Raw genomic sequence first — 121896 nt, forward strand, 5'->3', positions numbered from 1 at the left:
AGATTGTCCTTTGGCTCCACACATACAAAGACATGCACATCTCACACACATACACATAATATACTACACACACATACACATATACCACATACATACAACACACATACCACATACATAAAACACACACATACCACATGCATGTGTACCACAGGCATATCCTACACACATACAACACATACACATATGCACACACACCACATAAAAATACATGCTCTAACACAAATATATACACAGGCCATGAACATAAACACATATACCGTATACACACACACACACACACACACACACACACACTACATACACCTGACATATGCATACCATATACATACAACACACATATTACATACACATGGCACATACATGCTACACACATATAACACATGCATATAACACATGTACATGCACATGCAACATATATAAAACACATTCACTCATCAAGCCAACATGGGCTACATGAGATTCTGTCTCAGAAATAAAGAACTTAGATGGAGGTTAGTTGCTTTTTATCTTGTGTTGCCCAAGCCCGGGCTGGGTGCCAGGCACTGCTGCACGCATAGAAGACAGATCATGCCAGGAAGCCAGGAACAAAGGGAGTCCCCATGTAGCAGGGAGCGCTGAAGACAAGGTCACCATGCTGTGCCCTAAGCGTGGTGGAGGGTGTCTGCCCACGCCGGTCTGTAACAAAAACCTGCAGACAGGAAATTTATCCACGGTAGACCGTGGTTTCTCACAATTCTGTGTCTGGAAGTTCACAGCCACACGCTAAGTGGATTCTGTACCTGGTGAAGGTGGTGTCCAGGTCCTCCATGGTGGAAGGGGGCAAGGTTTTTGTGCGTGTGCATGGTATTGCATATTACATAGGTATAACACGTGTGTTATATGCCATAGGCATGTATGTGGTGTGCATGCAATACATATGCGGCATGTATATATGTGTTATACGCATGTGGTATATGTGTAGCATACAGGTGGCATATGTGTACATGTGTAGTATATCTGGGTTGTGTGTGTATGTTGTATGCACGTGGTGTGTATACATGTGATGTGTTTGTGTCCTCTGTGTGTACATGGTATATATGTATGGTGTGTGTGTGTGTGTGTGTGTGTGTGTGTGTGATGTATTCATGTCTGTGTGAAGACTAGAGGCCAATGTTGGGTGTCTTTATCATTCCTTCATTTTATTTTTCAAGTCAGAGTCTCTCACTGAACATGAATCTTACCCATCACTGATTCAGCCGGGCTGGTTGGCCAGTGAGCCCCAAGGATCCCTGTGTCCACCTCCCCAGGGCTGGGGTGACAGGCGTGTGTACTGCTGTGCCTGGCTTTTTATGTGAGTTAAGGGTGTCCTACCACTGAGCCACATCCCCGCCCCTCACTGGGGGATTCTAGGCAGGTGCTCTACCACTGAGCCACACCACGGCCCCTCACTGGGGGATTCTAGGCAGGTGCTCTACCACTGAGCCACACCCCAGCCCCTCACTGGGGGATTCTAGGCAGGGGCTCTACCACTGAGCCACACCCCAGCCCCTCACTGGGGGATTCTAGGCAGGTGCTCTACCACTGAACCATACCCCAGCCCCTCACTGGGGGATTCTAGGCAGGTGCTCTACCACTGAGCCACACCCCACCCCTCACTGGGGGATTCTAGGCAGGGGCTCTACCACTGAGCCACACCCCAGCCCCTCACTGGGGGATTCTAGGCAGGGGCTCTACCACTGAGCCACACCCCAGCCCCTCACTGGGGGATTCTAGGCAGGGCCTCTACTACTGCACCAAACCTCACCACTCTAAAAATAAGTCCTTATTGTGAGTATGTGTGTGGAAAACACTTACGAGTTTGGTCCAAGTCAGGCATCATGGGGTCTTAGAATGTCCCCCCTACACATGAAGAGGGAGGGGAGGTCAGAGGCAGGTGTCTAATGTAATTGAAACAAATTCACCCTCACCGAAGAGTGCCCCTCTGTGCCCACCTGGTGGTTTGGAATCAGGGTGTGATTCTGATCTCCCTGGGTGTCACTGCCGTGACACGCCTCTTGTTCATGGAATGCACTCAGGGCCCTCTTCCTGGACCCTCATATGCCCTTGCCCATCCCACTCCAGTCTTCCATTGGGCTGTTCATCATTTTATTGATTTGTGGGCGTCCTCCACAGATCTGGGACATTCATACTCGCTCGGTTGTGTGGGATGTAATCATCCCGCCTGTCTGCGGCCGCATCTGTCTTGCGGCTTTGTTGATGGTGCAGTTTGTCTTACAGAGATTCTTAATTTTGCTCTACTGAGTCCTGTGCGTCTTTCCCTCCATGATTTGTGTCTTTGGTGCCTGTGGGGGAAGCTCCCGCTGCCTAGAGATGGCAGGAAGCTTGCCTTGCTGAAGCCTGCAACCTGCCGACTGTGTGTGCAGTGCTGTGGGGGAGGGCTGCTTCGGAGTTTCCTCTGTGTGGCGCCCAGCGGACAAACCACGGGTGTCGATTCACGCTCTCCGTCTTTATTCCTAGCTGTGACCTATTTTTGTTCTGTGTGTATGACGGGTGTGTGGTTGCACATGGGCCAACGCGGAGGTCGGAGGACAACTTTGTGGAGTCAGTTCCCTCCTTCCGCCTTCGTGTGGGTTCCAGGCATGGAACTCAGGTCGCTTGGCTTGGTTTCGGCAAGTGCTTTTCCTGCTGAGCCATCTCACCAGCTCGCCAGTCTGTTTTTTTGAGACACAGTCTCTCCCTGAACTTGGAGCTTGCTGAGTCAGCCAGGCTGGCTGGTCAATGAGCCCCAGGAATCCTCCTGCCTCCACCTCCTCAGCGCTGGGATGGTAAGTACACACCACAGTGCCTGGGGTTTACGTGGGTTCTGGGCCCCAAACTTAGGCCCTTGTGTTTCCACTGTACTGATGGAGCCATTTCCCCAGACTTCATTTTGAGTTCCCTGGTTGGGTTCTAGCGTAATCCGACTTTACCCCACTGGTCAGTGCTGGACGTTGGTTTGCAGTGTTTTCCATGTATAAGGCCAATTTGAGATTTGGGGAGGTAAGGGGGAGGCTTGGGGATCACAGAAGTGGAGAGTGTGGGAGGGAGAAGGGAGTGTTAGTGACTGGGCCGTGGGGAGGACGTGGAGGGGAAGGAACTCTGTCTTAGTTACCGGTTCTCGTTGCTGTGACCTGTGATCTGGTGGAAGCACATTGAGGGGAAAACAGGTTTATTATGGCTCATGGTTTGAAGGGAGACAGTTTTTCACGGTGGGAAAGGCATGGTGGAAGGAGGCTCATGGGGATGGGGGCATGTAGCGGCTTCTTGCTACCATCTTGGTAGGTCAGGAAGCAGAGAGGGTTTGGGCCCGAAACAGAGCCAGCCTATAAAACAAAACAAAGCAAAACAAATCACAAAATCTTTACAGCAACCCACTTCCTCCAGCTAAGTACTATTTCCTAAAGGTTCAGTACTCTCCCAGATGGTGCGCACGTGCGCGTGTGCATGTGCACACACACACACACACACACACACACACACACACACACACACACACACACACACACGGGGTAGGGGGATGGAGATGGGGAGAGAGTAATCAAAACCTGTGGATGTAAGGAATGTTTGCCCTCTCATCTAAGTAGCAACAGCTGGGGAGTCCGTGAGCGTCTCTCTTTGCTTCTCTTCTGGTTTGCCCATGAGATGTCCCCCACAGGCTCATGTGATTGAACCGTCAGCCCCCAGCTGGTGGCACTGTTTGGGAAACTTGTGCAACCTCTGGTGTGGCATGCATGGCTGGCAGAGGTGGGTCACTGAGGGCGGGTTTTGGAGGTTATGACTGAGTTCCACATCCAACCTGAGCTTTCTGCTGCCCGAGCCTCCAACGTGGGTGCAAGTCACGCTGCAACTTCCTGCTGCTGCTGCTGTTGCTATGGCAACCTGAGCTGCTCCCTCCTCTCCAGCTGCCATGACTTCCCTGCCATGAACTCTGAGCCAAAATAAGCCTTTCCTCCCTTAAGTTGCTCCTGTCAAGTGTTGAGAATTTTTTACATTCATCATCATTACCATCACCATCACCATCATCGCCACCACCACCATCATCATCATCACCATCATCATCACCATTACCATCATCATCACCATCATCACCACCATCATCACCATTACCATCATCATCACCATCATCACCACCATCATTACCATCATAACCATCACCATCATCACCACCATGATGATCATTACCCTCATCATCATTATTTTTTTTTCAAGAGAAAGTTTCTCTGTGTAGCCCTGGATGTCTGGGAACCCCCTCTGTAGACCAGGCTGTTCTTGAACTTAGATATCAGCCTGCCTCTGCCTTCCCGGTACTGGGATTAAAAGCATGTGCACCACCACCACCTAGCTATTTTCATTATTTTAATTATATGTATATGTGTGTCTTTGGGATATGAGTACAGGTGTCCATGGAGGCTAGAAAGGTATCAGATCCTTGGAGCTGGAGTCAGTTGTGAGTCACCCGATGTGGGTGCTGGGAACTCAGCTTGGGTCTCTGGAAGAGCAGGACATCCTCTTAATGCCTGAGCCACCTCTGTAGCCCTCCGCCTGGGATTTTGTCACAGCAATGGGGAAGGAATTCCTAAACTTCCCTCATGTGCTTACGGCAAAGGCCTTATGACTTTCTGGGAAGCACAGGACAGCAGCCACTACCCAGGGCAAAATGCCCATGATGCTCTGGCCAGTGTCTCTCTCCTCACTCAGCCACAGGAATTCAGGGCCCCTTCCTAAAGGCACTTGGGGATCAGGGCAGGTAACCCAGCTAGGAGTTACAGGCTCGGTCTGTAGGGCAGTGGAAGGCTCTGAGGACTGAAGGAGAAAATTAGGGGATATCCCAGAAGATCAAACTGTGGACACAGCAAGTTCTACTTGAAGCCATCCTGGGCTGTGTGTGTGTGTGTGTGTGTGTGTGTGTGTGTGTGTGTGTGTGTGTGTGTGTGTATGTGTGTGTGTGTGCCCCTGCATATGTGGAGGCTAGAGGTCAACATCAGATGTCTTTCTCCATCTCTTTCCACCTTATTTTTTGAGACAGAAGTCTCAGTGAACCTAGAGCACACTAACTTGGCTAGACTGGCCTGGCTAGAGAGAGACCCCCAGAGACCCTCCTGTCTCTGCCTGCCCAGCTTCTCTGTGAATATTCCTGATTTGAACTCAGGTCCTGATAGCTGTATTGGAAGCACTTCACCACCAAGCCATCCATCCCCTCATCTCCCTCCTGGGCATCTAGATTCATCCTTCTGTGTCTAACGGGGGCGTCTCTCTCTGGCTGTGTTGTAATCTCTCTCTCTCTCTCTCTTTGGAGACAGAGTCTCTGTGAATAGCCTGAGCTGCTCTTGAGTTGACAACCTTCTGCTTCTACAACCTTCTGGGTCTGACCTGGGTGACCTGGGCTCCTATAAGACAACAGGCCGAGGAGATGGTCTGTGTGCTGGGCATCATCGTGTGCTGGGCATCATGCGCTGGGCATCGTGCGCTGGGCATCGAGCGCTGGGCATCGTGCGCTGGGCATCGAGTGCTGGGCATCATCGTGTGCTGGGCATCGTGCGCTGGGCATCGTGCGCTGGGCATCGAGTGCTGGGCATCGTGCGCTGGGCATCGAGTGCTGGGCATCGTGTGCTGGGCATCGTGTGCTGGGCATCATCGTGTGCTGGGCATCGTGTGCTGGGCATCGTGTGCTGGGCATCGAGTGCTGGGCATCATGTGCTGGGCATCATCGTGTGCTGGGCATCATGTGCTGGGCATCGTGTGCTGGGCATCATGTGCTGGGCATCATGTGCTGGGCATCGTGTGCTGGGCATCGTGTGCTGGGCATCGTGGTGTGCTGGGCATCGTGGTGTTCTGGGCATCATGTGCTAGGCATCGTGTGCTAGGCATCGTGGTGTGCTGGGTATCGTGGTGTGCTGGGCATCGTGTGCTCATGTCACTCTGTTTCTGTGCCATAGCTTCTCTGGTTCTTCCGGGGAAGGAACCTGGGTCTCAGAGTCAAAGAAAACAGTCTCCATTGTCCCTGCATAGTGGCCTAGGTAGGGGTAGGCTTACTCTGAAAATGTGCGTGTGTGTGTGTGTGTGTGTGTGTGTGTGTGAGAGAGAGAGAGAGAGAGAGAGAGAGAGAGAGAGAGAGAGAGAGAGAGAGAGAGAGAGAGAGTCAGTCTAGCCCAGGCTGTCCTGGAACTTGCTTTAGAGACTGCCCTTGAATTTGACTCACAGCAACCCTCCTGCCTCAGCTACTCAAGTGCTAGTACTACAGACTTGGCCACTAGGACTGGCCTCATTTCTTCTTTTTTGAAGACCCCCATCCCCTGTTCATTTGTGTCACAGTGCACATGTGGAGGTCAGAGGACGACCCGAGGCGTCCTTTCTCACCTTCCACCTGACAGGGTCTTTTGTTTACTGTTGTGCACCCCAGCCTAGCTGGCCCAGCGACGACGTCCAGGCGTTCTCTGTCTATGCCTCCCGTTTGCCTTAGGAGTGTCGGGGTTACAGACAACTTCACAGAGGTCTGGGGATCCGAACCCAGGTCCTCACACGTGCACAGTGGGCGCTTTATCCACCCAGCCACCTCCCTGACCTTTAGCCTTTTCTTTTAAAAGATTTGCTTATTTTTATTTTATGTGTATGAGTGTTTGCCTTCATGTATGTCTGTGCACCATGTGTGTGCCTGGTGTCCAGAGAGTCCAGAAGAGGGTGTCAGATTCCCTGGAATTTGAGTTGTAGACAGTTGTGAGGCACCATGTGGGTCCTGGGACTTGAACCTGGGTCCTCTGTAAGAGCAGCCAGTGCTTTCAGCCGCTGAGCCATCTCTCCAGCCCCCTAATCTTTTCTGACAAGGACCCTCGTCGGACCCACCCAATGACCCCATTTCCTTTAATCACCCTATCAGATCCCGTGGGTTAGAACTTCAGCCTATGAAACGGGGGAGGCACAATTAAGCTTGCATTGTGGGAGGGGTGGGCAAGAGGTCTCAGGGCCTGGGGGGACTTGACTTCACTGGCCACACGGAGCCAGAAGGAGGTCACGCCGACTGAGGGATGGGGGATGCTGAGGTATCTGGCAACCAGAAAGACAAGGTGTGATGGGGTGGTTGAGGACAAGGAGCCACCCCCAGCCGCTGGCAGGATGGCCCAGCGGCAGCAGCATAGAGAACCAGCCCCTCCCCCTATGTATATACTTAAGGGCTTTGGAGCCCACTGTTTAGGGAGAAGGCAGAGTCCAGGCTCTCCAGGCGGAGAGGTGAAATTTGGGCATCATAGAGAAGCCCAGGCCTGCTTTCTCCCTGCCCAGTAGCACGGGCAGGGCTAGTGTGGCCAAGAGCTCACGTCCCTTGTGTCCCCAAACTTTGAAACTACATCGCCAAAAAAAAACAATCCCCTCTGTGCCGGAAGAGGTGTACCCTGCACTGGTGGAGACTTACGGGGCCCTCTAGTGGGGTAGGCAGCTCCCCACTTGAAAGCCTCCTGCTGATGCTGTGTCCTGGGGAGCTAGAAGGGGGTGGTGCTGAGAGGGCAGTTGGGGTCGCCAAGTCGGCCAGGTCTTTGGGCTCCAGGCTTAAGACCTCCGGAAGGGAGGTAGCCCCGAGGTCCAGCAGCTGGTCCACTGGCCTGAGGCCAAGGAGTGCAGATGGGAAAGTCCCTGCTCCAGCCCTGACGTCGGCACCGCGCCCCTCCCCCTCCCCAGCCCGCCGCCACCGCAGCCCAGGCCACTTGCCTGCTGCCCGGATTAGCTGAGACTCAGGTTTAAGGCTGGCTGAGTCCTTGGCTGTTAGGCACCTCCCCTGACCTTGAGAGGACACTGAGCAGGTGTCCAGGCAGAGTTGGTGGAAAGTGAGGCCACTTAATCCGGAGGCCCAGCATGACAGGGGCAGGACGCTCTCTGGAACCTTCCCCTTGCTTCATTCCCCTTTAATGTCATCTCTGCTTGCTTGCTCTCCTGTCTGGTCTCTCCTCTCCCCCCCCTCTTCCTTTTCCTTCCTCACCTCTTCTTCCCCATCTCCTCTCCTGCCCTTCTTCGTCCCCCCCTTTTCCTCTCCTTCCCCGCTACCCCCCATCTCTCTCTTTGTGAGGCAGGGTTTTACTATGTAGCCCTGACTGGTCTTGAACTGCAGTCCAGGCAGCTGACCTGGAACTTGTGGCAATCCTCTTGTCTTGGCCTGCCAAATGCTGGGACAATGGGCATGAACCATCCTGCCCAGCCTCTTCCCCCTCCTCTTCCTCTTTCCCACCTCCCATGTCCCCTCCGCCTCTCTGGATATAAGGGAACTGTATGACAGAGCTGTTCCGTGCTTTGTGTGACAGAGCCGTTCCGTGTCTGGCCGTACCTCCTAGCAGTGACTTCAGGCCTGCTCTTTTCCATCAGCTGAGAGCTGGGTACCCGTGGGCTCCGCCTTGCCCATCCACTCATTTGCATTGTCTGCTGTGAAGAGCGTCGGAGTGAGCACTTTGGACCCGTGACTATGGAGTCCTTGTGTCTCAGTCACCTTTCTCATCACTGTGAAAACAAAACAAACAAACAGCATCTCAGAGAAACAACTCAAGCTTTTTCGGCTCAAGGTTTCAGAGGGTTTGGTCCATTGTGACGGTGGGACCCTCAGTGGTCCAGCCCCAGTGACCCACCATCTCCATCAACTGTGCTTCCAGACTCCAAGCTTCCACAGTGCTACCAGCTGAGTCCCAAGCGTCCAAATGCACCAGCCTGTGGGCGACGATTCTCAACCAAACCCTAGCACCCATTTTCTTTGGAGTACACACCGTGGAACAGGGTTTCTGGGTCACGTGGGAAGTCCATGTAGACAGTTGCAAAAATCCTGGACTGTCCTCCGTAGCGGCTGTACCATTTTACAGTCCCACCAGCTTGTGTGAGGCTCCACTTTCTCCACATGTGTGGTCCTCCCCGATGCGGGTCCCAGGGGTTGAATTCGCGTGGTCAGGTTTGGCCGCGAGCATCTCTATCCACTGAGTCATCTCACCAACCCATCCACCTTGGTGTATGAGCCAGGGTCTCTCACTGGCCTAGAACTCGTTAGACTAGGCTGGCTGGCAAATCCCAGGGATCCACCTGTCTCGTGGCAGATCTCATCTCAATCACGCATCTCTCCAGTAAGCCCAGGCCGCTATGGCTAGCTTTGTCACAAGGCATCCCAGGATGCGACACAGGTCTTTGTGCTCGCAGGGAAGCACTTTACCAGCGGACACATGTCCCCAGCACGTATCCTCTTTTCTAAGGAGATGGTGAACTTATTGGTGAGAGATGGCACCGCGTCCCACTGGGGCCGCGATTTACACTAGCTCTGTGCGATGCTCAACGCCTTTTTCATGTCATTTGGTGGCCTTTTAGTACTCTCCTTGGAGAAATGTCTTGTTCCCCAGCTGGTCTCAAACTCCTGGGCTCAAACGACCCCGTCCCCACCCCACACCCCTCTCACCCCGGCCACAGTTGTCCACAGCTGAGACTACAGGCTAGGTGCCAATGGTTTTCTTTACTTATTTCCTGGTTTGTTTATTCATATTTTCTTCTGAGGTGCTGGGGCTTGAACCCAGGGCCTTCTACCAGTCAAGTCCTTCATCGCTGAGCTCTACCCTAAAAAGAGTAAATTTTTTAATGAAATAGATCAGGCTTTTGATGTCATATTTAAAACAATCTTTTTTGTTTGTTTGTTTTTATTTTTGTTTATTTTTTTGAGATGGGTTTTTCTGTGAAGCAGTCCTGGCTGTCCTGGAACTCACTCTGTAGACCAGGCTGGCCTCGAACTCACAGAGATCCACCTGTCTCTTTAATCCCAGAGTGCTGGGATTAAAGGTGTGCGCTACCACCACCCAGCTTTAAAACAATCTTTACCTAAACAAAGACACAAAGATTTTCCATGTTTTCTGACAGAAATTTGATAATTTTAGGTTTCACATGTATGAAGGTCCACGGCCCATTTAGGGTTGGTTTTGTATGTGGAGCAAACTGCCCTTCCGTGTTTATTCTTTGCACACAGGGACCCAAGCTTCACAGTTTCACCACACAGCTTTTGCCACTTTGTCAGAAGTTAGCCATCCATGGTGCTCTGCAACCGGGGGACCCGGATTTTATCCCCATGTAGAACCCATGTAAAAAAAGCCAGATGTATTGGTTGGCCTTTTGTAATTCCAGCTGGGAAGGCAGAGACAGGCAGGACTCGGGCTCACTGGCCAGCCAGTCTAGCTGAATTGGCAAGTTCTGGGTAAAAGTGGGAGTCTCTGTCTCAAGAAGCAAGGTGGCTGGTGCCTGAGAAGCCACACCCGAGGCTCATCTCTGGTCACAAGGCACTCACACACAGGCACACACCTGCACACGCGTGAACTCACACAGCTAAAAATCAGTCATCATCTATGCGTGTGTTTGTGCCAAGGCTCCCTCTTGAATTCATGGGTCTTTCTGCTTACATTTAGCCAATGCCAGGCCTTTTCGTTTACTGTAGTTTTGTAGTGTCCTGAGTCCAGCCATGCAGCATGAGTGTGCTAACCTTGTTCTTTTCCAAGGTCACTTGAGCTCCTCCCATCTTTTGCAACCCGAGTAAGTCTGGCAAATCCTCTGGCTTCTCAGTGGCTGGCCTCATCAGTGGCGATGGCTGATGTTGGTTTTTGCTGCTGGGGGCTGATCTTCCTAAAATCCTGCTTTCCCCTGGCATGGTCCCACTGCCACCTGCTGCTTTCTCGCTCCTGCCCAGACACCAGGTCTCCTAGGGGACTGAAAATTATCACTTCCCTGCAAGGTCTGAAGCCCAGGAGGGTTTCAAATGTGGAAAAAAACCTGTCCTAATGTTTTGATCCTGTTTCCAGAGTAGCTCTTTATATTACTGACTAACACCAGGGTACCAGCGGGATTATCTAATGCTTGGGTTGTCATTTGTCAATCATCTACCTATCATCATCTATCCATTTATCTATCCAATCCATTCACCCACCCATCCACTTATCCATCTGTTCATCCATCATCTATCCACTCATAGTTCATCCATCCATTCATCATCCATACATCCATCTATCATCCATCCATTATACATCCATCTATACAATCTATCCATCCACACATTCATTAGTCATCTATCACCCATAAATCCATTCATCCATTATTCATCCATCAATCATCCATTTATCCATTCAGTTTATCCATTCAATCATCCGTTGATCACTCATCCATTTACTTATCCATTATTCACTCATCTACCCATCCAATCCATTCACCCATCTATTATTCACCTATCAACCATCCATCCATCCATCCATCCATCCATCCATTTGTCCATCATTCACCCATCCATCCATCCATCCATCCATCCATCCATCCATCCATCCACATTTAGCCATTCACCCATCTACCTCACCTATATACATCCCCACCTGACCCATGTTATTTCTCACCTCACTTGTCTACAGTGAGGGATACTGGGATGCAACATGGTACCCTGGCGAGGCCCAAACATGCTGCACTGTGAGCAGGGAATGCTGGTCAGGCAGGTGACAAGCCTAAGAGTGCCTACCAGGGCATGGGGGACAGCTGGCCCTCCATGCGCACTGGCTCCTGCTGTGCTGTGCATGGCCCCTCCATGCAGCTGATGCATTTCTGATGAGATGCATTTTGGAGCTGTAACCAAGCGTTTTTGTTTTTTTGGTTTTTTGTTTTTTTTTTTTTTTTTTTTTATCTCTTCCTTCATTTTCTCCTGACTCCATGGCCTCCTCTGCCTGTTGAGTCAAGGGCCCCAGCTGCCTCAGGGGGACTGCGGACAGAGCTAAGAACAAATAAATCAATGGACTCTCCAGGAGAATGTGGAAAAGCTCACAGCAGAGGCAATGTTCTGAAAGCTTGGAGGCTTTCTTTGCAAGAGCAGGGCTTTTGAAGGAGGAAAAGGATTTTAGGCAAGAACACAGATTTCATTGGCACAAGCTGTGGCGTGGGAGAGGCCGTGGGGGCCTTTGTGCTGCTTGAGAGGGGACCGTTGAGGAAGCAAGAGGGGAGGCTGAGGAATCCTGAGGTGGTTGGTGATATCAGTAAAGACAACATGTGTCTGGTTTATTCTCTCTCTCTCTCTCTCTCTCTCTCTCTCTCTCTCTCTCTCTCTCTCTGTGTGTGTGAGAGAGAGAGAGACAAACAGACAGAGAGACAGAGACACAGAGACAGACAGAGACACAGAGAGAGGCATCTGTGTGCAGCTGAATGTGCCTGTAATGAATGTAGGCTAGAGAAGGACATTGGGTGTCCTTCTATATCACTATCCATATTGTTCTTTTGATATAGAATCTCATTGAATCTAGAGCTAGACTGATGGCCAGCATGACCAAGTCATCCTCTTGCCTCTGCCCCTACAGCATTGGGGTTATAGGTGCGTGCATGGCCACATCCAGTGTTTTCTGTGGTTGCTGGGATCTGAACTCAGGACCTCATGCTTACGCAGCAAGTACTCTTACTCACTGAGCAGCCTCCCTAACCCTGACCCATTCTTTAGGATAGCCCTGGCCACCCCAGCATGGTACCCACGGAGAGGAGCCCTCCATCCTGGTTCTAGCCAGATGTTGGAATAGTTCTGGGGCTGTGGTCTCGCTGGGGCTGGCCTCAAGGTCAGCCAAAGGAGCCTCAGGGTGGCAGGGTGACTCTGGCTTCAGAGACACGGTGGCAGAGCACTGACGGAGGAGCGGGCTTCTTATGGGCCCCACAGCTTCTGGAGGTGCAGACAACAGGAAAAGACAGGTGCAGGAGAAACGGAATGGCATGAACATCCATCCAGAACCCGAGCCAGCTGGAAGCAGCTGCAGCTTGGGTATGGCTGGACTCAGGGAGTCTCCTACAGAAGCTGAGCTCTCCCCTGTGAACTTGTTCCAAAACTGCATCCCTCGCCAGGCATAGTTAAGCATGCCTTTAATCCCAGCACTAAGAGACAAAGGAAGGTGGATCTCAGTGAGTTGGAGGCTAGCCTGGTCTACATAGTGAATTCCAGGCCAGCCGGGACTACATAATGAGGCCTGTCTCAGAAAACCAAATGAAGACAATCACCCCTTCTCCCCCCCTCTCTCTTTCTCTCTCTCTTTTTAATCAACTTCCAATAGATCTAGTCATACCTGGGGAGAAGGAATGTCAACTGAGGAGTTGCCTTCATTAGCTTGGTCAGAGAGCTTGTCTGCGTCAGCATTTTCTTGATAGAAAGATTCAGCCAAGTGTACATGGTGGTATCCCTGGTCAAGGGGGCCTGGGCTACATGAAAAGGGTAGCTGAGCAAGCCAGGGGGAAGCAGGTCAGTCAGCAGCGTTCCTTGGTCTCCTGCTTCTGTTCTGCCTTCAAGTTCCTGCTTTGAATTCCTGCCTTTGATGCCCCTCGGCGGTGGACAGTAAACTAAGTAAAGCCTCATCCTGTCCACGTTGCTTTTGCTCAGTGTTTTATCACAGCAACAAGGAAGCATACAAAATTGGAACCAGACAGAAATTGGTACCAGAAGTGGGGTGTGGCTGTGCTGGAGCTGGCCTTGTGGCTTTTATGACCTGGGCCCTTTTCTGTGAAGCAAGGGAGGACTAGAGCTCCACGCTGGCCAAGTTTTGAGTGCTCAGAGCTTACTGGGCTGTTGTGAGAACTTGGAGGAGAACCCTGAGAGCAGTACAGACAATGGAGACCTGGCTCGTGACGTTTCAGAGGGAAGTCCAAGAGTCCCTCAAAGACACTAACAAGGCTATTTGTGTGATGTTTTGAATTAAGAACCCGTGGTTCTGATCAGCTAAGCCTGAAGAGTCAGCTGTAATTAACAAGAGACCAGCACCACTGAAGTGAAACATTTGCTTTACTGGGAAAATCAATGCTGGTTAGCTGGGGCTGAAAAACCAACTGTGATTAAGAAAGGAAAAAAACAAAACAAAACAGCATCACTGATGCAAAATCTTCTGGGAAGTATTTCCTTAGAGTCAGCACATAGAAGCTGCGGTCCAGTGAGAGGCCAGCCCCAGGCCGCACAGCAAGCTGGCAAGAAGACTTGACAGATAGCGTGTAAGGATTTCCCACAAGGTGCTGATTTGGAATACACAAAGAGGTCATGGAGGGAAGCTGAGGCTTGTCGCGGGGTAGCAGGGCCAGAGTCTCCCTGAGGAGAGGCCATGGGTTCAGCCTGGAGTGCAGTGGAGACTCCAGCCTATTGGAGATGCCAGGAGTGTGGGGCAACCATCGAGGACAGCAGGCGGTGTAGAGTGGAGCCTACCTGAGCCTATGTGTGTGCCGCAGAAGGCTGGTAAGCTGGTAAGTGGGCCTGCCCAAGCTGTTAGGAACTCAGAAGATCATTAGTGAGTCCCAGATGTCGGAACACAGAAATACCAGCCACAAAGAGGGAAAAAGGAAACAAAAATGAAAAGCTTCATCGGAACAAACAGTTACAAGAAACAAACAAATAAAAAGACATGCAAATAAATAAAAGACATGGTTGGTGGTATAAGCCTGTCATTCTAGCTACCAGATATTGTGGAGGCTGAGTCGGGAAGATCATGAGTTCATGGTCAGCCTGGGCAACTTGGTGACACCATCTCCAAGTAGAAAAATTAAAAAGCCAGTGAGATGGTCCAGACCATGAAGGTTCTTGCTGTTAAGACCTGAGTTTAATCCCTAGAACTCATGTGGTAGAATGAGAAAACTGAATCTTGCAAGTTTTCCTTTGACCTCAGCACATGCAACAAGGCAAACACACTAAATTAATAAGTTTCATTTTTAAAAAAGTGAATAGGACTGGAGATGTAGCTCAGCAGTATCTTGTTTGCCTGGAATCCCCCGAGGAGGGGCTGTGGCATAGCTCACTGGTAGAGCACCTGCCTAGAATCCCCCAGTGAGGGGCTGGGGTGTGGCTCAGTGGTAGACCACCTGCCTAGAATCCCCCAGTGAGGGGCTGGGGTGTAGATCAGTGGTAGAGCACCTGCCTAGAATCCCCCAGTGAGGGGCTGGGGTGTAGATCAGCGGTGGAGCACCTGCCTAGAATCCCCCAGTGAGGCGCTGGGGTGTGGCTCAGTGGTAGAGCACCTGCCTAGAATCCTCTAGTGAGGGGCTGGAGTATGGCTCAGTGATAGAGCCCCTGCCTAGAATCCCCCAGTGAGGGGCAGGGGTATGGCTCAGTGGTAGAGCCCCTGCCTAGAATCCCCCAGTGAGGGGCTGGGGTGTGGCTCAGTGGTAGAGCACCTGCCTAGAATCCCCCAGTAAGGGGCTGGGGTGTGGCTCAGAGTTCAAGTAACTCCCTAGCATGTGAGGTCATGGGCTCAATCCCAGTACCATGTAAAAAAAAGGAATAAAGGAGAAAAACAATGCAAGCTGACAATGGTGAATGGCTGGGGGGCTGTCTCAGGCCTGAATAACAGCTCCTAACAGAAGCTAGCATTTCTAAGAAGCTTCCAGAATGATCTGTTTGTTCAGAGGCTGGGAGAGAGTCTCTTCACTCCATCCCTGGCATCTGTGGATAAGCAAGGGCTCCTGGGGTGATTTTAGCACTGGATGTGAGGAATGTGGCAGTATTTGCAGACCTTGTTTAAAGAGGTTTCTAAGAATGCTCAGGAGTGGGCATGTTAGCAACCGTGTAAATATTGTGGCCTTAAGTGTTTATTGAACGGAAGCAATAAGAGCCCAGACAGACCTCCTTAAAGGCGCTTCTTACCAGTGAGCCGGCAAAAGAGGCTCTTGCAGGCAACGGATACAATGCATTTCAGATGTATTTGTAGATGCTTTTGGAGAAGTTGGTTTGAGGGGCTGGGGAGATGACTCAGTTGGTAAGGCACTCGCTGTGCAAGCCGGAGCACCCAGGACCTGCATAAAAAGCAGCGAGGTGCAGTGGTGCATGTTTGCAACTGCAGCACCGGGGAGCCAGCCTTGGCAGATTCCTGGGGTCACTGGCCAGGCAGCTAGCCTACTGAGCTGGCTCCAGGCCAGTGACAAACTGTCTCAAAAAACCCAAATGGACAGCTCCTGGGGAAATAACACCTGAGACTGTCCTCTGGCCTCTAGATGCATGCACACATACATGACTGTGCACACACAGGTGTGCAGCTGTTCAAACAGGTGCACACACGGGATCCTAAATGTATATATTTGTATATATAAATTGCATATATCCACACCTGACCAGTTTAAATGCTTGCACACAGAAACGCATGGGAATTAGCCTTCTGCCACTCTAACAAAATACCAACTTCACAAGGGAAAAAGTTACGTTGGCTTATAGTTTTAAAGCTTTCAGACCATGCTTTGAGTCCACGGTGGCCCAGTGCATCATGGGAGGAGTGTGGGCTAGAGGAGGCCAAGCCTGCAACACGGGCCTTTAAGGCCCATATCACCTCTAAATGGTAACATCGCAGGCTAGCTGGATGGCTCAGAGGGTAGAGGTGCTTACCTCCTGGCCTGAGTTTGATCCACGCTGTGGAAGGAGAGAAGTGACCCCCTCAAGCTGTCCTGTGACCTCCATACACATGGCGTGGCACACTCATGTGCACACATACATACATAATAAAGAAGTAGAATAAGAACATTAAAAGGCTGGGCGGTGGTGGTGCACGCCTTTAATCCCAGCACTCGGGAGGCAGAGGCAGGCGGATCTCTGGGAGTTCGAGGCCAGCCTGGGCTACAGAGTGAGTTCCAGGAAAGGCGCAAAGCAACACAGAGAAACCCTGTCTCGAAAAACCAAAAAAAAAAAAAAGAAAAAAGAACATTAAAAGTTGCTTTAATGAAATAAACTGTCACACCAGGGCCTGGGAGGTGGCTCAGCTTAGGTAAAGGGCTTGTCATGCAAGCACAAGGGCTTCAGTTTAATCCAAAGCCTCACACATAAAAAGCCGACAGGGTGACGTATGCTTGTAATCCCAGCACTGGGGAGGCAGAGACAGGCAGGTCACTGGCCAGCTCATCTAGCAAAATCGCCAAGTCCCAGGCCAGGGAGAGACCTTGTCTCCTAAAACAAGGTGGTTGGCTCCTGAGGAACAACACTCAAGGCTGACATCTGTCCTCCACATGCCGGTGTACAGTCATGCATGTACTCACCCCAGTATGCACGCATACTCACGTGTGCATGCACACACACAGATATGCATAAAATAAATATATAAATAAACATAGATGAAAATAAACAAGTGATCTGTAACACTTTCCCAAAAGACCAAGTCTGGCTGCCACACGCATCTGGGTCATACCTGTTACATATTGATTGCTGGGATATAATGGTGAATGGCTTTGGATGTTGCCTTACATCCCTCATGGATCTCTTTTTTTTTTTTTTTTTTTTTTTTTTTTTGGTTTTTCAAGACAGGGTTTCTCTGTGTAGCTTTGTGCCTTTCCTGGAGCTCACTTGGTAGCCCAGGCTGGCCTCGAACTCACAGAGATCCGCCTGCCTCTGCCTCCCGAGTGCTGGGATTAAAGGCGTGCGCCACCAACGCCCGGCACCTCATGGATCTCTAACAGAACAGGATTTGGTGGGAAAGGCTTGTCTTCAATCCATTGGCCAGAATGCAAGACAGGAGCCTGGACTCTACTCAAAGACGGTGCATGAGATGGCAGGTGGTGCCGTGACCCGCACGGCCTGGGACCCATATGGTGCACATGAAGGGGTCAAAAACAACTTATGGGAGTTGGTTCTCTCCTTCTATCATGTAAGTTACAGGAATCAAGCTCAGGTTGCCAGGCTTGGCAGTAAGCTCCTTCACCTGCTCAGCCATCTCGAAGGCCCTGCATGGAATTTTCAAGGAATCAAGGACAGGTCTTCTGTTGTGCTACATGTGGCAGGGTCAATTGTATTAGGTTTGGGCTCTGGGCTACTCAGGCCATGCTCACCGGCAGCAGTCTCTCTCTCTCTCTCTCTCTCTCTCTCTCTCTCTCTCTCTCTCTCTCTCTCTCTCTCACCTATTGTGACCTTCTGTGAGTCCATGGTTCCCACTTCCACAAAGGAAGTTTCCCCAAGCACCCAAATGTGTCAGTCCCTACAGGTGATACATCAGGGTAAGGACACCCACTCCTGAAGGGCTGTCCACTTGTCCGTTATCTCACACAGGGGAATGGAGAGAACCTGATTGCAAGCACACGCTATGGGTTAATCCTCCATGACACGCCACGACACCTCCCTCCTCTCTTCGAAACCTATGTGAATGAGTGATTAAGATTTGAAAGTAAGTTTTAAAATATCACCTTGACACAAGCTGGAATCACCTGGGAAGAGAGGCTGAATGAGAAATTGCCTAGATCAGATTGGCCTGTGGAGATGTCCATGGGGGATTGTCTTGATTATAGTTCACTGAAGTGGGAAAAACTGTTGTGGAATATTATTTTAAGATGCATTCTATTTTTTTAATGCCGTGGAACATTTGTTTTAATTATGCAAAGATGTGTTGCATTCTTTTATGTTGCATTTGTTTAACTTTGTGAAGCTGTGTTACTTTGCCTGCCTAAAACTTCTGATTGGTCTAATAAAGAGCTGAATGGACAATAGCAAGGTAGGAGAAAGGATAGGTGGGGTTGGCAGGCAGAGAGAATAAATTGGAGGAGAATGGATCAAGGAGCAAGAAAGGAGAAAGAGGGGTTGGGGATTTAGCTCAGTGGTAGAGCGCTTGTCTAGCAAGTGCAAGGCCCTGGGTTCGGTCCTCAGGTCCAGAAAAAAAAAAGAAAGAAAGGAGAAGGAGAGGAGGACTCCAAGGGCCAGCCACACAGTCACACAGCCAGACACAGAATAAGAAGGAAAGATAAGGTACACAGAAATAGAGAAAGGTAAAATCCCAGAGGCAAAAGATAGACAGGATAATTTAAGTTAAGAAAACCTGGCTAGAAACAAGCCAAGCTAAGGCCGGGCATTTATAAGAAAGAAGTCTCTCTGTGTGTATTTATTTGGGAGCTGTGTGGTGGGCCCTCCAAAGAGTAAAGAGTGAAAAAGAGTAAAAAGAAAAAACAGCAGCAGAAAACCTACCCATTGTGTGTGGTGTGGTTCCCTGGACTTGGATCCCAGACTGTATAAGAATAGAGAGAGCTAGCTGAGCACTAAGCATGCACGTTTGCATTGCTCTCCACTCTTGACTGTGGATGGGATGTGAATAGCTGCTTCTAGACCCTGCCTTGACTGCCTTGCAGTGAAGGCCGACTGTGACCTGGAATTGTGAGCTAAAAGAAACCCTTTCTCCACTAAGCTTCTTTCTGCCAAGGTACTTTATCACAGCAACAGAGATGAAACCAGGCCAGAGGGGAGTCCCCACATTGCCTCGTGGGTCGGAACTCTCTTCAGAACATACTGTGCTGTGCTGTCTACGTCATCAATATTTCTTCTAATCAATCTCTTGCCCCAAAGGACAATCTGCCTTCATGTCCCCACTGAATCCTGAAATCCAGGATCTTACAAAATAGAAGACAGACCCCAATGCTCAGAAGAAGGAAGGCCAAAGTCACCCTGAAAGAGTAGAGTGTCCCCATAAGAGAGATGGTACAGCCAGCTTTGAAAAACACAAGTTATCACATGCTCTTAAAGCTGTCTGGACACCTTCTGTGGAAGTGACTAGGGCCATTATGGGCTCTGGTTCCTGTTAGACCACAGACCCTCCAACTGCCCTTCTCTCCTCCAGAAATAGGACCACAAACCCCTGTAGTTCCCTTTGGGACAGAGATAGTTGATAAGAAGCAGTGCTGTGCTGTGGCCTTGACCTGCCCCATGCAAGGTCAAAATAAGTATGTGGTTTGTGCCCCTTGATGTATAGACCAGGCCAGACTAAGTCATATGGTGTGGAACTCCCAACACTAATACAAGCCAGAAAATTCCCTCTGTTCATGCTTTCTAAAAGGAAAATGAAGGGCCTGTCTCTTCCTCCAGGGCTCCCATCATGCTGCATGTGGTAGCTCCCCTCTCCCACTCCCACTTTGAGCATCTCTCAGCTTCTCCTGAGATTTTAATTTTTTTTTTTAGTTTTTATTTTTAATTATGTGTTTGTGTGTGGGGATATGTGCACGTGAGTGCAGTGCTCACAGAGGCCAGAAGAGGGCGTTGTAGACACCTTAGCTAGAGTTACAGGCAATTGTAAGCCATCTGATGTGGGTGCTGGGGGGCCAAATCCTGGTTCTCTACAAGAACAGTGCATATTCTTGGGCACTGGGCCACCCTTCCTCTTGGGTTTTGAAGGTGTTGGGAGAATTCCTACCCTGGGGCAACATAAACATCTACCTCTCTTTGTAAGGTTCCAATGACAAGCCAAAGTATGCTTCCTGTGCTGGCTATTTTTACGTCAATTTCACACAAGCTAGAGTCTTCTGAAAGGAAGGAACCTCAATTGAGAACAATGGCTCCATTTTTCCTAAAAGATCCAGCTATAGGGCATTTTCTTAATTAGTGATTGATAGGAGAGGGCCCATCCTACTGTGAGTAGTGTCATCTCTGGCTGGAGGTCCTGGGTTCTATAAGGAAGCAGGCAGAGCAAGCCATGAGGAGCAAGCCAGTAAGCAGGACCCCTCCATGGCTTCTGCATCAGCTCCTGCCTCCTGATTCCTGCCCTGTGTGAGTTCTGTCCTGACTTCTTTCGGTGATAAACTAAGATGTGGAAGGGTCAGCCAAATAAACCCTGTCCTCCCCAAGTTGCCTTTGGTTATGGTGTTTCATTACAACAATAGTATTCCCAACTATAGGACAATTACCGTGGGGGACCACTGAGGTTATCGGACTTGCTCACAGAGCATGGGTCACCCTAAAGAAGCCACACTAGGAAGTTTACCCTCAGTGCAGATGATGGCGTTCCCACAGCCACATAGAGGAAGCTCCCGGGTAACCTTCCCCAGTCCGTACACTCTAGTACCCCACGAGGCCATGAGCAGCTAGGGCAGAATTACACACCCACGGCTGTGAGGAGTGGCTGAGATCTCCCTTCCAGCTCCTCCTTCCATGGGGGAATGTCAGCAGTCCACAGCCTGACTGTGACAGTCCCCTGCAAGCCTAGCTGATCTGATGAAGTCGCGGCTCAGGGGGTGGTTCTCTCCAATGGAAGGGAAGCTTCTCCCTCCCTTCCAGGCCCCATCTTGCCATCTCTGGTGCGGCAACGCTGTCCCTCATAGCTGCTGCTCTTCTACCTCAAGGCCTGATCGTGCCCACCCCATCCTGTAGTCACAGGTCTCCCCCACCATCCCTTTCTCCCTCCTTTCCTCCTTCCCTTCCCTTTTCTCACTCTCCTAATAAAGCTCACTCAGATGGGTAATTTGACATCAACCCCTTTTCCAAACCTAAGCAACTGACCTGGATTTTTATTACAGCAGAACTCACCTAAAGACCCCCTGAGTGGTCCCCTAAAGACAGTCACGGGGAAGCCGGGTGGTGGTGACACTTGGGAGGCAGAAGCAGGCGGATCTCTGTGAGTTCGAGGCCAGCCTGGTCTACAGAGGGAGTTCCAGGACAGGCTCCAAAGTTACACAGAGAAATCCTTCTATGAAAAACTTAAAAAAAAAAAAAAAAAAAAAAAAAAGACAGTCATGGGGACCCCACAGGCCAGTTGTTGCATTAACTTTTCCTGGGAAGATTTGCACAAACGTCTATTCACCCCAGATAGGGCATCAATGACATTTCAAAGCACAAGTCCACCCATTGGGTTTACTGGGCTTCCTTACTAAGCATGGATGAGGGATGACTGAGGAGCCCGAGTGACCCTTGAGTCATGCCAAAGCCCTACCCCATGATGACCTCATGGAAGCTACATCACAGAGTCTCCTTTTAGTCAACCCTCCACTTCTGGTATACTCCAGCATCTTTCAAGATCGCTGGCAGCTAGGGGAGGGCAGGAGGGAGTTGCAGATGGAATCCCAGCCAGGGACCCTGACTCTCCCCTCCTCCTGCTAGGAAGTGTCAGTGGTTCATTACCACCACCATCTACCTGGTACCTCTGTATTGTTCCCATCAGTTAAGTTAGTTGCCATGGCTACAGGGTCCAGGTACTCTCTTCTCCAAGATGGTGAACACGTCATGCCCAGAGGGAAACTCCACAGCACAGCCACAGTCCTCTCATTCCCCGGGGCTCCGTCTTCCATATTGTTATGGGGGATGAGTTAGCCTTGCCTTCTGCAGATGGGGGGGTCAGAGGAAGATTTACAAATCGAAGTGTGTGTTAATTTTGAAGTTTATTTTGGTTGTTGTTATTTTATTTTGGTTCCCAAAAACAAATGGTTTGGATATCAGCTGCCTACAATTACACCACAAATTGGCCGAAAATGTAGCAAATTATCAACAATAAGTGTGCATTGTCCTATCTAACTTCTGGGAGGAAACAGTTTGGAGGGGCTCAGATGAGTGATTCTGTCTTGGGGACTCACATGCTGGAAGCTGCAGCAGCCAGGAGTCACTGTGTGGCATCAGCAGGGACTCCAAAGGGACCAGAGGATCCGTATCTAACATAGTGCGTGCCCTCCGGTGGCTGGTGGCTGCGGGCCTTGGCTTCTCACCAGTGTCTTCACAGCAGGGCATGGTTTCCTCCTGATGAGGGGCCTTCAGCACCCAGGAGAGGGTACCCCCATCTTTGCAGCCTCACCTGGGGGTCACTCTGCCTTCTACAGTAGCATTTTTGTTCAGACCTGAGTTCAGAGGACACCCGCAGAGATGACCAGGTTCTTGTGTCCCGGAACAATTCATTGGACACATGGATGGTGATGGGAACAGACTGGAGTTTATTAAGAAAGGTAAAGGTACTTATGAGCTGTGAAGACAGCTGGGGAAAGATGCTCAGAAACCCCATGCCACGTGAATTCTGGTCCCTTAGAAGTTGTCTGTGTTGCAGCTTGAGGAAGGAAGGAAGGAAGGAAGGAAGGAAGGAAGGAAGGAAGGAAGGAAGGAAGGAAGGAAGGAAGGAAGGAAGAGTTGATGTGACTCACAGTTGGTGTCACATCGCCACAGCATGGTGGCAGGAGCGTGAGGCGGCTGGTCACGTGGCATCCACAGTCAGGAAGCAGGGAGAGATGGATGCTGGGTCTCAGCTCGCTTCCTCCCCCTGCTTTTTTTTTTTTTTTTTTTTTTTTTTTTTTTTTCTGAGACAGGGTTTCTCTGTGTAGCTTTGGAGCCTGTCCTGGAACTCGCTTTGTAGTCCAGGCTGGCCTCGAACTCACAGAGATCCACCTGACTCTGCCTCCCGAGTGCTGGGGTTAAGGGCATGCACCACTACTGCCTGGCTCGCTGTTTCCTTTTTATTCAGTCCAGGACCCCGAGCCCGTGGGATGGTGCCACCCATGTTTAGGGTGAGTCTTTGTGCCTCAGTTCACTGGGTCTAAATAATCCCATGCCCAGAGGCTTGTATTTGAAGTGATTCTGGATCTGGTCAAGTTGAGGGTCAGTTTTAACTACCACTTATTCCCAGAGCCCCTAACTTCTGTGCATCATGGAGTTTCTTCCCATCTGTTTTTGTGTGTAGCCCAGGCGGGGAGAGGTTTCCAATAGATCTCTCTCCTATGTGGATTTTTTTCATATATTCATTTCTACAGTTCTTTCTCCACAACCCTTCTCTATTGCTACATCTTGCCACCCAGAGAGCAGACTGGCAGTCTGAGGTCATAACCTCAGGAGGAGGGGGTCTTGCGGGAATCATGGAGGCTGGCCACCAAGTGCATGCTGGGGCTTGGAAGCGCATGAGCTTCAAAGAGCTCATCCCATCTGATGGTTTAGATTGACTGTCCCCTGGACAGGACCTGAAATCACCTTGGAGACAAAGCTCTGGTCATGTTGGTGAAGGATTATCTTGGGACAGTGAACTGAATTGAGAAGACCCACCCTCACTGTGGGCAGCACCATTCCCTAGGCTAGGGTTCTGGACTAAATAAAAAAGAAAGGAGAAAGTGAGCAGACTGCCAGCATTCATATCCTGACTGTAGATGCAATACAACCGGCTACCTTACACTCCTGCCACCAAGGTGGACTATATACCCTGGAGCTATGAGCCAGAGTAAGCTCTACCTTCCTTACGTTGCTTGTGAGTTTTGTCATAGCAACAGGAAAGTAATAGACGCAGGCAGACGCTTCAGAGTTTTGCTCGGGTCGTCTCAGTCTCAAGACCATGCTGAGATAGAGGCTTGAGAACTGTGGCTATTGCGTGGCCTTTGGCTAGGTGTCCAGATTGTGTGGGGTCCAGGAATGTATCTGCAGGAGACATCCACCTCCAGGTCCCACAGAAGAGGCCAGAGCCAAGGATCAAAGGTCAGTCTGGGTCAGCAAGCAGCAGAGAGGGCAGTGGACTTGGAAACACGGAGGGGTCCATGAGGGACCTGGATGCCAGGCAGAGGCATCTGTAGTGATGCCTCCCTTCCCTGTGTCCCCTCAAACACAGTCACTAAGATTCCTCCCCCATGGAAACAGAAGCCACCAACAGGGAAAAATGTTTCCAAATATTTATCCAACAGAAGACTTGCATTCTGAATATGTAAAGAACATTTCCAGTTCATTAACAGGAAAGTAAGGACACGAGCTTTTAAAATGCTCTAAATGTTTAAACAGATGCTCTACTAAAGAAACACATAAGAGGCTGGGAGTGTGAGGAGCCATTTGGATTCCTAGCACCCATAGAAACCTCAGACATGGCCTCATGCACCCATAATCCCAGCAGTTGGGGAGGTAGAGGCATGTAGGTCTCAGGGGTGCATTGGCCAGCTAGTCTAACGAAATCAGTGAGTTCAGTTTCAGGAACAGACTCTGCTGCAAAAAATGAGGTGGAGAGAGACTGCGGGAGATACCCAAAGTCAACCCCCAGCCTCCACATGAATTCGAACACTCATGCACACGTGCCTGTATGCATGCATGTGTGTACAACAGAAACACACCAATTTCTTAAAAAAGGAAACAAGCACACACAAAAAGGGTGTTTCTCACTAAATCCAGGTATGCTGGATCACACCTCTCATCCCAGTGTTCAGGAGGCTGAGGCAGGTGGCTGGAGAGTTGGAAGCTAGCCCAGCTACACAGTAAGGTTTTATTAAAAAACAACAACAACAACAACAACAAAACAAAAAACGAAAAAACCAAATACAAACAAAAACTGCTCAATGTTATTAATCACTAGGGAAATATGTATTAAAACCATAGTGAGATCTCAAGTCCCTCTTGTGGCTAAAGCCAAAAGACCTGACTATAGCAAGTGTTGGCAAGGATACGGGACAACAGGCAGGCACTTCTGTGCAGACGGCTAACGGAGAAATATCAGTGCTGTGGCCAATCTGGTAACATTTTCTGTCTCTCAAAGAGTGAAACACATACCCACAAGTTGCAGCCACCCCTCCTTAGCACTCCCAACAGTATCTGTCCACACAAAGACAGAGGTGTGAAAATTCATACAGCACCATTTGCCTGTCTGAGTTGTGGGATTCATTTAGCTGAAGGGTAGTAATGACTTGTGCGGACTCCCCCTTGAGATGCATGAGCAAATCGGTGACATTATTTTCGGATCTCCTATGCTGCTTCATCTGCATGAGGGGAAACTGAGGCTGCGAGAGTACGGGGCAGCAACAAGGATCGGCCAGCAGGGCCCAGCAGGAAGGGGACATTAAGGTCCCTCCTCACTTCATCTTGGCAGGGCCACATTTCTGCTAGACAGTCTCCATGCTTCCCTCTGCGGCTTAGGGCAGCGTTAATTGGACAGAATCTGGACCAAGTCCTCTCAGAACCACCCTGCTAATAAGCAGGCCATCACATGAAGGCGGGAGCCGCCAGAGCCCTCGCTGGGTTGGGCTCAATTAATTCAAACAAAAAGAGGCTGTGAAACTCTCATCCAGCAGACTGGCTTGACAGGCATGCGGGGGTGGGGGTGGGGGGCGGGCTTCCGGTGGCCCCTTTGAAAATTCAAGCCCTGAGTTCCCCATGAGGACAGGAAGGCGTGGCCTCTCTCGGCAGCCCAAAGAGGAGAAGACCCAAGCCGGTTCAGAAGCTTAGTGGGCTTGATCAGGGAGGTGGGTGGGGCTGGGGAGTTGGGACTGTACAGGTCTGGTTTGTCCAGGCTTGTTTGAGCAGGCTTGCTATTCTTTTCCATACCCATGCCAATTTATTCATCCATCTGAACCCAGTGCCTTAAAATAATGAGTCTTAGCCAGGTGATGGTGGCACACGCCTTTAATCCCAGCACTCGGGAAGCAGAGGCAGGTGGATCTCTGAATTTGAGGCCAGTCTGGTCTACAGAACAAGTTCTAGGACAGCCAGGGCTACACAGAGAAATCCTGTTTCAAAAAAAGAATCTTCCATTCTGTGCGAACTCCTGATCTCCAGGCAGGTTTCATGGGGATTTATTTATTTATTTATTTATTTATTTATTTATTTATTTATTTATTTATTTATTTATTTATATTATTATTATTATTATTATTATTATTATTATACTATTGTTACTATTACTATTATTAGAGACAGGGTCTGGCTGTGCAGCTCAGCTTGGTCTGGATCTGAAGACGCTCCTGCCTCTGCCTCCTGAGAGCTGGGATGGCAGGGCTGTACCACCTTGCCTGGCTTAGGTGAGTCTGGACTCTATTCCCATGACAGAGTGAAGCGGGCAGCTCTCCTGGAGTTGAAAGGCTCTCGATCAAGCGTGCACTCTCCCCTGGCCTGAACACTGGTGCTGGCTGAGACCTGTTTCTGTGATCCAGAATGTCCTCGGAGGAGTGCCTGGGTTCCTAAGGGCATTACACAGTCTCCTGATACACTTCACCCTGGCAACACTGTGTTGGTCCAGGGCATCACAACACCAGATTAGGGTCAGGGACTCATGGGGCAGTAACCAGACTTCAGAAAGGTAGATCTGGAGTAAATAGGACTTGGATCACTGTGAGGCAGAGGGCAGTGGCAGTGGCAGAGGGCAGTGGGCAGAGGGCGGTGGGCAGTGGCAGCGGGCAGTAGCAGTGGCAGTGGGCAGGGCAGCGGGCAGTGGGCAGAGGGCAGTGGGCAGAGGGCGGTGGGCAGTGGCAGCGGGCAGCGGGCAGTAGCAGTGGCAGTGGGCAGGGCAGCGGGCAGTGGGCAGTGGCAGTGGGCAGTGGCAGTGGGCAGTGGGCAGAGGGCAGTGGGCAGTGGGCAGTGGCAGTGGGCAGTGGCAGTGGCAGTGGGCAGTGGCAGTGGGCAGTGGCAGTGGGCAGTGGGCAGTGGCAGTGGGCAGTGGGCAGTGGCAGAGGGCAGTGGCAGTGGCAGTGGGCAGTGGCAGAGGGCAGTGGGCAGAGGGCAGTGGGCAGTGGCAGTGGCAGCAGGCAGAGGGCAGTGGCAGTGGGCAGTGGCAGAGGGCAGTGGGCAGAGGGCAATGGCAGTGGCAGTGGGCAGTGGCAGTGGCAGTGGCAGAGGGCAGTGGCAGTGGGCAGTGGGCAGTGGCAGTGGGCAGTGGCAGAGGGCAGTGGCAGTGGCAGTGGGCAGTGGCAGTGGGCAGTGGCAGTGGGCAGTGACAGAGGGCAGTGGCAGTGGCAGACAGTGGCAGTAGGCAGTGGCAGTGGGCAGTGGGTAGTGGGCAGTGGCAGAGGGCAGTGGGTAGTGGGCAGTGGCAGAGGGCAGTGGGCAGTAGGCAGTGGCAGTGGGCAGTGGCAGTGGCAGTGGGCAGTGGGCAGAGGGCAGTGGCAGCTATGTTGTCCTGATGATGGGAAATGCTCCCCTATAAGATGTGTTTTCCCCCTCCTGTCAGTGAGCCCCCCCACCCTGCCCCATTCACCTTTCCTCTTTTGGAGCATCCATGACTGTCTACACCCCCACGATGTCAACTGGAGTCACCAGGGCATCCCCCGTGTTAGCCCCAGGCCTTCTTCTGTGATACTGATCTTCATATCCTACAGAGGGGTATGGAGACTCAGGGTGGGAAATAGATTTGCCAGTGACACACAGCGGGGCTTGAAGGTCACTTCGACTTCGACCACAAAAGTGGTCCCCATTTTTGTAAACCACAACGACTTCCAGAAGAAGGGACTTGGGGACTTGATCGGGTCTCAGGCCAGAGCAGGGATTCTCTTCACCGTCAGAGTGGTGAGGGGGTGGGGTGGGGTAGGAAAGGCTGGGGTAAAGGTCTGCACGTGCCTGACTTTGGCCTTCACCTTATTGGGCTTCCCTTTGCTTCGTATAAAGAGGGTCTGGGTCCCTGTCTCCTGGGGTATAAAGACCATGGTGAGAAAAGGCAGAGGCGTAGCCACACTCACCAAAACTCTCCGAAAGCAGAGTGACAGAGGGAAAGCGTTAGTGGGGACCCCCAGGCTCTGTCCTAAAAAAATCAGACACCCTGTGTCCCTCAGCTGAGCCCCACTGCTTCTGACCGGCCCAGCCTGGCCTCCTGTGCAGCTTTCCAACTAAACAAGTTCAAGACCTGACGGTAACTAGATGCATAAAGTTGGTGGGAAAAAAAAAATCTAGATATAAATAAGTATTCCTGGGGCACTCCACCTCCTGCAGGCATGAACTTTGAATAATTGGAGAGAATTATGCCGAGGACTAATCAAAACTTTTTTTTCCACTTGCTAATTACCTCTGGGCTTCATCAGTGTCACAGTCTAATCAACTCCAGACATCTTAATTGACCCTTGGGAAATGCCAGAACCGGAGGGCTTTGGTGTCACAGTGAGGGGGGCTGGGAGCCGGGAGGCTGGGGTCCTGGATGGAGCCGCCTTGGCCTGGGGAGGGGGCTGGCTATGGGGTGGGGCAGGGCAAGCTGCTGGCTCTGCTCAGTGGGAAAGAAGCCTTGCTCTGTCCTGCAGACCCTCCGACGCCATCTTCCACATCCTCCGTGGGTTTTAGCCATCGAATGGATGGAGTTCAGGTAGGGTTTGTTCCGGGTGGTCCCCAGGGTAGGGATGACTTCTTAGAAGATGGGGCTGGGTAGCTCTGGAATGCTCCACCCAGTGGTGGGGATTGGGGGGAGCCCGGGGTGTCCGCAGGAGGAAAGAGGGCTTGATTCTTTTCCTAAACGAAGCCATTTGCTCAGGATGAACGATCTCTCTTCTAAGAACAGAACCCAGCCTGGGGAAGAAGCCTTGGGAGGTAGAGTCCTGAGTAGCAGGCAGGCTTGGGCAAGTGGAGAAATCTGCGCCAGGAGGCAAGGCGAGGAGCTGGTAGGGAGGGAGAGAAGAGCCCTGTGTAGGTGGTGGGGTCCAGAAATGGTTTGTTCCCGGGAAGTCTTCTCGTCCTCTCTGTCCCCTGCCTCCCGGATTCTGCCGTCTTCCTGCCTTCCTCCCCATTTCCTCACCTCCCCATCTGTCCCGACCTCCCTTCTTGCTCTCTCCATCTGTCTCTCTCTCGTAGGGTCTCCAGGGAGGCTGCTGAGAGGGGGCCGGGAGGCTGCTCTGGGTGCACAGCTGGGCTGGGGAGGCTGCGGGGCCTCCAGTGGCTGGTATCACCCTGGGTCTGACTGGGTGGCCCCACACGATGCCCTCTACAGTCCCGCGTGGAGGAGAAGGTCCAGGCACTTTTTTGGTGCCAACTAGCCTGATATTTCAGCTATTTTCTGTGACTCTCTGAATTCTGAGAGAAAGAGAGCTCCTTGCCTAGGGGCCAGGCTAGCCCACCAGAGCGCCAGTCGGCCAGACCCAGGGTCATTTATTCACTATGGTTAGGATGCCATCCTTGACCTTAGTGCAAAGGCACTTCAGAGGGTTCTTGGGAACTATCTATTTTGTGCTACTGGCGATGGAACTTATGGGCTCTAGCATACTCGGCGCTCTGTTACTGAGCCACACCCCAGCCCCTCACTGGGGGACTCTAGGCAGGTGCTCTACCCCTGAGCCACACCCCAGCCCCTCACTGGGGATTCTAGGCAGGTGCTCTACCACTGAGCCACACCCCAGCCCCTCACTGGGGGATTCTAGGCAGGGGCTCTACCACTGAGCCACACCCCAGCCCCTCACTGGGGGACTCTAGGCAGGTGCTCTACCCCTGAGCCACACCCCAGCCCCTCACTGGGGATTCTAGGCAGGTGCTCTACCACTGAGCCACACCCCAGCCCCTCACTGGGGGATTCTAGGCAGGGGCTCTACCACTGAGCCACACCCCAGCCCCTCACTGGGGGATTCTAGGTAGGGGCTCTACCACTGAGCCACACCCCAGCCCCTCACTGGGGGATTCTAGGCAGGGGCTCTACCACTGAGCCATGGCCCCAGCCCCTCACTGGGGGATTCTAGGCAGGTGCTCTACCACTGAGCCACACCCCAGCCCTCTCTTTATTTTAAGACAGTCTTCCTGAGTTGTCCCTGCAGCCCAGTCTGATCTTAAACTTGTAATCCACCTGCCTCACCCTATTGAGTAACTGTGATTATGTCTGAGACATCAGTCCTGACTTTTCTTCTGTCTGTTTGGGGTTGAGGCTTTGTCTCCCTTGTGCTTTGGAGGTACACTCCAGCTCCAGCCCCACACTGTGGACACACTGAAAACCATTCAGTGACCAGCGCTTGGTGTGTTTTGCTCCTGGTGGGATTTGCTCAGACAAGAGTGGGATCTGCCCGGGACAGCATCCTGGTGGGTACAGACGGGGTGCTCTAAGTCCCGCCCCCGCCCTGGGAGGGGTCCCACGCACTCGACGGTCGGTTTGTTGTGAACTCAGGGACCCTACCTATGCAACTTCAGCAGCAGTCTGTCCCTCCTGCACAGAGCCCGCCCGCCCCGTCAGGCCCCAGGCCCCAGGCCCCTGGATGGACCAGCTTAGCCTCCCTGGCCGGCAGGAGCCATTCATCTCCGCTCGGTGATAGATGGTCTGTCCTGTTTCGCGCCCGCCGCTCTTGCTATTTCAGTAGCAGAATAATGTTTATCGGTTCCCAGGGCAGTGCCACCCTCCCTCACCCACCCTCCCTCCCGCCCACCCCCTTCCTGCACACGGGGACTCTCAGTGGTATCAGGCGGGTTGCTTAATTCGCTGTCCCCATCTCCTCTTTCTTATTGCATTTTTTTTGGAGGGGTTCGGGGAGGGCCTCTGGAACGAGGCAGATATTTTCCTGGTGAACTTTTTTCAAAATAAAAACCATCATTTATGATTATTCACCCACCCCACTTGCTGTCAGCCTTTGGTTTCTTATCAGTGTGACTTCCCTTGTCCTCCCCCCTCGCCCCCCCCCACTCCACCCCTGCCTCCCTGACACGGGCAGGGATGCAGGGCGGGGTGTCTTAGCTTGAGGGTTTGCTGGAGATCCTAAGACCTTCCTGCACCTCATCATCACATGACCCCTGCCCTGCCTCCTCCTGGACTCTGTTCCCAGGGCCCGGTGAGATCTGTCTGAGGTCACTTTATACAGTCTTGTCATCTTTATATGGACACAGACGTAGGCCTGTTGATCATTCCTTCATCCAGCAAACACTCCCTGAGGGCTTCCCCCCCTTTTCCTGTGTCTATGCCTGTGGTGTGTGTGTGTGTGTGTGTGTGTGTGTGTGTGTGTGTGTGTGCATACTGAGGCCATAGGTCGTTTTCCAGTGTCTTCCTCAATTTTTTCCATCTTAGTTTTTTGCACGTGTGTATGCATGTAGTTGATGTTACATCAGGAATCATTTCAATGGCTCTTCTGCCTCATTATTATTATTATTATTTTTCTGAGACAGGGTTTCTCTGTGTAGCTCTGGCTGTCCTGGAACTTGCTCTGTAGACCAGGCTGACCTCAAACTCACAGAGATCCGCCTGCCTCTGCCTCCTGAGTGCTGGGATTAAAGGCATGTGCCACCATGCCTGGCTCGCTCTGGGAATCCCACCTCTGCCTTCTGAGGTGGGCTGCCATGCCCACTCAGCTCTGGGTGTCCTCCAGCTTTCACAGATTTAGCTGCTGAGTCACCCCCAGCTTCCTGAGGATTTTTATGTCCCATGAAAAACTGCACACCTGCCTATATAGGAATCTACCCTGACATATCCCAGTCCGCCTGTATCTCAGAGACGTCCTCCTTCTAAGTTCCTAAACAGAGCCCTGGACTTCCTGTGGTTTTGCTGTGCAACATTGGGCAACTCACCGACCCTCTCTGAGTCTTCCTCTCTTTCCTCTTCAGTGAAAGCCAACCCTGGGTGCTGGGTACCTCCGATCTGGCGGCACATTTTCCTACCAGCCCTCAGGTGACACCTGTTCTGAGCAGCTTTGGCCTGGCCCAGCCCTTTCATGGCTTCCTGCCCAGTCACCAGGAACAGCCAGGCCTGTGTGGGGCACTTCCCCCAGCCTGCCATGCCCAAGTGTCTAGCCAGCTGGGTTCTGGAACCCTCATTCAGCTCAGGAAGGGACCACCTGTTCCAGATCCTGGGTGACCCTTCCTGAGGGGGTTCTGCCAGGTCTTGGATGGAGGGGGCTCCAGGGTCCAGGCTGACAGAGGATCAGGTCTTGAAACGGGCTCAGGAGCATCTGTCCACACTGCCTCTCCCTACACTGGTAGAGGAGGTCATCATGAATATTTATGAGCTTATGAATATTCATGATGCCGGTGAAGCCGCTCTTCCCAGCCTCCAGCCCTTGGGCACTTCCAGGGCAGCTAAGTCCCCCAAAGCCACGAGTCTCTGTTGACCCTGCATGCCACCCAGTGAGGCGCAGCAGCTCACCAGTAGCCCATTGAGCACCCTACCTCAGGAGAGAGAGCCCCGGCTCTGACTCTCTTCCTCGTTAAAGACTGGCCCTTTCTTAGGCCTCAGTTTCCCTTTTGACCCCCCAGGGGACTTGCGCCTCCTAAGAACAATGGCAGGCTCTCTCAGAGTCTTCATTGTCTCCAGGACAAAGGCAGGAGCCTCCGGTTCCTAGCCTTGTCAGACTGGATGTCAGGTATGGAATCCAAGAGGCCTTGGATCAGGTGTCCCTGACGCTCTCCCAGCTACCACTGGAGACAGCCCAGCTGAAGCTAGCTCAGCCACAGGAGAAGCAAGGATCTTGGCACACTGGACCACACTGCTCAGTCAGACTCGGAGTCCCACTGCTCACCTGTGTGACCTCTGTGGGGCCCTCAGCTCCGTACTGTGACCCCTCTGAGTGAATTCCCTGCCCGTATTCCAGGCCTGGCCGTCCTTGGTGGATGTAGGCTGTTTTGTGTCAGGGAGCTCCAAGCTGAACACATCTGCTCATTCTCCCAGAGGATAATCCAGGAGGCCAAGCCCAGAGTGGCTGCAGAGCGCCCCTCTACCCAGAGGAGCCTAGGACCCCAAGTTTTGCTTGTAAGTCCTACAGGCTTTGGGTTTTCAAGGTGCCTGGGCCCATCTACCTACAGAGTGGATACTCCTCCAGGCTGGCTCATCCACAGGGCTCCACCAACTAGAACAAACTGTTCAGTGCCTTCTAGAATGTTCCAAGCTACGTGCTCTTTGGTATGCCTTCTCCAGTGTCTAGCAAGAACTTGCTATCTGCCCCATTGTGTGCTGGGAGCCCCAGAGCTTCCTATGAGACGAGCCCTGCATACAAAGAGACTAAAGGCATCACTGGGTCCCGACTTCTCACCCTGTCTCCGCAAACCCACAGAGAGACGATTGGCTCTGGGCTCACTTGCCCAAGGTCACACAGCCCGTATATGGCAGGATTTGAACCTGTCTCAGTGTGGAGGGCGAATAGAGGTCCCCTTATACTTTGGATCTTTGCCTAGACTGACCCTGTGGGAGCTTCATGGCTGAGACCCAGCCTGCTCAGTGCTGTTTGCCTAAATATGTCCAACCTCTGTCTTCCCACGGGACTGACGCAGCCACCGCCAACATCTGTGGGGACAATGGCACTGGAATGCCTAATGAGAGTTCGACGTGGCCCTGCCACGGAGCGTGGGCTGGGACAGATGGTCCATCATTATCTATCTTTATTAATTACTGGCTCCCCGGGCAGCGATTGGCTCTGAGCTCAGCCTTGTCAGAGGCACCAAGGCCCCCAGCTCTTCTGGAAGGAAGAGACAGCCCTTCGTTGAGTACAGCACGCTTTTCCTCCCGGCTGCCTTGGAGGCCACAGACGTTTTTGGCTCAGTGAGGTCCCTAGGGGGCTGGGCTAGGCAAGAAGCAGAGTTACAAAGGTAGTTACTTGAGGGTCCTGGGTGGAGGGATGTGTGCAGGGAGAGGCAGACACTCTCCCCTCCCCATCCCCCCACCCCCTCCCCGTCCAAAACCCACCCAGCAGCAGCCGGGATCTGGTCAGTTGTGCTCACGCCTGAGCACGTTGCATGCATGTTCTTGTGTGTGTGTGTTTGCATGTTCTTGTGTGTGTTTGCATGTGTGCCTGTGAGTGGTTGTGTGTGTGTGTGTGTGTGTGTGTGTGTGCGCGCACATGTGCGTGGAGGCCAGAGGTTGATGTGTGGTCTCTTCTTCAATCGCTCTCCACCTAGCTTTGCAGATTTAAAAAGAAAATGTGAACGTGTGTGTGTTTCTTACATGTGTGCAGGTGCTCAGGAAGCTGGAGGAGGCTCCTGGAGCTGGAGTTACAGACAGCTGTGAACTCCCCAAAATGGGTGCTGGGAATCAAATCAGGGTTCCAGGGCTCTTAACCTGATAACCACTGAAACACCCAGCTCCTCTCTGCCTTTATTTTATTTATTTATTTGTTTGTTTGTTCGTTGGTTCATTCATTCATTCATTCATTCATTCATTCATTCATTCATTCCCAGACAGGGTTTCTCTGACTGTCTGAAACCCGCTCTGTAGACCAGGATGGCCTTGAACTCAGAGATCTGCCTGCCTCTGCCTCCTAAGTACTGGGATTAAAGATGTGTGCCACCATTGTCCAGCTCCACCTTGTTTTTTGAGACAGCATCTTTCACTGAACCCGGAGCTCTCCAGGTCACTGGGGCAGGCCAGCCAGTGAGCTCCAGGGATTTGCCAGGCTCTGCTGCCCATACTCCCAACCCCGGAGTTACAGACCTAGCCACTGAGCCAGGCTTTATGTGAGCTCTGGGGATCCATACTTGTGTGGTAAGAACTTTACCAACTGCGTTATCTCCCCAACTCAGGCCCTTCTGCATCCCTCTCATTCTTGGGTTCCTGGTGTAGGGGCCTTGGAGACCCACAGACCTCCGAGGTCTCCTCCTGCCTCACCTTTCACATGCTCAGAGCACCATCTGCCCTGGGTCACCTTGAGCTTTGGTCTGGGTCCCAAGCTCAGCCTGGCCCCAAACTTGCCAAGAGGCTCAATAGGTCCCTTCTCACTTCCCCTCCCCGTCATGTTCTCATCTATGATGAGGGAGTACAGGGACCCCTCTGTGGTCTGTGCTCAAGGTGCCAATGAGATAACTGGGGCCCCTGCCCTAGGCCCAACATGTGGCATGTCCTCCATCAACCCTGGTCCCACCCCAAGGGACATTGATATCCTCCTACCCTCCAGGAAGTGGATAGAATAGTCACCAGGAAAAGAGATCCTCTGGGCTCTGGATTCAGATTCTGTTGCTGGGGCAAGAACCAGGCATCCCGAGGCTGTGCCAGAGCAGACAAGGCTGTACGTGCCTGCTAGCCAACACACATCTCCCAGCTTGTGTGCAGCCTGTTAGTCAAGGAGATGATAAGAGGTGAAGCACAAGATTTCCAGTCAATAAAAAGTGCTGTGGAGGCTTTTTATACGCCGTCTGTCACACAGGGTAGGCGTTTTATCTGCTGCCCATTTGACAGCTCGTCAGGAAGCAAGGCCCTGCCAAAGCCCTTGGTGCTGCTGATTCAACAGTGCCCTCAAGAGCTGGCCAGTTTCTGTGAGGGGAGTGATAGACAGAAAGAACTCTCTAGACCCTAGATCTATCCTGAGCTGGAGTGTGGAGTCAGGAAGAGCTACCTGTGACTGCTTGTTTGGGTCACTATAACAAAACACAACAGGAATTTAATCTCATAGTCCTATGGGCTGGAGCGCGGGCCTCAGGTACGGATAGAGCTGGCTCCCCTGGGGGCCCTCTCTCCTGGGGGTGTAGATTGTGTGTCCCCTTGTGTCCTCGGATGGCCAGCCTTTTCGAGTGTCTGTCCTCATCTCTTCTTGGAAGTGTGTGTGTAAATGTGGAGGTCAAAGGTCAGCCTCAGGATTTCCCCACCATTTTGGTTCTTTCTTTCTTTCTTTCTTTCTTTCTTTCTTTCTTTCTTTCTTTCTTTCTTTCTTTCTTTCTTTCTTTCTTTTTTTTCTTTCTTTCTTTTTTTTTTTTTGAGATATGGTCTCTCACTGAACCTGGAGCTTACCCATTCGTCCAGACTGGCTGCTCGGTGAGCCCCGTGAACCTGCCCGTCTCTGTCTCTCCCATGCTAGGCTTATAGGCCTGAAACCTCATGTCCAGCTTTTTTATGTGGGTTCCGTCAGCCAAGCACCAGCTGGGCCACCTCCCCAGCGTATGATGTCTTCTTCTTCTTATGGGGACCCATCGGGAGGGGCGCTCTGTGTGATAACCTCCACGAAGGCTATGTCTCCAATACAGCCACATTCTGAAGTTCAGGGCCGGGACTTCAAGACGGAAATTCGGAGCGAGGACCCAATTAGCCTCTAATTCTGCTTTCTTTCCTGAGTTGCCCTGACGCCTTGCTGAGTGACTCTAGGTAACCCCCGCCCCCAAACCTCTGTGTTCTTCAAAGGGGTGGCTGGGATCCATAAGGGTAATCTTTCTGCAGACTGTGAAGGCCACACCCATAGGAGCCTTATGAGTGGAAGGAACAAAGGAGGTTGAGCAGCCATCATGGTCACAACAGAGTCAAGGGCCCCACATGGGGATCGGACTCAGCTGAAACACGGCCTTGAATCCCAGCCTGGCTGTGTGACCACACAGAGGTTGCTTTGTCTCAGTTCCCTAACCTAGCAAACAGACCTGGAGTAGGGCTGAGTGAGTGGACAGAGGTAGATATGGCTGCTGAGCAGTGTGCAAGCCAAGAGGTGGAGGCTTGGTCCCGGAGGCTGAAGACAGCCTTGAACCCCGAGGAAAACAATATTCATGCTTAACTCTGCGGACAGCAAGGAAGTTCAGGAATTTTCCTAGCAGAGACACCTGAAAGGTCAGCTCAGGCAGGGTGGCACTGGCCGCTGTCCCACAGTGCTAGGGGTCTGATCCAGAAAGAATGGAGGCGTAGGGGCATATGGCAAGAGGAGACCCACTCAGGCTTCCCTGAGAGGGTGAGTGGGAGGAGAGCTGACTCCAGGCTGCATAGTCTGGAGCAGGAAGGTTTGTTGGAGCCTGCGGATCCCAGAACTCAGGAGGCACCACAGTTCAAGACCAACCTGAGTAACTTAGTGAGACTATCGCAAAAGAAGCAGTAAAAAGAGGGCTGGGGTGTGGCTCAGTGGTAGAGCCCCTGCCTAGAATCCCCCAGTGAGGGGCTGGGGTGTGGCTCAGTGGTAGAGCACCTGCCTAGAATCCCCCAGTGAGGGGCTGGGGGTGTGGCTCAGTGGTAGAGCACCTGCCTAGAATCCCCCAGTGAGGGGCTGGGGTGTGGCTCAGTGGTAGAGCTCCTGCCTAGAATCCCCCAGTGAGGGGCTGGTGTGTGGCTCAGTGGTAGAGGACCTGCCTAGAATCCCCCAGTGAGGGGCTGGCGTGTGGCTCAGTGGTAGAGCACCTGCCTAGAATCCCCCAGTGAGGGGCTGGGGTGTGGCTCAGTGGTAGAGTACCTGCCTAGAATCCCCCAGTGAGGGGCTGGGGTGTGGCTCAGTGGTAGAGCACCTGCCTAGAATCCCCCAGTGAGGGGCTGGGGTGTGGCTCAGTGGTAGAGTACCTGCCTAGAATCCCCCAGTGAGGGGCTGGGGTGTGGCTCAGTGGTAGAGCACCTACCTAGAATCCCCCAGTGAGGGGCTGGGGTGTGGCTCAGTGGTAGAGCACCTGCCTACAGTCCCCCAGTGAGGGGCTGGGGTGTGGCTCAGTGGTAGAGCACCTGCCTAGACTCCCCCAGTGAGGGGCTGGGGTGTGGCTCAGTGGTAGAGCCCCTGCCTACAGTCCCCCAGTGAGGGGCTACTTTGACCAAGAGCCTCTGGGTGGTAGTCACAAGAATAGGACAGAAAGCTTCAACGGCTCCCTCCAAATTGGAAAGAAAATATCTTCAAAATTGTCTCTCTACTTTTTCAAACAATAAAAACCCCGTGGAACAGATAACACCCAAACCAAACATCCTCCAGGAAGCCACCTGAGGTGTCAAGAACAGAATGCATCTCCACCTTTGCAGTGCCTCTGAGCTATAAGGAATATCATTTTCCAGGCTGTGTGATTGTGGGTCAATAGCTTGACATCTCTGAGCTTCAGCTGCCCTTTGAAAAACAGAAAAGTGAGGGTCACTTTCTGGGCTGCTGAGGTAAGGGAGATGGGGTGTCATGGGCTTAGTGTGCTGCATGGCAGTATGCCAACGCCAACACTTCAGAGTGAGACATTACTGAGCACAATCTTTACAGAGGTGATCTAGGGTAAATGAGGTCATTGGGGTGACCCTAATCCATTGTGACAGTGTCTTTAAGAGAAGGGAAAATCGGGACCCAGAAGACATGGAAAGGAAGAAAAGGAGACAGCTGGCAGCCACAGAGAGCCAGACACGGCAGTTAACCGGGAAGGGAGGTGAGGCAGGGTGCTCCTCCACAGCATCCGGAGGCAGCTCGGCTCTCAAACACCTTGGCTGTGAGTGGACACCCCTCTGCTGCATTAGCAGAGTGTGGCATCCCATGACAGTGGCCCCAGAACATTGGTACAGACCTAGGTGTGTCAAGGTCCACACTGTGAGGGCTGCTGGCTCCTGGCAATGTTAGCCTAGCACTCTGCCTGTACACATGCTCTTCCACAGATCTCTGCGCCCTGGAATGTGGCATTAGTGGCACCTACTCCCCTTTGTGGTCTAGGTAAGGTTAGAGTGAAACTTGAGAGTTAGTGGACATTGGTGAGGGCACATACACACATATGTCACACACACAGATATTTATGGCATGTGGATGTACACACATATGAATGTTACACTTAAATCATGCATGCAAAGCACCCAGCAATGCATATGTACATACATGCATACATACACATGTGCACACCTCCACATAGGCACCCCGAACACATGGACACACACACATGTGCGCACATACCATGCACATAATCATGCAGCACACACATGCACACGACTCCCTGAACATAAGCATTCAGCACACACGTACTCTGCATGCACATCTTCACACATATGCATGGAGGCCCCAACGCAGACTTGTTCACACGTGTATGTGTATGCACACATGCATATATCAACACAGGGCTCCAATGCACAAATATGCACACATATGCAGACACACAGACATGCTTACACGCACACACATGGCAGACATGCAACAACATACACATGGTTGGAGGTCACCAGCCTAGTGCTGAGGAAGTTCCTGTAGCCTCTCTCTTCCCTTGCCAGCGCTTGAATGAAGCCAGAGCTGGTATGTGACACCAGGCACAGGCTGCAGGCTGAGCATGCCTCTGGGCAGGGTGCTCAGTTCCAGAATGTTGTCTGCAGCTATTGTGAGTACCTACTATGTGCATGACTGACAGTGATTACCAGAAGAATGTAACCCTCGAGGAGATCACAGTGAAAAGTCCAGAAAGATACTGTCTTATCTGAATTTTCCCAGGGGCCTGCCTTGAGAAAATCCTTCCTAGAGTCCTGTGGAAGATGCTATGTCCAGCGTGGGATTATCTGAGGGAAAAGAATCTGTGTACACCAGTTTCTTATGTCCACTTACTTTTTTTCTCTATGACAAACTTCTGTCTACACAGCGCCAGTTCTGTCCTGATGCTCAGCTCCTCTCTGTCCCTTTGTTTTCTGTCCTCTTACAGCCCTAGTAATTAATAACTAAGCTCTCATGCTCTGGACCTCATCTTTGTCCTCTGTTCCTTTGTCCTCCGTCTTTCCTTCCTCTCCTCCTCTCCTGACCTGATTCAAATCCACCTACAGTCTGCAAAACTTTTCCTTGCTCCTTACTCCTTGGCCTGAGCCAGTCTGCCTTACCGTCTACAGAAACTCTGCCTTGTTCTCTTCTCTCCGGCCACACTGCTCTGCTGGACCAGGGATTCTGCTCCAGTCTTTACTGCACCTGGTTATGCAAAAATTCTTTTTGTCTTGAGTCAATAGCTCTGGCAAGCCACTAGGCCTGAGGGAAGGGATGATCTGAGCTTCATTTGCACAAGAAACAAAGCTATGCATACAGTCTGCCTGTCTCTTAGGCTCTATTGGGTTGTTACCTAGTAGATCAGCAGGAGGTCTGAGAAGCTTACACTGTTTGCCCTATGGCCTAGTAGTATATGAGTGCACAAGAAATTCATAGCAGAAGACAGCTGATATATTAAAAGCTGAATAATAACAAATATTCCCTGATAAATACTTCCCTCTAGAAAGATTCCTTGAACATCCTAGGTATAGCTTTATAATATACAGCTGAATCTCTATAATATATGCTTGTGGCTTTCAGCACTGCCTGAAGCACCTGTTGTCAAAGGAAGCAGGAGTATGCAGTGTGTTCAAACCCACATTCATGGGGGCAACAGTGCCCTTCCATCTAGGCTCCAGAAATCCTAGGAGCAGAGAGAAACCCTCTCTCTGCTCCTAGGCTCCTCTTGTATCTCCCTCCCTGGGAGGAACCCTGCTTGCCTGATGCTGTTTTTAAGAAATAAAGGACCTCTGGGCCCCGTCTACTTAAAACCTTGCAAAATGTCACTCTTGTTACCTTCTCATTCAGACCCATTTGAGTCAGAATTGGAATGAACGGCTGGGACCAGGGAACGGGTCTCACTCTGGGGGCTTCACCTTCACCTCTGAGGAGAGCAACCCCACCCTTCAAAATGCAGTCATGTAGTAGGGAGCGTAAAGAGGGTGCCTGCCCAGGCCCCTGTCCTGCCCGGCCTCTTCCCCACCCTGGCCTGCCCTGCTCACCTTTGCAGGACCAGAGCGCCCCAGGCAGAGGAACAGCTTCCCTTTCTCAGTCAGTCTCTTCTTATACCTGCTTGCAGTAAGCAAACTTTGGTTGGACAGGATGGTGGCCCCTGCTCTCTATCTTCTAAGCTGTGAAGGGTGCTGGTGTGAGCAAACCATCCACATGGGGAGAGGCCGATGGCCTGAGGGACTGAGGTGAGGAGAGAAGCTGGGAAGGCCGCCAGGGGACAGTGGAGCAGGCTGTGGGATCTGGTGTCGGCCAGATAGAAACCTCAGCTCTGGGGGAAGACTTGCTGAGTGAAGGGTGAGAAATGACGAACGGGAAAGTCGGGCAGCAATGCGGATTGTCATCCTAGTTCCTCAGCCTGGCTACTTAGTGAGGCCTTGTCTGGAAATAAGAAGCAACAGGAGGGCTGGGTGGATGCAGCTGGCGAGACAGCTCCGTCAGCAAAGCGTGTGCTGCAGAAGCACAAGGATCTGGGTTCGATCCCAAGAGCTCACGTCAAATGGGAGGGTGTGGTGGCCTGTACCCCAGTGCTGGCCAGTCAGCTAGCATACTTGGCCAGTAAGAGACTTTTCCCCAGAAAATAAGATGGCTTGGGCGTGGAGGCCTCTATCGTCAATCCCAACACTTGGCAGGTGGATTTCTGTGATTTCAAGGCCAGCCTGGTTTGTGTAGAGAGTTCCATAATAGCCAAGGCTACACCGTGAGACCCTGTTTCAAAAAACAAACAAAAAAGTAAAGACAAAACTGAATAGCACCCGAGGAACAATGTTCAAGGTTGACCTCTGTCCTACACACACAGACAATGCACACATGCACATACACACACAATGCACACATGCACACATATACATGCACAAGCACACATGCACATGCACACATATACATGCACAAACACACAATGCACACATGCACATGCACACACACACAAATAAGTAATTAAATAAGTAAAAACAGGGAGGTTGAAGAGCTGATTCAGTGGTTAAGAGCACTTGTTGCTCTTGTATTGGACCTAGTTTCAGTCCCCAGCACCCACATGAGGCTCACAACTGTTTATAACTCCAGTTCCAATGGATCTGATACCCTCTCCTGAGCTCTAAGGGCACCAGGAGCATGTGCTGCCTAGATATACATGCAGACAACACACACACACACACACACACACACACACACACACAGAGAGAGAGAGAGAGAGAGAGAGAGAGAGAGAGAGAGAGAGAGAGAGAGAGAGAGAGAGAGAGATCAGTCAGCCAACCCCAGCACTGGGGAGGTAGAAACATCAGGATCCTGGGGACTCACTGTCAGCCAGCCTATCCTGCTTGGCAAGCTTAGTCCAGTGAGAGACTGTTCCCAGAAACAAGGTTGTTGGATCATGAGGGGCAGCGATACCTGATATTTGCCTTTAGCTTCCACAAATGCACACACACACACACACACACACACACACACACACACACACACACACACACCAGAGAGAGAGAGAGAGAGAGAGAGAGAGAGAGAGAGAGAGAGAGAGAGAGAGAGAGAGAGAGAACCTTAGAGAAGAACTTAAGGAGCAGAACTTTATCTTAAGCTAAGGGAGCTCAAATGTGTCACCAAGAACTCAAGAGATTAAGAGAAATATGGACTTCATTAAAATTAAAATTCTCTGTGCTGCAGACAGCGCCCATGCAGACAAATGATCCACAGGGACAGAGAAGACACTCGCAAGTGATATGCCTAATGAGGGACTTGTGTCTAAACTATGTAAAGAACTCTGACAACTCAATAACAATAATATAAATATACTGATTTTTAAATGGGCAAAAATATGAATATGCATTTATCCAAAGAATTTATGCAAATTTCCCATGCACGTACAGAAAAAAATTCTCAACATCAATAGCCATTGGGGGAAATGCAAATCATGGTCATAATGAGACAGTACTTCACATCCTCTAGCATGGCCATCATCGCAAATGACAAGGTAAGTGTTGGTGTGAGGGTGGAGGTGTGGAAAATGCGGGGCTTCTCTAGGAAAGGTTGTGGGTTCTTCAGAAGGCTGAGCACCAGGTTGTCAACAGCTCAAGGGCTAGGTATGTATAGGTGGAAAATGAGACCAAATGTCCACACGAAACTGGATAACAACGTTCCTTCGCTCATCAGAGGCTCAGAGCAGAAGAAACCACTCCAATGTCTATCCTATGACATGGATGAATAAAAAGTGTGGTATATCCATACAGTGGAGCATTACTCAGCAATGAACGGGAATGGACTCCAGATACTTGCTTTCTCATGTGTGAGCCTCAAAAAATCATGATGGCCACTTAAACAAGTCAGTCACAGGGGACCACACTGCAAATGATTCCATTCTTAGTGAGGACCCAGAACAGTCAAATCCACAGAATTAGAAAACAGGTGGATGAGTCTTCTGGGGTTGGCCTTAATTGTACAGGATTTTCTTTTCAATTGGGGGAAATATCCTGAAATCAGATGGTGGTATGGTCACACAATGCTGTGTAGGTGGTGTAGTGTGTGTGTGTGTGTGTGTGTGTGTGTGTGTGTGTGTGTGTGTGTGTGTGTAGTCATATGTATGTGTGGAGTCAGAGGACAACTTTCAGGAATTGGTTCCCTCTTTCCACTGTGGGTCTTGGGGATCAAACTCAAACCACCAGGTTTGGAGACAAACACTTTTGCCTGCTGAGCCCCAGCCCCTCAAGTTGTATACATGAAAGGCGATCTCCTTGCTGGAGTTATGATCACCCCATGAACTTTGGCCTTGTCACCTACGAACTGGGGCGGGAGGTCTTCTCCTCCCTGATTACCAGAGAGGTGAGGAGAGGGAAGGGACAGTGAGGACTCTTCATTTTCACTTTTGTATTTGCTTTTATTATGAGAGGAAAAGTCTGAACAACATACACATGAGTAGTAGAGCCATCGAGGGACATCAGTTCTAATTTTAGGGGTGCTGACGCTGTTCAGTATGGTCACCAAGGTGGAAGTGACCCTGTTTGTACACACGGTCAGAACTAGTCCTGGGGGCAGTGAGATGGCTCAGCCATTAAAGATGCTTGTTGCCACACTCGACAACCCGAGTTCGGTATCCTCCGGACCCACACAGTGCAGGCCAAGAGCCAACTCCCGCAAGCTGCCCTCTGACCTCTACACGTCACCATGGCAGGTGCCTCCCCCAATAAGTAAACATAATTTATACAAAATCAAAACAAACCAAACCAAAAAACTCAGCACCGCGTTCACAGCCAGACACAGAAGTCTGCATTTTGCTGTCCATATAAATAAGTATGATGATTTTTTTTGAGACAGGGTCTCACTGTGTCACCCTGGTTGGCCTCAAGCTCCCTCTGTAGACCAGGCTGGCCTTGAACTCACAGAGATCCACCTGCCTCTGCCTCCTGAGGGCTGGGATTAAAGATCTGCACACCACGCCTGGCTGAAGGATAATTTTAAAAATTAATTCTCTTTACCCGCTCCTTCCTCCCAACTCCGGCCACAGATCCTTATGGCTAGAGAAATAATCCCTGTGCACAACAAAAATTCCTGTCCTTTCCTTCCCGTCTTTTGTAAACAAACGCAAAAATCATGAACTAGATATACTGGTGTGCTTCTTGCTAGTTTTTCTCCCCTGAAGAAAATCTTAGACCTGGGTCTTGGTGGTACAGGCCTGTCAGGCCAGCTACTAGAGAGGCTAAGTGAGAAGGACAGCAAATTCAAGGCCAGTCTGGGCTACAGAGTGAGTTTAAAGCCTGCACATTAGACTTAGTGAGACCTGGTCTTAAAATAAAAAGTAAAAAGTAGCTAGAGGTGGCTCAGTGGTAGAGCACCTGCCTAGAATCCCCCAGTGAGGGGCTGGGGTGTGGCTCAGTGGTAGAGCACGTGCCTAGAATCCCCCAGTGAGGGGCTGGGGTGTGGCTCAGTGGTAGAGCACCTGCCTAGAATCCCCCAGTGAGGGGCTGGGGTGTGGCTCAGTGGTAGAGCACCTGCCTAGAATCCCCCAGTGAGGGGCTGGGGTGTGGCTCAGTTGTAGAGCACCTGGGATTCTACCCCAGTGAGGGGCTGGGGTGTGGCTCAGTGGTAGAATAATTATCTAGAATCCGCCCCCTAAAAGGGTTCAGTAGTAGCATGTTTGTTTAGCACATGCAAGGCCTTGGCTCCAGTCCCCAGCACAAGAAAATAAGTAAGTAGATAAGAGGAGCTGGGTTCAGAGTGTCCGGTCTCTCTCTGTTGGCTGCCCTGCTCTGCTGGCTGTGCTGGGAGGCACGTAAGCCCGCCCTCATCCGTGGGTATTTAGGACACCTCTGATCTGCTGCTGCTACAGAGTGCCCCAGCAAACAACCTTGCACACAGTCATATATCACTTTTCGAATTCGTGACAAGCATCTAGAGGACACATTCCTAGAAGAAAATGCCAGGCCCAAGGCTGTGTGGCTTTGGAATTCTGACATCCTCCTCTCAGGAGTTCCCAGAGCATCTCCTTCTCTGTACTGTGGCCTCAGAGTAGCTGGGAAACTGTCTAACCTTTGCCAACTTGGGAGTGAAAAGTCATGCCGAGCTTTCATTTGCATTGTGTTGAGTGTGATGAGTTCTCTTTTGTTGAGAGATCTTCCCCGCCCCCTCCTTTTCTGTTTGCTTTCTCTCCCACTTTCCATGACTTTATCACCTTTTTCTTATTGAGTTGTAAGAGCTCTTTATATATGAGGAAACTTATATGGCTTTGGGGTCTTCTGGGGGTTGTGGATTGTCACTGCGAAGGTCTGGCTATTGGAGGGATTGTCACCATTTTCCTCTAGGCTGCACTTCCTTTGGTGGTATGTGGAAATGTCCCTTTACACTTCTCAGCTTTCCACAGAAATGAGATCTCACTGACTCAGTGGATATAAAGTCATCCTGCCCCCCCCCCCCCCCGGCTGGGCCTCTGATGAGCCTGCTGAAATCAACGTGGGTGGCTCTGAGCTTGGGGTCCCACATGTATCCAGTGGGAGAGTTGAGCCCATCCTTCTAAATCCGTTCTAGGCCCGCCCCTTCACCCTCATCTCAGGAAGGACTGTTGTCATGGCTGCATCTGGTTCTGTCCACGGACAACCTTGCCTAAGAGTCCTGTGTGGGGTGGGGGGATGAAGGGTATAAGCAGATGTGTGCAGGAACCTGTGTGGGAGCAGATAAAGAAACGTCAAGGGCAAGCTGGGCCCGTTGGCACATACCTATAGTTCTGGTCCTCAGGTTCCTGAGGAAGGGCACTGGAGTCCCAGGGTAGCCTGGGCTACAGAGCAAGAGCCTGTAGATGGATATGGAGGAGGAAGAGAGGAAACTGATGAAGTAGAGGAAAAGGGAAAGAGGTGGTGAACGAGTCAAAGCAGGGTGGGGTGGGGTGGTTTCTTTGTTGGGACCCAGTCTGATAGACCACAGTACAAACCTCTGGCCCTTTTGCATTCTTGAGAATGATGCTTGCAGTCCCATGCCAGTTTATAAGCTCAGGTACCCTGATAGCACCCTCTGGACCCAGGGAATGTGCGATCTGGGAGCAGAGAGCAATGGGTGTGCCTTGGTGACTGGCTTCACAGACCCTCCTCCGCCATGTCTCAACGAGGCTCCTGAGGTGTGTGTGGAGTCCTTCTACTCCCTGCCGGAACTGACGTTCTCCATGAGGGTGAGCTTGGGGATGAATTATGGGGTGTGCCCACTAGGTATAAGGCTTCTCTGCAAGTGTGTGGGTACAATATCCATCATGTCCACATTGCAGGATGCTCTGGGGTCCGTATGTCTGCTGATGACAAGGTTCAGGCAAATAGGAGAGGGGTGGAGGGATCGTGGACGGTTGAGAGAGCCAGGGCTCTCACTAGGAGGAAACTATCGGAATCCAGCCTCTCTCCCACCTCATCCCTTTGGCTCTGGCCTGGGGTTAGCTTCGTGGTCCAGCCTTCCCAGCTTGAGGGATGCCTGACTTTTTTTTGGGGGGGTGCATCATTCTGGCCAGCCAAGCATCATGGGATCATTTTTCTCCCCAACATCTCAAAGAGCTCTGTGCGTGAGGGTGGGCATACAGACAGTACTGGCTAAGTGCAGGGTTGGCTGCCAGAATGCTGAGGAAGGAGGAGTGGTCATATCTGTCCAGGTTACTGACAGCTAGGCTCTGAGGGAGCCGGCAAGAGAGACCCTAAGACCCTGGGCTTTGGGGCTTCAGTCTCAACCTGGTTCTTCTTGAGGTTTGAGTGCCCCGAGCAAGGATAGACTAGACGGGACAGCTCTGTCCTTGACTGGAATGCTTTGTGTCCAAGAATCCACCGGAAGGGGCGGGGTGTAGACCTTCCTCTATCCTCGGCCTCAACTGGGATCTCACTCCCCTGTGTTCCAAATGAAAGATGGGCTGGATGAGGCCTAGGGTCCTGCCAAGTGTGGGCCGCCTGCCGATGCCGCAGGCTGGATGGAGCTTATGGCCTACAGGAGAGTCTCAGGACAGGCCACCGGCCCTGAGCCCGGGGATACCCATCCTGGTCCTCTGGTCGCGTCTGGGCATGGGAGTGGTGTGAGGCTTGGTGCAGCGTGGCCAGAGGACCAGGATGGGCGTCCCGGGCTCCGGTCCCGGTCCCCAGCCGCGCGCTGCGGCTCTAGCCTCCGCGACCTGGCTTCGTCGGCGCTGCTTCCCAGAGCTCGACTCTTGGGGTGCTCTGGCTAGGAGGTGGGGTTCAAAAGGGTCACATCCGCTCTGCCCGAGGGGGTCCTCCAGCTCTGCAAGCGCACGGAGGCTCGGAAGCTGCGCACAAGGCCTTAGCCCGGCGAGGGCGCTCTTGAACTTAATTTTGAATTTCAACCCAACGCCAAAGCTACTGGCTAGGGAAGGGGCGCGGTAGGGAGCGGGAGACCAGGCAACCGGTTCTGTCAGTGTTCTGGGAAGGATAAAGGGGGCGGGGTGAACTGCCTGGGGCCCAGAGCCCCAGAGGGGCGACTTGGATCCCCCGAGAATCGGGAGAGGCTAGTGGGAGGGGAAATCCACCACTCGGAACCTTCCGGGAATGGGAAGGTGCCAGGCTGATCTCACGCCTCCGGGTCTCTCAGCCCAAGGGGGTGGTGACAAGTGATACAGAGGGGAGGGACTGTGAAGTGGGTCGGTGACCTTAGGGGGAGAACAAGTCACCGGTGGGAAGAGGGGATGTTACATCTCGAGGGCCAGACAACCTCGTACCACCTCCTATTCTCCTCCCCCGCGCCCGCCGGGTGAAACAACTGTCCCTGCGGGTGGTGCTGTGACACACGCGCTTACACAGGGTCTGACTTCGGGGTCAACTTCTACATGGCTTCGTGCGGGTGCGTGTGTGTGCACAGCCGTGACTGTACGCGCGTGCACATCCCCGTTTCTCATACCCACCTCCCATCGCCAGGAAGGGTCCCAACCCCATGACACTCGGGGACTTGGGCTCCACGGCGCAGTTCAGTGGCCTGGGGCACCGGCAGGGGATGCCGGCAGGGCCAGGAAAAGGAGGAGAGGCTGGGTCGGCGTCCTGAGATGTCCCTACAGCTCCAGCCAACTTCCCCTCGGGGAGCCCTGACCCCCTCCCCGGGCCACCGACGGACGTGCAACGGCCCCCGCCCCTGCTCAGGTCCCCTCCCCGTGCGGCTCCCACGTCCGACCTGCCTCGCGCTCACAAAATGAACCACCGCCTCGCGTCGCCGCGGCCGCTGCCGCCGCGCCCGCGCCCGAGCTCGAGAGCCGGAGCCGCCCGGCCCCTTCGGCGTCGCCGGCGCCGCGGCCGCCCTGCCTGCCCGGCCGGTCCGGGGCTGCTCCGATCGCGCGGTCCCCGGCTCTTGACGCAGTGAGCGCCGCAGCCCGGCTCCCGCAGGCTCCTCTCCGCTCCCGGCGAGAGGCCGATCCCCAAGCCTGGCGGACTCGGGGAGGGGCGGGTAGTGCGGGCGGGGGAGGAGGTCTGTCTGGAGCCAGCCAGAGCCCCGAGGAGGAAGAGGAGGAGGAAGCAGGGGCAGCCACCGCCGCTGCCGCCGCCGCCGCCGCCGCGGCGCTCCCGGGACTTGGGCGCGCGCGCTCTGCTAGCCGGCGACCGAGCCTCCAGACCTGGGGGCCGCAGCCCCGTTCAGGTAGGAAGGGGTGTGCAGCGGGCGGGGGTCCCCTTTGCCGCAGACGCGGGGTCTACAGGTCCCCGCCCCTGGAGGGGGAGGGGCGGGGAGGATGCGCTCTCGCCGGCTTCCCGGGTGGCGCGGGAGTCCCCAACGGCTCCCACAGCCCTGATCTCCTCTATCGCCCCAGTCCCCCGCGCCCTGCCCTGGGTGTCCGCATCTGGGCCGAGTCCTCTCCTAGCCTGTGGGGGCTTCGGATGCAGGGCTTTGAGCCCGAGGCTCCAGGGCGCCCCCCACTCACTGGCGTTCACTAGGCGGGTGCACCCGAAGTTCTCGATCGGCGAGCTCCGCGGCCGGACAAACTTCCCTCCCCGACTCCGCGGATCTGAGAGCCTGAGCTTAGGACCCCCCCCCCCCTCTAGGATTAGGGAGCACCACCGGGAACCTGAAACTTTGCTGAGTGTGCTGTCTAGGTGGGGGAGGGGGAGAAGAGGGGTCGCTTTGCTCTGAGGTGCACGGGATGGCCGTGGTGCCCCAAGTTGCCCCAGAAGCTGCATCCCCGAGTCTGAATACCTCCACTCCTAGTCCAAGGAGGAGAAAAAGTGGGTGGTGGGGACGACTTTGATTTCGTACGTGTGGCTCATTGATCTCCAGTCGCCGGAGCCCTGGGAAGGGTATTGTGAGACCCGCGCCCTACCCCAGTCGGGTGTCCTGCCTCTGTCCAGCTCCCTGGAAGGACCTGACTCCTAGTTATTAATAGGCGCCTGTGACAGGAGCCTGGAGGGATTGGGAAAGCGGCTGGGCTGGCTTTGGCGGCGCCTTGAAGCTGACCCTCCTCAGTTCTCACGGATCCCATTCCATCGCCTGCCCAGCCCTGTCCTCTCACTCCGCTCAGGCCTCGGTGAGGTGTCATCTCCCCTCACCTAACTTTTCTCTTCCCAGACAGCCCGATCTGGACTGTTAACCACCTGGGGTCAAGAGCCCAGGCCGATCTCTTGACACCCAAGTACTCTTTCCAAATTCCCCCCAGGTTATGGGTGTGAAGTCCCCAGGGTCACGCTGCCTGGCATGAATGGGGATCACCCTCAACCAGTTTCGAGTCCTTGCGACCCATCACCCACGCGTGACACATTCACCAGCAGCTGCCTAGGGGCTGTGGAGAGCAGACTGGCCTGCGAAGCTCCTGAAAGGGTTTGGGGGAAAGAGAGTATTCTGTTCCCTGTGAGGGGAAGAGCCAGTGTCTTCTTGCCGCACCCCCCCCCCCCGCTCCCCCGCTAGTGTCCCCTTCCCACACCCTGAGGTATCAGAAGGATTCTGTGCCCCCTCCCCACCTCACCCAAAATCTCAGGTCAGAACCTGGGTGGGCTCCAGCATTGGGAACAAGGGAGTTGGGCACTTCTTCCTGTCTGGGATGAGAGGTCGCAGAGCCCAGACCCCTAACAGCTGGGGACTCTTTGCCCCAAGGGTGCCGCGGCCCCGCCCCCTTTGGGTTCACGGCTTCCGAGCCCGCTTCAGCAACCTTAGAGCTTGGAGAGCTGAGGTGGCGCATCTTTTCCTCTGCTCTGGGTCTGGGGAGCGGCAGGGGGCGTGGAGTACAGCGATGGGTCCCTGACAGATGTCCTCGCGTGTCGGCGCCGGCGTCTCTGTGATAGAATTAATGGCTTACAAGCAAACGGCCGATCTGTCCGGTCCCGGGGGAGGGGTGGCCCCATGGGACTCCCGGATCTTGGTTACAACCAGCAGCAGAGCAGCTTGGAGATTAGGGGACATAGCCTGGAAGACCTGACCATCTTACTACCCCCCCCCCCCAGCTAGAAGCTCCAATAATGGATGCCTTGGGGGACCCTTCCACGGAAGGACGACTATCAGTGTTCCCTCAAGCTGACCTCCTGGGATTTTCCTCCTCTCCTGCAGACTGTTGACCCTTGTTGAAGCCTGGAGGGTGGGGCTGTACTGGTCAAGGGCGCTCTGGGGACCTGGACCTCAGCTTGCTTGTTCTTTGTTGAAGGGATCAGAGAGACAAAGTTCAGTTGAGTGAACCTGGAGGCACGTAATAACACAGTGCCTGGTACACAAGCCGCACTCACCCTAAATCTCTTGGTTATCACGGTTTCGGCTAGGGCAGGTCAGGGGGAACCCTAGAGATGTGGAGAATCTGCCCCCTCTCTTGGAGTTTGCCTCGGGAAACTGGTGGCAGGCCCCTCCTCTTCCCCTGCACAGAATTGGCCAGCCCCAGAATACCATCCAAGAGTGAGGGGAGGCCCCAGACACAATCTTGTCCTTGGAGATCAGCTGATGGGAACCCCCTTCTAGATACAGCTGTGAGGAGAAGGTGTCCCACACCTCCCATCCCAGGGCCATGCGCCATAGCCTGGAACATCCAGGCTAGCAGCCTTTATCTATTTGATGTGCTTAGCCTGGGACCTGGCCATGACAGGAGGCCAGGCCAGGGAAACTGCGTACATCTCCGATGGCCCAAGGGTCCTGTTGCCCTCTCCATCTAACCTGATCATATTGGTCGCACAGTTCTAAGACACAGTCTTTGCCCACATTGGGTATCCCTTCCTAGGAGCCCTGCCCAGCGAGGACTGAGAGGACTCACAGCCCTCAATTTCCAAGTTCATTCAGTGCTTGAAGGCCTGGCAGGGGGAAGATAGCTAAGAGCCCACCACCCCACTTCCAGCTCCTGTAGGTGCCCAGGCCAGGAGGGAGCCCAGGCCTGTCACCCCCTGAGCAGGGCCAGTCCATACGCACGGCTGGATGGTGCTGTGGGCGTTCATTCACTTTCCTTCTTCGGTCCCCACACACTATAGGATTTATCTTGATTTGCTCAGCCACTGAATTGAGTCAACTCTTTTGTATGCTCGGTGAATTGCCCAGCTGCTGGCGAGGAGCGGAGGAGCGGAGAGAGCGTGCAGGGGGTACTGAGGCCGGGAATCAGGAGCGGGCGGGCGGGGGACAGGAAATGGGGAGGGGGCGCCGCGTGGGGACGAGATGGGCTGTGTGGGGAGAAGGGATCTGCGGGAGGCACCGGTGGGGCTGCGAACGGGACTTATCCAGGACGCTGTCATCAGTGTCCTGGCCAGAGTGAGGAGCAGTCTGTAGGGCTCCGAGCCTAGCTAGGGGTCTTCTTGGGCCTGGTGACCTGGGGCAAGCCTCTCCTGACTCGGTTTCTCTCCTGGGGCTTCCTCACAAGCAGGCGCACGTCGGGAATGGTAGGCTAAGCTGGAGGGGGTGCTGGAGAGCCCTTGAAGTCCTCTCAGAGGTTGGGGTGAGCGAGTGAAGGTTGGGGGTCAGAGCCAGGAGTGTCGTTCTGCGTCCCTAGGTCCCAGCTGTCTGGGATCTGGGCCAGTTCCACCGGAAGACCTGGCTCCTGACAAGGTCTTGGTGTGTTGGTGGTGATGGGGTCGCGCGAGGCCCCTGCTGAGGCAGCAGATGCCCCCTCCTACTTAGACGTGCAGGAGGGACGGTCAGGTGCCCCCCTCCCCCGCAGTTTCCTCCTCGATCCCCAGCTCCCATGAGCCGGATCCTGAGGGCGATACAAGCCGGTAGCGCAGAGGGGACCGGGAGGCGGGGAGGAGGGAGGGCGCGCGGCTCTCGCAGCCGGACTGAGCGCCGGCGGAGCGGGTGGAGGGAGCCGACTGGTGGCGAGGGCGGGCGGGGGAGGGGAAGGAGGGCGGGCGGCGGGAACCAGCGCCCCCCCCTTCGAACCCCCCTCCCAGGCCGCGCGGCGAGGGGCGGGGCACGCGCGCAGATCGATGGGCGAAGCTGGGGAGGAATTTCAATCCGAGAGCCAACTTAGAGCTTGAAGGACGGAGGCGAGGCGGCAGCGGTGGTGGCGGTGGCGGGTGCAGCCCCGGAACGCCGGCCGAGCCGGGCCGGGCAGGTAAGCGTGAAGCTCGGGGATCTTGCGTCGCAGCGTGGCCCGAAGCCGAGCTTGGGCCCGTGGGACCCTGGCCACTCCGCGGGCGACCGGCGGGCGACATTGCGCTTCTCTCACGCCAACGCGCAGAGTGCGCCCCTGACCCTCTGGCTGCGCCCTAGGCCCCGCGCACGAACCCGGAGCGGTGCAGCCGGGTAAAGTTGTAGCAACTTGGCTGTAGAGGAATCTGAGCCGGTTCAGTCCCGCAGAGCCAGAGATTAGGGGTACGGATGTCGCTTTAGAGTCACTGCCGCAGCCTTCAGCCTCCAGATGAACAGCCCCTTCCCCAGCACTATGCTTCGCTGCTTGCACCCAAACCTGCTCCCCAGTGCCAACGACCCCCCACAGCCGCTGCCCTGCCTGGAAACCTCCACACTGTCCACGCACCTCCTCTCCCGAGTCCCTGACCCCCATCCAGCCGGTATCAACATCCCTAGTCTGTCTGCCATCCTTCCCACGGTTGGAGAACCTATTGGCAGGGCACCTGGGGACTGTTCGGCCGCCTATCAGAGAGGCCAGGGTCTACATCGAAGCCAGTGGGTCAAAACCCTGGCGTGGGAGCTGAGGACTTTACTAGAAACTTGGTGAACCCCTCCCCACAAACTTGGAACTGTCATGGCCATCATCTAGGGGTTGGGGTGAGAAGCCTGGGAACCTGATCTCTCACCATTCCTAACCTGCTTGTCCGTTAAACTGGGGCCACAGGGTGTCTCAGGTTGTGTTTACAGCCACGCTCATACCGCCACCACTCCCTCCAGGACCCGACAACATCTGAGATCAAAATTATGCTCTTCCAGGTAGAGGTTGGGCGACCTTGAGTCGGATGACATCGCTGAGCCTCAGTTTTCCTATCCGTAAAATGGGGATAGGATGATACTTTCAGAGAAGTGAAGGGTTAACTGAAGATGGATGTGGGGAGTTGTTTTCTCCAGCCTGGGGCAGAGGGAACCAAGGAGTGCAGAACCCAGATGGAGCTGTTGGGTGTGTACCTACCCCTCACCCCACTGTGCTGGGTTGTGAGGGCTATGAGAGAAGTACTCTCAGGAAAGCCTGGGGTCTTTGGAGATGGGAGTTCTGGAAGGTGTCCGAGCTGGGAGCAGGTATAAAAAGCAAGCCCTCTTCCTAATCTCTCCTACAGACACGTTCTAAAAGAGCCACCCCCCAGCCTCAAGAGGCAATGATCAAATTGGAGTTATGTCACTGAAAAGCCTAAAATAACCTCATCTCTTGTGCCTCCCCTGGCCTCCTCAGCTGTCATCTTGTAATCGAACAAGTGTCGAAGGGACAGATTCTTAAGTCCCACCCCATCTACATGTCCCAAGTCACCAAAGGTGGAGGGTTAAAGTCCGGATGGCTGAGGGTGGTGTAAGAGAATACTCCTCCTCTTCTTCTTCTCCCTCTGGATTCAGGGGGCTGGGATCTCACAGCTTCATCTTTTGCTTCCCTGGACCCTCAGAGGTCCAGGCAGGTTGAAGACGTCTGAAGTCCCCCACTCTGCCCAGCCGAAGCCCTTGGGGTCCCCAGGTGAGAAAGGTCTGTTGCTATGTTCTTTCCTCTGTTCCCTAAGGGTTAGTGTGCCCCCCCCCCCCCGTGGTGCCTAGCCTTCTGGGTGTGTGTCACTCGACATGATACAGCAGGCCAGTGCAGGCTGTCCGCTGACTCCGAGAAAAGCTGGGATGGGCCCCTTCCCTGAGCCCCCATTCTGAGAAGGAGCGGGGAGAAAGATCAGGGGGCTCTGACCTCAGGAGAGTGAGCAGACGGTCCGATCGTCCCTCCCCTCTCCAGAAAGCACCAGTTTCCCCAAAGTGTCTTGGCCATGGTGGGTTTCCTACACATTGGTTGGGGAATCTGCTAGATATTTCTCCCTTGCCCTCCCCCACAAAAAAAAAAAACCCAGGTGGTTGAGGACCCCTGGAGATTCCCAAGCCAGGGACCTTAGTTCAACCATGCCATGTGAATCATGGAATGTAAGTCCTTGGACTCACACTCTTCAGACCACACTCCAGTTAGTGGGACTAAAATTCTGACAGAGTTGGACCAGACAACACAGTAGGGCCTCTCTCTCTCTCCCCCTGAGACCCTTGCTGGTCTCCAGTATCTAGATACCACCGCTAGATTCTAGAGAAGTTTCCTCAACACCCAGGAAGTCTTTCTCAGATCCTGCCACGTCACTGTCCTGGCCCCTGAGGAACCCGGTTCCCATCTGTAGGAGACCCGACTCTAAGCAGCAAGACACAGACAGCTACTGTAGCCTCCCGGATATTTACGAGCAGAGAGGCCCTGGCCCTGTGGGTTCATATTTCTCAGCTGAAAGGGGCTAAGCCTTGTAGCCATCGGGGTGGGTGGCAGATAGACAGGGACAGAAAGAGTGACATGAAATGGATGCCACCACATTGACAGGCATGAGACGGATCTCCCGAACCGGCAATGGGGCCCATAAATTTCTGGGTGTAAACTTGGATGAGATGATGGTGTACCATCAGACACTGGATACGTTTGTCACATAGCCTCCATTGTTCTTCTTTTGTTATCTGTCCTGGGTTTAATTTCTCCCAGCAACGCATAGAATGTCACCTGGCCTTGAGTGAAGTCTTTGTTGGGGTGACTGATGACAGGTGTCCCCTGCGTGGAACTTGGGCATTATCCATTCCTAAAGTTCACATGAGTAGAGGAGGCCCAGAGAGGCATAGGATGGTGTCCAGAGTTGCACAGCAAGCCGGGTTGGGAGGCGTAGTTATTTGCTCAGGCTGCTGGGGACACCTGTTTTTCTCTTGCATCTGTGCCAGAGATGAGCAAGGAGTGGGGTGCTACTCGTGGTCTTGTGGTACCCGTCTGCATTCCTACCTGGGCACCTGACTCTGTGGACCCTACTCTGTCCCCCCCCCCCCCCAGGCTGTAGGCCAGCTTCCTGGAGGGGAGAGGAAGGCAGGAGTTGAGGGCCAGCCTGGGACTCCCAGCCACCTCAGCTCACGGGGACTGACCTCCGAGCCTGGGAACAAGGCTGGGGTACAGCTAGAGGGAGATGGACCCAGCCAGTGTCGTTCTTTCTAATGGGGATCAACCGATCTGGTCCCCTTTTCCAGAAAGGTCTAGGACCATCCAAGGTCAGGAGTCATGAGCTGTAGGACTTAAACCCCTGGAGGCCGAGATCTGCCTCCTCGATGCAGCGCTGCCCCACTGGGCCAGGACCTCAGTACTGGAAGGAGCTAGGAAGCCTAGGCCTCCTTAGGCAAATACAGAATGGGTGGGGGACTCAGTTCCCAGCTCCTTCTGGGCTTAGGATGAGAGGAAAACAGTCATGGTTGGCTCCGCTCACCAGCACTGGGACCACTGCCCCTAGCCCGTGGTGGGGACCTGTCTTGATGATTTGACCTCCCTCTGGTCCCCACCACTGTGACCTGTCTCTTAGGGTCCCCTCTCTTGTGAGACAGTTCCATGCTTTTATGCCCCCAATATGGAGGGGTGTGGCTTGCAGAAGAGGGTCTCCCGGTCCTTAAGGGATGGGCAGGCATGGCCTTAGCCAGGCATTGGAGAGTGCTAGCGTACCCTCCGATGTGGTCTTCTAACATCTGCTGTCCCCTGCAGTTTCTTCCACAAGAGTCTCCCTGTGCCAGCCCCAGGCATGGACTCCGGTCACAGGAAGAGACAATTAGAAGGGATTCTGGGGCACAGGCAGGGCCAGGTCCATCTGCAAGGCCTTGGTGTCCCCCAAAGAAGCTGAAATTCAGAAAAAAAAAATGAGGGTGGGAAGGTATGAGCTGGCCCGGAAACTTCCATCAACCCAGCCTGGCAGCTCAGCTCCACTTTCAAAGCAACCCTTCCACATGACAGATGGGGAAATTGAGGCCCAGATCAGACTGTTGCCATGGCAATCTAGGTCAGAGCAGACGGAACGCTCAGACCACGCTCACCCCCACACCTGACTTCTCCCCTCAACACGAACACAGCCAGATTCCCAGCCTTGCAGATGGGAACTCCGCCCCTGCCCGTAGGTCTCCATCCTGGAGGTGAGGGTTCACTGCCTGTGGGGTCCCCCAGAACCCTCTGGCCTCAGGGGCACACGTCTGCCCTTTGCCCCAGCCGATCACACCTCCATGAGAGCTTTCCACTGGTGCAGTCAATGCTGACAGGACAACTGAGGTTCAGAGAGCCTGTCCCCACCACAGGCAACACCCCCCCAGTACCACCCCTACCTTGGAAGCTATTGGGTCCAGACAGAATCCTGCCTATCATGGGAACCCCGGGGAAATGGCTGACAGCATGAGACTCGCTGCTGTGTTTACCGACAAATCCCAGTTTTATTTTCAGTAGGATCAAACCCCGGCAACTCTTAGTCATTAACTTCCTCTGGTTTAGTAAACACGGAAGCTGGTATGGGCTGCCACACAGTCCCAACACACAGGCACGCATTCAGGGATGAAGGCAGCCCCGGCTGGTCAGGCGGAGGTGCGAGGATGAGGATGGTGTCTGGAGAGGGACTGTAGACCCTTCCAGGGTACACACTGAGTGCTAAAGAGTGGGCTCTGTGGCCAGCCATGCCCTTCTGGATGTAGTCAGTGACGGCCATGCATTTCTGTAGTGCTTTCTCCTGGCAAAGGATCTCGGGTCAGAGTCCTCACTGTGCCCACAGCACAGATTCCAGAGGACCTGATGCTTCTCACGTATGTTCCTGGGGAGGTCAGAGCCTTGAGCCGGCAAGGGCACCAGCTGACGGACTGGGAGCTCCTGACCTGCCTGGTAAAGTGCTAGATCTTGGTTCCTGACTGTCTCATGTGAGGTGGATATTTTAGGGGCCTTTCTAGTGCCTAGCAGCATCAGAGTACCCTGGATGCTATCCCTGAAAGAGCTATAATCCCCCAAAGCCCTTAACTCCTGGCTTTTTGGGACCCCAGGAGAGTGGTGCACCTAACCCCCCCCCAGTGTTTCTCTCATGGGACATTTACATCAGAGCCACTGCTGATCCCTCAACCAGGAGCCTCTGAGAGGGGTGGGTTGAAGCTCAAGGGTGATCCCGTATCAGCCATGTGACCTGGGAGGAAAGTCCTCCTCTTTGTACCTCCAGGTTTTAATTTGTCAAGTGAGTTTGAGGCATCGGGTGACACAGAGGACTGAAAGCAGTGTGCGTGTGCGTGTGCGTGTGTGTATGTGTGTGCGTGTGCGTGTGCGTGTGCGTGTGCGTGTGTGTGTGTGTGTGTGTGTGTGTGTGGTGATGGTTGTGGTGGTGGTGATGGTCATGGGGTGGATTAGTGTGCTCTGCTCCAGGGCAGGGGGCTGAGATTGTAAGCCTTTGATGTGGGGTGTGGCCGGGTTGGGTCCCTTCCCCTCCTTTGAGCCATGACTTCCGCCTGGGTTTGGCTGGACCCTCACAGTGTGTCTATATAGAAGAGGCAAGGCTGCCGTACCTCTGGACTAGTTCCTTGCATTTGGTGCTCTGTTTTGTGGGCCCCTGACATCCTGGGTGGGGCCACTTCTGTGTCCTGTGGGGGTAAGAACGTAAAGAGAGAGGGTGCCGGGGGAGGAGGAGGAAGAAGAACTGAGGCCCTGCTATGGCCACAGGCTGGACTGTCAGAGGACCAGCAAGGCCAGCATGGACGAGCAACCAGGCTAAAAAGTCAAAAGAGAAGACCTTTTTTAGGTTCCGGCTGACCCCAGGCTGAAGTTCATGGGGAGAGGTCATTGTTGTTCTCATAGCTCAGGGAAACTTCCGGAAATTTGTAGCATCCCGGAGACCGGGTTGATGGACATGTTTAAAAGGCCTCTCTGAACCAGTCACGGTGATGCTGAGGAGGCTGAGGCAGGAGGTTTGTAAATCCAAAGGTAGCCTGGGATGCAAAGAGGGACCTTGTTTCAAAGTGAGCAAACGGATAAGACGCTCTTCCCACGCCCTGCGGTGAAGAAGTATGTTCCAGGCACCAGCAGGAATGAGATTCTTGAGGGCCTCATGATCTGGGCTGAAGACGCAGGTGATGGAGAAACTGAGTTCTCTTTTGACGTTGCTTGAGTAGTTGGAGCTGGGCCAGCGAGACGGCTCAGTGGGTAGAGGCACCTGGCGACCTGAGTTCCGTCTCCAGGACCCACATGATGGAAGGAGATGCACACGCCCCACCCCCTCCAATAAATGCAATGTAATTTTCTTAAATTGGAGCCACGTTCTATAAATGTTCTATAAAGCAAAACTTCTCCCCCCCCCCACCGTGTGTGTGTGTGTGTGTGTGTGTGTGTGTGTGTGTGTGTGTGTGTTTGGAAATAAGGGACACACCTGTGGCGAACAAGATTTTGGAAAGTGAATCTTACTTCCTTTCGATGTCCATTAATGCTTCAGAGATGGAAACGGGCTACATGTGCCCCCCAGGATTCCTGTGGGTGCTGGGGACAGTGGTGCCTGGGGTGCACATTCTTAGGAACCGGCATCTGTCTCGGAGCCAGGGTCACAGGACATGCAGACATGTGTGCGGGCGGGAGCAATGTTGACAGCTCAGGCTCTGTAACGCGAGCATGCGCTGGGCCTTTTCCTTTCCTCAGATCCCGCAGAGCGGGTGGAAGCTGGAGGGTGAACCTCACCTGTTGTCTGAGTGCTGCCTGCCTCCTCTGTCCTGGGAGCTCAGGGAAGAGCCAGGCCTCTGAGGTGTTCGCCGCCTGACAGACATCTGGGCTTGTTTTGGTTTTCTCCGTCTGGTGTCCCCACAGAGCAAGGACATGTTAGATCTGAGGGATGCGCTTCACCAGGGATGGCGTTTTAGAAAAACAGCTTGTCAGAAAGCCAGGGTGTCGGGACTGGAAAGATGGTTCGGTCTAGAGCAGCGGTTCTCAGCCTTCCTGATGCCGAGACCCGTCAGTACAATTTCTCATGTTGTGGTGACCCCCAACCACGAAATTATTCTTGTTGCCACTCCGTAACTCGATTTTTGCTACTGTTATGAATCGTAATGTAGGTATCTGTGTTTTCTGATGGTCTTAGGCGACCCCTGTGAGCGTCTTCCAACCCCAAAGGGGTCATGACCCACAGTTTGAGAACCACTGTCTACAAAGAGGCTGCTGTGAGTGCGGGAGGCCCTGAGCTCCATGCCCAGAACCCTTGGAAGAAGCTGGGTGTGGTGGGCCCTGCCTTGTAATCCAGAACTGGGGAGATGGGGACGGGGAGGGGGATCCTTGGGGCCTCGCCTATGTGGTGGGCTTCAGTTCAGTGAGAGACCATGTCTCAACAAACAGGATGAATCACACCTGAGGACTAAGATTGACCTCTGGCCTCTCGGTCTGTCTGTCTGTCTGTCTGTCTCTGTCTCTGTCTCTGTCTCTGTCTCTCTCTCTCTCTCTCTCTCTCTCTCTCTCTCTCTCTCTCTCACACACACACACACACACACACACACACACACACACATTCTCACAATGTTCAGGCAAGACTAGCCAGGTGCACACAAGGGCTCACTGCCCCCTCCTCCCACCCAGAAGGCCAGGGTAATAGCCCTGTGCCCAGATGGGACCCTCTGTTCCAACCCTACCACAGCCGGCTCAAGCTGGCTCACAGTGAACGGAGGGTTACCCTAGTAGCATCCAACTGCCTGCCGTACAGCCCCCAGGTCTACGTCATTACTCACAGGCTGCCCCTACCTGCTCATGGCAGGCTCAGGAGGTGCTGAACGCACAGCCCAGTCCCCCCAGTCCAGGCTTTGTCCCCACCTCAGCCTCGAACTCCCAATTGTGCGTGTGTGGTCTTAGTCGCCCAGCTTTCCTCCCATGCCCCCGCCCCGTGGCCCCCTTGTGGTCTCTGAGGCACTCCCCCCCTGCTCCATCATGCCTCCCCAGCTGAGTGGCTCAGGGAAGGTGGCCAGTGTCAGGTACGAGTGACTGTACATTTGGGAATGAGGGGTGGGTGAGGCGGAGAGGAAGACATTGGGTTAGGTGGATCCCTAGGCCCTGCTGAAGTCCTTGGGTTGGATTCCCCATGCTCTCCCTGGGAGGGACAGGTGGAGATAGGGCCGTGGTCAAGGAGCAGCAGTGAGCTTGTAGGAACCTGCGTACGTCATACATGGTGCGCGGCAGCCGGACGCATGTCAAAGACAAAGCCGCTTCTCCCTACTCCTCCGGAGTCGATGTCTCCCTCCGAGCCTGTGCCATGTGCTCTGCACGCTGCATGGGAGAGCCTTTAAGCCCTGGTCCCTCTGAGTCTGTGATTGTGTCAGGACACCCTTGAGTCGGAGGTGTGTCCAAGGCAGGTCACCAAAGGGACAGGAATGTGAGTTGGATTTGGGGCAAGGTCCCCAAGGTCAAAGGCGACCTTCTGCTGGGAGTGAAACCCGGTGAGCCGATGGCCACACAGGAAGTCCTGGCCTCAGGAAGGGCAAACTCCCAAGCCTGGGCATTCATGAGGCAGGGCTGGCTAGGGTGGTGCCTGCTCCAGTCACAGAGTGCAGCTGTGATTTTTTTTTTTTTTTTACATACTACCAATACCGTGGAGTCCCGCCTGTGCAAACCCACTGTGGGTTACCTCTCCTACTGTGAGTGTATGATTGTGCAGGCTTAGACATGGACAGAATCACACAACGAGGGCCTCAAAAATCAGTTTTATTCTACTGTATCATTCATTTAGTTCTGAGACAGGTTGTCGGGATGTAGCCCAGGTTATCCTCAAACTCCCAATCAACTTCGTGCTGGGATGACAGGCATGGGTTACTCAGCTCAGCTTCTGTCTTAGTGACTCGTGTGTGTGTGTGTGTGTGTGTGTGTGTGTGTGTGTGTGTGTGTGTGTGTGTGTACATGTACACAGGCATTTGTGTGCAAGCCTACAGAGGCCAATGAACCTCAGAAATACTCCTGTCTCCACCTCCTCAGGCCCAAGATATTCTCTGTCTCTCTGTCTCTGTCTGTCTGTCTGTCTCCCTCTCTCTCTGGTACCACATGCGCCCAGCTGGGGGAAGCTTCTGCACCCCCACAAATAAAACCAGAAAAGAATTCTAGGGTGTACATCCACCCAATTCACACAGCTGGGGGTCAAAACAGAAATGTGGGAAGGGGGCAGCCCCCAACACTGTCTCTCCCCTGGAACTATGCCATGTGGCACCATAGCATTTTTTTTAAAAAGCATGGCTTCTAGGAATCAGACTCCGGCTCTCCTGCTCCTGGGGCAAGCACCCTCCCGTCTGAGCCGCCTCCCCACCCTAGTGTAATGGTTTTGAAGTTAGCTCCTATTGCTGCATGAGTCATCCCATATTTATTTTTAATTGCTAAGTAGTATTCCCCTGTCTTGATGGAACGCCTATCCTTTCCCTGCATCCCCGAGGGACAGACATTTGAATCATTTCTAGTTTGGGGTCGTAATGAATCACACTGTGACATTTGTGTACCAGCTTTTATGTGGACGCCAGCCTTCATTTCTCTCGGGTAGATCCCTCGGAATGGATTGCTGAGTCATTTGGTAAGTTTATATTTAAATTCTTAACAAACTGCCAACTCGCCAGACTTCCAAATTGGCTGGACCAGTTTACGTCCTCATCAGCGATCCTTGAGGGTCTGGTGTGTTCTGGTAGCTGGCACGGCCAGTCTTTTTATTACAGAGACCCGCGTCGGAGCACAGTGCTATCTGGTGCTGGGACCAATTTGCAGTCTCCAGGCTGACCAGCGACGTTGAACGTCTTTAAGCTCGTAGGCACCCACATTTCTTCTTTGATAAAATGTCTATTCAAATCTTTGCCCATTTTAATGGGTTTGTCTCATTATTAGCTTTCAAAATTATTCAAATTTACGGTGAGAGAGTTCTGTACGTATTCCAACATGAGTCTTTTGTAAGAAACGGATTTATAAATGCCGTATCTTGATATTCTCTCTCTCTCTCTCTCTCTCTCTCTCTCTCTCTCTCTCTCTCTCTCTCTCTCTCTCTCTCTCTCTCGGGTCTCATGTACCTCAGGTTGGTCTCAAACTTGCTACACAGCTGAGGATGACCTTGATCTTCTGATCCTCCTGCCTCCACTCCTGAATTCTGGGATTACAGGCATGTGCCAGCACACCAGGGTTTATTCTGGGCTGAGGTGGAAGCCAGGGCTTCCTGAGTCCTGGGCAAGTTCTCTTCCCATGGAGTCGCAGTTCCAGCCTCTGCTTTCCTCATAGCATCTTTCTGGAGCACAGGATTTTCCTATCACAGTGTCCATTTTATTCATTTTCTTTTCTTTCATGAATCTGGTGTTTTGCTTTCTTTGCCTAGTCCAAGGTCACAAAGATTTTCCTCCCTTTTCCCCCAGGAGTTGTAGAATTTGGGCTGTGCTACTCAGATTTATTGGCCATCTGAAGTTAATGTCTGCTTATGATGTAGAAGGACCGAAGTTCATTTTTTTTTGGTGTGTGTGTTTTAAAAAGACTCTCCTCAGCTTTATATTTTCTTGAGGCTATAAATGTAGGAGCTTATTTTTGGATTCTTTTTTCTACTCCACTGGTGTCTATTTTTTTAAAAAAAGATGTTATATTTATGTATTATTAGTGTGTGTGTTTGCGCACACGCGTGTGCTGTGATGTGAATGTGGAGGTCAGAGGACGACTCACGGGGTGGGTTCTCCCCTTCCTCCATGGATTCCAGGTTTGGACTCAGGTCATCAGACTTAACAGCAAGTGCCTTGACCTACTGAGCCATCTGGCCGGCCCTGTCATCCGTTCCTTGTCTGTTCTGATGGCTGGGCCACACGCTCTGCACTACTGGCGCTCGGCAGCAGGGTTTGAAATGAAAAGTTAGAAGCCACTCAAATTGCTTTTCTCTTCAAACTCATTTTGACTCTCCCTAGTTTCTCCCCACCCCTTGCCAAGGTTAGGATCCACCTGTCAGTGTCTCCGAAAGCGCCTACTGAGAGTTTGAGGGGCTTGTGCTTAATTCATAGATCAATTTAGGATGGCTAATGACATTTTAGAGTGCCGTTTCTCTTTATTTGGGTCTTTAATGTCTCCAAGCACTTTGTCATTTTCTGTATGTAATTATTGTGAATTGAACACTTTTCAGACACTGTCTCATAATGTAGCCCAGGCTAGCCTTAAACGCAGGGTCCTTCTGTTTCTATTTTCTGAGTGGTGAGGTTTCAGGTGAGCACACTCACACCCAGCTTAACTGAATGTCTTTAGGGAAATTCACGGTAAATATTTTGTTTTCTAGAATAAGCTATTGCAAATGGAATTATTTCTTAATTTTGCAGTGTTTACTGCCAGTATAGAGAAATATTGGTTAGATATGCACAAAATGTATGTGTATGTGCACGTTTGCATGTATGTGGAGGGCAGAGGACACCCTTGAGTGTGATTCCTTAGGATCTAACTTGTTTTTAGAGACAAGGTCTCTGTTGTGTTAGCTTGGAACTCACTAAGTAGGCTTTGCTGGCCGGCCATCGAGTCCTAGAATTTACCTGTTTCTGCCTCCTCAGCGCTGGAATTACAGCCAAACACTGCCACATCCAGATTTATTTATTGTTAAAGATTTGGGGTTTTATGTGTATGAGTGTTTTGTCTGTAGGTGTACATGTGCACTATGTGCATGCAGTTCCCACAGAGTCCAGAAGAGGGCGTCAGATCCCTTGGAACTAGAGCTACAAGCAGTTGTGAGCCACAGTGTGGGTGCTGGGAACCAAACCTGGGTCCTCTGCAAGAGCAGCCACTCTTAACCACTGAGCCATGTCTTCAGCCCTATATCAAGAGTTTTTTCAAATCTGGGTTCTGGGAATTGCATGGCAAATACTTTACTGACTGAGCTGTCTCCCCAGCCCAAATTTTACATATTGATCCTTTGTTCCATAGCCTTGCTAAATGTGACTATTGATCATCCGTTCTAGCAGATGTTAGTGGATTCATACAGGATCATTGGTCTGCAAACATGGAGGGATTAGCACCTTCTTTTTCGAACTGCATATCTCATCTTTCTTTCTTCCTTCCTTTTTTTTTCTTTTGTTGGTTTTTCGAGATAGGGTTTCTCTGTGTAGCTTTGCGCCTTTCCTGGAACTTGCTTTGGAGACCAGGCTGGCCTTGAACTCACAGAGATCCACCTGCCTCTGCCTCCCAAGCACTGGGATTAAAGGTGAGCGTCACCACTACCCAGCTTCATATTTCTTTATCTTGCCTTATTACTTTGGCTGGCATCTCTAGAGTCACGTTGAACAGCACAGATGCTTCATGATCATGGAGAAAAGTGTTTTTGTCTTTACTGTTCAGGATGAAGTAAGATGTGGGATTTTACTTTATTTTAGGGTTTAAAATTTTCCTAACATTGATACCTGATTGCAAGTTTTCCCATAATAGTATTGTCAACTGCTTTTCCCACATTTGCCAAGGTGACCCTGTGGTTTTTCCCTTTTATCTATTGTTTTATGTTACTAGCTTGGCTCACTAATATTTTGTTGAGGATTTTGCGTCAATGTTTGGGAGACAGAGAGGCTTATCTATTTCTACTGGGATGTTTTACTTCCACTGCCAGGGGAAAAAAACCCATCAGTTTCATGAATATGCCTTTCTGTCTCTGTTTCTGTCTGTCTCTGTCTCTGTCTCTCTCTCCTTATTGTTCCTTGGGCAAAGATTCTACCACTTGTTATAGTCTTAGCTTTTGTTTAGTTTGAACAGGGTCTTGATGTGTAGACCAGGACAAGCCATAAACCTCCCACTTCAGACTTTTGAATGCTGAGATCATCTCCAGAGTACACAGCCATACCCAGCTCATCTCTTTTCTGGTGAGTTCTCTTTGATTTTGTCTCTTTAGTTGTTAGCCAGAATTTACTAAAGCCGTGTGGGTCTGGGCTTCTTTCCATGGGAAGATTTCAAACCAGTTGTCTCTTTGGGTCCTGAGTCTGAAGGTTTTCTGTTGCTTGTCAAAACTTGTGCCTGTCTAGGCATCTGTCCACATCTGTCCACTTCATTGAAAGTGTTGGTGCTTTCGTCTGATTGTAATGTCTCTTCATATTCCTGTGTGTTTGAAAAGAATGTACTGTCCCCTGGCTAGAGTGGCTTTTGGAAACATCGGTCAGCTAGTGATGGTGTTGTCCAATCTGTATTCTTCTCCACCTCAGCCGCATTTGTTTGTTTTTATGATACACTGGATTGGAACCTAGGTACATGCTCATCCACCGAGCTACAGCTCTGCCCTGGTTACCTTCATACAATTATTTTTCTATCACTTTAATTTCCACAAGTTTATACATTTATGCTAAAATATGCCTTTTATTCAGTGTATGTTATATTTGGCTCTTGTTCTTTTAAATTCACTCTGATAGTCTCTGCCTTTTATTTGCACTGTTTATCCCATTTGTAGTTATTTTTATTTTTTGAAGTTTCTATTTACATAGTTATTTTCTGTGTCTCAAGTCTTTTTCTCCTCTTGTTTCCTTTGCTGCCTCCTTTTGTGTTTTGGAAATGCCTTTAGGTAATATTTTACTTCTGTTGGTTCTTGGCCAGTGGAATTTCAACTCCAAATTTATCACTTCCCCCTCCTCCTATTTCATGACAGGATTGCTCTATGTAGCCCTGGCTGTGCTGGATCTCTCTAAGTAGACCCAGCAGGCCTCAATCTCACAGAGATCCATCTGCCTCTGCCTCCCACATGTTGGGACTAAAGGTGTGTTGAAGGAACCACTATGCCTGGCTCCAAGTGTATCACTTTATAATAATTTCTGCGAGGCTGGAGAGATGACTCAAGCCGCAGAAGAGCTCTTGCTGCCCTTCCAGAGGACCAGGGTTCAGTTGCCAGCACTCATGTCAGGTGCCTCCCAACTCCAACTCCAGCTCTAAGGAAGCTAACACCCCCTACTGGCCTCTTGTGGGCACTTGCATGCATGTGTACAGACCCATACCTACACACACACACACACACACACACACACACACACACACACACACACCACACTTAAAAATAAAATCTTAAAGTAATTTCTGTGTCTTTGTTGAGGTTGCACACTTTTTTGTTGTTATTTTTGAGACAGGGTCTCTCTGTGTGGTCCTTGCTGTCCTGGAGTTTGCTATGTCGACCAGGCTGGCCTTGAACTCTGCCTGCCTCTGCCTCCTGAGTTCTAGGGTTAAAGGTGTACACTCTGACTGGCTCAGAGGTTGCACACTTTCACTTATTATTATTATACTTTCATTTAACTCTTTAAACACGGTTTTGTTTCTTTGAGCCAATTTATTAATATGTAACTGCCTTAGAGTATTTTTCTGCCATACCAGACATCCGAGGACCTTCCAGGATGGTGTTTATGAGCTGCTTCCTTTTTTCCCAGTAGGAGCCATTCTTTCTGATTTTGTCTGTTGTATAATTTTGTATAGAGAATGGACAATTGTCTCAGAGTGGATCTAGAGGCTGAGTTTTTCCTTGGGGAGTTGTTAGCGCTAGCATTTTATGCTGCTGTTTTTATTGTTTGTTTAGTAACTTAATTGGACTAAAGCTGTGGAATAGACTTGTTCTCCCCTTACTTCTTCAATTCTAATTCCTCCTATTGTTTGTCTTTTTCTCTTCCCTTCCTCTTATCTTCTCCTCTCTTTCTCTTCTCTCCTTTCTCTCTTCCCCTTTATTTTCCTCATCTCCTCCCCTAATGTTCTCTTATTTTTCCTGCTCATCCTCCGTCCTCTTCTCCCCGATTCCTTCTCTTCGTCACCCTCTTTCATCTCCTCTCCTTCCTCTGCTTTCTTCCCTCTCCTCCTTCCTCTTCTCACCCCTTCCTCCTCCCCCCTTCTCCTCCTCCATCCTATCACTTTCTAGGGGCCGCTCTATGTATGCCCAGCTTTGTGATCAGTTGGAGGTTGTGTAGCCTGCTTGGGGCCTGTCGGTCTCCGTGCCCAGTGGGCAGACTCATGGGTGAGTTAGGGAGCACATCAAAGATCAGTCAGCTTGTGTGTGTCTCTTGGCCCTTGCTTCCTGCCAGACCCTTCTGTGGTACCCGCATGCTCTCAGTGGGCCAAGGGCTTAAGCTATCTGGGCCTCTGCTTCCCCACATCGGTGTCCATCCGCCAGCTGTGTGGCGAGATCGGGTCTCTGTGTGACTGCTCATGCGTAGTCCCTGGTTTGTCCCTGCCCCTGTCATGGTTTCAGTTCCAGCTAGCAGCCTTGCTGGCTTTCCATCCACCACCATCGAGGCTCCTGCACTTTCCTGGCCAGCGGGGTCACGTGCCTTTTGCTCAGAGTCACATCAACCCCTGGCAGAGAAGCTTCTGGTCCTCATGGCCTGCTCAGTGCAGCCCTGTTTAAATGCTACACCAGCTGACTGGGTGGGGAGACAGAGGCAGGTCTAGGAAAGAGCAGCACAGACCCCTTTGTTATCCACGGGCAGTGCTTTCCCCCAAATAAATCTCTTTGGTTAGTTTCTAGGATGCTGGAATGATCACCGTTGAGAGTTTTGACCAGTTTTGTAGCTGGGGTGTGTGTGTGTGTGTGTTTGTGTGTGTGTGTGTGTGTGTGTGTGTGTGTGTGTGTGTCTGTCTGTCTGTCTGTCTGTGTCTGTCTGTCTGTCTTTGTGTTCCCAGGCATGTGTGGAAACCTGAGGTCAATGGGGAGGTGTCCTCAGTCACTCCCCATCTTATTTTTTGAGGCAGGGTCTCTTGCTGAATGGAGAGTTCACTGATTGAGCTGGATTAGATGGCCAATGAGCCTCCAGGATCCTTCTGTCTCCACCCCCTTCTGTGTTGGGGTTACAGATGTGTTCCAGCATGGCCAGCTTTTATGGGGGTGCTGGGGGTCTGAACTCTGGTCCTTGTGCTTGTACAAGAAAGCCCTTTATCCACCGAGCCCTCTGTCTAGCTTGTAATTCCCCTGCCTCAGCCTCCTGAGTGCTGAGATTAAAGATGTGTACCATAACACCCAGGCAAACTGGGTTTTGAAGAAAAGATTTTGAGGTCTATACCACCTCCTTGGTGCTGTCTTAAATACAAAACTTTTGGGTCAACAGGTAAGGGCATTTGCTCCCAAGCCTGACAACCTGAGTTTGATCCTCAGGACCCACACAGCAGAAGGAGAAAATCAACTCCTGTAAGTTGTCTTGTAACCTCCACATATCCATCATGGCACATGTGCCCCCCACCCCCGGATACCATGCAAGTAAATGTAATAATAAAGTGATAGTGGGCCATCGAGATGGCTCAGCAGGTAAAGGTGCTTGCAGCAAAACCTGACAACCTGAGTTTGATCCCACTTGGTGGAAGGAAAAATTGACTCTTGCCCTCTGACTTGTATGTGTGTGTGTGTATGCATGCGTGCACGCACACACACAATCACAATGTAAAAGAATTTTAGAGGTTTTTAAAAAGCACCATATACATTTCCACGAAATATCACAGAATGAACATGTGAGAACCACCCAAACTCAGAAGTAAAATATGACCCACTTCTCAGAGCCTTCCATCATGTGTCTCCTGTCCCCACCTTTCCCTCCTTGTCAGGGGCAAGCACTCCGATTTTGATCCACGTGCCATTTTACAGCGTTGTACATGACTTGAATGGAACCATCTCCAGAAGTATATGAGCTCTCTAAATGTTGGTTGTGTGGAGAGAATATTCCAATATTCCAATAAAATGCAGCTGCATTTTATTGACAGATTTATGGTTGTATGAATGGTTGTGTGGGTGTCAGGATGGATGAATTGGTGGTTGGATGCATGGGTGAATGAATGGATGAGCAGGTGGGTGAATGGACTGATGGGTGAGTAGATGGATGAGTGGATAAAAGGATGGATAGATGGGTGGTGGGTGAGTGGAAGGATCAGTGGATGGAGGATGGAAACAGGTGGTTGAATGAATGGATGGATGGTTGAGTGGTTGAATGGATGACAGATGGGTGGGTAGATGAATGGGTGGGTGGGTGGATGCGTGGGTAGGTGAGTGGGTGAACAGATGACTGATAGCAAACATGGATGTTTGGATGGGTGGATGGAAGGTTGAGTGAGTGGGTGGGTGGATAGATGGTTGAATGAGTGGACAGATGGTTGAATGGATGGAAGGATGGTTGAGTGGGTGGATGGATGGTCGAGTGGGTAGATGAGTGGGTGAGTGATAGACAGTTGAATGAATGGACAGATAGGTGGATGTATGGTTGGATGAGTGGGTAGGTGAGTGGGTGAACATATGACAGATAGCAAACATGGACCATAGGTGTATCCACCATGATAATGGATGGCTGGATGATGGGAGTGGTACAGAATGGAGACAACTGGCTAGATGATGATGGTATGTGATAGGGATGAGTTGTTATATGGTAGATGTCTATACCCCTGCAGGGTCTGAAAAACAGTGCCACCGTGGTTAGAAGTTTGAAAGTGTAGAATCCCTTCAAATGGAGAGAGTAGCTCATGCTACCAAATAACATATGGCAGAGACCCTGAAGCCCAGAGGAGTGGCTTGACCAAGCTTATAAGGTTCACACAGTCACTGTGGTAAGACTTGAACCCAGTTCCAGCTTCCTCCAGCATAGCCTCCTGAGATGTGGAACCTAACCCGGCCAGGACTCCAATGGACTTGACTGATCCCTGAAGGCAAGAGCTCAGTCTGTGCCCTCACAGCCCAGGTCTGACAGCCCCACGCGTTGAGGCCACTAACTGGTCCGAAGCCTTGGCTGAGCACCTACTGTGTACCTGACTCGGGGTAGACCATGAGAGTTCAGAATTGGAGTCTTTTGGCCCTTCACATTAGGGGACACTGCAACACACATTTATGTAGCACGAGGTTAGAATCGATGTCCCTGAAGACCGGGAGTCACCACTCCCGGGATGTGCCTTTGCATCTCCAGCCTTGTCCGTCCCCTGTCTCTGTGTCCCACAAGTCAACTACTGGCACAGCACTTCCGGCAGCATCTGTGGGTGGTGATAGATGCAGGCATGGCGGGAATCTCACAGAGGACAGCCTCCCGAAGAGCCTGTCTTGGCTCCACACAGGGGTGTTGCTAGGCTGTGTCTAAAGGCTGGGCCAGGGAGCCTGGAGATGTTTAACTTTGAAAAATAGACCTTCACAGCTCATTAGGTCCCAGCCTCTCGGCCCGGCGCCTCGGGCGGCTCGGGAATGGGAGACGGCAGGGCATGAAATCGCTGAGGTATTTAAAGGCCGATTCTGCATTCTCCACCAGTGGTGTCTGTCCGCCAGGCCCCTGGCAGGCCCATCGTGTCGTGCGGAATGGGGTCGGGTGGCTGATGTGTTTCTAGAGCACTGTGTGTGACCGGATTGACCCCAGGCTAGGCACTCCTGAGTCTTGACCTCAGACAAGTCAGTTCTTGGCCTCAGTTTCCCCACTTCTACCTATGCCTGTGTGTGTGTCAACACCTTTGCTCTTTCTTTGTTTGTTTTTGTTTTTTTTGGGAAATAGTCTCATGTAGCCCAGGCTAGCCCTGAACTCCTTAAGTACCGGAGGATAGTCTTGAACTCCTTATCTTCCTTTCTCTCCCTTCAGAGTGCTAGATGACAGGCATGACTACAATAGGGTTATGGAGTGCTGGGGATGGAACCCAGGGCCTCGTGCACGCTGGGCAAGCCCACTACCAGCTGAGCCACATCCCCTTTCCCACTCCCCGAAGTGGAAACTGGTTGTGAGCTGCCCCTTAGCTGCAGCTTCTCAAGGATATTGCATTCTAGGCTCCCTCCTGCCTCTTGATGTAGGGGATCCCAGGACCCGAATAGTATCAGCACTTCCAAGTAGGCTAGGCTCTCCGGGCTCCCGGCATGGCGGCTGGCAGCGAGGGCTACAAGCACAGGTTGGCCTGCCAGGAGGTTTCCCTTAGTCTGAGATGTTCATTCATCGTCCATCCTAGGGGCCAGGAGGAGGGGCTGGGCTGGGAGGAGGAGGCTCATTTGCATGGAGCCTCAAAGAGACAGCCAAGAAAAATCAGAGCTAATCATTAGAGTCGGCCGCGGCCACAGGGCTCTAAATTGCATTAAGGCGGCTTCTGGTCTTCATTGAATGTATCAGATGCAAAGGCAGGAGCAGGAAGCTCTGGGCGGGTGACCTGCCCGCCCGCCCGCCCGCCCGCACCCGCGGCAGCTGCCTCTGGCTAGAAGCTGGGGGGCCAAGGAAGTTTTCTGAGGCTTGGAGCCCTCTAGAGCTCCCCCCCAACTCCTGCCTCTCAACCCCCACCAGCTCCTGTAAGACTTTCCCAGGGCTCTGTGACCTTGGACGAGTTACCTTCCTTCTCTGGGCTTGTTTCCTTAATTAGAAACTAGAAAGGCTGGCTTCCTGAGTGCCAAAGCTGCCGAATGAAAGTAGAAGCCCAGGTGGGGGTCGGAGAAGCTCCAGGCTTCTTCCTTCAGCTCTGCAGGGTAGAGCGAAGGCGCCCGTAAGGGCCTGTGTGGCCCCCTGGTCCGCACCACAAGGCCTGGACTGTTCCTCGGAACCTTAGTCTTGTCGTCTGTGTAATGGGTAGAGCTCAGTTGGTAGAGTGCTTGCCTGGCACCCCATTAACCCAGCATGGTAGCGCGTGCCTGTCATCTAAGTACTGGGAATGTAGACAAACTCAGGGGGTCATCGTGGGCCCTTCTTGGGGGGGATGTGGAGCCCCCAGGAAATGATCTAGAAGCAGACTCCCTCTGCGGGTCTGGCTTGGAGCAGATGTGACTTGTGGGGTTCCAGGGGGTTCTGGGACACAGACAATCCAGCCTTGGAGGTGGTTATGGCTGGAGGGTTTTCTTCAGAACCCAGGAGACCCCAACCAGGTAGAAGGGACATTTGTGAGGTGTCCTGAAGGGGCTCCAGGGAGGCCTGCGTCCTCCATCTGGGCAGGTACATTAGTGTTGGGTGACGAAGGCGGGGGCAGTCCCAGTGGTGTGTGCTGTGTGCACAGCCTGCCTGCGTGTGCCAGGGAGCACGTCGTTCATGAGGACACGCACAGCTGTGTGTGCACGTGCGTGTGCTAACAGAGCCCACATTTCAGTAGATACCTGTAGTTACAGGGTCACCCCGAGGGGCTGCTGTCCTGTGTGAACATGCAGAGTCAAGTGTCCACGGACGTGTGATTCCCGCTTCCGTGTGCTCACACGCAGCTGTGTGTACCCGCGCTTGCCCCTCCTGCTCATCCCCATGGCAACCCCAGCAGTGTGTCCTGGTGAGACACAGAGCAGGTGTCGGGAGATCTCTGTTGGTGCTGGGGGAGTCACAAGGGATGGGCTCCCCACAGTGGGCGGGCAGGGCCAGCTGGGGTTCTCAGGCAGAAGCTCTGGGTTCAGGAGAACCTTCTGGAAGCCCCCCATCTGAGATTCCTACAGGATGAGTCACAGGCCCATTCGGCCAGGATTTAGTACTGTCCTTGGTGATAGATCAGGAGCGTGTTGGGGGCGGGGGGGGGGTGTCTCAATCCCACTTTCTGGGAAGGTAAAGGACACAGGTCTCTCACGCTTCCCCTCCCACCTCCGTGGAGAGAGAGGAAGGGACCCCACCTCACCTCTTGTTCCAGTCATGGGTAGAGTGGGTGGAGCCCTTGCCTTAAAACCCAGCTACCCAGCGGCTCCCTGTTTCCTTTTGCTATTTAGCTGGTTGTGGGAGATCTCTGCCTTGAGACCCAAGGCTCAGGCCCTCCCCACCCTCCTGTGAAGTCATCCAGCTCAGGCTGGCAGAGTTCCCATGGCAACAGCAGTGACGTCACAAAGGCGGGAGGAGGACAGCCGGAGGGAGGTGTGGGGTGAGGCTGAGGAGGGGATTCCTGGCTTCTCTTCCACCTTCTAGAAAAATAATGCTTTGGCCACTTGTTACCAGTAGGCACGAGCCAGTGATACTAGGAACAAGTCCTGGATGCTTCCCCACACAGCCCTCAGAGATAGGAGGAATGAGGGACGCCCTTCTCTCCAGATGCCAAGTCCCTTCAGGAGTGAGGAGGTGGACGTTAGCCTCAGAAGCAAAGATGTCACGGTCACCTGGTCTGGTTAACCAGCGGCTCTTGCCAAACTCAGAGTGACAGCCTTCAAGGGCCCATGACTGTGCAGCTCACTGAGCGTTGTTCCTGTGGGGGCATGGGAGCTGTACCTGAGCTTCCTTTTATTACGTGGTGTGTGTGTGTGTGTGTGTGTCCCCGTGTGTGTCCTGTGGAGGTCAGAGGACAACTGGCTGGAATCGGTTCTCAGTTCTCACATTCCATCACCTTGGTTCCGGGGACTGAACTCAGGTTGTCAGGCTTGGTGGCAAGTGCTTTTACCTGCTGAGCCATCCATCTCTCCAGCTGCCCTCCCCAGCCTGCCTACCTTTAAGACAGGGTCTTGTGTAGCCCAGGCTGGCTTCAGACTCACTAGTTAGCTGAGGATGACGTAAACCTTGTGATCCTCCCGCGCCCACCTCCCAAGTGCTGGGATGACTGGTGTGTGCCACCACGCTGGGTTTATGCGTTGCTGGGAATGGAGCCCCGTGCTTCCTATGTGCCAGCCAAGCTCTACCGCTGAGCCGCATCCCAACCTGCACTGGAGTTTCTTACTCTCTCCTTTAATCTGGCTCAACTGACTGCAAGTCAGGCTCTCAGGACTACATCAGGACATCCACAGTAGCTGCACTGGGACCCCTGGGCGCCCCCTGTTGGGCGTGGATAAAGCAGCTTCTCTGCTCTGGCTGTAGAAAGGCACCCGCCTGTAGCCGGCCTGGGTCACTATTGCTGGGTGTGATAGCTCCAGATACAGCCCTGGGAAAAGCTGAGAGCACTGTGGGGGCCGTGAGAGGTCCCAGGTTCGGCTCTAGAGCCGTGTGCCAGGTAGCCCGGTGATGTCAGCATCCCACCTGGTACCAAAGCTGCCCTGAGCGCTGCATCCTGCCTCCACTGGTACCCCCAGCTGCCCTGAGCGCTGCATCCTGCATCCACTGGTACCCCCAGCTGCCCTGAGCGCTGCATCCTGCCTCCACTGGTAACCCCAGCTGCCCTGAGCGCTGCATCCTGCATCCACTGGTACCCCCAGCTGCCCTGAGCGCTGCATCCTGCCTCCACTGGTACCCCCAGCTGCCCTGAGTGCTGCATCCTGCCTCCACTGGTACCCCCAGCTGCCCTGAGCGCTGCATCCTGCCTCCACTGGTACCCCCAGCTGCCCTGAGCGCTGCATCCTGCCTCCACTGGTACCCCCAGCTGCCCTGAGCGCTGCATCCTGCCTCCACTGGTACCCCCAGCTGCCCTGAGTGCTGCATCCTGCCTCCACTGCTGTTGTTTCCAAGCCAGAGAGGGACCTTGTCTTCCTGGGCTGCACTCTTTATACTCAGATTCCCAGGAGGGTGAATGTGCTTGGAAGCATGGGGCAAAATGTAGTCTCCTGGCCAAATTGTGCAAGAGGCAAAGACACACTGCTTCTCCCAGATGTGACCTTTAAAATACCCAGCTAGTTCTTGATGGACCAACTCAGGTTCACAATCATCTATTTGGAAAATGCTATACTGTTTTTCTTCTTTGAGACAGGGTCTCACTTTGTGGCCCAGGCTGGCCTCAAACTCACAAACCTCCTGGCTCACCTCCCTCTAGTCCTGGGATTACAAGCCTGAGCCACCACCCTTAAATTTTATGTGGGTTCTGGGGGCTAAACCTAGGTCCTCGTGATCAGAGCAAGTACTTTACCAACTGAGCATTTCCTAGTTCTGTCAGTCTGCACATCTTGTTGGGTCTACCCCGTACCCCAACCCTGGGGTTACAAAACAGAGCTCGTGTCTTCCTGGGTATGTGATTTTTTTTAAAGAGCCTACTGTGTGTTGTGTGTGTTCTGTGTTGGTTGAGGCACAGACTTGACCTCATTCTTCCTGGAACCCTCTTTCTTATAGTCACTGGTATCCTCTACTATGAACATGTTCAGGCCATCTCTCAGCATTCTGCCATCACTTGAAAAGGTATCCACCAGGTGGGAGCAGGGATGCAGAGCAGAACTCCAAGGCTTTCTTCCCAGATGCCTCCAGCCCACGGGGGGCATCCTGAGAGGCGGGGCTCGAAGGCAGGTGGCAGGTGCTGACCCCAGGCCGGGGACGCTTTTCCTGCTCACTCCTCACCTGCCATTTGACTCTAAGGATCTGTAGCCATTCAAGGTGGCCCATGTCCATCATCTCAGCACTCAAGAGGCAGAGGCAAAAAAAAATCGCAAGTTCCAGGCTAGCCTGGGCTACATCGTGAGTTCCTATCTCAAATGACAAACAGAAGACAGGTTTGGTAGATTCGAGGTGAGAGAGAGCTGATAAATGAGAGGTTCGATCGATAATACTTTAGGGAAGAATCAAAGTCTGCTTGGGGGGGTTCTTAGAAGTGAGAAGAGGCAGGCGGCTGGTGGTTACCTGGACAGGGCTGACATTGTGCCTTCCTGGGAGAGGTTCGTGAAGGGAAAGCTCATGTCAGCAGGAAGCATGGAAGAGGGGACACAAAGCATGTGACGACCCTTCCTGTTCCTGGTGAGCACATTTAGACGGGGCCAATACAACTGTCGCCATCTCCTGATACGTCACCTGTGTCTAGATGTGTCTTTTATTCTACGCCTACATTTGAACATCTCACCCCCAATTTTTTTTAGCCCATTAGAGACCAAGGGAAACTTAGCTTCGTCTCAGGCAAACAAGCAAAACTCCAGCCTCATTTTCTTGTCTCTCTAATAAGCACTTCTCAAATGTACAGCTTGCACGCACAATTCGTCAGGTTAATGTCTTCTCAATCCTCCTGCCTCCCCTCTGCAGAGAGCTGCTTCTCCTGCAGCAGCGTCCTGAGAGGGAGAATCCGCCTCAAGCTTCCAGGAACAAATTAGCACTATCGGCTTCCTGGTGGGTGAGGAGCTGATGTTGGGACTGGGAGAGAGCGAGGAGGTGGGGTGAGGGGTCCCCAGCATTACTGCCGCACGGTAAGCTTCCAATAACTCACAGAGCACTTGGGCCTTCTCAGGTCACAGAACACTGGTAGGCACAAGCCTGGAAGAATCATAATCCCAACACTTGGAAGGCTGAGGCAGGAGGATCAGAGAGTTCCAGGCCAGTCTGGGTTACAGAGTCAGACCTTGTCTCAAAAGGATAAAACAGTACCAATTAGTGCGGGTGCTTTTCTTTAGCCTAGCGTTTAAAGTTATATGAATATAAACCCGGCATGAGGCACATCTTTAATCCCAGCACTCAGGAGGCAGAGGTAGGTGGATCTCTGTGAGCTTGAGGCTAGCCTGGGCTACAGAGCAAGTTCTAGGCCATAGCCAGGGCTACATAGCAAAACTTCAAAATAAAAAAAAAACCAAAAACCTTATATTAGTATATTTTGTTTGGGGTGTGTGTGTGTGTGTGTGTGTGTGTGTGTGTGTGTGTGTGTGTGTGTGTGTGGTTGTGTGTATTCCTGTGTATGTTTCTGGGTACGTGTGTGTGCATATGTTGTGAAGTGCTGAAGGTTGACACTTCAGATCCACCCCTCACCCAGTGTCTTGAGGTAGTCTCTCACTGGCCTGGAGCCTGTCAAGAAGGTTAGGTAACTCTGCATGGTTGGTTCCCAAATTGCATGCACTGGAAATCATGGCGTGAATTTTTTTCTCCCTGAGTTTATACTTGGGGTCAGGATTCCCTGCGACGATTCATTGTCTTCTGCCATGACTAGTAGTCATTAGTCTTAATTGCCGGAGAAGAATCTCCTGGAAGAGCGAACGGGGCTGTGCAGTTTGATAGCAAGCATTCCTTCGATAAGATATATGTCACACATTTAAAGTGTTTCAAAGACTTACACGCTGGAGAGAAATCATGGACTCAGATACATGCAGCTTCGTGCCCGACTGCTTCCCACGCGGTGGACCTCAGCATCCCAGTGTGGCTGCCCGTGCGCCTTAGGCGTCGTTTCCTCCCACTGGCAGACACAAGCTGGTGGAAGCTTGCCAGCCGGTGGGCGTGTCATGGTGCTTGACCAAAATTTCTTCCTAATCTCCCTGGTGCACCCTGGAACTGAGCATCAGGGGTGGGGCTTATGACCCCTTGTATTTCCTCATCTGTGAAATGAAGGCCTTTTTACAAATATCTGTTCATTTTATAGCCGAGCTTTCTGAGTTTTGCTAATCAATTTGCCAGATTTCCTTCTGGATTCTGAAAGAAGGATATTTGCTTCAGATGACACAGGGCAGGGACAGCGACCTCCTAAAATCCTGTGTGTGGCCTATGTTTTGTTTGTTTGTTGGTTGTTGGTTTTTACTTTTCATTTTGGAGGATTTGGTAACCCAAGCTGGCTGTGAGAGCATGATCCTTCTAAGTTTCCCAAGTCTGGGAATATAGGCCTGTGCTGCCATGCTTAGCATAGGAATTATTTACTTATTATTTATGCACTGATGATTAAACTTGGAGCCTTGTGCATGCTAAAGAAGTGCTATGTCCCTGAGCCACACCCCAGCCCCTCATTGGGGATTCTAGACAGGATCTCTACCACTGAGCCACACCCCAGCCCCTCACTAGGGGATTCTAGGCAGGGGCTCTACCACTGAGTCACACCCCACCCCCTCACTGGGGGATTCTAGGCAGGTGCTCTACCACTGAGCCACACCCCAGCCCCTCACTGGGGATTCTAGGCAGGTGCTCTACCACTGAGTCACACCCCAGCCCCTCACTGGGGGATTCTAGACAGGTGCTCTACCACTGAGCCACACCCCAGCCCCTCACTGGGGGATTCTAGACAGGTGCTCTACCACTGAGCCACACCCCGGCCCCTCACTGGGGGATTCTAGGCAGGTGCTCTACCACTGAGCACATCTCACTTTTTTTTATTTTGAGACAGAATCTCACTAAGTGGCCCAGGTTACCCCTGTGCTCACTCTGTAGCTCAGGCAGCCCCTGAAGCTGTGGTTCTCTATCAGCCTCCCATTTCTAGGCTTGCAGGCCTGCTCCATCATGCTCAGCATATGGTATTTTTTTAAGAGCAGAAATTCCTCATTTTTTAGCAGTGATATTTATTAGTTTATAATTGTGTGGGTGGGAAGGAATTCTCCCCTGTCACCACATTATTAGTGTATTTTCAAACATGATAACATAATGTATAAAATATATTAGTATATCATATGATGCGCAGTTCTCTTTCCACACATTTTGTATGGTTCAGAGACTCGGCTCACACAGCCATACTTTCAGTTTTGAATGACTGACTTTATTAAGCATACAATGAACTGAAGTGAGAGAATAAGTAGATGATGAGTGGATGGAGAGAGAGAGAGACAGAGAGATCGACACACAGAGACACACAGAAACAGAGACACACAGAGACAGGCATACACAGACGAGAGACAGAGAGAGATACACATGCACATGAACACACACACACACATCATCATCATCATCATCATCATCATCATCATCATCAGACCAAGGGTTTGTGAACACCCAGCAGAAACCAGCTGGGGAAGTTGAGGCAGTCAGCTGGAGCCGTGACTGAGCTCCATGGCTGGACTTCAGGGCTCTTTCCCACCTCAGGTACTTTCCCATCATGGGACGAACTCTGGAAATAGTTCACCTTCCAGCTGTTTTCAAGGACACAATGTTCTTCTTCTGGGGCCATTTAGTCATTGCCTTCCCTCCCAGTCACAGAGTTAAGGGGACAGTTCATCCTCAGACTGTGGGGGACACTTTGAGACAAACAGATGGATTTGAAAAGGGGTGGATGAACCCCAGTGTCAGAGACAGCTTCTCGGTGAACTCAAACAGCACATGACAATCACCAACACGATGGACCGTGTGAGTCTCGGCTCAGGCTGGACTGGTTGGATGGGATGGGAAGGGTTGACTCAGGTTCACAGTGTTTGCGTTTAGACACCCGATTGACGGAGGGCTGTCACCTTTCCCTGGTGGTTGTTCTACCTCCTCCAAGGTAGATCACAGATGCATCTCTAGGTGGTCCATCTGCTCTGCAGGCATGTGGGAATGCTAATTTAAACTTGTGTTAACCCCATGTGATGTCAGTTGCCATAGCTCCATGGCCAGCTATCCAAACAGACCCCACAGAACCTTGTTCTCTCAGCCATGCCTCTTGCACACAAATCTTCAAACTCGCTGGTCAAGTTCTACAAAGAGAAAAGAATCTGCTTGGATTTTTGACTGGAATCTGATTGAACTTGTAGATCTATCTGGAGAAGGTCAATTAAAAAAATAAAGATATATTCTTTATGGTGTGTGTGTGTGTGTGTGTGTGTGTGTGTGTGTGTGTGCGTGCGTGTGTGTGTGTGTGTGTGTGTGTGTGTGTGTGTGTGTGTGTTGGAGTCCAGCAGAGGATGTCAGTTCTGTGGCTGGAGTTATAGATGGTTGTGAGCTGCTTGGGTGCTGGAAATCAGCCTCAGGTTCTCTGCAAGAGTAGCAAGCTGTCTTAGCCATTGAGCCAACCCTCCAGACCAAGATTTTTATTCAGTCAATTTTAACCTGCTTTTTGCTGTAAATGCATAGACACCTAATATACAATTGTATGTGAATTTTTACATCTATCACTTGACCAAACACCTACTATTAATATTGTAATCCACACACACTTTTGGCTTCTATATACATAGTCATATCCTTGAGGAATGTCTAGAGTTTTATTTCTTCCTTTCTGAGCCTTAGACTTTCCATTTCTTTTTCTTGCCTTGTTGCAGTGGCTGAAGTCACTAGGACGGTGTCAAATAGAAATGTCCCTGCCGTGTTCTTGGTTTCAGAGCAGCTTCACTGTGAGGTGTGCTCTCTGCTCTGAGCCAGTCATGGCTTCCTTTGTTCTTTGGAGCCAGGACCTCATTACGCAGTTTTGCTGGCCTGGAACTCATGATCCTTCTGCCTCAGTCTCCCAACTGAAGCAAGGGACACGCTAAAGAGTTTCTAATTTGTACTCCGAAATGATTTTGGCCCAGTCTACCACAGTCTAATGAGCTTTGCTGGGCACTGAGTTTTAGCTTTAGCTTAGTTTGTTTGTTTGTTTGTTTTGTATTTAGATCAATCCTTATTTGGTGAGCACAAGTTGAATTTCATCCTATTTCATTAAAATATGCATTTCTGGGACTGGAGAGATGGCTCAGTGGCTAAGAGCAATTGCTGTTCTTGAGAAGAACCTGAGTTCAGATCCCAGAACCCACATGGGGTAGCTCACACAATACTTATGACTTCAGCTCCAGGGGATCTGATGCCCTCTTCTGGCCTCTTTAGGCACTGCACACACACACACACACACACACACACACACACACACACACACACACACACACACCCTTACAAAATGTATCTCCCTGAGGCACAAGGTTGAACAGACCCATGTATGTGTGAACAGACTCTCTGAGTCTGATTCTTTGCTCCTGTCCACACTTTGTTGGGGCTTCAATGCTGGTATGAGTGGGTGTTGTTCCATCTCTGCCAAATATATCACAGACATTTCCTCTCTGTACCACAGAGATTTTCATTTTTTGTTGTTTTCTTTTTTATGTACCCTTTCCTGGTTTTTATTTGGCCAAACTTGCTTCTCTCTTCCTTTACACTTTTCTCCACTCCTCCTGAGCTTGGAAAGCCGGCTTCTCTCTTGAGACCTCATGAGGATTGGATTGTGTTTCCACCCAGCTTTTTTTCTTTATGGCTTAATATTTCACATTTAACTGTTTACTCCATTTGGAATTTGTGGGCCCGTGGGTGTGGGGTGAGGGGTTAATTGCAGCTGGAAGTTTACCAGCGGATGGGGCCTCATTTGCACCTGAGAGTCTCTGGGGTCTGGATTTGGGCGCCTGTGCTGAGCAGGGAGAGATTGAAGGAAGGAAGGAGGTGGTGGCGGGCTGCGCAGACAGCATGGGGACTGTGCAGCCCTGATTACCACAGGGACTGTTCTGGCCGCTGTCTCTGCCTGAGCTGAAGTTGAAAGCAGAGCATTCAGTCCAGCTCAACCATAGGCTGTGTAACCCCGGCTCTGACTCAGTTTCTTCTCTGTGAAATGGACACGGTGCTACATACCCATCATCCCAGCTCTTGGGAAGCAGAAATAGGAGGATGGGGAATTTGAGGCCAGCCTGGGCAACAGAGTAAGATCCTGTTTCAAAAACAAATCAGGGGCTGGGGAGATGGCTGTGGGGGTAAAGTGCTTGTTACACAAATGTGAGGATCTGAGTTCAATCCCCAGGACTGACATAGAAAGCTGGACATTGCGGTGCACGCCTGTAATCCCAGCGGTGGGGAGGCAGAGGCAGGAGGATCTCTCTGGGACTCCCTCACCAGCTAGCCTATCCCACTTGGTGAAGTTCCAGGTCAATGAGAGACACTATCTCAAAAAACAATGTGGATGGCACCTGAGAAACAGCATGCGAGGTTGACCTCTGACCTCCGCACACACGTGCACACGTGTGTACATATACATGGAGACCTCTCTACATGTAGTGTAAACCTGCACACACTTGTGCATGCACATGCACATACATGCATGCACACCCAATCAAGGGACTGATAACACCACTTGCCTTTAAGAGATGTCACGAGGAGCAGGTGTGCTGGCTGCTGTGTGTGCCCTGTAAGCAGACAGGGACCAGGCAGGCTCACGGCAAACCCCAGCTCTGCTGTGTGACCTTAGTCAAGTGACCTGACTTCTCTGATCCTCAGTTTCTGCATCTGAAGGTGGAGGCCACAGAGGGCATGGTGGATGGTTCCATAGGACACCCCACAATGACAGTCACGGTCAGTGAGAGGTGCATGGTCTGGGGCGCCCCCTCTAACAGGGTGGCATCTACAGTTGTGGTCTTTGCTAAGATCTTTGTTCAGGAGAGTGTGTCCATCTCTAGGGAGTGGCCAGGTGGCACACACACACGTGCACACATAGACACACATGCATGCAACCAGACCTCTGAGTACATATGATTGTACACAGACACATAGACAGGGGAATGAATACATATATGCGTATGTGTACACCTACACATCACACCCTTCTACATGTAGTCAGAGCCTCTGTGTGCACAGTCACATAGCAGACAGGCACAGACCATGGACACAGTGACACACACACACACACACACACACACACACACACACACACACACACTCATGCTCAGATTCCGTGTCAAGCTGGCCTGGGAGTTAACCGCGTCCAGCTGTCTTATTCTCACTAGGCCTGGCCTTCCCCGATTTCCTGCTGGTCACTATGCTGTCCCTGTCCACCTTGAGGCGGCTCCTCAGTTCGGCTAAATCCTGCTGCGTTTGTCCGCAGTCTCCTCAGCTTCCCTCCTTTGCGGCCACAGGATGTTTGTGCTGTACTGGGATCCCACACGAGGCTCTGGCACTTCGGCCCTGTGGCCCGACAGCTCCTGGGAGAAGCTGAACTCTCAAATGTGTGTAGTTGTAACCAACACCTTGTTACAAGGGGACCCCTCCGTCATTTGCTGGCCTTGAAACTTGAGGGGGCAGGAGTGGCCAGCTGGCTCCTCCCATGTCCCTGTGCGCTATACACCTAGGGTAAGGCGGGTGGGAGATGGAGACCCGTGTGAGGCAGAAACAGGGTCACAGAGGTGGGTTCCTAGAGCTGGCCTCCTACTCTTCCAGGGTGACCGCAAAGACCTGCCCGCACAGCCCTGGGGAAGCGTTTGGGATTTTCCTGAGCTTAACTTGGGGTTGGAGTCAGGTGGGGAGATCAGTCCCTCTGCCCTTCCCCTTCCCAGTTGGGGACCATCACCAGCTCTCCCCTCCGAGCTCTGTGCAATGCCCACTGCCCTGATCTGCATGTCCAGCTCTCAGTGGAAGGCAAGGGCTTGAGTGGGTCATCCTTTATTGGCCTAGGCTGCCTGTGCCACATGGGAGGGCTGGCAGCCCCATCCAGGGAAGGCTCAAGGTCCTGGGTGGCCTGGAGTTAGAGCTGCTTGTTCCCATCAGGGTGGTGGTGAAGACGCCCTCTCGACTAAGCTGGGCTATGGAGGAGGGCGGTCAGCTGGAGACAGCCAGGTCTGAGTCTCCCAGGCTGGTGGTCCTGATGTGGGGCACTCTGAGTGGGGGTGTGAACACAGGGTGGGGGGGGTAGGGTGAGGAGCCAGTGTGCTGCCTGGGGTCACGGGGTCAGGTATTGGTGGGTCACGACCCCTCCCTGCAGGGAACCCGAGGTGTGGTCTTGGGGACAGGGGGTGGCAGGCAGGCAGTGGCGGGTGGAACAGCTGTGCAAGAGGCTGGGCTGCTGGCATCAGCAGGCGCCCCTCCTCCCCCCACGCTAAACAATCACGGCACAAATATGCAAATGGTATAATTACTGTTATTTGTTTTGCTGATATAAGTGTTTGAAATGCAAATGTCAACTCTGGGCGCTGTTGGTTTTCCCCACCCTCTTCCCCGGACATTTGCAAGTCGATCAGTTAGCCCTCATCCCGGGAACACTGGGGGTGCCCCCATCTGAGAGATCTGGAACACAAGGTACCACCTGTTCCGGCCAGTGCACTGACCCAGAGGCCATGACCTTTCCAAAGGTACCCATCTGTGGGAGAACCTCATACCCTTTTCCCACCAGCCAGCCGGGAGATCTGGCATCAGAGCCTCAGTTTACCTCCCTATATAATGGCCCTAGGCACTTAACTGGCCCACTGCAATACTAGTGAAGACTCCAGCTCTCAATTTCCCATCTTGGAGTCTCTGAATTTGGTCTGACTCTCTTTCCCCGAGTATCATGGACAATATGTATGTTTCCAGATTGGGCCCCGGGTTCTGATCCTGCAGCCGGCATGATGGCTGAGGCTCCTAGGTAGGCCCAAGGGAGAGAAACTGAGGCACAGCAAGCAGTTCAGGGCCTTATTACAGACCCACCAGCCAGAGATGTCACTTGAAGGCCACCACACACTGGTGAGGCCGCAGGACCGTTTCCTCTAGTCGGAACCCATGAGCTCTGTTTCCTAGTCTGACCCGAAGCAATGTACAGCCCGAGCCATCCAGGTCTCAGCTACAAGCAGGCCTGGTGGCGTGCCTCCTACTGTGTGTTTGTGTGTGTGTGTGTGTGTGTGTGTGTGTGTGTGTGTGTGTGTGTGTGTGTCTTCCAGCAGAGCCACCAATCTGTCATCCATGCTGTCACTCAGACATGTGCGAGGGGCCCCCTAAAGCCCTTAGTCACCTCTGAGCCTGTCAAGATCACGCACCTGAGAGACCTGCCACACAACCATCTCCCAGAGGGCCAGTGAGCCGGGCCTGAAGCTCACATTGACTTTTTCCTGTGCTCAGGTGTGTGCACTCGCATGTGCAAGCCTGGGCTCACGCTCCGCGACAGACTCCTGGCAACTGCCTTGACTTGGGTGTGGCAGCACCCAGCACCAGATACAAGAACACAGAGCTGGCTCAGAGGCCTTGCCCCCGGTCTCCCGACCTCCACTCACACTTTGTAGTGGTGCTGGTGTTAGTGTTCTGTCTTGGACAGCTTTGCTGCGAAGTCTGATGGTGGCAGAGACTGTGTCCCGGCCCTGCCCTGGGTTGGTGTCTTTGGCAGGCTGTCCTCAGAACTCAATTTTCTCTCCTGTCTCGGGCTTGTTGTGGGGCTAACTGGGCATGCACTCTCCCTTCTCCCCTGGGCATTGCTGCATTCAGGCCTCTGTCTGCCAAGTGCTGGAAGCTGGGGCTGCCGTGGATGGACAGGTGGCCCAGAGCAGGGACCTTGACCAGGCCTGGAGATGGAGAGGAGGTGGTGGCCAGGGCCAGGACCAGGCCTGGAGATGGGGAGCAGGTGGGGGCCAGGACCAGGACCAGGCCTGGAGATGGGGAGGAGGTGGGGGCCAGGACCAGGACCAGGCCTGGAGATGGGGAGCAAGTGGGGGCCAGGGCCAGGCCTAGAGATGGGGAGGAGGTGGTGGCCAGGGCCAGGGCCAGGCCTGGAGATGGGGAGCAGGTGGGGGCCAGGGCCAGGCCTGGAGATGGGGAGCAGGTGGGGGCCAGGACCAGGCCTGGAGATGGGGAGCAGGTGGGGGCCAGGACCAGGCCTGGAGATGGAGGGCAGGTGGGGGCCAGGACCAGGCCTGGAGATGGGGAGCAGGTGGGGGCCAGGGCCAGGCCTAGAGATGGGGAGCAGGTGGGGGCCAGGGCCAGGGCCAGGCCTGGAGATGGGGAGCAGGTGGGGGCCAGGGCCAGGCCTGGGGATGGGGAGGAGGTGGGGGCCAGGGCCAGGCCTGGAGATGGGGAGCAGGTGGTGGCCAGGGCCAGGGCCAGGCCTGGAGATGGGGAGGAGGTGGTGGCCAGGGCCAGGGCCAGGCCTGGAGATGGAGAGCAGGTGGGGGCCAGGGCCAGGACCAGGCCTGGAGATGGGGAGCAGGTGGGGGCCAGGGCCAGGCCTAGAGAAGGAACATGACTGTTTTCCCTGGGTTCATCTCAGCCCTGAGCCCCCCCCTGCTATATTTGTTCCACTTACCTTTACAGAGGCAGGTTTGGGCCTCGTTAGCATATTCAAATACAGTCCATTATTATTTGAATTAGCTGTTAAGTAATTAGTTCTAATTGATGAGTGCTCCCCCCACTTCCCCGCACATTTTTTGGTTATGTACATCCGCTCCTAACCCACAATTTTAGGTAATTACCGCCACTCACTGTCTATTTACACACACACACACACACACACACACACACACACACACACATACACACACAGTCCTCCAGTGACAGGTTCCTTGTCGCCTTTAACATTCTCTGCCAGCCTGGGAAATGCAGCTGGGGGCACGGGTACAGATTCAGCTGGCCCTCCAGCTCTGCCAGCCTTCCAGGGGCACAAGTGTCCCAGAGCCTCCTCGCTACCCCTCATAAAACCCTTTGCCTTCAAAGTCCCCTGCCCCAAGATGTTCTGAGGTGCAAGACACTGGAGAATGCTATTCATTCCTCTTCTCAGCCACAGGGCCTCTTAGACTGAATGAAAAGGATTTATTGACATGGTTACCAGAGAATTTACGTACTTTCTAGATGCTCAGGGACTAAAAGCCGATGCATTGAATGGATGGATGGATGAATGAGTGAATGAATGCATGAATGGATGAATGAACAAGTGAGTGAATGTATGCATGAACTATTAAATGCACACCTGCATGAATGAGGTCATCTTCTGGGTAGATGTAGAGCCCTGTTAGTGGCCACCTTCCTCAAGACTGGTTAGTTCAGCTACAGGAATACCCTTGAGGCAAGATTTCATTCTCCTGACTTGGTTTCCCAAGCCATCGTCCCTGGCTGGCTCCAAACAGCCTGTGCCCTGGGGACGAAGGGAAAGGTACTAGTGGGTGGTGGTGGTGGTCTTTGCTTGGTCAGTCTCTCATGGAGATAGAGGTCGAGCCAGACATTGGATAGGTAGGCGCCTTGTTCGTGGAGTTCCATGCAGAAGCTCTGTCCCTCCATAACAGACAGAGGCCACAGGGGATGGACTTGGGACTGAAAGATGCAGCCAGAGCTGTCTGGAGCTGCAGCCACAGGTATAGTTGAACCCTGGTGGGAAAGTCGGATGAGGCTTCTGCCATTAGCAGATGTTTCTGGGACTACCCAGGTGCTGTTTTGACCAGGAGCCCACCTACAGGTGGTAGAGGTTGGACAAGATCATGGAGATGTGCCCTCTTGGGGCAACGGGGCTTGGATTCCTCTGTTCTGAGTTCTATGCCATCTGTTAGCTTTCTGCCTTGTCTGGCAGAGCTGGGATGTAATACCATACACGGCCAACAGGAGGTGCTGTTGGGACCTAAGGCAGGTCTCCAGAAAGTCTGGCTTTTGAGTGGGATTTTCTCCAGATGTTACTTAGGCAAGTAACATTTGAGCTCGGAAGGATTCTACATTTTGACTTCCCAGACTGCAGTAGGAAAGCATTTGGAAACTTGTGGGGTGCTCTTCTGCGTCACGTGGGGATGAGATGGGCCCATGTCGCGCCTTTCTCTGCTGGAGGTCAGAGGGCCACCAGACCTTTCAGGAAGATGGTCCAGGAGGTCTCAGGGACGAGGAGTCAGGGATGGAGATGCCCTCCCTGTGCCTGGGGTTCAGGAAGGCAGACAGCAGGCACCTGGTCTCTGTGGTGCCACACACGGGGGGGGGGGGGTAGATGCTCGAGTAACATGGACCCCCAGACACAGCCTGACATGTGGCTGAGACCCCCATGGGGGAGCGGGCATGGGTGGTTGCCATGATGCTGAGCAGATTTGGCTGCGCTGACCTCGGGCCTTCGGCACAGCCACGGGTGCGGACTTCCGAGGCTACAGGGCCTGGCCTCACCCTGGGCCTCGCCTTCTCACGCCGTCACCTGCCTCCCACTCCCTCCCAAGCCTTCCTGCCTTTGGAGTGTCTCAACTGGGCTGTGGGGAAGTCATTTCCCACCCCCAACCTCCAAAATCCATACAGGGCTTCTTGGGCCTCTTTAGTGTGAGTATTTGTGAGATGCGTGGGTCCTTAGGGGAAGAAATGGGGAAGCAGAGTACCGTGCTAAACATGCAGCACCTACACCTGGAGACGTGCCCACCCCTGCCCTTCTAGGGCCTCGTTTAGGCCCATCCCCTTTCCTTCCTTCGGGCTTGACAGTTCACATATTAAAATGCAGCCTCCTGGACCTGGCAGACACAGGCCCTGAATGAGTGTTTGTTGAATGAATGGAGGATGGAACAGTTCCCAGCCAGCTACCTAGAAAGGCAGGTGGCAGAGCAGATGGCCTCCAGGCTCCTGCAGGTCTGAAGGAGGCACACATATGCTCCATTGGGCTTCCTCAGAAACCCAGGGGCGGGACATTGTTCCTCAGTTGCCGGTATTGAGTTATAACAAATTATAACACCAAAGAGGTGTTGAGGATGGAACTGAGGGACTCCTTCATACTAGGTCAACCCCTGGCCACACCCCAGCCCCTCACTGGAGGATTCTAGGCAGGGGCTCTACCACTGAGCCACACCCCAGTCCCTCACTGGGGGATTCTAGGCAGGGGCTCTACCACTGAGCCACACCCCAGCCCCTCACTGGGGGATTCCAGGCAGATGCTCTACCACTGAGCCACACCCTAGCCCCTCACTGGGGGATTCTAGGCAGGGGCTCTACCACTGAGCCACACCCCAGTCCCTCACTGGGGGATTCTAGGCAGGGGCTCTACCACTGAGCCACACCCCAGCCCCTCACTGGGGGATTCTAGGCAGATGCTCTACCACTGAGCCACACCCCAGCCCCTCACTGGGGGATTCTAGGCAGGGGCTCTACCACTGAGCCACACCCCAGCCCCTCACTGGGGAATTCTAGGCAGGGGCTCTACCACTGAGCCACACCCCAGTCCCTCACTGGGGGATTCTAGGCAGGTGCTCTACCACTGAGCCACACCCCAGCCCCTCACTGGGGGATTCTAGGCAGGGGCTCTACCACTGAGCCACACCCCAGGCCCTCACTGGGGGATTCTAGGCAGGGGCTCTACCACTGAGTCACACCCCAGCCCCTCACTGGGGGATTCTAGGCAGAGGCTCTACCACTGAGCCACACCCCAGCCCCTCACTGGGGGATTCTAGGCAGGTGCTCTACCATTGACCACACCCCAGCCCCTCACTGGGGGATTCTAGGCAGGGGCTCTACCACTGAGTCACACCCCAGCCCCTCACTGGGGGATTCTAGGCAGGGGCTCTACCACTGAGTCACACCCCAGCCCCTCACTGGGGGATTCTAGGCAGAGGCTCTACCACTGAGCCACACCCCAGCCCCTCACTGGGGGATTCTAGGCAGGTGCTCTACCATTGACCACACCCCAGCCCCTCACTGGGGGATTCTAGGCAGGGGCTCTACCACTGAGTCACACCCCAGCCCCTCACTGGGGGATTCTAGGCAGGGGCTCTACCACTGAGCCACACCCCAGTCCCTCACTGGGGGATTCTAGGCAGGTGCTCTACCATTGACCACACCCCAGCCCCTCACTGGGGGATTCTAGGCAGGGGCTCTACCACTGAGCCCTGTCTCCATTTCCCAAGATCCCTTACACCTGATTGTTTCAGGTGCTGCCATACCCCACCTTCTGTATTCCTGACTTTCTCTTGCTCCTAGTACAGAGACTCCATCCCTGGAAGCCATATTAAAGACCCCTCCATGTTACGTTATATAGTCCTTGGCTGGATTCTGTATCTGTATCAGCAGGGCCTGAGCTTGTCTGGTAGCTGTGGTTAGAACAGCCTGGAGCTGACATGATGAAGCCCAGACTCCCCGTGAAGGCTTCTCCCCCTCCCTGCCTCTCTTTCCTTGTCTGAGAAATGGACACAGCACCTCTCCAGCAGGGTTGATGCTATCCAGATAACATCTGCTGACTTGTCCAGAGCCATTGGCCGCCCTGGTGATCCTGCCCCGCCTCCCACCCCATGCTGCAGAAGTCAGCTTGCCATGCTGTGCTGTTCTCCAGCTCAGAACTGTTGACGTGCCCCAGGGCGACAGGGGGTGACAGCGTCCATGTTGGCCTGTTGAGCCACTGTCTAGGGAATGGCTGGAGACGGCGCAGCAAACAGCTCCAGCTAATTAGCGAAAGGTCATGCGGCTCCCGGAGTCCCTGCTTTTGAAGTCTTGCCACAGGCGGGGAAAGCAGCTTGGAGAAGGCTGGGATGACCAGACTCCTGCCCCCACCTAGCCCCAAATTGTCCAACTCGTGACTCTGAGACTGGCTTTCTAGAAACTCCCCCAAAGCGATCGGGACTGGACGGGCCCCTGGGCATCAAGGCTGTGTCCCCAGCAGGCGGCTGTGACCTTCATGGCCTGTGCTTGCCTCACCCCCAGAGGTGACTCAGAGATCTCGGGCAGGGTGATGGGCCCAGACACCCCTCATTGCACCCCCATGGCCCCCACCTCTCCCACCACGACACCCTTTACAGCTTCTCTCTAAATCAATCCGCTTTCTAAAAACTTAAATACATTTTTTTATAGCACTACACAAATGGAAAACAGGTCTCCCCAGCCATAAATAGAATTCATAATCATAAAAATAAATTCAATGGAAAGAAAACAATGTTATTAAATTCTCATTGGGTGCTGTAGCCCTGGGGAGGCTCAGAGCCCAAGGCTTGCTATTGCTTTATTAAAGAGAGAGAGAGAGAGAGAGAGAGAGAGAGAGAGAGAGAGAGAGAGAGAGAGAGAGAGAGATTAAGACCTAGCAATCCTGGCCTGAGATTTTTCCACCCAACAGAGTCGGAAGCATTTGCAGGGAATTCGAATTGGGTGTCACTCCCCAATAAAACAGTTCAGTGTTCTTTTCTGTTATGCCAGTTAGAGTGTGTAAAACAGAGGCCTGCCCTGTAGGGCTGAACCCCACACAGGGCTCCTCTGTCTCCTGTGAAGAGCCTGGTGACGGGGCACAGTCCTAAGAACTAGCCAGTGGTTCTGGTTCCTGTCCTGTCATCTTGAGCATTTGTCCTCGTGGTCTTAAGACGGCTGCTGTACCTCCAGCCATTGCATCTGTGTTTCAGGCAGGAAAGAAGGAGAGTGTGAGAGAGGAAAAGGAAAAGGAATCTTGTAGATGCATCTGCTGGCCGGGCTGAGTTTGCCGACTATACCAGCCCATGCACGGCTGTAATCCGTATTTCCCGGTGGTGGCTATGCCCCTGTTCCCTGCATGCCCCCTCCCCCGCCTCACCATCCCAGCATGCCTCAGGGCATCACCATGAGCTGTGATGGAGCTGTAGGGGGAGGGGCAGGCCGTGATGAAGAAGGAGAGGGGACTGGAGTGATGCTCTGAGTGACCTGAGTGGCAGCAGGCTGAGGACGCAGAGCCAGAGGCTGTCATCATCGGCTGTGGCTTCCTCAGAGCTGTGATGTGGGGACACACGGCCCGGAGCAGAAGGTAGCGTTCACTTGTGTCTACATAGCGCGGATGTCTCTGCCTGAGCCCTTCAGGGGTGCTGCCCAAGTGACTCACGGTGCTGTGGCTCTGAGGACAGAGAGGAGCTGGCCTCTGCCCAGACTCCAGCGCAGGCGTCCGTCTCTCGGCCCAGCAGTCTGCTTGCTGCGCCCAGATCACAGGCGTATGATGGCTGCTTGGTCTTGAAGCACCCAGTAGGGCTGCGGATCCAGGGGGGCTGCACTCAGTGGCGGATGTGGGCAGCCTGAGGCTCAGCTTCTGAGGTGTGCTCCACGGGGGCCATCTCCGGAGCGTGTGGGTGTGCCGACACCAGGTTCACCAGGGCGGGCCCTGGAGGGAGGCCGTCATGGACAAGCTGAGATGTAGGGGTGTATTCCTGCCTTCCTGTCCTCCACCCTCCATGCTTCTGCTGAGCCCCCTCCCCAGTAACCAAATCCCCTAAGCAAGGTTTTCCTCTGTGTTAAGACGAGAGAATGAGCTAAAACTTGGTAAATAAGATAAAATGTTTGTATCCCACCTACGACAGCCCAGAGGCTGGTGGCCAGGTCAGGTGGGGCAGGCATCTCCACCTGTGGTTTCTTTGTCTGGGGCCAAAGTAGACACACACACACACACACACACACACACACACACACACGCACGCACGCACGCACATGCACGTGCATGCGCACGCACACATGCACACGTGTGCTCGCAAAACTTGCTGGAGTCTGTTCTCTCCGCCATGCTGGGCCTGGGAATCGAACTCAGGTCGTCAGACTTGGCAGCAAGCCCCTTTACCTGCTGATCCATCTCACCAACCCTCAAGTTTCAAGGCTATGAAGAGAATAGAAGCTGGTGACCAGCCAGAATTCTTGGACATGGATTCTCCATGGATGCCCTGGATCTTGGGACCTGGCAGGAGCCAGCAGACATGCGGGCGCCTTAGGAGCCCGCACAGTGTCACTTCCCAGGCTCTCTGTGGCCCCTTCCACGACGCCTTCTTTTGCCAGGAGTCTCCCAACAAGAATGAACTATTATACTTAGGAAAGAAAGGGCACCGGAGAGAGAGGCCCGTGTCCACTGTCCACACAGCACGTCAGCGTAGAGGGAGGTCCATTAATCATCACATAGGATGTGTGGTCAGCTAGGGACGTTCCGCCTGTGCTCTGGTTGGAGGTCCAAAGGCTTGAGGCGACACTCCAGTCAACGAGAGAGCCTGGGGAGGTTGCTCAGCAGATAAAATGCTTACTGTTCAAGCATGGGACCCGAGTTCGAATTCCACCTACATCAAATGTGGTGGCCCATGTCTATACTCCCCGCGAGCCTACGGGGAGATAGGAGGCACAGACTGGAGACTGCCAAGAAGCTCAGGGGCCAGCTAGCCTGGTGTGTGCCGGCGCGAAAAAGGCACCCTGCCCTGAGCAAGGTGGAAGGCAAGGCTCACACCTGGAGTTGGCCTCTGTCCCCAACACGTGTGTGACGGCACACACGTGCTCTCCCTTATACACGTGACTAGGCCTGCATCCATGCACAGCATGAACATTACACACATAAATAATAATAAAGCTTAAGGGTTCCGGAAACGCCTGAGTTCCAACTCCTTGCTCCGTCACCTGCCCAAGCCACCGGCCCCTGCAAACCTTGGGGACAGAGCAAGGGAGAATCCTTTGCCAAGGAGATGTCTCCAGGCCCCATGTCACTGGGAAGGGATAGAAAACACCCTGGAGAGGGGTCAAGATTTCAGCTAATTTCTAACCCCATCTGGCTGTGTGTCTTCAGGGAAGCGCTTTGCCCCCTCTGGGCTTAAACCCTGAGATGACTTGGCAACTCAGCCTTGTCCTCAGAATGAGAGAAAACTGCTTTTCTCCAGAAGGTCCCTCAGCCAGAGCTGGAGACAGACAGACAGACAGACACCTGATCCCCACTCTACACCCACCCCAGCAGGACCCCATGAACCACTGCTTCAACCCACCCCCCTCTGAGGCTCAAGGCCCCCCTGAGGGCAGCCTGTCCTTGCACACCCCCATGGACGGGGAACTCAGTCCGACACCACAGGCCATTCCTTTTCAAAACGTTTTAAAATTTATTATAAAATATTCAAGACATCTCAAATATTTAAGGAATCCCTAATAAATATTTCACTAATTATAAAATATTTACTATGACCAAAGGTATAAAGAATAACACAGTGGAGATCCCTCCCAGGTGGCTGCTCACACTCCGGAGGCTTCCCGCGCACGGGAGCGGGTTTGTCCCTCTTCTCTGCCTGTCTGATTTTGAGTTCGCTCAAGTCCTCAAAACAGAATTTGCCATTACAGCATCTGGAGAGGGACACATCACGGGCTCCCTCCGTAGCTCAGGCTGGCTTCAAACCTATAATCCACCTGCCTCAGCCTCCTGAGTACTAGGATCATAGGAGGATCTTATTTATTTCTATGTATGGTATGCGTGTGTGTGTGTGTGTGCATGCACACTCGTGTGCGTGTGTGAATGAACGTGGAGGCTAGTGACTGACTGTCCTCCATCATATCTTTTGAGATGGTCTCCTGCGGAACCCGGAACTCACTGACTTGCCTGGACTCTCGGACCAGTGAGCGCAGGTTTGGGGGGGAGGGGAGCTCCTGTCTCTGCCCCTCCCTCCTCCAGGGCTTTACAGGTGAGTTCTGAGAACTGAACTCAGAATCTCATGCCTGTGTGGTACTTCACCCACTAAGCATCTCCCCAGCACCCCCTGAGCTGGGGACCTTCCCCCATGGCCACTAGGTTAGTGAGGAAGGCCACATGGAGCTCTTCCCCCTTCCTTGATTTTGTGATTTTTTTTTTTTAAATCCTCACACAGTTTTACATTTATACTTACCCGAGCCCAGTGAAGGACATTGCTGCAAATTCTAAAACTTTGACTCAGGGGACAGTATAGTGGGTATTTTCAGGAGTGTGCTTTTGGCGGGGTGGTTTGTTTCTTTTTCATTGCTGTATAATGCTCCACAGTGTGCATTCCCTGTGACACCTTCACTCCGTACCCTGTGGACTCCTGGAGTCCTTCTCTGGTCGACATGAATGATACTGCTGTGTGTATCTTCCAACACCTCTTCCAGCTTCGTCAGGGATTAGACCCAGCCTGGGATTTTGGCTCTCGGACACATGTGTCTTTTCCTGCATTTTTCTTCCCAGATGCGCAGGTTTCCCACTCATCAAGCAGGCTTGGAGAAATCAGTACTCAACTGCAGCCTGGGGCTGTGGCCCTGCACATGCTCTGTGGATTCCAGGCCCCAAGGAACTTTTCCCAGGCAACCTCTTCTTCCCCATGAGCCTCTATGTCTCCCCCAGCAAGGTTGCCCATTATCCTGGATCTCACTCTGTTGACCTGCAGGTCATGTGACCTAAGATTATTATTCGCAGGCTCTGCACCAGTCTGCTTGACTTGAACTCTGACCTCACTGCTGTGGGAACCCAGGCGGGTGAACGAGCCTCTAGGTACGCCATCTGTAAAATGCGAACTGCCCCCTCAGCCTCACGGGATGACTGTATGCTATAGATGTATGAACAGATGTGAAATTCTCAGAAGGTCATCTTCTGTGCAGCAGGGTGATGTGAGTCAGACCTCTTCATGTCCTTCAAGGTCAGAACTGAGTTCAGCTGAGTGCCGAGCGGTGCTGAACCGAACTGTCTTAGTTAGGGTCGCTGTTGCTGTGATGGAACGCCATAACCAAAAGCAACTTGGGGAGGAGAGGGTTTATTGAACGGTTTCAGTTCCATGTAACAGTTCAACATCAGAAGCAGTGAGGGCAGGAACTCCAGCAGGGCAGGAACCTGGAGGCAGGAGCTGATGGAGGAGTGCTGCTTACTGGCTTGCTCCCTATGGCTTGCTCAGCCTGTTTTCTTACAGAACCCAGGACCAGCAGCCCAGGGATGGCCCCACCCACCATGGGCTAGTTAAGGAAATGCCCTAGAGGCTTGCCTACAGCCCAGTCAATTTTCTTTATTGAGGCTCCTTCCCTCCAGTCTCTCTACCTTGTGTCAAGCTGATATAAAATGAGCCAGCACACAGAGCACAATCTTCCCTCTTCTGCTCAGGATATCTCTATGACATCGTCCAAGTTTGCCTCTTGAAGTTCCTGTTCCCCGGGGGTGACATGGGACCACACTTCTCTGCCCGAACTTTTGTGGTGCAATCGCACGTGACGACTTGAGCCGCTAACCCTGCTAAGAGGAAGCTCTGGATCTCACTTCAAGCTTGTCACAGTGTGGCTGGCTGGGACAGAACCCATCGGCTGCCCTGAGACTCATCAGGTCCAAGAGAGTTCGAGCTGGGATCTGGGAGGCTGTCCAGGGTCTTCCAGAGCAGAGGTGGGAAGTGATTCTGCCCAGCCCCCTAAGATGGGCACAAGATACCTGTCTGGCATTGGTGGAAAGAACCTGGGGAATAGGATGGTGGCCTCAGAGGAAGGCTGCCAGCTTTAAATCCCGCCTCAGCCAGCCCTGAGGTCCTAGCAGCCATGTGGGTCTTCTGCAGAGAGCAGAAAGATGGACATGTGTGTTGCTGGAGAGCTTCTGGTGTGTGTGTGTGTGTGTGTGTGTGTGTGTGTGTGTGTGTGTGTGTGTGTGTGTGTGTGTGTGTGACAGAAAGATTGTGAACTCTGGCTAAGAGGTGCATGGTCTACAGGCTGCTGCCTGCGGGTGGCAGGTGACAGACAGGGACTCAGAGACATGGGCAGATAGGCAGGGAGCCACGGGCCAGGATTAAACCCCCAAGGGCTTCATCAGGAAGCCAGCCTGGTGCGACCCTGGGGCTGTGCTCACACCCCAGTTGGGTGGCTTCCAGGCCCAACTGTGACACCAAATATGGAAGGTTCCCAGCTGCCAGGCAGGCGGCCGGGCTCCTACTGCGAGACAGGAGGCAGACTCGTGTGTGCAGCATGTGGCGAAGGCTGGGGTCGGGGACAGTGGGAGTCAGGGACAAGGGTGACATGCTTGCTCATGAAATCACATGAGCAGACACACTGGCCCTGGCAGTTCTCAGGATAGAAAATTCTGGACTTGTGACTCTCATCTGTGGCCACTCCACCCCAGGAGCATGAAGGAGACAGACTTTTATTCTGGTGGGGAGATCTCCTTAGGCTCCGACATTGCTAGACGCTGGTGTAACTTGGCCAGACTTAACTTTTATTTATCCAATGAAAGAGGCTGAAGGGAGCTGATGACTCCCAAGTGTTCATCAGTGTCCCGGAACCTGCTCCCCCACCCCCCAGGGAAGACTCTATAATTCCCAGAGTTCTCACCAGCCCCTGAGGAGAGCGTCTATCCCCACACTCTGACTCCAGATTCTTCCGTCTACCTGGAGACTCCAGCCTCACCCTTCCTCCTGACTAGCAGCCTCCGCCTAATGGCTCCAGAAGCCAGCGCTCCTGGCCTGACCTCTTGGGCCTGACTGAGAAGGAAGCTGTGTCCCTAAGGACTGCATGTGAGCCTGAGGCCAGACCCACCCACCCACAGCCTCCACATCCCGCCTTCCCAGCTCATGTAGGGGACCAGATGATGGTGCTCCGTCCCTCTACCTCTGCTTTGCACCCCTGCCCTCCTCACATCTCTGCACCCCTGCCTGCCCTGCTCACCAGCCTCTGCACCCCCCTCCCTGCTTCTCTGGGGCATTGGTTGCATTTTGTTTGTTTGTTTTTCAGACTTGGAGAGCTGAGTGACTTCATGGCAAGCCACACCTGGCTCCGTCTAGGTGCTGTCGGCTGTCCCTCTAGCAAGCCACCACTCTGTCCTCTCCCACCCTCTCCCCTCCTGAGCCTCAGCCATATTCCCTCTCTCCCTTCCGTCTCCCACTCCCATCACAGGTTAAGTGCCTAGGAGCCGTCTTGCGGAGCGGTGATGTGGCGCTGTGAATTCAGTGGGTGGGTGACTCTCTTAGGAGGCCACGTCATTGTCCCCATTTTTAAAGGGAGGAGAGAGAAGTCAGAAAGACTGAGTGCTTTCCCCCCAGGGAGCGGAAGGTCTGCGGCTGCCCACTCCGTGCCCTGTGCACACTACACTGGCTTTTCTCCTGTCCCGTGCACAGCCACGGAAAGCCTCGATACTCGCTGTCACAGTGGCTCTGTCAGCGGGTCCGCCTGTCAGAGAGGTGAAATGAGGGTCAGAGATGTTCAGGAGCGCCCTTGAGGCTGGACAGCTGGGTCAGTGGGTTCAGATCCCCAGCACCCATATAAAAAACTGCATGTGGAGGTACATGCTTGTAATCTCAGTGCTGGAGAGGCTGAGACTGGAGGATCCTCCCAGCTCTCTGGCCAGCCAGCCTACCCTATCTAGCTAGTGAGAGACTTTCTCCAAAAATAAGGTTGACAGAGCCTGAGGGATGGTAGCCTAGATTACCTCTGGCCCTCCCCCACACCCTCGGAGAAGGAGAAGAAGTCGTTACTGTGGTGGTTTGCAGGGAAGCCTACAGCTGGCCGGTGTTCCAGGCAGGAGAAAAAAGGCTGAGGAGCTTCAGGGTCCTGGCTTGTGCCAATAGTGCTGTCTAGAGTCCCCGTGCCAGCCTCCGCCTCAGCACGGGAACCGTGAGGCTGCTCAGAATGTCTGAGGGCTGGGGACTGCCTCCCAGCAGATAGCAGACCGGGAGGGCGGAAGCTGGGAGCGGGGGCCACCACCTGCCTGTCCCTGGTGTGTGATACACAGACCAGTGCTGCTGCTGCTGCTGCTGCTGCTGCTGCGTAACAAGTGGTCCGGCAGCTGTTCCACATCTAGGTTTGTGAGTCAGACGCTCAGGGAAGGGGTTGGTAGCACTGTTAGTTCTGCTCAACCTCGGTACTTGCCCCCGGCTAGTCACTGAGGAGGCCCTTGGCCTCCATCCCCCAGTTCCCACGCAAGCAGCTTGCACACCCACGGCAGGAGGGCATGGAAGTCACTTTCAGGACATGCTGCAGGTTGATGCTGGCTGATGTAGCTAGCTCGGTGGCCTGGTAAGGTAGAGCCACCCACGCAACCACAGGAGGTGACATTGCTGCTGTATTTTATAAACTGCCCTTGCTGGGAGCCCTGATGCTGTCCACGGTGCCTGTCTGTCTGTCTGTCTGTTAGGAGGGATGAACCACGAGCAGAGTCAGGGTCTTCTGTTTCTTCTTGTGTATCTTCAGTACCCTTGGGGTGTGTTAAAGTATCCACATGTCCATGCACAGATGTCCTTGAGCCTAGCCCTGTGGGCCCTGGAGAGGGGTGCAGGGAGTGGCCCCCAAATCAGACCTCACTAATTGCGGACTGTCTCCCCAATGTCCCCACAGTCCCCCTAACTGCTCTTACATCTGCCAAGAAAGAGTCCTTCCGCGTTCCTAATGCATTCTCAGAGATCACCCTGTCTCCTGCCCTACTGTGGGCTGCCCCCAGATGGTGATGGTCTAGGCTAGGGATGTTTACCTACACAGCTCCACAGAAAGAACCCGAACCCCTGAGAGCAGGGGCTCCTCTCCAAGAACATCAGAGGCCGAGCCCATGACCACCTAGAGGAGAGTGTAGAAAAGGCCACACACTCCCAAAGTGGCAAAGATACCCCAGAAATGAAACCCCACACCATGAATACCATCAAAATCTCCTTGGGAAGACAAGAGCAGACAGTCGCGGGTCGGAAGAATATTAGAGAGATGATCCACCTTGATTATACAGGATTCATACAAAGAATTCGGAGATGGCCTCGAGCTAGAGCAATCTATTAATATAATATATAATACCAACCAGTCAGCCAGCACACTGTGTTAATAAATGACAAAGGGCATTTGACCAAGCCCTGGTGCCAACTTCTGGTTTTAAAGGAACAGCTAAAAATAGTCTGGGGAGGTACTTTGTTATCAGAGTAGAGGATCTGCCTCAGCCAAGACTGTTAGAAATGATGGTATTAAAAAAAAATCATTCCTGTTCAAAAACTTTTATTAGAAAAAAAGACAGTGCCTTTCTCTTTGTACTGTGATGGTAGACATAGCAATAAGACAGGAAAGCGAAATGAACAGCTGTCTCTAGGAAAAATTGTAATTATTTGCTGTCTGTGTGATTTGAGACCCAAGAGAAGCAACTGAAAAAAATAATTTAATATATGAATTTAATATGAAGGTACAGAGCCAGAGAGAAAACACGTAACACAGATCAATAACTTTCATTTGCGCTAAAGAACAAGTGGTCTGAACAAGTAATGAAATAATTGGTCCCCGCTTGAGATGGGTACAATAAAAACACAGCATAGAAGCCCCAAGGAATTTCTAGAAAATTTGACAAGAAAAATTTAGGATCATTATAAAGAGCTCGATAATGTCTTCCTGAGGGACAGGAAGAAAAAATAACAATGCGAAGAGGCTTGCCAGAACATTCCCTGGGAGTTAATTCCAGAATTAATTTACAGTTTCAACACAGTCCCTCAGCACTAGGTGGCCAGTTTTGAAAAGCAGCAGAGAATTGTCCTCAAGGTTCATCTGGCCGAATATTCAGAGCTGAGTGTGGTGGACTCCCAGTGCCCAGGAGGTAGAGGTAGGAAGATTGAACAGGCCAGCCTGTGCTACACAGGGAGACATTGTCTCAAAACAACTATTCCCTCCCCCAAAAATGAATATTCAAAAACTAAAACAAAGAACTGGGGCTACGAATGTGGCTCAGTTAGTGGGGTGCTTGCCTGTCATGTACGAAGGCCTGGATTCCACCCTCAGTACCACATAAATGGGGTATGTGGCACATGCCTGCAGTCCCAGTATTTGGGAGGTGAAGGCAGGGGGATCAGAAGTTAAAGGTTATCCTTGGCTACATAGTGAGCTTGAGGCCAGCCTGGGCTACATGAGATCCTGTCCAAAAAAAAAAAAAAAAAGCAGAATTAAGAAATCAGAATATATAAACAATTTAGTTATAATGTTTGTCTTCTTAGCAGATATGGAGCTAAATATATGAAGGACAATGGTGACCAGTGACAGAAAGTATACAGTTTGATGCGAGAAGGGAGAGGCAGGAAGTGTCCTGGGAGACTGTCCTGGGAGGCTGCCTTCTGTTACAGCTGCTGGTGCACTTCTTATTACTTGTTTAATTATGTGCGTGCGTGCGTGCGTGCGTGCGTGCGTGCGTGCATGCGTGCGTGCGTGTGTGTGTGTGTGTGTGTGTGTGTGTGTGTAGGTAAGTGTATAGGCAGAGGCCAACCTCAGGTGTTGGTCTTCGGATTCACTTTGTTTTTTTGAGACAGGATCTCTCCCTAGCCTGGAGCTCACCAGTTAGGTAAGGCTGACTGGCCAGCGAGCCCCAGGGAGCGCCTTGGCTTTGCCTCCTCAGCTCTGGGCCTGGAGTTTTAGGTGGGTTCTGGGAACAGAACTCAGGCCTCTTGCTTGCACACAGTAGGCACTATACTGCCTGAGCCACCTCCCCAGCCCTGGTGGGATCATTTATGATGACACGGAGAGGTCCTGAGGGTGCTTGGGAGCCCTGCAAGGCTGCGGAGGGAGGCAGAAAGGGTGAGGATGGAGAATCAGAAATCAACCAGAAGAAATAGATTAATCGATACATCTTGTCAAGCCCATTTGCTGCTACTTAGGAGGGGGATGGAGTCGATTCCAATCCTTTCTCCATGCAGAGGAAAACACATCCCACGTGACGGGAACATCAAACATGAGACTTCCAGTCACACAAACGTAAGGCGGTGTCCTCTCCGAGGGCAGGCCCTGTCCCCGCTCTGCACAGCTGTGGGAGCCAGGGCTGAAGTCTCAACCCCAAGTGTCTGGTGACAATGAATGCACAGTCCTCCTGCTTCAGCCTCCTGGGGACTGGGATGGCAGCTGTGAACCACCACACCCGGGCGCGGAGGAGCCGCCTTGGTGGCTGACCATCGTTCCCTGGTGCCTGTTGGGGTGGACATGATGTGGCCTCTGAGAAGTGACTGGTGACTACGGGAGCTTCCTAGGGGACAGGGCATCCTGGCAATGGCAGGAGTGATGCCATTCCATAGTCGAGAAGCAGGGTGCACCCCAGGTAGGAGGAAAGATGTCATCCCATTCACCTCCGTAGAACTCGCCGCGTGCTGGTGGTTCTCAGGACGAACGGCATGTGGGCAGCCATGGGTGTGAGGGAATGATGTGGGCCGTTTCTCTTCCCACCCACTCCTGTCAGGGCTGTGGACTCTGTCAGAAGGTCGTAGACCCCTATCTTCTGGGAGGTGTGTCCCACAGAGGGACAGCTGGAGGGCTGTTACAGCCACACACTGGTTCCAGCCATACATGTCTCAATGCCACTACCCGCAGGATAGAGTCGGTGTTTTTCTTAATTTCCCTAATTAATGCAATGTTGGAGGACTAATTGCTCATTAATGAATCGTGTGTGTGGTCCTGACTGTATGCAGAGGCCCATGTCTGCTGTCTTCCTCAGTCATTCCACAGTATTTTTGAGACAGGGTCTCTCCCTGAACCTGGAGCTCTCTGATTCAACAGGATCCATGGGGCCAGCGAGCCCCATGGGTCCTGTCTCCACCTCTCCAGGACTGGGATTACAGCATGCGCCATGAGGCCTGGCTTTAATGTGGGACCAAGGATCAAATCCAGGTCCTCCGGCGTACACAGAAACACCTTGCTCACTGATCTGTCTCCCCTTGTGTGGTTTTCTAGTTCCCAGATATTTGTAAAATCTGAGGGCTAGTGGCTCATTTACAGCCTTAGCTCAAAAATAGTGACGCCCCCCCCAAATCTTTAGTACAATGAAAAATGAATGCAGATCCAACAGCCAGGGTGCCGATGACGCGAGGGTTGGCTTGACCTGGTGCATAGCTTGCGGATGGTCACTGTGTCTGTACCCAGGCCTGGCTGGTGGAGCACAAACTGTGAGATCTGGCCCATGTCATCCTCCGGGGTATCAGCCAGCCTCCTACAATAACTCCTTGCCTTCCCACCAGGCTAATATCAAACCCCCAAATAGGGTCAGAGTCTTCGAGGTCAGGAGAATCAGAAAGGGGCTTTCTGGAACTCAGGTTAGGATGAGAACGGCAGCAGCCCTCAGAACAACTGGAAAGATTCAGGTCAGACTAAAGATAGAACCTCCTGGCTGCCAGAGTTACGGGGTGAGATGGGACACCCAGACCCATGCTTGCCTTTAGACGAGGCTCTCTCTCTGATGATGGGGAGTGTGGCAGAGTTCCTGGAGAGGGTCACACATTGTCTGTCATCTTCAGGGACCAGCCTGGCATCCTCCTCCGAAGATGCCTGCCAGCGCCTGAGCAGGGAGCCTTTGCGGACTGATTTCTCCCTCCAATGGTGCAATACATCATCTTTTTTAATTTAAAAAAGATGCCCGGTGGAAGCTTAAGAGACCATTAAGTGTTTGGGTCCCTAATTAACTTCAGAGCAGCCTGGAGCAGCAAGGGGGGAGGGAGGGCCACAGGGAGTGATCTGGGGGCCCCCAGCTTTGGTTGGGAAGGAAACCGCAGACCAGACTCCCTCCTCCCTGCATCTCCGGGCCACAGCCTCAGGGGGAGGCTGGCTGCCTTGTGCATCTGGCTCCAGCTCCACGGGCCCCTCTGGAACTTTGGAGTGAATCAGGAGACTGTTCATCTACAAACTGCCTGCTGAATTCTCCTGCTTAGTCTGTTTCCTGGCTGGCTTTCTCTCTCTGAGCCTCCCCTGCTCGCTCCCTCTTCCTCTCTCCCACCCCCCCTCCGCCTCCCCCCTTCCTCTCTCTGTGCTGAGGTCATCACTGATGGCTTTGGTATCCAGTAGATGCTCAATAAATGTAGATTGTGGGAGGAAAACAGTTTATGCTTACAGAGTACTTCTCTGAATAGATGGGTCAAGACCCGTGGGTTCTCCTACAAGGTCACCTGGCGTTGGACAGTCTCCCTGTCACTTTAACCCTCCTTGGTGACCTCTGAGCTCTCACAGGGAGGTGCATGGTGTGGACAAGGGTATTTTCTAGCCTCCATTTCTCCGGCCAGTTGGAGGACAAAGTCAGGGCCAGGCAAGGTCCAGGGCATGCCAGGCCTGACCCTGTGGCCAATTCCCAAGGAGCCAAGCTGCTGATTCAGCCATTCTACACTCCTGGCCATGCTGAGCTTGAATGAGTGTGTGTGTGTGTGTGGAGGGGGGGGGGATGGGAGTGCAGGTAGGATCCAGGCAGCCTTGGTGGGCGATGAGGAAACCCTGAGAACTGGAGGGGGGTCTCTGGGGCCTTTCCTATGGGAAGCCAGGGCTGACCAATGTTCTTTCTACCCAGGCTGTCTAGAAAACCACCCATGAAGAATGGAGAGAACAACCCTGTACAAAGTTCTAGAAACCTTAAATAGCCAGGAGCATGCTTCCTCACCGCCACCCTAGGAGGCAGAGCCAAGCTCATCTCTATTTGACCGATTAGGAAGCCAAAGAGAAGCTCAGACAGGGTCAGTAACTTTCCCAAGGTCACCCAGCCTGAGCTTGGCCAAAGTAACGCTAGCACCCCAACCTGAGATGAACAGCAAGGGAGCAGGCTGGCCCCCGTCTGCTCTTGGCCAGGCCGGGACCATGCAGCTTCATTCTCCCTGACCTGCTCATCATAGCCCCGCGGGCTCTGCGGCAGAGTGCTGGACAGTTCTGGCTGGAGCCCTGCTGCAGCGGCGGGCAGGCGGGCGTTCGCAGTAAACATGATCTATTGGCAAAACATTGGGATGGTGAAAAGTTATCGATTGATAGCTCTCCACTCATCTCTCTGCGTCCCGCCCTGGCCCTCAGCCTGCACTGCTCCTGGGGGTGCAGGATGGGAAGGGAAGTCCACTCCATCAGCAGGAGCCTTGGCTTGGCTCCAGCTCTGCCCCAGCGGCTCTTCCAGCTCTATGATCGAGGACAGAGCCGTATTTTTAGACACATGTGATCAGTCCCACTCGTCCGCCATGATTACGCAAATCTGATCGTAAGAAGTTTAAAAGCCGGCAACACCACACTCTTATTTCATCATCAGTGAAGGGCTGCAGGGCTGGAATGGCAAGACAAACACAGCGCCATCCATTGTCCCCATGGTGCCCTGCGTGAGCACCCACAGGTGTGTGTGTGTGTGTGTGTGTGTGTGTGTGTGTGTGTGTGTGTGTGTGTGTATGTGTGTGTGTGTGTTCAAGAGTCATCCCCAGACATGAGGTGCTGGTCCTCTCACTATATGAAGAATCCTTGCAGATACCCCAAGGAAACTCAGGTGGGGAAACTGAGGCCTGAGGTTGGAAATGGAAGGCTTGGACAGCACAGGCTTGATTGCCTAGCCTCAGTTTCTCTGGCCCCTAAGAGGAGAGAAGTGGTGAGAAGCAGTGAGGGGAAGAGGTGGATGGGAACTAAGTTCCACCTTTGTCCCTGTAGCCACTCACTAGAGCGTGGTGTGTTGCCTGGCACTGCCTACTCCCCTCTCTCCTGAACACCCCACAGTCCCTGGAGAGTGATGGCTCTGACCACAGGACCATGCACCCTTGCCTCCTCCCCTGCCTGCTGTGGTCAGCCTCCTCTCTGCTTCACGAACTCCTACTCAGCCCCTAAGACCTTCCGTTTATTGCCCTGCCCATCAGCCCGTTGTATCTCCCAGACTCTCTTCTCTCCTGCCAGACTGTGTTCCTCTGTTTATGGCCCTTTGAGGGTCCTTTGCTGTTCTTAAACGCCATGCCCAGCATCCCCCTGCTGTGGGGAGAGCGTCGCATAGAGCAGGGTGGGACCGGAGGTTGTCTTGCTACCCAGGCCTGTCAATGTGCAAGTCAGTTGTCTAATGAAAGCCTATTAGAAAAGCCATACTCTGTTCACTCCTGGGGAATCTTTGAATGCTTCTGTGGCCTGTGATAGGCCCTCCCTTCCTTCCTCCCTTCCTTCCTCCCTCCCTCCCTCCCTCCCTCCCTTCATCCCTCCCTTCCTTCCTCCTTCCTTCTGTGTGTGTTCATGTGAGTGCAAATGTGTGTGCATGCATGCATGCACATGCAAGTGTACCTGCACATGGAGGTCAGAGGTCAACCACCTCAGGTACCATTCACTCTTCATTTTTATTTTCTTTTGAGACAGTGTCTCACTGGTCTGGAGCTCCCTGATTCAGCTAGGCTGTCTGCCCCCCAAACCTCAGGGATCCTCCTGTCTCTGCCTCCCCAGCATTGTGCTTAGCTTCTTACGTGGGTTAAGGGGATCCCAACCCAGATCTTCATGCTCACATGGTGCGTGTTACCAACTAAGCCGTCTCCCGCTGTGACATTTCTTTAAATGGCTAGTTGACTCCTTCAGGGACCTCTGCCATCTCCATCCAGGCCATGTGGCCTGGCCCTCAGCTCCCAGCACTGGCTTCAATGCCTCCCCGTCACAAGAAGCTTCCTACCTCTGACAGCTCAGTGGTCAGAGCTGTCAACTGGTCCCAGGGAGCTGAGCTAGCACCTGGCTTCGGCCCCTGCGCTCTGTGGGTGGAGTCTGTCCTCCAAACCAGGCCTTGGAGCTCCCTGCGGGGGCCCACCATCTGCACACCTCATCCACACGCCGGGAAATGCCGGGGCTGTGGAGACCGATTGCAGTTCAGGCAACTGGAAAGTGCTAGGGGACAGCACTGGACAGGTCAGCCACAGGCCCACCTGAGAACCCAGCTTCAGGGACAGGATGGGGGCACCCATGCCAACGGCTGCCGTGATGTGAGCAAGACAAACCGTCAGGAGTTGGTGGCCCAGAGGTCACCTGCAACAGAGACAGGAGACATCACTCTCTAAGATCCAGGGTGGAAATACCTGGAAAAAGATGAAGTCAAGAGACAGATGGAAACATGGGCCACCCTTTTGAGAAAGTCTGCTTTGAAGGGCAGGACGAGCTGAGTAGGGAAGGGGTACACAGATTGCGTGCGTTGCTTATTTCAGTGGGAGATTACAGGATTTGGTCCAATGGTCATTGGCTCCACTTCTGACATTAGGTATCCATATGTGGGCAGAGGAACCCTGACACTGAATGGGGAGACCGGGTCTGGTGCCGGGCTGCAACTCCCTCGTGCAGGGTCTGTGCACTGCCTTCCACCCTGGAGTCTGTGGATTGATGAGTGAATTACTAAGCACAGGGTGAAAGGGGAAATGATGAGGAGGGGTTGCAGGGGGAGGTGAGGACCAGGGGAATGGATGAATTATGGAATGAGGGAATGGATGAATGGCGGAGCTTGGCAGGAGAGCTTGGGTTAGAGGTGGTACACCATCCTGGGCCATCAAAACCCATTGAGGCAGTTTGGCCTGTTCCCTTGGTAACCACTCCCCATAGCGTTCCATGCATGGCCTCAGTACTCTGCACCCAGACCCATGGTATGCGCCCTGTCTTCCACCTAATTCTGTGCCTGTGGCTCTGGGTGCCATTGGGCCAACCCTCTCAACCTGTCTGGGCCACTTCACAGTGTGACCCAGGATGTTTTAGGAGATTGATTAAGGCAACTCCATGTAGTTAAAAGGGAGGTTTATTTTGGGGTAACTTACAACAAGTAAAGGGATAGATAGGTTGCAAGCTCTGGGAGAGGTGAAGTGCAGTCCATCAGGGTTCTCTGGAGAACTCTGTTCGGTCTACCATCCAGCATCCAGGATCACCAGGAGCCAAGAGAGCTGGCACATCCGGATCTCAGTTCTTAAGGGCTCCCGTCTCAGCCCCGCCTCAGGGGCAGGTCATAGGTAGGCGTGGCATTTACCGGAAGCCTTACAAGTACTTCCAGGTCAAAGCTGGAACAGCTACCTACTACAAGGATGAGTCTTTCTTTTGGGGCCTCAGTTTCCCCGATCTGTAAAGCTAAGTATGGAAGGAGAATTTAGGAGCCCACAAGGCTGAGGTTGTGGGGTTCCCTGTGAAGCAGAGGCTACATGAGAGGTGGGTCTGTCTTTTCATGCTTGAGGAGCTGCTGGCCATGGCAGAGGGAACATCTGTGGATTCCTACCCTGACCTGCACTGAAGATCTCTGCACTGTTGACAAGCCTAGGTGTGGGGTGGCAGAAGGCTGGGGGTGGGGAGCAGGCGGATACAGAGGACTAGACCATGGCTGGAGTCAGGGGCCCTTGTATTCTGCATTCCCACTGTCATACTGGGAGGCTCAGTGCAATGGGGGTGATGGGGAGCAGGGGCTGGTTTCCACACTATGAGTCGTACCACAAATGACTAGACAGCCGTGCAGGGGGCGACATGGTGACGAGGGAGTATGAAAGAGGTAAGAGGGGACAACAGGGGACCTCAGGGTCCCCACATAGCCTGTCCCATGTGTCTAGGTGAGCATGCACATGCAAACCCATACCCAGGAGGATACAGAAATGCAAATGTCCGTACACACACCTGCAACCGGGTGCGTAGGAGGCTGGCGCACTGCGGGAGACACCACGGCGCCTCTTTGGGCCTGTAATCCTGCTTAACTCGACTTTCAGTTATTTTGAGCAAGAGATTACAGCTGATTAAGATCTCTCACCAGGCGCCACCCCTCCCGGAGGCTGGGACAGAAAGGCCCTGCCCACCCAGGTCAGTGTCCTCAAGGCCAACTCCACTGGCCTTTCTCTGGCTTGAACTCTCCTGTGGTTATCAGTTCAGGCTTCAAGGCGTCGTGGATAAACTGTACCACCACGGTGCACTTGACATTGGTGTCAAAACCCAGGACGAGGAGCCCAAAGGAATCCCCGGGCCCTCCTGGCCAAGGATCATGCCACTCTGATGTCCTATGTCCCCTTTTCAGCTCCAGATTGTAAGGTCCAAGGAGACCCGAGGCTGCTGAACTCCAAGGCAGTGCCTGAGTTCCTCTGGGCGTCCAATCTGTGCTGTTCATCTTTCTCCGTTAGAAATGGATTCCCTCGGGAGCCAGGTCCCATTTATGAAGTTTGCAAAGAGGAGAGAAATATATATATATATTCCTCCTCATTTTAGCCGCCTCAGTTCAGCCTAGTTGCTGCTGTCAATATTGGTGAAATACACTCAGCTGGCTGCTGGCCAGGCCACTGAGCAGTGACCAAGGCTGCTGTAAATCCCTGTATTAACAAGCAAATACCCATTTCTCCATCCTGCAAGTGGGCAGAAGGGACCAGAGTATAAAGGACCCCAGTTCTCCCGTGAGGTTTCTTCCCATCACCCCACAGTTCTAGTCTCATGCACTCTGGGCTCTGGGGACTGGGGGAGGCACAGTCCTGGTCCTGGGGTGTGCATGGCTGGGGGGGGGGGTCATGGGTAGGTGAGGCTGCTTGTATGCATGGCGGATGGAGCGAGGTGGGCATGGCCCTGGGAAGTGGAGGATGCTGTTGTTAAGCCTGGAGAGGATTTTTTTTTAATTAAAGAAATTGTTTTACATTTCTCTATTAATTGTGTGTGCTGGGGGGTGATGGTCGGAGGACACCTTGCAGGAGTCGGTTCTCTCCTTCCACCACGTGGGTCCTGGGGATCGAACTCAGGTCCTCAGGCTTGGCAGTAGTCACATTGATTTGCTGAGCCGTCCTTCTCCCTCAAGAAGGAGGACTTCTTGGCAACGTGGGTTGTCACTCCTCCACGGCTGTGCGGGGACAGCGTCGAGTCCCGGGTGCTGTCTACATAGATGGCCTCAGAGATCAGCCAGCTGATTCATCTGGAGAAACTGAGGCCCAGAGGGAGGTGGCTTGCTGGGCCATGTGGTGGGAGATTTCACTCTGAGCTCTACCAGTTTCAAGCCCTGGCTGTGCCGGGCCGCTTTCCCCGCCTGCCTCCTTGAGGGCAGAAGAAGAACTAATCCGCCTCGGGCTGGGAACATTGGCTGGGTGTCCAGCACCTCCTGCAGGCGGTTCTGAAGGTGCTGTGGCTGGCCCTTCTCGGGGAGAAGTGACATCCAAGCACTCCAGGTGGCAGGCGTGGTGCCAGTAAGTCAATGAGATGGATGTCCTGCCCTTATCCAGCCTTACCGCTCGTTGCCGGATGAACTCTGAGTCCCTTCTCTAGGCTGCTCCCCTGTGGATCCAAGGCTATGCTCACTGAACTGTACCACCCATCACAATACCTCTGAGCTGGCCACCCAGGGGACATCATGTCCACCTTGCCCATGAAGAAATGACCAAAGTGATGTCTGTTTTCCTTGGTGATCCCGGACTCTTTCAGCCCAGCCCCATGATCTGGGACAAGTATCAGGGTTTTCGTTTTACAGCAGACACGGGTGGACGGCTCTGCCGAATCCTTCAGACAGGCACCCAGTGACCTTGGACGTGAGCTTTTTCTGTGACTTACTCTCTTTTCTCTTGTTTTGCAGCAGAGAGTACTTCAGGCAGAGGAGCTGGGAGAAGCCGCCAGGACGCACAGGCCCATGGGAAAGCAGGCCGTGGTCACCTCAGGACCGGGGAGGACGACGTGGGGTGGCGGGCAGTGAGGGAGCTGTCCTCCCTCCCAGCACTTGCGCCATGCAGCTTGGGACAGGACACCTCGGACAGTACAGGCAGTGACCCATCCCACCCCTAAGTCCCCTGGGGGGGCACTGCCCAGCCCTCCACCCTGTCCCCACAGGCAGAGTGTCCCGAGATGGCTGGGCATGGGTGGGGTGCACCATGGGTGCTTGTGGCAGCCGCCACATTACTGCACGCGGGCGGGCTGGCCCAAGGTGACTGCTGGCTGATCGAGGGTGACAAGGGCTTCGTGTGGCTGGCCATCTGCAGCCAGAACCAGCCGCCCTATGAGGCCATCCCCCAGCAGATCAACAACACCATCGTGGACCTGCGGCTTAACGAGAACCGCATCCGCAGTGTGCAGTATGCCTCCCTGAGCCGCTTTGGGAACCTCACATACCTCAACCTCACCAAGAATGAGATAGGCTACATCGAGGACGGGGCCTTCTCCGGCCAGTTCAACCTCCAGGTGCTGCAGCTGGGTTACAATCGGCTGCGCAACCTTACGGAGGGCATGCTGCGGGGCCTGAGCAAGCTTGAGTACCTGTACCTGCAAGCCAACCTCATCGAGGTGGTGATGGCCAGCGCCTTCTGGGAGTGTCCCAACATCATCAACATAGATCTCTCCATGAACCGTATCCAGCAGCTGGGCAGCGGCACCTTCGCCGGCCTGACCAAGCTCTCGGTGTGTGAAATTTACAGCAACCCTTTCTACTGCTCCTGTGAGCTGCTGGGCTTCCTGCGCTGGCTGGCCGCCTTCACCAATGCCACGCAGACCCACGACCGGGTACAGTGTGAGTCACCTCCAGTCTACGCCGGCTACTTCCTGCTGGGCCAGGGCCGCCATGGCCACCAGCGTAGCATCCTCAGCAAACTGCAGTCTGTGTGTACTGAGGACTCCTACACAGCTGAGGTGCTTGGCCCACCTCGCCCAGTGCCAGGCCGGTCCCAGCCAGGACATTCACCACCACCACCTCCACCGGAGCCTAGCGACATGCCCTGTGTTGATGATGAGTGCTTCTCTGGTGACGGCACTACGCCGCTGGTGGTCCTCACTACCCTGGCCACTCAGATGGAGGCCCGTCCCTCCATGAAAGTCAAGCAGCTGACCCAAAACTCGGCCACCATCATGGTGCAGCTGCCGAGCCCGTTCAACCGCATGTACACGCTGGAGCAGTACAACAACAGCAAATCGTTCACCGTGTCCAAGCTGACCCAGCCTCAGGAGGAGATCCGCCTCACCAACCTCTACACCCTCACCAACTACACATACTGCGTGGTCTCCACCAGCTCTGGCACCCATCACAACCACACCTGCCTTACCATCTGCCTGCCCAAACCGCCCAGCCCACCTGGCCCCGTGCCCAGCCCCTCCACAGCCACCCACTACATCATGACCATCCTGGGCTGCCTCTTCGGCATGGTGCTGGTTCTGGGCGCCGTCTACTACTGCCTGCGCAAGCGGAGGCGGCAAGAGGAGAAGCATAAGAAGGCGGTGGCGGCAGCGGCTGGCAGCCTGAAAAAGACCATCATTGAACTTAAGTATGGGCCTGAGATTGAGGCGCCTGGGCTAGCCCCGCTGACCCAGGGCCCGCTGCTGGGTCCCGAGGCTGTGACTCGAATACCCTACCTGCCAGCCACCACCAGTGATGTGGAGCAGTACAAGCTGGTGGAGAGCAGCGAGACCCCTAAAGCCACCAAGGGGAACTACATTGAAGTGCGCACAGGGGAGCCGCCAGAACGCAGAAGCTGCGAGCTGAGCCGGCCCGGCCAGGAAACCCAGCACTCAGTGACGGAGATCTCCACCATCGCCAAGGAGGTGGATCGGGTCAACCAGATCATTAACAATTGCATCGACGCACTCAAGTCTGAGTCCACTTCCTTCCAGGGCACCAAACCCGGGGCCGCGCCTGCCGCTGAGCCGCAGCTGGTACTGCTGTCCGAGCCTCTGGCTAGCAAGCACAGCTTCCTGTCCCCTGTATACAAAGATGCCTTTGGCCACGGTGGCCTGCAGCGGCACCACAGCGTGGAGGCTGCGCCCGGGCCCCCCAGGGCCAGCACTTCATCCAGCGGTTCTGCACGTAGCCCTCGCTCCTTCCGGGCTGAGGCCACCGGCACACATAAGGCCCCAGCCACTGAGACCAAGTACATTGAAAAAAGCTCACCTGTGCCCGAGACCATCCTCACTGTGACACCCGCGGCCACCGTGCTGCGGGCTGAGGCCGACAAGGGTCGCCAGTATGGCGAGCATCGGCACTCGTACCCCGGCTCCCACCCGGCTGAGCCACCTGCTCCGCCACCACCTCCACCCACTCATGAGGGGCTCGGGGGCCGCAAGGCGTCCATCCTGGAGCCTCTGACCCGGCCACGACCCCGAGACCTCGTCTACTCGCAGCTGTCCCCGCAGTACCATAACCTGAGCTATTCCTCCAGCCCCGAGTACACCTGCAGGGCGTCCCCGAGCATCTGGGAGCGCCTCAGACTGAGCCGTCGGAGGCACAAGGATGACGCAGAGTTCATGGCGGCTGGCCACGCCCTGCGCAAGAAGGTCCAGTTTGCCAAAGATGAGGACCTGCATGACATCCTAGACTACTGGAAAGGTGTGTCCGCCCAGCACAAGTCCTGAATCTCCCTCCATCCCTCGGCAGGGCCCAAGGCAACCCGGCCCTGTCCTCTCCGAAACTCGTGATGCTCAGTGGACCAAAAAGGATAGACCATCCGCAGCAGCCAGCCCTGACTGAGACTCAACACTAAGCCCAACATACGTGCACAAAACAAGGGGCTGCGGGGCTCAGCGCCTGGCCTGCAGGGACAGCATGAGGAGGCCGCAGGTGGCCGGGACAGTAGATAGACTAACTTTCATGTAAACTGTACTGTGCCTGCTGCCTGGTGCAAGCAAGCAAGCAAGCCACACACACACACACACACACACACATGCACACGCACACGCACAGGCACACACAAATACACCCACACACATTACACACAGCACAAGCATGCACACATGCACAAACACACACACACACACGCATGCATACACTCACACACATGCACATGCATATACATGCACACACACACACACACACACACACACACACACACACACACGGGACTTCGGAAAACTGTGTCTTACGGGTGGGGGTGGGGGAGGGGGGATTTTTTCCATTATCTTTCCTGTTTTGAGTCTTCTCTTCCTTTTCTCTCTTTCTTCTCTCTTTCCTCTTTCCTTTCTTCCTTTTTAAAAAAATATATATATAAAAGTGAAATTCTTTAAAAAAAAAAAAAAGACCTAAATCACCTATCATGGGGAGGGGGCGTGACCAAGTGTGGCCAGCTTCATGGCACGCCCTAAATAAGATCTCCCAGTCTGCGGAGTGCAGAGGGGTGGAGCTGAGACCGATGGACCTCCTGACTCTGGCAGTCTCCTGAGGCTGTGGGACCCCAGCAGGGGGACGGAGACTGTGCCTGGGGGCAGGACAGGGTGGTAAGAGGGGTGCAGGCTGGGAAGCATTGTGAGGTCCCTCCCACCCCAGTCCCATCTCCATTGTACACTGTAGCTATTGTATTGTACAGAAAAAAAAATCTATATTTGCAAAGTTTGCTGTAAAATGAGAGAGAAAAAAGACTATGTCTACTAAAAAAAAACTGCAAAGGAAAAAAAATCCAAATCCATGTGTTCTGTGGGTTTTTACTGGCGGTGGGATGGTGGTTCGGGGTCTCAGCTAGGCATGTGGTTGTGGACAGTGGCTCTGATGGGCTCAGCAGGAGCCCCCGGGGGAAGGTTGGGGGCTCGCACTGGGCAGGGAAGTGTCCAGTCTCGGGGAGGGTGGGAAGCAGTGTGGGTGGGGTGGGAATAAGAGGCGGAGGAGGCTGAGCAGGGTTGTGGGGACACCAGGGCCCGTGTGCAGGCCTGGTGGCTGAGGGTGGGGACAGCCTGGAATAAACAGAGGGTCCTCTGAGCTGGTGGCGATGGTGGGGTTGCTGTGAGGTCAGAGGGTGTGTTTGTGGGGGAGTCCTTCCATACCCAGAGCCCCACCCACATGGAGAGAGACCCCTCCCTGCCCTGCACCAGGAAGCCAACCTTCATCTTCCTGCAGCTGGCCCCACCCTGCCATACCTTCCCTGTTTCTTGACCACGCTGTGTCTCACGTGGCCTTCTCTGGGGGGTCCATCCTCAAGGGATGAGCAGTGGATCTTCCTAAGTTTTTCAGTTTCTGGAGCTGGTAGGGGGAAGTCCCACTCCAAGGCTAGCCTCAGTACTTCCTGTAATTGAGACCTTGTCAAGGACCACCCATCTGCAAACCTCTAGCCCAATGCCAGCACAATAGCACCAGGGGCCCTGTGGTCACCCCCACCCAACGCTGCTCTCTTCCAGAGAGGTTCAGTGCTGTGGAGGAAAAGGACACCCTGTTCCTTCATACCCATGGAAACTTGAGGCCCTTCTCGTACCTGGGCAGTCAGGAGGCATAGCTCCCAATCAATATTCCCAACGGTTTTGAGGACCTTCTCTTCATCTCCTTAGAGGCCCTAGTCACTGAGGGGTCCCCACTCAGGGCAAACAACTCCTAATATGGTCTGCTGACAAGGACCCAGTAAGATGCCAATATCCTGGATCCAGCAAGGTGCCTGGGGACTTGAGTATGGAGCCACAGTTATAAAAAGAGGTAGATGTGGTGTCTGATGAGCTGTGGGGAATAGGCCTAGGTCCCAGCCTAGCTGGAGATGAGGCCTGAGGGGGCGGGGGCTGAGGCCAGGGGCAGGCAGCCCTGGAATAGCAGTCTCTGCTTACATACTCCCGGGGACACGAGGCTCATCTCTTTCCTCCAGCTTTAGGCATCTTCCTGAGACCCACACAGTCCCGGGGGCCAGTTCAGAGCTACACACAGAGCCCATGCTGGATTCCTAACCAGGGTGCACTTGACAGGCATCCCACCAGCGAACCCTCTAAATGGGTCCCCCTCAAGGATTACATGTCCTGTCCTTTCTTATCCAGCCTAACAGGCATCAACCAGCTCAACTCCTTCCCAGCTCTGTACCTTCCTGAGTACCAAGAGAGGATCCATCTGTGGTCCAGAGACAGTGGTCACATCCAGAGAGGAATGTAGGATCCAGAGCTGGTGGTAGGGGCCCAGAGAAGGGCCTTCTCTTCCCAGGGGCACATAGCCACTCACTGACTGTTCTGGTTACGGGACAGAGGGAGGTGGCCAGGCCTGCTCAACATACTCCTTGTCACCAAGGAGGCAAAATAGCTATTTATAGGGGACCAGGACAGACAGAACAAAGGGACCAGCCTCGAAGGCCAGGCAGCTGGCCAGGCAGTGCATGTGTGTGAAGGGACAGGACAGAGAGAGCTGGCGCCAAGATGGGGTATAATGGGAGAATCACAAGTCTGGAGAGGGACTAGGGCAGAGGGGCAAAGGCAGGAGAGGCCGGCAGGATGCTCAGCTCCAGAGCCCAGGCAGCAGCTCCTAGACTCCCAGGGCCTCCTGGAGCCCATGGAGTCAATTCTGCATCTGGTGTGAGCTGATGACAAAGACCCCCACACCACCACATCCTTATTAGAGCATGGTCACTAAGGCTCCAGGAGAAGACCTACACATTAAAAATATTTTTATATTTATTTTTATGTGTATAAACGTTTAGCCTGTCTGTTTGTACGTGCACCATGTGCATGCCTGGTACCTGTGCAGGCCAGAAGAGGGCGTCAGATCCCCTGGAACTGGAATTGTGGATGGTTATGAGCCACTATGTGGGTATTCAGAATCAAACCTGGGTCCTCTCGAAGAACAGCCAGCGCTCTGAATTGCTGAGCCATCTCTCCAGCTCTGACCCACACATTTATCAAGTGCCCACTGTGTGCAAAACTCTGTGCCCAGCTGAGCTTGGGAACATGTGGACTGGCAGCTACGTGCCATGGAAGAAAGCAGGCAGCTCAGAGGTGCGCAGGGATGTATGGAAGACAGTGGGAAAGCCGGGGGTGGGGAGTGGGGGCTCCTGGAAGTGGTGGGACTTGGCTTGGAGAAGGAGAAAGAAGAGGGAGGGCAGGCCCTCCGTGAGTGGGGTCTGAGCTGAGTTTGGAGTAGGGATGTGGGAACTCTGCCCATGGCCCCTGCTTTGTGGTTTCCCCGGGGGGAAAGGAAGTTCTGGAAACTGGAATCAGGGGCTCTGTGACTGTTCCTGCACCAAGTCCCAGCCATCTCCTCCTGTTACCAGGACAGTCTCACCTGTTTGTCTCTGCCACCAAAGCAGCACACAGGGCAGCTGCAGGTGGCTGGAATGGATGAGAGGACTCTGGGGGACAAAGCCTACTCCACATGCCTGTTAGCGTCCACAACCCGGCCCCGCGAGAGTGACCCTGGGTTACATCAGCCATAGGTGTCTGTTCCGTATGGTGCAGAGAATGATCTGGGAAAAGCCAGACTTTTGTTTGAATGAGTGTATTTACTAAATATATAGGAATCCAACGTGTGTGTGTGTGTGTGTGTGTGTGTGTGTGTGTGTGTGTGTGTGTGAGAGAGAGAGAGAGAGAGAGAGAGAGAGAGAGAGAGAGAGAGAGAGAGAGAGAGAGAGAGAGAGAGAGAGAGTCAAATCAGGGACTTAAAACCCAACCCCTGTCCCATTGACAGCTGGGGCTTCCCACAGAGAGCAGAGCTCACCCTCAGACTGACACCAACCAGAGGCTTCCACGGAACAAACAGCAGCAGATAAAGATCACCTCTTCCAACAGGGCCTCAGGACATCCAGCAGACACCGACTGGGGAAGTTGAGGCAGTTGGCTGGAGTCCAGGCTGAGCTTCTTTCCTGTTACGCCCACGTTCACACCACGGGATGAACACTATTGAGATGGTTCCAGCTGTTTTCGAGGGTGTGACCTTTTCACTCCTGGGCTGTTTTGCTGTCCTCTCCTCCCTGACACAGAGTTAGAGGGACCAGCCCATCCCCAGACAAGGGGTCTTGGAGGACACATGGAGACAGCCATGTTTGGGTCTGAAGGGTAGGGTACAGCCCACTTCTGAGCCAGCTTCTCAGTGAGCTCAGACAGCAGGTGACGATTCATCAATATAGTATACAGTGCATGCCCTGTCGGCCTGAGCAGGCCAATGCCATGGAGAGTGACAGGTCACTTCCTAGAGGACAGGCTTGGGGGAGAACTGGGCATCAGATAGAGATCCCCCCACAAGGGAAGAGTGCAAAAGCAGAACTCATTCATTAGGTCACTCATTCATTTATTCAAAGTGCAATGATAGGACATCTACCTTGTGCCCAGCTCTGGGAAACATCAATGAACGCTACTCCCATTCCTGAGGGTGCAGCAACCCTGGTTGTAGGAAGAGTGTAGGGGACCACAGGGAAGGTGAACTTCACAAAGAGAAAGAGACAGGCCCAGGGGACCCTGGAGAGGGACCGTGGGGGTGGATCACAGCTGGCAGGATGGGGAATCACCTACTCCCTTGTTCTCTTCCCATCTCTCCCCCATCACCCTCTGAGCTCCTCAGTAGCTGTGTGGCATGACAGTGGGGGTCAGGAGACCCTGGCACCAATGTTCAGTGTCAGAGAGGCAAAGCATGCAAAGAACGGTCCAGCCTTGATGCCAACATGCCAGCCAGGATGGTGGCAGAGAAAGCCACCGTCTCCTCTGGACAGGGACACTCTTCAAGGGAGATGCTCATGTGAGGCCTTGAAGGACAGCCAGGAGCTGGCAGCATGGAGGCGGGAGGTGGGGCCAGAGAAAGGGGATGGACCCCCCAGGGCACACCCAGCGGGGAGGCGGGTGGGAGGCAGGCTGTCACTGCAGTTAGAAACTGGGGCAGGCCGTCAGCTGGGCTGGGCAGCCTTCTTTGCAAGTGTGAAGAAATCCGAGTGAGCTGCGAACCCCAGGGAGCCTGCGATGGTATTTTATAAAGCATAATAAGTTTTATTGATTCTTCTTATCTCAGAAGTAATCCTTTTATTACATAAGCCTGAGAACACAGCTGAACATGAAGAAAACAGAGCTCACAGTGTCACTCCACCCAGCGAGAACCATGGAAATTTGAGGTCTACTCAAGACCACTGGGATCCTCTGCCTCCCTTCTTAGGGGTTCTCTCTCTTCCCTGGCAGAGTGGGGTGCCCTGTGCAAAGGCGGGGGCATGGCAAGGAAGTAGGTGTGGGCAATGTGTACGGGAGGGCGGAGAGTCAGTGTCACAGGGGGCTCCTGGAGAGGGTGGTTCTATTCAGCACCACGGACAGCTCCCGTCACTCGGAAGTCCTGGCACATGCCAGGTTCTCTGGAACCCCCAACTCTGTCACGACTACTCTCTCGGCCTTATTGCTTTACTTCCCAAAATTTGTGTGTGGTGTGTGAGTGTGTCTATGTGCATGCGATTGTGTGTGTGTGTGTGTGTGTGTGTGTGTGTGTGCACAGATGTGTGTGAATGTGAGTGCCTGTGTGAGTGTGTGTGTATGTTTGAGGTTGCATCCCAGAGGTCAACATCAAGTGTCATCCTTGATCACTCTCCACTGTAATTTTGAGACAGGGTCTCTCACTGAACCTGGAACACATCGATTTGATTAGACCAGCTGGCCAGCGAGCCCCAGAGATCCTCCTGTCTCCACCTGTCCAGTACCAGGACTGTAAGTGTGCCCCATCATGCCCAGTTTCTATGGGGGTTCTGGGGACCTGAACTCAGGTCCTCATGCTTAGCAGGCAAGTACTCACACTGAGCTGGTCCCCAGCCTGATGGTCATATAGTTTAGATTTGAAATGTTGAGTTATAGAAAGTTGCGAAGTTTCATAGCATCACAAGCTGTTGCCATGGTGACCTCTTACCCACTCTATCACAGGATCAAAACCTGGAAACCAGCATACAGACTGCTGCAATGTATTTGTGATGCATCAGGGCTTATTTATTTATTATACACACACACGTGCACACACATACACTTATCCTGACACATGCAGTTACCACCACAATGATGACACAACATAAACACTGGGCTTTTCCTCACACAGGTCACCTCCCCCGTCATATGCCTGGTGCTAGTGGCAACCACAGACCTCTTCCTCACCCTTTCCTCAGAATGTCACGTAACTGTCATCCCATGCTGTGTGACTTTTGGGCTCCTCACAGCCACAAGGTTTTGGAGAGCCATCTGAGCTGGTGCATGTTGGTAGTTTTCTTTTTTCATTGGTGAGTAGTATTCTGTTGTGTAAGTGATTGAGCAGAGGTTGTTTAACCACTCCTCTGTGTAAGAGCATTTGGGATGTTTACACTTTGAGCTATTACAAATAAAGCCACAATAAAAACCACACAATGGCTCTGTGTGACCACAAGTGTTTGTTTCTCAGGGATAAATGTTCATGAGGGCAACCCTGGTCTATGTTTCACCCCAATTCTGAGGCAAGGAACACACCATGCTCAGCTTTCCTTGAATTGTTTGTTTTTGAAGCAGAGTCTCATGTAGCACAGGCTGGCTCAAATTCATTTACGCAATCTGCGATGGCCTTGAACTCCTGATCCCCCTGCCTCCACCTCTCCAGTGCTACGAGTATGAGCATGCACCACCATACACAGTTGGTGCTGGGGATGGAACCCAGGGCTTTGTGCATGCTAGGCTAGCAGTCTGCCAACTGAGCCACGCCCCCCCAGTCCTCCCTCGCCATTATCAACTGAGACACGTCCCTACAGCATGGCCCCAGGCCAAGCTGACCTAGACAGTCGCTCATCGGAGGCTCCCTTCTTAAATGATTCTAGGCCAGTGGTTCTTAGCCTTTTAGGGGTTGCATATCAGATGTTTACATTACAATTAGTAACAGTAGCAAAATTACAGTTATGAAGTTTTCATGAAAATTGTATGGTTGGGAGTCACCACAACACAAGGAACTGTGTTAAAGAGTCACAGCATTAGGAGGGTTGAGAACCACTGTTCTAGGCTGTGTTAAGTTGACAGTCACAGGATGGATAAGCTTGACTGTCACATAAGTTGATGGGTTATCATTTTTGTTTCAATCAGCAAACTTAATTCTTAAAGCTCATGTGGTGGAGGCTAGCCCTTTGCATTTGTTTCCAACCCCACCTACCCCCATGACCTTCCTGAAGTGGCGAGTCTTCTCATTTTCTTTCTGTTTAGAATCTTTGGCAATTAGTTAAAGGTGCATTTGCTGGTGAGAAACTCTCTTAAAGAATCAGAAATGAGTGCTTGGTTCCCTGAAGGGTGACCAGACCTTCAGCTCCTCTTCCCTCCCGATGGGGGATTCAGGTGTGGCCCTTGTTGTCTGTTCAGTCAGGGCTCCCCTCCTAGCCTCCATGGTCAGGTGAAAACCGCCAGCGTTCAGAGGGGTTCACCCTGCGTAGCATTGCCCTTCCCCCAGCTGCCTTCAGTGTTTACAGCTTCATGTCAGGAGATGATGCTCTGCTTGCATGTTTCGTTTTGTTTAAACTCGGAGCATGCATACTCTGAATCTGTAGACTTGAACTCTTTATTCAGTTTAGGAAACAGGAATTTACAATGTGTGTCTGTCCCTCTAGCCCCCTGCTCTTGCTTCTCCCCTTCTGTAGCCCTCCTGACAGGTGTATTCCATCTTTCGTCACCACTCTGTGGGGGGTCTCAGGATCCATTTTTCCTGCCATCTGCTTCTTTCTGTGTCTTTTGGATGGTGTAATTTCCATAATCTTTTCGGTTTACTGGTTCATCTTTTTCTGAAAGTGATAAATCAGCTTGTCCTTGGTGTGTGTGTGTGTGTGTGTGTGTGTGTGTGTGTGTATGCATGCATGTGTATGTTTATGTGTATGTGTGTGAATATGTGTGTAATCTAGTGTGTGTGTATGTGTGTGCATGCATGTGTGTGTGTGTGCTAATGTGTGTGTATGCTAGTATGTATACTAGTTTGTGTGCTAGTGTGTATGTGTGTGTATGCTAGTATGTGTGTGAGTGTGTGGGGGGGTAGAGGACAACTGTGGGAGTCTGTTCTCTCCTTTCACCATGGGGTCCTGGGAATCGAACCCAGGTCATCAGGCTTGGCAGCAATCACCTTTACCTACTGAGTCATCTCACTGGCTCTTCAATGGGCTTCCATCTTTTGGCTATTTTTTTTTTCAGTCTTCTCTTTCCCATTAGATTTTTCCTTCAAATCTTCTATCTCTTAGGTGGCTTTTTAAAATTTCTTTGTTTCAAAAGTGTTTGGCAGTTTGGTGTGTCAGAGTCCTTGCTTCACAGGCATGAGGACCTGGGTTTGGAACCCACTTAAAAAGCGGAGCAGGTCCACGCATGCGCCTGTAACCCTGGGACTCTGAGGGATGTAGAGGATGGGGGAATGGTTTGCTGGGTGTTGCTGGCTACCAGCTGAGCTCCAGGTCAGCGAGAGACCCTGTCTCAAGGAGACAAGGTGGAGAGCAACGGAACAGGACACTTGATGTCATCTTCTAGCTTCCGTGTATGTACAGCACGCATGCACATTTGCCCATAATTGCTCACTCTCTCTCACACAAGTACCCAGAGCTGCTTGCTGAAGCGTACTTTACAATTACTTCTGTGAAACACTTGTCTCATGATTTCAGTGTCTGAGTTCCCTTAGCATTGCTGCGTGGGGGTCATTTTTCTCATGCGGAGTCTGAATTCTCTGGTTCCTTAAAGGATGTCATGCTCATCGTGTGTGTATAATTCTTGAATGTTCCAAAGTTGGTCCATTTTTAAACATACCAAAAAAGTTGTAATAGGCACCACCCTAAATGACTGAGATCACAGAGAAATGGCCAAGGAGGGGGGGGGGGGAATCGAAGCCCACACCAAATAAAGCCTGTAGCAGCCCCTGAAGACTAACTAACCACACTGGGTGGAAGTCATTTGGCTTCTGAAAAGACTTACTTTTATAAAGATAAAACTTTTCAGTTTATCTCAGCATTACAAAGTAACAGCTCAGCTAGCCCCTGTGTCAGAAAAGGAGGGACTCTTGGGCCCCAGGAGGGTCTGCGGGGGGTAGGGAAGGGGATTAGGCTACATGAGTTGGGGAAATGGGACCTCCCTGAAGACTCAGCCAAGGAGGAGGTTAGGGGATGGGGAAGTGTGACTAGGGACATAAAAACCACCGTTCTGTGCCAAATCAGCACGCCAGCCGCTTCTGCCCTTTCTCTAGGCTGATGTCTGACTTTGCAAGGTCAAAATAGGTGCTTCGTTTTCTCTACGCTGAGTCCCTGGTGCTCATGTCATGAAATGGTGATCACTGCTTCCCACAAGGCTGCGGGCTGAATGGGTATCTTACGACAGTTCTCTCACCTTTAATCTGAATGTTCATGTGTACCACATGTGCGCAGTGTCTTTGGAGACCAGAAGAGG

The 121896-nt window shown here is 52.9% G+C and overlaps 1 protein-coding gene and 1 long non-coding RNA gene across 5 annotated transcripts; one reads left to right on the forward strand and one right to left on the reverse strand.

The window, feature by feature from the left end:
• The first annotated feature begins 47822 nt into the window (after nt 1-47822).
• Elfn1 (extracellular leucine rich repeat and fibronectin type III domain containing 1) lies at nt 47823-113251 on the forward strand. Of its 4 annotated transcripts, none has more exons than XM_016009381.3 (2): nt 47823-48780; nt 109454-113251. In XM_016009381.3, the coding sequence occupies exon 2, from the start codon at nt 109720-109722 to the stop codon at nt 112207-112209; it is 2490 nt and encodes an 829-aa protein (XP_015864867.1). In that variant the 5' UTR covers nt 47823-48780; nt 109454-109719; the 3' UTR covers nt 112210-113251. The 4 variants fall into 4 exon arrangements, with proteins under 4 accessions (XP_015864867.1, XP_042123974.1, XP_006991157.1 ...); XM_042268040.2 differs by having other exon boundaries at nt 109457-113251; XM_006991095.4 differs by lacking the exon at nt 47823-48780 and adding an exon at nt 52484-52645.
• On the reverse strand, nt 70301-73183 carry LOC143270464 (uncharacterized). The gene is made up of 3 exons (XR_013047635.1): nt 73037-73183; nt 72537-72697; nt 70301-70465 (listed from the first exon to the last, which is right to left on the reverse strand). It is a non-coding gene; the product is annotated as an uncharacterized LOC143270464 (long non-coding RNA).
• Nucleotides 113252-121896: the final 8645 nt, after the last annotated feature.

This window comes from Peromyscus maniculatus, chromosome 23 (assembly GCF_049852395.1).
Source record: "Peromyscus maniculatus bairdii isolate BWxNUB_F1_BW_parent chromosome 23, HU_Pman_BW_mat_3.1, whole genome shotgun sequence".
In the NCBI taxonomy this organism is placed as follows: domain Eukaryota; kingdom Metazoa; phylum Chordata; class Mammalia; order Rodentia; family Cricetidae; genus Peromyscus; species Peromyscus maniculatus.

Bases quoted from the DNA above. Each gene is read 5' to 3' on its own strand.
- Elfn1 (XM_016009381.3), top strand. From the start codon at position 109,720: ATGGCTGGGCATGGGTGGGGTGCACCATGGGTGCTTGTGGCAGCCGCC.